Source organism: Thalassophryne amazonica, unplaced genomic scaffold (genome assembly GCF_902500255.1).
Source record: "Thalassophryne amazonica unplaced genomic scaffold, fThaAma1.1, whole genome shotgun sequence".
NCBI lineage: Eukaryota > Metazoa > Chordata > Actinopteri > Batrachoidiformes > Batrachoididae > Thalassophryne > Thalassophryne amazonica.
The window spans coordinates 63,407-198,041 of record NW_022986296.1 but is presented as its reverse complement, the minus strand read 5'-3'; the positions used below and the strand labels follow the sequence as shown (position 1 = coordinate 198,041).

The 134,635-nt window shown below is 46.5% G+C and overlaps 3 protein-coding genes across 3 annotated transcripts in view; 2 read left to right on the top strand and 1 right to left on the bottom strand.

The window, feature by feature from the left end:
- Positions 1 to 155: 155 nt before the first annotated feature.
- Positions 156 to 2,119, top strand: LOC117505998 (elastin-like; the record flags this gene model as incomplete). Its single annotated transcript, XM_034165542.1, has 4 exons — positions 156 to 270; positions 317 to 1,634; positions 1,691 to 1,870; positions 1,959 to 2,119. Coding segments are annotated over 4 exons (1,774 nt in total), but the record flags the coding sequence as incomplete, so codon positions are not given.
- Positions 2,120 to 44,592: 42,473 nt separating this feature from the next.
- Positions 44,593 to 115,920, bottom strand: LOC117505997 (von Willebrand factor A domain-containing protein 8-like). The gene is made up of 26 exons (XM_034165541.1): positions 115,685 to 115,920; positions 105,479 to 105,556; positions 105,120 to 105,250; positions 104,592 to 104,702; positions 78,787 to 78,954; positions 78,520 to 78,684; positions 77,856 to 77,905; positions 77,645 to 77,753; positions 77,435 to 77,539; positions 75,009 to 75,137; positions 71,256 to 71,390; positions 71,094 to 71,171; positions 67,391 to 67,551; positions 65,778 to 65,891; positions 59,289 to 59,478; positions 56,818 to 56,895; positions 56,539 to 56,654; positions 56,331 to 56,431; positions 53,988 to 54,094; positions 52,945 to 53,016; positions 51,773 to 51,849; positions 48,141 to 48,216; positions 46,543 to 46,678; positions 46,179 to 46,298; positions 45,213 to 45,418; positions 44,593 to 44,748 (listed from the first exon to the last, which is right to left on the bottom strand). Exons 1-26 carry the CDS (start codon positions 115,821 to 115,823, stop codon positions 44,593 to 44,595), a joined length of 3,108 nt encoding a protein of 1,035 aa, XP_034021432.1. The 5' UTR covers positions 115,824 to 115,920.
- Positions 115,921 to 122,026: 6,106 nt separating this feature from the next.
- LOC117505996 (diacylglycerol kinase eta-like) overlaps positions 122,027 to 134,635 on the top strand; it is a 40,378-nt gene continuing 27,769 nt past the window's right edge. The window contains exons 1-2 of the mRNA XM_034165540.1: positions 122,027 to 122,191; positions 127,619 to 127,783. Of these exons, the coding sequence (XP_034021431.1) occupies positions 122,144 to 122,191; positions 127,619 to 127,783 (213 nt within the window). The 5' untranslated portion in view covers positions 122,027 to 122,143. The remainder of the gene's footprint in view (positions 122,192 to 127,618; positions 127,784 to 134,635) is intronic.

Sequence of the window (134,635 nt, the reverse complement as noted above, 5' to 3'; positions counted from 1 at the left end):
GTGTAGGTGGTGTCGGTGCGGAGGTGGTAGGTGGTGTAGGTTGTGCGTTGGTCTATTGGTGTGAGGTGTGGAGTTGGTACATGGTGTAGGTGGTGTAGTTGTGGAGTTGGTACGCGGTGTAGGCAGTGTAGGTGTGGAGTTGATACGCGGTGTAGGTGGGAGTTGGTACGCGGTGTAGGTGTGGAGTTGGTACGTGGTGTAGGTGGTGTAGGTGTGGAGTTGGTACGCAGTGTAGGTGTGGAGTTGGTACATGGTGTAGGTGTGGAGTTGGTACGCGGTGTAGGTGGTGGAGGTGTGGAATTGGTACGCGGTGTAGGTGGTGGAGGGTGTGGAGTTGGTATGCGGTGTAGGTGGTGGAGGTGTGGAGTTGGTACGCGGTGTAGGTGAGGAGTTGGTACGCGGTGTAGGTGAGGAGTTGGTACGCGGTGTAGGTGGTGTAGGTGTGGAGTTGGTACGCGGTGTAGGTGGTGTAGGTGTGGAGTTGGTACACGGTGTAGGTGAGGAGTTGGTACGCGGTGTAGGCGGTGTAGGTGTGGAGTTGGTACGTGGTGTAGGTGAGGAGTTGGCACGCGGTGTAGGCGGTGTAGGTGTGGAGTTGGTACGCGGTGTAGGTGAGGAGTTGGTACGCGGTGTAGGTGGTGTAGGTGAGGAGTTGGTATGCGGTGTAGGTGAGGAGTTGGTACGCGGTGTAGGTGGTGTAGGTGTGGAGTTGGTACGTGGTGTAGGTGTGGAGTTGGTACGCGGTGTAGGTGGTGTAGGTGTGGAGTTGGTACGCGGTGTAGGTGGTGTAGGTGAGGAGTTGGTAGGTGGTGTAGGTGTGGAGTTGGTACGTGGTGTAGGTGAGGAGTTGGTAGGTGGTGTAGGTGAGGAGTTGGTACGTGGTGTAGGTGAGGAGTTGGTACGTGGTGTAGGTGGTGTAGGTGTGGAGTTGGTACGTGGTGTAGGTGGTGTAGGTGAGGAGTTGGTACGTGGTGTAGGTGGTGTAGGTGTGGAGTTGGTACGTGGTGTAGGTGTGGAGTTGGTACGTGGTGTAGGTGTGGAGTTGGTACGTGGTGTAGGTGAGGAGTTGGTACGTGGTGTAGGTGGTGTAGGTGAGGAGTTGGTACGCGGTGTAGGTGAGGAGTTGGTACGTGGTGTAGGTGTGGAGTTGGTACGTGGTGTAGGTGTGGAGTTGGTACGTGGTGTAGGTGGTGTAGGTGAGGAGTTGGTACGTGGTGTAGGTGGTGTAGGTGTGGAGTTGGTACGTGGTGTAGGTGGTGTAGGTGAGGAGTTGGTACGTGGTGTAGGTGAGGAGTTGGTACGCGGTGTAGGTGTGGAGTTGGTACGTGGTGTAGGTGAGGAGTTGGTACGTGGTGTAGGTGGTGTAGGTGAGGAGTTGGTATGTGGTGTAGGTGAGGAGTTGGTACGTGGTGTAGGTGTGGAGTTGGTACGTGGTGTAGGTGAGGAGTTGGTACGTGGTGTAGGTGGTGTAGGTGAGGAGTTGGTACGTGGTGTACGTGGTGTAGGTGTGGAGTTGGTACGTGGTGTAGGTGGTGTAGGTGTGGAGTTGGTACGTGGTGTAGGTGAGGAGTTGGTACGTGGTGTAGGTGTGGAGTTAGTACGTGGTGTAGGTGAGGAGTTGGTACGTGGCGTAGGTGTGGAGTTAGTACGTGGTGTAGGTGTGTAGGTGAGGAGTTGGTACGTGGTGTAGGTGGTGTAGGTGAGGAGTTGGTACGTGGTGTAGGTGTGGAGTTAGTACGTGGTGTAGTTGGTGTAGGTGAGGAGTTAGTACGTGGTGTAGGTGGTGTAGGTGAGGAGTTGGTACGTGGTGTACGTGTGGAGTTAGTACGTGGTGTAGGTGGTGTAGGTGAGGAGTTGGTACGTGGTGTAGGTGAGGAGTTAGTACGTGGTGTAGGTGGTGTAGGTGGAGTTAGCATGTGGTGTAGGTGGTGTAGGTGAGGAGTTGGTACATGGTGTAGGTGTGGAGTTAGTACCTGGTGTAGGTGGTGTAGGTGAGGAGTTAGTACGTGGTGTAGGTGAGGAGTTGGTACGTGGTGTAGGTGAGGAGTTGGTACGTGGTGTAGGTGGTGTAGGTGAGGAGTTGGTACGTGGTGTAGGTGGTGTAGGTGAGGAGTTGTAAGGTGTCACAGGCAGTTCTGTGTAATTCACCACAGTGAGTCCTTTGTGGTTGAACGTGGAGTGAAGCTGACCTGCAAACTGTCGAGGATGATGCGCAGAGACTGAACCTGTCTCCTGACGGCACTGGAGAAGCGCTCGTATGTGGCACCGTCATACTCACTCATGTCGATCTCCTTCAACCTGAGATGGAATATCAAAGAAAAGAAGCAGAATTCGTCGATTAACCACGGCAAATTCAGTGACGCAGTACTTTTGGAAGTTTTGTCCTTTTATCCCAAATGTGAACTGAAAAAGATGATCAAGTTCACACAAAAGTCTTGTGTCTACACTTTAAGTTCTATGTGGTGTGTTGTGATGTGTGTAAGTTGTCATTCTTTTGGATATCTTGAACAATGTTTGCCTTCAATGTATGTTCTTGACTAAACTGCTAAAGTCACCTCAGTTTAACGTCCGTTAAGACTTTGCTGAACAAACAGGATGAACTGATTACAGAAACTGGCTGATGACCAGAGGATTCTTGGAAAACCATAAACTGCCCTTTAACAAGTGCTTTAGCTGACATTGGGGTGTGAGTGAGTGAGTGAGAGAGAGAATGAATGGGTGAATGTGAGGCGTCACTGTTAAGTACTTTGAGTGTCTGCATCAGATGGAAAAGCACTAAAGAAATTCAGGCTATTCACTGTACACTGGAAGAACTTGGACTGTTCAGGGACAGCCACTGTTCCGGACCAAGACCAGGCTTTCAATGACTTGCCGGACTCAGTCAGTGGAAGTGTATGTACAGTGCCCTCCAAAAGTATTGGAACACTTGGTATTTCACACATTTTAACTTGTTTATGCCATTTCAAAAACAAAAACATACAAAAAATACAATTTTTCTAAAATTATCTTCATTAAACTCACACTGAAAGTAAATCTCTACAACATCATATAAATTAATTAATAATCTAAAAGCCAAGATGATGGATTGCATAAGTAATGGGTCACTTTGCTATAATACCTGTAAATAACCAGTTTTATTGCCAGTTTTCTTCAGACAAGTCAGGGGATGGATACATGAACATTTCCAAGTCACTGAATATGTCTTGAACTTTATTTACATCAGTTATGAAGAAATAAAACAGAGACACTGTGATAAATCTGTATATTTTGAGTTTACTTGTGAATCACACACACACACACACACACACACACACACACACACACACACACACACACACACACACACACACACACACACACACACACACACACACACACACACACACACACACACACAGTGTATATTTATCACTCGACAAGAAAAAAAATGACCAAAGGCTTGAGACATAGTTAAGAGTTCTGGCTGAGGAGGGAAATTTGTCACACAAACCCAGAGTTCAGCTGATGTTCCGTGCAAGTAAACACACAGCAGAACAAATCTGCTGCCCCACCTTTAACAACAGGAGTCAGAAAACCAGATCCCCCTGATGAGTTCACCGTCTGTAGAATAAACACAGAACTCAGACCAAACCGTTAGTGCAGATCCATCACGCCACAGCTCGGGGGCTTGTGGTGTGTGTGTGTGTTTAAGCATACCTCATCTCGATGAAGTCATAAAGCAAACACGTCCTGAGACGACAAGATTAGCATGTTGCTACATGACTGATACATGACAAGGAAGATGGCGTCAAACACAAACCTCAGGAAAGAATCAGGAAGAGAAGATGGAAATCTCGTCCACCTTCTTCGTTGTCCATAAATTCAGGGACACTATTGTAAGTTGACTTTTGTCTGTCAGCCCGTCTTAGTTTGCCCAAAACTTAACTTCTCAAATGAATAAACAGTGGTGTCCAAACTATTCCAGGAAGTGCCAAGAGGGTGCAGGTTTTGTTTGGAGCCACTGACTCCACACCAGGTGATTTCACTGATTAACTGATTCCATCTGCTCAAAGTGATGTTAATCAGTGAAAGGGGGCGATGTGAACATTTCAGGGCTTCTGGTATATTTCCTACTTGAAACTCAAAATTCTGTTAAAAAATGCATTTATAAATGTCAGAAATAACTCTGACCTCCCAGTATTAATGTGGGAAAATTTCAATTTGATGAGTTTTATGGTTCTTGAGTGTTAAGATATGAATGTTTGCTGGAAGGATGTACAGAAGGAAGGACTTTCTCCTGTCAGACTCTGGTCTCCTCTCCGTTTGCAGTGAGTTACCAGCATGGACAGAGAGTACCAGACCTCGCTGCAGGTCAGAAACATGTCAAACTAAGAACCTTTCTAATGTGAAGAACTTGAATCAGTCCTGAGCTGAGAACCGTCACGTCCCAGTGGCCTGTGTATGTCCCTAACTGTTTGTGTCCAGGTATTGGGAGGACAGATCAGGATCAGTGGCTGGGACGTGGCACTGCTTCCTGCCAGCATTTTTATATTTACACTCTAATGTTTGTTTAATGCTCCATCTTGCGATGTTCAGTCATCTGTTATGTCTTCAAGCTGGACATAATTAAATTAAAAAATAGAAATGATATAAATACATATGAACTAACCATCTTTGATTATAATCTGTGTCCAGGTGCGGCGTTTGGACACTGGACAGCAGTCATGTGACTGTTTCATTATCATGGCAGCTGGTGTGGAACAGATGAGGACGGCAAAACGGACTCAGAAATCTGATCTGGTCTGTGGTGACGTGGTCAGCCAATCAGAATCAGATGTGCATCACATCAGGTCTGAGGTGCCAGTGTGAACGAAGCTGCTCATTCTGACCGAGCCACAAAACGTAGAGTGTTTGTGAGAAACAACAGAGTCTCAAGACATTCATCAAAGTGACAGAATGAGGTGAGGAAAACAAGCTTCAGTTTAATCAGTGCGGAGACGTTTGAAAAAAGAAAAGGACGGAGATGGAACAATGTGCAGACATCAATAAAGACGCCGCAATCGTCTTTTCTTGCTTCCTGCAGAATGTGACACAATGTGCAGAAAAAGTAGGAAGAAAAGAATCAGCTTGTTGTGCTGGTGTGAAAGCAGCCAGTGTGTGAGAGGAGGCAAACAGCAAAACACGGGGGCGGGCTCAAAAAGAGCGCCAAAAAGACACGAGAGAGTGACACGAACAGAGGAGGCCTTCAGGGATGAGCTGCTCAAAGAGCTGACCTCTCAACCCCCTCCACCACCGTGCACGCTGCAGGCACTCCGTGCACGGCAGCACAGAGTGTGTAAATGTTACTGTTCCTGAGTGGGACTGTGCACCCCGACGCAGGAAAAGGGGAGGGGCCGAAGTCCTTGTCAGCAGAATTCCTGGACAGTGCAGATGACAGCAGGAGGAAGAGTTCAGCACATGATGAGCTCGCTAATGAAGGTGTCGCCTCACTGTGTCAGGTTGAGTAAACTGATTAGTTGCAGACTGAAATATTTGTCCAGTGACAAATATCACTTAACCTGATGGTCTTCTGTGGATTTGGGGCTCTGATAGATGGATGATGTCACTGGCAACACAAACAGTCGCATTCAGCAGGACGATTTTCCTGGTTTTAAGACATACGTATATGTGCAGTGGGGAAGCTGGATTTCAGCGGGATTTGCCGAGGTGTGAACACAAATGTGGCTAGAATCTGGCTAGCTCAGGGATCATGACTTCCTCACTACGTTCATGTGCGGACATCATCTTCTTCGTTGTGCCAGCAATCAGTGCAGCTGCAACAGCAAGGACAGCAAACAACCTCCTTGGTGCGCTGACGTCCAGATTAAAAAAAAAAAATGCACAGCTGCGCTGTTGTTTTCATCAGTCTTGGCTAAATGAACAGCCGTGTTGTTGTGTTGGGAACTGTGCTCTGTCCCCCGGTGCTGAATTCACACACCGCCAGAGCATTGGCCAATCAGAAGCCCAGTCTAAAGCATCAGACAAGCACAGGATATGAACACGAGTATCATAGAAGTAAAAAACAAGTCAAGCACAGAACGGTAAACAAACATGCAACCACCAGGAATGTTCTCCGCCTGATGTCCACTCAAAGTTTTGAGTGCACACAAAACTCTTTGATGGACAGCTAACAAGGAACACATTTAACGAATGAGAAAAGGACATTTCTAGAACAAAAACAGACATAAATGGATATCAAGATTTTGTATCTGTTAGTCATATGTTTCCACAATCCATCATAGTGTGACTGACACTTGGAGACTTCCCATTCTCTACATCAGTCATGAAATTCGGGTCTCAGCGTCCCCGGCCTTTGAGCTTGAGATGCCTGGAAAGATCTTAAGGAGTCATGAGGTCACTGAGGTGTTTGGTGATGCTCATATCTCAAGAGAATGACAGTTCAAGTCTTTACGGTCCTGGTGTTTCCTGTCTTACTGTACAGTTGTGGACACAAACCCATGATCTAAAGATGGGATGTCTCTGATACCTGGTCTCTTTAGAGGATCCTTGGGTACCACTGGAATGACGTTGGGTCAAATGGTTACTTAAGTAAACCCAAATGAAGAGTATCACAGACACTATGAGGAAATGTCAGCTATGTCATTTTGACAGTGTGGCGTGCTTCTCTGGGCACTGTCCAGAACATAGGGGCCTCAGTGTCAAGGACCCCAGTAGCTGGAGAAGACCAAGGACACGTCCACTTATCACTGACAGATGGTTACTTTTTTAGAGGGGTAGATGGACTTGGTGCCTGCCACTCAGGACTCAAGGTGAATTTCATAGTACTATGGATGGGGCCAGTTGTAGGACCAATACATGCCCCTAGACCTGATTAGACATTTTGTTCACTGCTGAAAAGACTCAAAATTTGTCAAAATGGAAACTTGTCAAAGGAGTTAAACGGGGTAACTTTAGTTCAACTAACAGCTACAGATCTGCTCAAATGTTTCCCTCGAATGAGATGTGCCACATCCCATGTTTTGGGTCTTACCTACCTTTCTTTGAAGGCCTTCTCAGCCATTTCACGGGCTGCTTTGCGGACCTCTTCTGGAACTGCATCCTTCTCAGTCTGAGAGACTTGGAAAACCTTGTGTCCTGCATCCAGCCGGTAAGGGCCACCTTTACCACCAAGTCCTGCCGTGTCTCTGCCACCTGCAGGGAACCTCTTATTACTGAAGGACAAAGCAGAGGACTTCACTGGTCCTTGAGGTTCCTAGTATGGTAGACATAGACCCAAAGTGGGCATGTCCCTAAATATGTCCTGTGTAAATGAGGACAGTATGCTCACACGCTGCTACACCTCTTTAACTGTGTCAAAAGGCTTCACAGGATGTGGATTTGTTCTGAATGTGCCCACTTGGTGTAGAACTGAACAATCAGTCGTCACACAGACATTAACGGTGGTCATGTTTGAGTTTGACCTCATCTCTGGGACTAGTTTCTCATGTCCATTTCTGGCATGGTGAAAAAAATAATAAAGAGGAAACTTGCCACTGTGCACAAGAACAGTGTCATGGTCAAAGTTCTAGACACTGTTGGTATGTGGTGTGTCATCATTACAGCAGAAAGATTGTGTGTTTAAACCCTGTCAACTGTACACGAAACGAGAGGCCTGAAATAACGGCACAAAGACACAATCTCGCATAGAAATTTAAACCAAGCGCTCTTCAGCAAAATGGACAGAAACTCCCTCCAGGATCCCCTGAAGCCAGAGTCAGCTTACTGGAGTGTTCCCTGGAGAGTTGAATGGAAGCTGATACTCTACAACGGCTCACCAAGGATGGGCCGATAATGTCATTATCAGCCCACTACTTTGGTCCGCTCTAGAATTGAGGGTTTTTTTTTTTTTTATACTGTGGTACTGTCGCACTGATCTAGCTTAGTACATAACGTGACTGTACTCTGTTCAACAGCAGTAGCACCGGCCACGCCTCCTGACTGCTTGACAGAACCAAAGTTCGCTGGATTGGGTTCAGTAAAACAGCAGCAGACGGATGGTTACTTTATGGTGTGGGGATGGACTCGTTATCTGCCTGAGTGGTTCCATCCAGGACCCAAAGTCATTCCATGGCATCCTGGATGCAGCACAGCACAGTACCAGCCTGCATTTCCAGACGTGACTTGACTTGATTCCGGGTCCTGTGGTTGTTTACTGGCCCTCCTCGGACTGCTAACCACAGACGGAGGGCTGATAATCGACCATAGCAGCCTCCAAAATCACATTATAGTATAATTAGGAGCCTTGACCTCATTGAATGAGTGCATCGCTGAGCATGGTGAGAGTCTCCACCTCCAAACATGAGGCTGTGGTACTCTGACGGCAGCGAGTGGATTACCTCTTCCTGGTGGGGAGCCACTTATCACCTCAAGTGTAGGAGCTCAGTGAGTTCACGTATCTCAAGGTCTTGTGCAGAAGTGAGAGAACAATGAAGCCTGAGCAAAACTGTGGACGTTCCTGGAGGAACTGAGTCAGCTCCCATTTCACTTTCTTCCCCTCTCCAGTTTGAAGTCTTAACCTGCTGACCTGTGACCCTGTTTACATCTTGGGTTGAATCTCTTTTGCAGAAAATGTACCTTTGGTTACAGGAAGGTTTTACACAGGACTGCTTGGAACCAAAAGCTCAGACCTTTGAAGACCTCCAACTGGAACTATACAAATGTGTGACATTACTGATGAATAAAATGTTGTTTGTGTGACGGATGGAAAGCTGAGACGTTAAACAACAAATGAACTTGAATTAGCATGCGTGCTAAGTTTAGATGTAGCATCTGTGTGTCTTGGATGCGTCCAGAGTAAAAACCGTCCCTGCTGCTGCTCAGAGTCGCTGTAACAGCGTCAGTGACGAGGCAGGCGAACGGACGCCATGAGCAGTAACTAATGATGTTAAGTAAAAAAGGATTACCTGTTCCTCCTGCCCACTGGTTTCCCCCGACATGAGGAGCGTTGCTGAGGTCCACCTTTCCGTGTTTGGGAGCCGTGACATCACGGCCGCTGTCCTGCTGTATGGTAATCTGAAAGGGGAGGGGCCAGAGATGACAGCATGCGTCAGTTTCAAACATACTACAAAAACACAGACACACACATACACACACACACACTAAATGACAAGCTCAAAACTGCTAACTAAACTAAACTGACCTCTAACTAACTATAAACTGGCATCTGATGAACTAAAAATTGTCCTCTAACTATAAACTGGCATCTAACTAACTATACTGACCTCTAACTAACTATAAACTGACATCTGACTAACTAAAAGACCTCTAACTAACCATAAACTGGCATCTAACCAAATAAACCAACCCCAAACTAAGTATAAACTGGCATCTAACTAACTAAACCAACCTCAAACTAATTATAAACTGGCATCTAACTAACTATACTGACTTTTACCTAACTATAAACTGACATCTGACTAAGCTAAACTGACTTCTAACTCTAAACTGGCATCTAACTAAACTGACTTTTACCTAACTATAAATTGGCAACTAAATAAACAGACCTTTAACTAATTGTAAACTGGCATCTGACTAACTGAACCAACCGCAAATTCACTATAAACTGGTATCTGACTAACTAAAAACTGTCCTCTAACTATAAACTGGCATCTAACTAACTATACTGACCTCTAACTAACTATAAACTGACATCTGACTAACTAAAAGACCTCTAGCTAACCATAAACTGGCATCTAACCAAATAAACCAACCCCAAACTAAGTATAAACTGGCATCTAACTAACTAAACCAACCTCAAACTAATTATAAACTGGCATCTAACTACTATACTGACCTCCAACTAACTATAAACTGATATCTAACGAAGCTAAACTGACCTCTAACTCTAAACTGGCATCTAACTAACTAAACTGACTTTTACTTAACTATAAACTGGCATCTAAATAAACAGACCTTTAACTAACTGTAAACTGTCATCTAACTAATTAAACTGACTTCGACTTCGACTGGACTGGGTTGCTTGACGCGAGGACATTCGCTTCTAATCACAGAAGCTTCCTCAGCTAAAATTCTTGCTCTGGTAGTCTGACTTCTGTCTTGACCCTTGTAGAGCAGAACAAACAGAAGCCACAAAAGCTGGAGTTTTAAACCTAACCAGACCCCTCCTACTGAGAGGCAGACTGCTATTGGCAGTGACTAACAATTGCTCTAATTAGCACGTACTGTGCTCTAGTTAGCATCCTCCTATTGACAGGGAAGCTGTCCCTCCTAACGATGGGACTGACGCCTCTACTGACGACTCTCCTGACGACTCTCCTGATGACGTGAATGACTCATTACCATGAACAAAAGACTGAAACTGCTTTGACCTGAGTACCCCATTGTAAACAGGGGACAAAGCATGTCTCAGACCCCCTCCCGGTTAAGGCTGGGTTTCAACTGTTTCACATATAATGCTTCCTTCACTCCCTTCTCAAACCATTTCTTTTCTCTGGCTAAGATTTTAACTTCCTTGTCCTCCAATGTGTGGTTAGTGTCTTTAAGGTGGAGATGAACTGCAGACTGAGGTCCACTGGCGCCCTCTCTGAGGTGCTGGTATAGCCTTGTGTGTGATGGCTGCTTAGTCTCACCTATGTAGTGTTCATTACAGTTTTCCTGACATCTGATATAATACATGTAGTTGCTCTGTTTGTAACTAGGGATCCTGTCCTTAGGGTGAACTAATTTCTGTCTCAAGGTGTTGACTGGTTTAAAGTAAACTGGGATCTTGTGCTGTCTGAAGATCCTCTGTAGTTTTTCCCCTACTCCTGCTAAATAAGGGAGAGACACTCCTCTTCTTCTTGGCTCCGTCTCCTGTCTATCTGGTCTCTTTGTTCTCTGGGACTTCTGCACTTTGTCCAGGGACCATCGTGGGTACCCACATACTGTGAGGGCTTTCCAGACATGTTGTTGTTCTTTAGCCCCTCCCTCTGCAGTTGTGGGCACCTGTAGGGCTCTGTGTTGAAGAGTCCTGATCACCCCGAGCTTGTGTTCAAGGGGGTGGTTTGAGCCAAAGAGCAGATACCAGAGCAAGAAATTTAGCTGAGGAAGCTTCTGCGATTAGAAGCGAAACGTCCTCGCGTCAAGCAACCCAGTCCAGTCGAAGATTCAAGCTTTTCTACTATCGAAACCACCTGGACAACTGAGAACCTTCACAGAAAAATTTTATTCTGAAGTTCAGTCAGTGAACTGAGAAATAAACGAGTCCTAATAAAGTGCTTTGCTAATATAATATATCATGGACATGTCTGCCCCCTAGTGAATGTTGGACTGGTGATGGATTAGGAGCAGGTGTAGTTATCAGACTGTGGTTGCGTTCTAATCCTCAACATGGTCATAAGTCCACATTGAACTTCAGAGACCATTCTGTCTGAAAGAAACTGAAGTGGACACATCTTCCTTCTGTCTCTCAATGTGCGCACACATGCATGTGTGTGTGAGCTTTAAGTTACATCGACTGAAATGAGTGTTTCTTTTGTTTTTAAAGTTTACTGGAAGGTGGATGAGATTTCAAACCAAATCATGAACATGAATATTAAACAATAACACTTCTATTAAAAAAAACAAATCTAATCTGGGCTTGAGCCTCCCATGTGCCTTCTGGCAAACTGTAGCCTTTTAAGCAAATCTTATCCTGAGCCAGTTCCCCATGAAGCTGTATCACTGTTGATGCAACAGGCAAAAGTTGCACAGTTTCTCAAGTCACAGCCACAGAACTGTAACTCCTTCAGGTGTCTTGGTGGCTTCCCTCACTCGCCTCCTTCTTGGACAGTCACTCCATTTTTGAGAACTGCCTCCTCCACACAGTTTTACCAGACAGTACCACACCATGTGTATTTGTAAACAACAGGACCTTCTTCCAGCGATCCTGTGATCAGCCCTGTGCGTTTTTTTGGTTTTTTTTGTCTGTTTGTGGTCACGGTAGCTAAGACACAGTTGGGCGAATTTGAATTAAAAAATGTTGAGCTCAGGAAGTGTTATTTCACTGATCCATGCACAGAAGAAGAAAACGGTCCACTTTTCTAGCCTGGACCAAGATCTGTGTCCTGTGATCACCTGGATGAGGCCGAGGCTCCAAACAGACATCTCTGTTGCCATGGTTTTCTCAGTCCAGATAGAGGGATTCCCTGTTGTGTAGCGGGTCCATGGCCACTGCCAGAACTACCAGTGAGTCCCTGTGTATTTGTCCTACATGTCCTCTCACATATGGACGTGGCAGTGAGAATGACCAGCTGAGAACAGCGCTGTTCTTCTGTTAAAAAAAGTTTTCAGATGTTTTGGACCTTCAGGGATGAACAAGTGAGCTGGTTCTGGTTCTGAAGGAGTGAGAGCGGAAAACTGCTGGACTCACAAATACATGGTCTCAGCAGGACCTGAGGACTGAACCACTCTTCTGACCATTATCTGGGAGGTTTTTGGTTCATGCTTGGACTGAGCTGCTCATCAGAGCCTTATCTCCATGGAGCAGCTGAGTGACTCCGCCTCTCACCCCACTAAAAGCCTGTCCACGCCTCACCGCGGCACAGAGACAGGTGTTAGCTCACATCACATCACATCACATCAGGACGCTACTGCAGCTGAATGTTAGGACGGGAGGTGGGATGCCTGTTTACGGCTGAACGAAACCCTGTCACTCCCTGCGAGGGTTTTGTTTAGTTTTTTTATGTCTTGAGGGGGCGGGGTTGTCACTGTGATCACCTTTTTTCTATATTTTTAGCGCTTTAATTTGGGAATTTTGTACATAGTTGAAGTGTAACTTTTTATTATTGGCATTTCTTCTTTTATCATTAGATTTTATTTTGTTCAGTGCTTTGGCTGCAGGGGAACTCCAACATAAACAGTCATTCTTGTTTCTCTTATTAACAACAAATGTGTGATATTTTGGCATATAAGTCAGACTGGAGTATAAGTCGCAGGACCTCCCAAACTAGTAAAAAAAAAAAAAAAAAAAAAAAAAAAAAAAAAAAAGCTGTGACTTTTACTCTGGAAAAATACAGGTGGTCTTGAACCAAGAACCCTCTGCCTGGGAGGCGAACACAGCATTTTAATACATATATATATGTATAAAGTTGGAACAATAAGAAATATTTTCTTTGTGAGCGTTTAAACCTTTGATTATGTTAAAAAGGGGTGTTCATGTAGAATTACAATGAAGCCATCATAAAGACGAGGCTGAGGTCCTGAAGTCACATGATGTCTCTGAGGCGATGACATCATCACAGAATACTGGCTCGCTTAAACAGGTTATGGTTATGTTTTCAGTGACATGTAATGTCAGTTTGTTTCTGATTTTCATTTTTTGGCTCCCCCAGTCTGAATTAGTCTGAAAGAGCCACGTGGACGTCTGTGGGTGGTGACACTTACATAGTATAAAAAGCACACACAGATGGACAGACAGACGGAGCGTAAATGAGCAGAATCGTGTGAGAGATGATGTCAAGTCCCTCAAACTGTGGCAGTACCAGCAGGATACTCAGCATCTGTTCCTGGAACAGCCTGTCGGTGTTCCTGTTGCTATTCACACAGTCACAGTGCGTGTTTGCTGCCTTGCCAAAGGGCTACAGGACAGGTCTCAGCCTCAAACACAGCACGTGCAGCTGCAGAGTTCAGTCGTCAGGTTTCATTGGGGCTCCACTGACATTGTGCACGTGCACGCTCACAGCTGCTCCAGCAGTAACCAGAGGAAGCAGTGTGCCATAACTGTGTGGTGACGGAGGATCAGGTGGTTTAGGGGCTAATGTCCACCGTGTGACCACTGTGTCCTCACAAACTAATACCACATGTGAGTCTCTCTCTCTCTCTCTCTCACACACACACACACACACACACACACATAAAGAGTGACAGCTCCTCTGAGAGTCAGGTGCAGCTTCAAAGCCTGAATCCTTGACTGCTGCGCACACATCATCCTCACGGAAAGCTGACCATCAACACAAAGACATAAAAACAACACAGCGGCTGAGACTGTAGCGTGGAGCGTTCACGTGTCCTCATCACTGTAAAAGGACAGTGGGGTTTTTTAATTCTTGTTGGTTTTAGTTGTAGAATATTTGCTGTTTCCGGACCATCTCTCAGCAGTCACTGGGCTAATCGGCTCAAGACGTAGCATGCGGGTTCGGCTGGGGGTGGAGCAGTGTATACTCTGTTATCCTCACAATCCGCCTGCAATCCTAAAAGTTACTGGGGTTTAAATAAACCCACTTTTCCCCTATGGGACCCAGCTCAGCCAAAGCTGGTACGCTGGTTCGGCTGGGTGTTGCCAGGTACACGCCTGAATCAGGCTGCAAATGGGCTGGAACCTTGAAAGCTATGAGGGTCAGATAAATACACCTCATCCCAAAAGGGTGGGTTTTCAAACTAGTCAATGCTTCTGCATTCTCTGGTCAAAACCATAAACCAAAACCATACTTATCTGTAAATCAGAGGTTCTTATCCACAGTATCATGAGTGTCAGTCTCTGCCTACTGTGCCAAACACTTCTCGTAATTTCTTTCTACATTTTTGCAAATCACAGATTTAATTTTTAAAAAAGTGTTCAGTCATCACCTGGAACCTTTCTTTAGAACACAGACTAAACCTCATCACGGGTTTCTCTGAGTTCCATTAAACCTGAATTCAGATAATCAAATTCTTAGTTTATAAAATCATCTGTTTACAGAGATCCTGAATCGATCTCGTCCTCAGCAGCATCGCAGCAGTCAGAGTCCCTCAAAAAGTCGGTCAGGAAAGCGAAACCATTTGATTAACTACATCATAACAAAATTTAAATTAATTCTCCTCCTGAAAGCTCATGCACGTCTGTGACCTCACTGCATCACAGGCTCCTCCTGCCACCAACATCAAACCACCTCTGGAGACGTCTTCAAAAACTGGGACAGGATGAGCGATTCTAAGGTTGAAGAAATTCCATAACTTGATTTTATACTTTAGTTTCATGGTCGGACTCAAATTCAGGATGAATTCGACGAATGTGAGTGCTGCTAAAATGAGTAAAAGATTTGAGGTAAACAATAGAACAACGTTTGAAATGCCAACATGTGCCCATTAATTCAGTCTAAGTCTTCACATGCTGAGTTTGTCCTCAGGTCTGTAAAAGAGACAACCAAAGAAAAAACAATCCTGTCACTTTAAGAGAATCTGAACCGTCGGCTGCTGACCGTCTCTGTCCCCGAAACAGCTTCTATTCTGGTTCTGACCCGACCGGGAAAGCTGTGACTAACGCACGGCGCTGAAAGACGATGACGGTATTTAAAGTGTATCCATTCTGGGGGACGATGAGCAGCAAGTTCCAGAACACAGTCTGACCGGCAACAGAGTGAGAGTGTGTGTGTGTGTATGTGTGTGTGTGTGTGTGTGTGTGTGTGTGTGCTCATCACACCTTCTCTTTAGGACTTCAGGCCTCATAACTTTATGATGTACACATTTGATTTACAGCAGGCAGCACCGTGTGTGTGTGTGTGTGTGTGTGTGTGTTTGTGCATGTGTGTACACGTATGTGTCAGTAAACACATGCCCATACATGAACTTGCGTGCCTGTCTGTATTTTCACAAGTATGACTGCATGTCTGTACATTAACTGGTGAATGAGTGAGTCAGTGCATCAGTGTCCACGCACGCACACACACACACACACACACACACACACTTTCTGAGGTGGGGTTTCGTACGGGATCCTGTCCCTGTGAAGGCTTTCATAAGTTTGAACCACACTTCCAAAACTTTTTTGCCAGTGAATCCGTCACAATCCAAAACCAGTTATATGCTGAAATACAATAAATAAATTTCTCTGTGTGTTTTTGAACCATGAAATTTGATCATCATTGATGGCTCAAGAAGGTTTCACCTGAAATTTGCCTAAAACAGCAAAGTTACCAAAGGCATCAACAGAGTGAAGAAGCAGAAGAGCCCGACCGATGTATCAGAGCCCTTCACGAACATCTGGTATCTGTTATTTTTGCCAATAACTTTTATTTATGGTATTTTGGTGTTAAATGGTAAATGGACTGCATTTACGAGGTGTATTAGATAAGAAACCGACACTTTTATTTATTTTTTTTTAACTATATGGATTTGAATGACATGCGATTACACCAATCATGCTTGAACCCTCGTGCGCATGCATGAGTTTTTTAACACGTGTCAGTGACGTCATTTCCCTGTGGGCAGGCCTTGAGTGAGATGTGGTCCCGCCCTCTCGGCTGAATTACTTTATTTCACACGCTGCTCGAGACGGTGCGCGTTGCTTTATCAAAATTTTTTCTGGACCTGTGAGGAATATCCGAGTGGACACTATTCGAGAAATTTAGCTGGTTTTCGGTGAAAAGTTTAACGGCTGATGAGAGATTATGGGGTGTTTCTGTCGGTGTAAGGACTTCCCACGGAGCGGGACGTCGCGCAGCGCTTCCAGGCGCCGTCGTCGGCCTGTTTCGACCTGAAAACATCCTAATTTAAGGCTTAATTCACCCAGGACGTCGTGAGAGAACAGAGAAGATTCAGAAGAGGCCGGCATGAGGACTTTATGCGGACATTCCAATGTTTAAGGACATTTTGTAATGAAAGACGTGCGCGCAAATTCGCTGAGTCGTTTCCGTGATGACTCGGTGAATCTGTGTGCGCCGCGACAGGAAAAACACCTCCGTGTTGTAAACCATTTGTAAAATTCAGGCGGCTTTTGATGGCTTTCAACAAGTGAGTAACTGAGAAATTGTTTAACAGCTTGGGCATGTTCCAACTTGCCCGTTAAGGTTTCCAACGGAGGTGTTTTTCCTGTCGCGACCCCCCGCGGTCGGGTCCGGCCCGACATGCGACTCTGCCCGCACGTTCTTTCATTACAAAATGTCCGTTAACAATGGAATGTCCGAATAAACTCCTCATGCCGACTTCTTCTGAAAGTTCTCTGTTCTCTGATGACTTACTGGGTCAACAGAGCCTGAAATGTGGAAGTTTTCAACTTGAAACGGCGAGACGCTGCCGCCTCGAAGCGCAGATCGCCGTCAGGCGCCGTGGGCCGTCCTTAAAGCAACACTTACAGACCAAAATCTCTCATCAGCCGTTAAAATTTTTACCGAAAACCAGCTGAATTTATCGAATGGTGTCCACTCAGTTGTGCCTTACAGCTTTTGAAAAAATTTTTATCAAACAAAGCAACAGTCTCTGAGCCATTCCTAAACAATGAAAAATCGACGAGAGGGTGGGCGACTCCTCACTCAAAGACTGCCCACAGGCGAATGACGTAACCGACAGGCATGAAAAAAGTCTTGCATGCCCACGAGGGTTCAAGCATGTCTGATGTAATCACACGTGATTCAAATCCATATGGTTTTTGAAAAAAATAATAAGGTTGGATACTTTTCTAATAGACCTCATATATAGCGCTTTTCTATCTTCATCAGACAATCAAAGCGCTTTACAATTATGCCTCACATTCACCCCGATGTCAGGGTGCTGCCATACAAGGTGCTCACTACACACCGGGGGGTTGCCCAGTGATTTTCCAGTCAGGCGGGGGATTTGAACCCATGATCTTCTGGACTCAAGCCCAACACTTTAACCACTAGACCATCGCCTCCACCCACAATGATACAGAACGCCACTTTGGCTGTTAGGAAGTAATTTGTCCAGCAGAGGGTGCTGAGACAGCACCGCTGACAATGCTGTCAGGCATTGCTGGGACCCCGCCACCCCTTGGTAACATTAGCAACAAGCAATCAAGGACCAGCTGCCAATCATTTTCAATCACAGTGCGCATTTTACAACAACAAAAGACAAGTGGTTGCTATACTACCAGGTTGGCGTGGACAAAATAGACTAGAAGTTTATTTTAAGTAAATATTGAGCGATGCAACATGGCAACTGCCAATCTGAGAGACAGCAGCATGATGTGCATCGATTGGTTGTTGGCTGTATTTATAATTATTTATAACAAAGTTCATGTTTAAACTGTAAAACATCAAGCATCAGTTACATTTCTGTCAAAAAAGGTTTGAGAGCAAAATGTGAGGAAATGTTGCCGTATTTTATGTATATCAGCAGATTTATCAGCATTGTAAAATATCAGTATCAGTATCGTATCAGCCCACAAAAAAAAAAAAATCTGTATCAGTTGGGCTCTAATATAATAAAAAACTTTTTTTTTTTTTTTTTTATAATTACTGTGTGTTAGCCTGTACTGACTGTGTGACGGACACCTGATGGATGCAGACAGACAGCGGGACAGACAGGGGGACAGACAGCTGCAGAAGTCTGCAGTGACTCTCTGGTTTATTTTCTGATCCAGCACTGCCACCTGCTGGATTTGAGAAATATTGCACAGTCCCAAGAAAGAGACTTTACTTCTTCTCAGGAAGAACAAACTGTCAGAGAGGCTGCTGGTGTCTTTCTACAGGTTCTCCATCAAGTTGGTCCTGAGCTACATCATTATGCTGCAGCTCACTGTCCACAAGGTCATCAACATCACCCAAAAACTCAGTGGGTGCCCTCTCCCCTCTCCTGAGGCCATTTACAGCACCCGCTGCCCAATTAGAGCCCACAGCATCCTCAGAGACTCCTCCCGCCCTGCTCATCACATGTTTGAACTCTGACCCTCAGGGAGACGCTTCAGAACCATCAGATCCAAAAGTAACAGACTGAGGAAGAGTTTTTACCCAAAACTCTCTGCACTGAACAAACCTGATAACACTTAAACTGAACACTCAATACAGACGTGCAGTACTCTGACGTGCAGTACTCCGATGTGTAGTGACATGAAATACTCTGACGTGCAGTACTCCGATGTGTTGTGACATGAAATACTCTGACGTGCAGTACTCTGATGTGTAGTGACGTGCAATACTCTGACATGCAGTACTCTGATGTGTAGTGACGTGCAATACTCTGACATGCAGTACTCTCATGTGTAGTGACATGCAGTACTCTGACGTGCAGTACTCTGTGTAGTGACATGCAGTACTCTGATGTGCAGCACTCTCATGTACAATACTCTGACATGCAGTACTCTGATGTGCAATACTCTGATGTGTAGCACTCTCATGTACAATACTCTGACATGCAGTACTCTGATGTGTAGTGACATGCAATACTTTGATGTGCAGTACTCTGATGTGTAGTGACATGCAGTACTCTGACATGCAGTACTCTGATGTGCAGCACTCTCATGTACAATACTCTGACGTGCAGTACTCTGATGTGTAGTGACATGCAATACTTTGATGTGCAGTACTCTGATGTGTAGTGACATGCAGTACTCTGATGTGTAGTGACATGCAGTACTCTGACGTGCAGTACTCTGATGTGCAGTACTCTCATGTGCAGTACTCTTTAGTGTCCATTATATTGTTTTTACTTTTAATTTATATTGCGTCTATTATCGATTTGATCTTATTTGTTTTTATCTCTTGTGTCTCTTAAATGGCACTGAACTGAGTCTCTGCCTCAATTCTGTTGTACTATTGTGACAATTAAAGATATTCTGAATCTATCTCCAGGCAGCGTCCTGCAGGAGACACGTCCACCCCGCCCCTCTCTTTACTTCATGCAACAAGTCCTTATTATTAATCTGAAGGACAAAAGTAAGTCCAGCAGGTTCTTGTCCCTGGATACTGCAGAAATGGAGAGTCTAAGAGTCCTGTCCAAGGACACAAACATGCAGCGTCAGCAGGAATCAAACCCAGGTCTACATACTGGGAGTCCAACTCCTTGTCCCACAGAGACAACTGCTCCACTCTGTTAACCAGCTCTGAAATAATAGACCCAACAGTCCAACAGAGACACTTGTCCACTAATACAGTGAGGAAAATAAGTATTTGAACACCCTGCGATTTTGCAAGTTCTCCCACTTAGAAATCATGGAGGGGTCTGAAATTTTCATCTTAGGTGCATGTCCACTGTGAGAGACATAATATAAAAAAAAAAATCCGGAAATCAATCACAATGTAGGATTTTTTAAATAATTTATTTGTATGTTACTGCTGCAAATAAGTATTTGAACACCTACCAACCAGCAAGAATTCTGTCTCTCACAGACCTGTTAATTTTTCTTTAAGAAGCCCTCTTATTCTGCACTCTTTACCTGTATTAACTGCACCTGTTTGAACTTGTTACCTGTATAAAAGACAACTGTTCCCACACTCAGTCAATCACACTCCAACCTGTCCAACATAGCCAAGACCAAAGAGCTGTCTAAGGACACCAGGGACAAAACTGTAGACCTGCACAAGGCTGGGATGGACTACAGGACAACAGGCAAGCAGCTTGGTAGAAGACAACTGTTATGATTATTTATTAGAAAGTGGAAGAAACACAAGATGACTGTCAATCTCCCTCGGTCTGGGATTCCATGCAAGATCTCACTTTGTGGGGTAAGGATGATTCTGAGAAAGCTCAGAACTACACAGAAGGACCTGGTCAATGACCTGAAGAGAGCTGGGACCACAGTCACAAAGATTACATTAGTAACACATGATGCTGTCATGGTTTAAAATCCTGCAGGGCAGCAAGGTCCCCCTGCTCAAGCCAGCACATGTCCAGGCCCGTTTGAAGTTCACCAGTGACCATCTGGATGATCCAGAGGAGGCATGGGAGAAGGTCATGTGGTCAGAAGAGACCACAATAGAACTTTTTGGAATCAACTCCACTTACCATGTTTAGAGGATGAGAACAACCCCAAGAAAACCATCGCAACTGTGAAGCATGGGGGTGGAAATATCATACTCTGGGGGTGCTCATCTGCAAAGGGGACAGGACGACTGCACCGTATTGAAGGGAGGATGGATGGGGTCATGTATTGCGAGATTTTGGCAAACAACCTCCTTCCCTCAGTAAGAGCACTGAAGATGGGTCATGGCTGGGTCTTCCAGCATGACAATAACCCCAAACACACAGCCAGGGCAACTAAGGAGGGGCTCCATAAGAAGCATTTCAAGGTCCTGGAGTGGCCTGGCCAGTCTCCAGACCTGAACTCAATAGAAAATCTTTGGAGGGAGCTGAAACTCCAAACCTGAAAGATCTAGAGAAGATCTGTATGGAGGAGTGGACCAAAATCCCTGCTGCAGTGTGTGAAAACCTGGTGAAAAACTACAGGAAACGTTTGACCTCTGTAATTGCAAACAAAGGCTAATGTACCAAATATTAACAATGATTTTCACAGGTGTTCAAATACTTATTTGCAGCAGTAACATACAAATAAATTATTAAAAAATCATACATTGTGATTTCTGGATTTCATGTCTCTCACAGTGGACATGCACCTAAGATGAAAATTTCAGACCCCTCCATGATTTCAAGGTGGGAGAACTTGCAAAATCGCAGGGTGTTCAAATACTTATTTTCCTCACTATACCTCCACTGAGGACAGGTTTTTTTTCCTCCATCAGTTATCAGGACGAATTAAACATGCGCTGAGTGTGTCCGTTTGTCTGTCCACTCGTGGACAGACAAATGGACAAATGGCTTCCTTCAATAATGTGACAGAGTAGACGTTTTATTACTAATGAACTAGTTAATGTTTTCAATGACCACACTGACTGGTTTGACATCAGGACAGGAGACACATTAGATGACAGTCAACCATCTAAACTAATTAAAACAACTTATTCTCTCTGGGTTCACTGACGTCTGGAATACAAATTAATATTAAAAGAAAAACAAACCAACTTGCTGATACCTGAAACCTTCTTGGAATGCACTTACAAAACTACCCAACATAGATTTTGTTATTCGCATTAACACAGTTTGTCCAATCACTGACAGAGAAACAGGGTTGTCTGAGTGTCTTGGTGACTTCCCTCACTTGCCTTCTTGAGCGATTCCTCAGTTTTTGAGGACCGCCTTCTCCAGACAGACATATTGCATAGAAACACGCGGCTCATATTTCTAAATGTTGCAAATGAGGTTACTTTCAGTAACTTGGAAATGTTCGCATGTTCATCATCTGACTGTCTAGACTGGTTGTAAAAGTGATGATTTATTATTTTAGCTTTGATAGTTTTATTTATTTTATTCCATATTGCTGAGATTTGTTTGTTTGTTCTAATAAATCCATTAAAATGTATTAAACTCCAAACTGTCCCTAAATGTTTGGAAGTTACAATAAAAGGTGAATTGATACGTTTGATTCTGAGAAGGTTTAAAGGTCACAAGAGTTGATTTCAGCAGTTTACTGAAAGAAAGAGTCCAGAAAACATCAGAAAAATGAGTTTTAACGTCAGAAAAAGCAGCCGGCAGTGAGATAATGTGGCTGATAACTGTACTGGGCTCAAACATTAAAACGAAAACGTCCTTGAAGATCGATCGGTGACGGTACCTGCACAGGTCTTCCATCTTCAGACCCAATCATAGTCCTCCATTCCGTCAGTGACCTCTGCAGGGTGCCCAGCCCCGTCTCCCACAGCCGGACATATCCGCCCACATCCACTGTGACCACACCCCCGGAACCCAGAGCCGCTATCAGCACATCGGACTCAGACACCTTGGACAACCAGCTGGTGTACGGTGACACCTTTTCCGACCTGGCCATAGAGGAGAAGGTCCATTAGAGAGGTGCTCTGTGTAGAACAATTAAACTTTACAGCAGAGCAGGAGAAGAAGAAACTGAACCTGGGGACAGGAATGTATTTGACTGTCTTGGAGTTCAGGTCGGTCACTTCCAGGTAAGCAGCTGTCAGTGGAGGCGTGACATCTGACAAACCACAAAACAAACGTTTATTAGTAGAACAAAAGAACATATTCAGGATGGGGTCTGCAGCCTGACCTTTGGGGAAGACCTCCTTCAGGGGCACCTTCTGGGGAGGCAGGGCTTGGACCACCTGATTGGCTGCGAGTAGAGTGACACAGTTATCCCGTTTTGGCGCACCGGACCGAAGTCCACCTCTCAGGAACATGTGACTTCCACCATCAGCACTCTTCATCTCCGACAGGTCCACGGGCCTCTTGAAGCTGTAGACCTCGTTAGGAGACTGGGACAAAAGACAGCGACAATTCATTCATTCATTTACTGTATCTACAGGACCAGTCCTTTCCACACACACGGGTATAAGAACATAATTTCCATGGGAACCATGGGATCTGCACAAAGTCACAAAAGCAGATCCTTTCATTTCCTCTAACCATGAGGTCCGGGAAGCCCACAATGACCCGGGCAAAGGAGGCGGAGTCAGCCAGCAGACGGTTTGGGGAAACGATCTTCTGGTCCAGAGCTGCACTGAGGTTCTCGTTGGAAAGCTGGTCACATGACAACACCTGGGGCGTGCACGCCTCCTCTGGAAGGACAACAGGTAGAGAGGGGTCATGACCCAAGACACAAAAACCAAATCCTGACCCGATACGAATATAGCCTGAAACACTTTGACATGATGGACAAATACTGTTGCCCACAAGACCCACTGTGGGTGCGGGTCACCTGAGTGGACACTGGGAGTCTACCTGAGCTGGACCCACGACCGGCGCCGATCGGGTCCTCTGTGATACCGTGGAGCTGACACACTCCAGACTCTTCAGCCGCCATGTGCTGAGGCTTCGTCAGCAGGAACTTCCTGCCAATCAGCACGCACACACGCACACACACAGCTGGTTACAGGTGACCTCTTGGTACCCTGCCATGTGTGTAGATGAGCAGGTCCGTAACTCAACAATAATAAACACTTTCATCCTGAAACTCTCCAAATTAAAAGAACGTGTAACGACGCTGATCTGATTCATTTATGGTGAACGTTGATGCGCCTAATCAGCTGAATGGTTGGATTATGAACAATTAGGAACAGTTGTGGTTCAGTTGGCCTGAAACCTGCTGAACATTGAGCATGTCATGTGACAATAAATATACAACAGATCAGAAAAATAAAATCATCCCCACGTCTCCAACATAACCATCTATCTGCTGCAGCGAGATAAAACATGGGTGTGTTCTTGACCTTCTTCAGGCTACTGGATCACACCACATGACCAAAATGTTTTTACGGACGTTCATTCACATTGCAAGTGATACGTTTCATCTTAGTCCCCTTAAGTAACCACTTGTCTCACACAAAGTCTTCCCAGCAGGACCCAATGAAGGTCGCATGAAGCACGGAGGTGGCATGAAGCACGGAGGTGGCACGACGTACGGTGGTGGCATGAAGCAGGGAGATGGGATGAAGCAGGGAGGTGGCACGACGCACGGAGGTGGCATGAAGCAGGGAGGTGGCACGACGTACGGTGGTGGCATGAAGCAGGGAGGTGGCACGACGCACGGAGGTGGCATGGCGCACGGAGGTGGTATGACGCACGGAGGTCACACGACATAGGGAGGTGGCACGATGCACGGAGGTGGCATGAAGCAGGGAGGTGGCACGACGCATGGAGGTGGCATGAAGCAGGGAGGTGGCACGACGTATGGTGGTGGCATGAAGCAGGGAGGTGGCACGACGCACGGAGGAGGCATGACGCACGGAGGTGGCATGACGCACAGGAGGTGGCATGGCGCACAGAGGTGGCATGGCGCACGGAGGTCACACGACATAGGGAGGTGGCATGATGCACAGAGGTGGCACAAAGCAGCAAGGTCGCAAGATGCAAGGAGGTGGCACAACGCACGGAGGTGGCACGACGCACGGAGGTGGCACGAAGCAGGGAGGTGGCATGAAGCAGGGAGGTGGGATGAAGCAGGGAGGTGGCACGACGCACGGAGGTGGCATGAAGCAGGGAGTTGGGATGAAGCAGGGAGGTGGCATGACGTACGGTGGTGGCATGAAGCACGGAGGTGGCATGACACAGGGAGGTGGCATGAAGCAGGGAGGTGGCATGATGCACGGAGGTTGCATGATGCATGGACATGGCATGAAGCAGGGTGGTGGCATGAAGCAGGGACGTGACAAAAATGAGGGAGGTGGCATGACGCACGCAGGTCACACAACGCAGGGAATTTGCATGAAACAGGGAGGTGGCATGAAGCAGGGAGGTGGCATGAAGTAGGGAGGTGGCATGACGTACGGAGGTCACATGACGCACGGAGGTTGCATGAAACAGGGAGGTGGCATGAAGCAGGGAGGTAGCATGATGCACGGGGGTTGCATGATGCATGGACGTGGCATGAAGCAGGGTGGTGGCATGAAGCAGGGAGGTGACAAGAATGAGGGAGGTGGCATGACACGCAGGTCACACAACGCAGGGAATTTGCATGAAACAGGGAGGTGGCATGAAGTAGGGAGGTGGCATGACGTACGGAGGTCACATGACGCAAGGAGGTTGCATGAAACAGGGAGGTGGCATGATGCACTGAGGTGGCATGAAGCAGGGAGGTGGCATGACGCACAGAGGTGGCATGACGTACGGTGGTGGCATGAAGCACGGAGGTGGCATGACACAGGGAGGTGGCATGACGCACTGAGGTCACACGACACACGGAGGTTGCATGAAACAGGGAGGTGGCATGAAGCAGGGAGGTGGCATGACGCACGGAGGTGGCATGAAGCAGGGAGGTGGCACACGGCACGGTGGTGGCATGAAGCAGGGAGGTGCCATGACGCTTGAGGTGGCATGACGCACGGAGGTGGCACGACGCACGGTGGTGGCATGAAGCAGGGAGTTGGCATGGCACACGGAGGTGGCATGACACAGGGAGGTGGCATGACGCACGGAGGTGGCATGACGCACAGAGGTGGCATGACGCACAGAGGTGGCATGAAGCAGGGAGGTGGCACACGGCATGGTGGTGGCATGAAGCAGGGAGGTGCCATGACGCTTGAGGTGGCATGACGCACGGTGGTGGGATGAAGCAGGGAGTTGGCATGACGCATGGAGGTAGCATGGCGCACGGAGGTGGCATGACGCACGGTGGTGGCATGAAGCAGGGAGGAGGCATGAAGCAGGGAGGTGGCATGAAGCAGGGAGGTGGCAAGAAGCAGGGAGGTGGCATGAAACCAGGAGGTGGCATGAAGCAGGGTGGTGGCATGACGCACGGAGGTGGCATGAAGCAGGGAGGTGCCATGAAGCAGGGAGGTGGCATGACGCACGGTGGTGGCATGAAGTACGGAGGTGGCATGACGCAGGGAGGTGGCATGACGCACGGAGGTGGCATGAAGCAGGGAGGTGGCATGAAGCAGGGAGGTGCCATGATGCTCGGAGGCGGCAAGACGCACTGTGGTGGCATGAAGTACGGAGGTGGCATGACGCAGGGAGGTGGCATGACGCACGGAGGTGGCATGACGCAGGGAGGTGGCATGAAGCAGGGAGGTGGCATGACGCAGGGAGGTGGCATGAAGCAGGGAGGTGGCATGACATACGGAGGTCGCATGACGCACGGAGGTTGCATGAAACAGGGAGGTGGCATGAAGCAGGGAGGTGGCATGAAGTAGGGAGGTCACATGACGCACGGAGGTTGCATGAAACAGGGAGGTGGCATGATGCACGGAGGTGGCATGAAGCAGGGAGGTGGCATGACACACTGAGGTGGCATGACGCACGGAGGTAGCATGACGCATGGAGGTGGCATGAAGCAGGGTGGTGGCATGAAGCAGGGAGGTGGCATGAAGTAGGGAGGTCACATGACGCACGGAGGTTGCATGAAACAGGGAGGTGGAATGATGCACGGAGGTGGCATGAAGCAGGGAGGTGGCATGACACACTGAGGTAGCATGATGCACGGAGGTAGCATGACGCATGGAGGTGGCATGAAGCAGGGTGGTGGCATGACGCACGGAGGTGGCATGAAGCAGGGAGGTGCCATGAAGCAGGGAGGTGGCATGACGCACGGTGGTGGCATGAAACAGGGAGGTGGAATGATGCACGGAGGTGGCATGACGCATGGAGGTGGCATGACGCATGGAGGTGGCATGAAGCAGGGTGGTGGCATGACGCACGGAGGTGGCATGAAGCAGGGAGGTGCCATGAAGCAGGGAGGTCACATGACGCACGGAGGTTGCATGAAACAGGGAGGTGGAATGATGCACGGAGGTGGCATGAAGCAGGGAGGTGGCATGACACACTGAGGTAGCATGATGCACGGAGGTAGCATGACGCATGGAGGTGGCATGAAGCAGGGTGGTGGCACGACGCACGGAGGTGGCATGAAGCAGGGAGGTGCCATGAAGCAGGGAGGTGGCATGACGCACGGTGGTGGCATGAAGTACGGAGGTGGCATGACGCAGGGAGGTGGCATGACGCACGGAGGTGGCATGAAGCAGGGAGGTGGCATGAAGCAGGGAGGTGCCATAATGCTCGGAGGCGGCACGACGCACTGTGGTGGCATGAAGTACGGAGGTGGCATGACGCAGGGAGGTGGCATGACGCACGGAGGTGGCATGACGCAGGGAGGTGGCATGACGCAGGGAGGTGGCATGAAGCAGGGTGGTGGCATGAAGCAGGGAGGTGGCATGACGTACGGAGGTCGCATGACGCACAGAGGTTGCATGAAACAGGGAGGTGGCATGAAGCAGGGAGGTGGCATGAAGTAGGGAGGTCACATGACGCACGGAGGTTGCATGAAACAGGGAGGTGGCATGATGCACGGAGGTGGCATGAAGCAGGGAGGTGGCATGACACACGGAGGTGGCATGACACAGGGAGGTGGCATGACGCACGGAGGTGGCATGACGCACAGAGGTGGCATGACGCACAGAGGTGGCATGAAGCAGGGAGGTGGCACACGGCATGGTGGTGGCATGAAGCAGGGAGGTGCCATGACGCTTGAGGTGGCATGACGCACGGTGGTGGGATGAAGCAGGGAGTTGGCATGACGCATGGAGGTAGCATGGCGCACGGAGGTGGCATGACGCACGGTGGTGGCATGAAGCAGGGAGGAGGCATGAAGCAGGGAGGTGGCATGAAGCAGGGAGGTGGCAAGAAGCAGGGAGGTGGCATGAAACCAGGAGGTGGCATGAAGCAGGGTGGTGGCATGACGCACGGAGGTGGCATGAAGCAGGGAGGTGGCATGAAGCAGGGAGGTGGCATGACGCACGGTGGTGGCATGAAGTACGGAGGTGGCATGACGCAGGGAGGTGGCATGACGCACGGAGGTGGCATGAAGCAGGGAGGTGGCATGAAGCAGGGAGGTGCCATGATGCTCGGAGGCGGCAAGACGCACTGTGGTGGCATGAAGTACGGAGGTGGCATGACGCAGGGAGGTGGCATGACGCACGGAGGTGGCATGACGCAGGGAGGTGGCATGACGCAGGGAGGTGGCATGAAGCAGGGAGGTGGCATGACATACGGAGGTCGCATGACGCACGGAGGTTGCATGAAACAGGGAGGTGGCATGAAGCAGGGAGGTGGCATGAAGTAGGGAGGTCACATGACGCACGGAGGTTGCATGAAACAGGGAGGTGGCATGATGCACGGAGGTGGCATGAAGCAGGGAGGTGGCATGACACACTGAGGTGGCATGACGCACGGAGGTAGCATGACGCATGGAGGTGGCATGAAGCAGGGTGGTGGCATGAAGCAGGGAGGTGGCATGAAGTAGGGAGGTCACATGACGCACGGAGGTTGCATGAAACAGGGAGGTGGAATGATGCACGGAGGTGGCATGAAGCAGGGAGGTGGCATGACACACTGAGGTAGCATGATGCACGGAGGTAGCATGACGCATGGAGGTGGCATGAAGCAGGGTGGTGGCATGACGCACGGAGGTGGCATGAAGCAGGGAGGTGCCATGAAGCAGGGAGGTGGCATGACGCACGGTGGTGGCATGAAACAGGGAGGTGGAATGATGCACGGAGGTGGCATGACGCATGGAGGTGGCATGACGCATGGAGGTGGCATGAAGCAGGGTGGTGGCATGACGCACGGAGGTGGCATGAAGCAGGGAGGTGCCATGAAGCAGGGAGGTCACATGACGCACGGAGGTTGCATGAAACAGGGAGGTGGAATGATGCACGGAGGTGGCATGAAGCAGGGAGGTGGCATGACACACTGAGGTAGCATGATGCACGGAGGTAGCATGACGCATGGAGGTGGCATGAAGCAGGGTGGTGGCATGACGCACGGAGGTGGCATGAAGCAGGGAGGTGCCATGAAGCAGGGAGGTGGCATGACGCACGGTGGTGGCATGAAGTACGGAGGTGGCATGACGCAGGGAGGTGGCATGACGCACGGAGGTGGCATGAAGCAGGGAGGTGGCATGAAGCAGGGAGGTGCCATAATGCTCGGAGGCGGCACGACGCACTGTGGTGGCATGAAGTACGGAGGTGGCATGACGCAGGGAGGTGGCATGACGCACGGAGGTGGCATGACGCAGGGAGGTGGCATGAAGCAGGGAGGTGGCATGACGCAGGGAGGTGGCATGAAGCAGGGTGGTGGCATGAAGCAGGGAGGTGGCATGACGTACGGAGGTCGCATGACGCACAGAGGTTGCATGAAACAGGGAGGTGGCATGAAGCAGGGAGGTGGCATGAAGTAGGGAGGTCACATGACGCACGGAGGTTGCATGAAACAGGGAGGTGGCATGATGCACGGAGGTGGCATGAAGCAGGGAGGTGGCATGACACACTGAGGTAGCATGATGCATGGAGGTAGCATGACGCAGGGTGGTGGCATGAAGCAGGGAGGTGGCATGACGCACAGAGGTCACACGACGCACGGAGGTTGCATGAAACAGGGAGGTGGCATGAAGCAGGGAGGTGGCATGATGCAGGGTGGTGGCATGAAGCAGGGAGGTGGCATGACGCAGGGAGGTGGCATGACGCAGGGTGGTGGCATGAAGCAGGGAGGTGGCATGACACACGGAGGTTGCATGAAACAGGGAGGTGGCATGAAGCAGGGAGGTGGCATGAAGCAGGGAGGAGGCATGAAGCAGGGAGGTGGCATGAAGCAGGGAGGTGGCAAGAAGCAGGGAGGTGGCATGACACACGGAGGTCACACGACGCACGGAGGTCGCATGAAACCAGGAGGTGGCATGAAGCAGGGTGGTGGCATGACGCACGGAGGTGGCATGAAACAGGGAGGTGGCACGAGGCACGGTGGTGGCATGAAGCAGGGAGGTGCCATGACGCTTGGAGGCGGCACGACGCACGGTGGTGGCATGGCGCCCGGAGGTGGCATGACCCACAGAGGTGGCATGAAGCAGGGAGGTGGCATGACGCAGGGAGGTGGCATGAAGCAGGGAGGTCACACGACGCACGGAGGTCACACGACGCACGGCGGTCACACGACGCACGGAGGTCACACGACGCACGGAGGTGGCATGAAGCAGGGTGGTGGCATGATGCACGGAGGTTGCATGAAGCAGGGAGGTGGCATGAAGCAGGGAGGTGGCATGAAGCACGGAGGTGGCATGACGCAGGGTGGTGGCATGACGCAGGGAGGTGGCATGACGCAGGGAGGTGGCATGACGCAGGGTGGTGGCATGAAGCAGGGTGGTGGCATGACGCATGGAGGTGGCATGACGCACGGAGGTGGCATGACGCAGGGTGGGTGCATGAAGCAGGGAGGTGGCATGACGCACGGAGGTGGCATGACGCACGGAGGTGGCATGAAGCAGGGTGGGAGCATGACGCACGGAGGTGGCATGACGCACGGAGGTGGCATGACGCAGGGAGGTGGCATGACGCACGGAGGTGGCATGACGCACGGAGGTCACATGAAGCAGGGAGCTGGCATGACGCACGGAGGTGGCATGACGCACGGAGGTCACACGACGCACAGAGGTGGCCTGACGCACGGAGGTGGCATGACGCATGGTGGTGGCATGAAGCACGGAGGTGGCATGACGCAGGGAGGTCATATGATAGCATTGTATGAATGTCTTGCAGATGCAGTAAATCAGTGATTCTTCTTCAACCGTTGGTCTAACTGAGGCACTGTCTCATCACCAAGTCAATGTCCAATGTTTTATCAAATCAGAGGCATCTCCACAGCATCTGTGTGATGACTCGGTTAAGATATGAACATTGGGGGAGGTGATGGTCTAGTGGTTAAGGTGTTGGGCTTGAGTCCAGAAGATCAAGGTTTCAAATCCCCGCCGGACTGGAAAATCACTAAGGGCCCTTGGGCAAGGCCTGTAATCCCCTATTGCTCCCGGTGTGTAGTGAGCGCCTTGTATGGCAGCACCCTGACATCGGGGTGAATGTGTGGCATTATTGTAAAGCGCTTTGAGCGTCTGATACAGATGGAAAAGCGCTATATAAATGCAGTCCATTTACATGTTCAGAAGGACTGTTGCAGTGAGTGGACTGTGAGTGCTGGGCCTTGGCAGAGGTTGGAGGTGTATCTTTTACCGGTTGGTCTTGCTCTCCACCAGTAACCAGCGGTCCTCTGCCACCAGGAAGACAGACTTCAGGTTGATGGGAAGAGAGATTGAGTGAACCTGGCCCTCCTGCACGTCCAGGACCTCCAGCTGTTTCCTGTAACGATATATATAGACACTGATCAGAGACTTCAGAGGTCGGTGTGGTGACGACAGCACCATGTAGGACCATGTCTGTCTTACCCGTCCTCCTTATAGAAGAGGAGCCAGTTTTTGTGGGCAAAATCACAGCACATTTTATGGGCTCCCTAAAAACAACAAGCACCATTCAGGCAGCATGGAGGAGTCCAAAAAAAATCTAAACCTCAACAAGAAGCTTGTGTTTGGAAGCAGCTTAATGAGGTGAAACATCAGGTTGACCTCTGACCTGCACCTCCTTGCTGCTCCACCAACCCGACGCTCTGCTGGAGGACGGATCGCTGTCCTCGGACATCATGAGCCTCCGCACGGCACCGGTTACCAAATCTAGATGGAGCACGGTGTTACTCTGGCAAAGAACGAGACAGAATGAAATTAAAGGGACAAAAGAAGACAAATGGAAGAGAAAACAATGAACATTTACAGTAGTGTTCAGAATAATAGTAGTGTTATGTGACTAAAAAGATTAATCTAGGTTTTGAGTATATTTCTTATTGTTACATGGGAAACAAGGTATCAGTAGATTCAGTAGATTCTCATAAATCCAACAAGACCAAGCATTCATGATATGCACACTCTTAAGGCTATGAAATTGGGCTATTAGTAAAAAAAAGTAGAAAAGGGGGTGTTCACAATAATAGTAGCATCTGCTGTTGACGCTACAAACTCAAAACTATTATGTTCAAACTGCTTTTTTAGCAATCCTGTGAATCACTAAACTAGTATTTAGTTATATAATCACAGTTTTTCATGATTTCTTCACATCTGCAAGGCGTTAATTTTGTTGGTTTGGAACCAAGATTTTGCTTGTTTACCAGTGTGCTTGGGGTTATTGTCTTGTTGAAACACCCATTTCAAGGGCATGTCCTCTTCAGCATAAGGCAACATGACCTCTTCAAGTATTCTGACATATCCAAACTGATCCATGATACCTGGTATGTGATATATAGGCCCAACACCATAGTAGGAGAAACATGCCCATATCATGATGCTTGCACCACCATGCTTCACTGTCTTCACTGTGAACTGTGGCTTGAATTCAGAGTTTGGGGGTCGTCTCACAAACTGTCTGCGGCCCTTGGACCCAAAAACAACAATTTTACTCTCATCAGTCCACAAAATATTCCTCCATTTCTCTTTAGGCCAGTTGATGTGTTCTTTGGCAAATTGTAACCTCTTCTGCACGTCTTTTATTTAACAGAGGGACTTTGCGGGGGATTCTTGCAAATAAATTAGCTTCACACAGGCGTCTTCTAACTGTCACAGCACTTACAGGTAACTCCAGACTGTCTTTGATCATCCTGGAGCTGATCAATGGGTGAACCTTTGCCATTCTGGTTATTCTTCTATCCGTTTTGATGGTTGTTTTCCGTTTTCTTCCACGCGTCTCTGTTTTTTTTTAAATCCATTTTAAAGCATTGGAGATCATTGTAGATGAACAGCCTATAATTTTTTGCACCTGCGTATAAGTTTTCCCCTCTCCAATCAACTTTTTAATCAAACTAGGCTGTTCTTCTGAACAATGTCTTGAACTTCCCATTTTCCTCAGGCTTTCAAAGAGAAAAGCATGTTCAACAGGTGCTGGCTTCATCCTTAAATAGGGGACACCTGATTCACACCTGTTTGTTCCACAAAATTGACAAACTCACTGACTGAATGCCACACTACTATTATTGTGAACAACCCCTTTTCTACTTTTTTTTACTAATAGCCCAGTTTCATAGCCTTAAGAGTGTGCATATCATGAATGCTTGGTCTTGTTGGATTTGTGAGAATCTACTAAATCTACTGGTACCTTGTTTCACATGTAACAATAAGAAATATACTCAAAACCTGGATTAATCTTTTTAGTCACATAGCACTACTATTATTCTGAACACTACTGTAAATGTCCTTCAAGGTGTTTAAACACAGGAACAGTGAGAGCAGCACCTGAATGACCTCCACAGACCGACACGGGCACTCAGAACATTATCCATAATCCAGCAGAGTGTAAATCTACAGACAGCATGTGGACTATCCTGGTGTGGACTCCTCACCTCTGCAGATGTTTGTGGACCTCTGATGTCAAGGTAAAAGCATTAATGAAAGAAGGATCTTCAGCTCATGACCACAATTTAATGAGCTCATCCCCAAGATCACATCACCACGACTTCATCAAAGTCTGTCCTTTACATTCTGAACTATACCAACAGGAACTGAGTGCATGAACTGAAACTTTAGACTCTTTCAGGAGAAGTCCAGTACTGCTCTAATACTCCCCAGAAAGACAGTCGGTACCGTCTGAGCCCCGAACAAGAGGTTCTGAGGTAGTCCCCTTTATGGGTTTGGGTTTTGTGATTTCCTTACATTCGGTTTAATTTATATTGTGTCAAATCACAACATAAGCAGCCACATTTTCTGATGATGAAGGCAAGTGTCCGGTTTCTGGGCACTTGCCTTCGTCATACGAAAATTGAGGAAACCAACATTTCAACCACGATGAGACGTAAAACCCCAAGAACTCAAGTCTTGATCCTGCATTGACGTCGGTGGCATCTATGTTAAGAAAAAAATCCTCAGAACATCTTTTGGAAACGGGCCTTCTTCGTTTTGTGAACATAGACATGATTTGTTCCACACTACGGGACCTAAAATTTAAAAAGTGAACCGGCTAAATATCTAATATTTATAAATATAAACCAGTTAAATGTGTGACTTTCCATAAAACGTGACAACCCGCTCAGCTCTGTGACGGTAGTGCGGCGTGTGCGTGAGCCTACCTGCTCCTCGTGCAGCACCATCTGTCCATCCAGTGGACTCCCGAGGGCGGCCACGGTGACGAAAGGCTGCCAGACGCCACTGATGGTTCTGGGAAAGACGTCGTAGAACTGCATGCAGTGGATGGTGTCACTGTGCTCCTTCATGGCGTACAGGGACACGGGGTTACATGTGGCCACGTACAGGACGTCTGCAGGAAATCAACATTTTACAGATGATTTTTAAATGTACAATGGCTTGCAAAAGCATTCAGCCCCCCCATATTTCACACATTTTAATTTGTTTATGCCATTTCAAATACAAAAAGTAAATCAGGCTTCTCAATATGAAAATTTCTAAAATTATCTTCCTTTAACCCAAACTCAAAGCAAATCTATACAATTTGATATGAAATGAATTTAAAATATAAAAGTGGAACACGTTGGCATAATACCTGTAAATAAACAGTTTTGTTGTCAGTTTTCTTCAGACAAGTCAGGGGATGGATACATGAACATTTCCAAGTCACTGAATATGTCTTGAACTTTATTTACTTCAGTTATGAAGAAATACAAACAGTATGACACTCTATGGTAAATCTGTGTGGAGGAGACAGTTCTCAAAAACTGAGTGACTATGCAAGAAGGAGAAGAGTGAGGAAAGCCACCAAGACACCCAGACAACCCAGAAGAAGTTACAGACTTCTGTGTCTGTGACTGGAGAAATTGTACACAGTGTGTGTTTTAGATTTTGTATCACCAGTTATACACCTTCATGATGAAGTGGTATAGAGGAGGATTTTCTTTCACTAAAACATCCAATCTAGGCCTATATCACATATGTACCTTCTGGCAAATCGTAGGTGAACTTTCAGGTCTTCTTTTTAATAAAATCCTCCTATAATTTTGTTATATTTCATGTAATTTGATGTTGTGCAAAAGTCACAAATAATGTTTAAAAGGTTCAAAACATATTGATGTTGGATGAATGTTAACATCAACCACCCCAAATAAAAAGTGAAATTTCCCATCGATGGGATATACAGCCTTAGAAGGAGTTAAACCACACACACAGAACGTGCAGTTATGAACAATGGAGGATTTGTTCTTTTAATCACTGCTCTGCTTTTCAGACTTTTTTCTTTGTTCAATGAAATCTGAGACTGAATGCATTTGAGAGAACAAGCTGTGTGTGTGTGTGTGTGTGTTTTCACTCTGACACCACAAAGAGGTGAGTGAGGAGGAATGTGCACGATTAAGAGAATCGCGTTCATTGATCCTAAAACAAGTTGATCAGACAAAAACACGTGCCTCTGCAGGAACATCACTGAAATATGTTGATTTTTCACCAGATTTAAATCTAAATGCAGCTGAAAATTAATTTCACGTTGGGCAAGTGAGGGAGGGGTGTGACGCAGGAGTCTGACCGCACTGTTCACCCGCCAGTGTGGAGCGGGCGAGCATTACTGTCGAGCGCTGTCATATATGGACTTTGGCAGCCTGAGTGACGGAAATCCATCGTCGTGACAGAGAACGTTAATCCCTAGATAAAGTGTCAGAAGCTTCTTTGGTGTGTAGAGACATTAAATGTTGAGATATTTCATGACTCATTTCTTAGAATGACTTGTTCAGCTTTAAGATAAGTTGGTACAACAGCTCCAAAATATAAAGGACCCGAGAGCGAGCGAGTCTCCAGCGTGAACAAAAAAAACACGTTCAACCTGCTCAGCATTAAGATCGCTAAAGACTACAGTTCCCATCATGCACCGGGACAGTATTCTGTCGATGTGGGTCATCGTTAGTTTTTGCTATGTTTTGCTGTGTGACTGCGTCAGTCAGTATTTGTGCCTAAAGACCCATCTTCTTTGTTCTTCTTCTGCACTTTTCAAATTACTGCTGTTAGTGAAAATGAGACGAGGAGGTGACAGCTGAGCAGTTAACGTGTGGACTTCGGTTTTAATCCTCATCAGAAAAAAATTCATTAAGGTCCCTTGGGCAAAGGTCCTCCATCCCCAAGTTCCAGTGTGCAGATGAACACCTTCAATGGCAGCACCCTGACATCAGTGTATGTGTGTGTGTGTGTGTGTGTGTGTGTGTGTGTGTGTGTGTGTGTGTGTGTGTGTATGTGTGTGTGTGTGTGTTTGTGTGTACACATACCGTCTTTGGTGATGACATCACAGACGATGTTGACTTCATTCATGGGGATGTGCCAGTGGGCTTTCTCCTCCGTAAAGCTCAAAGCTCTGCTTTCTTGTCTGTTACACGGGTAAGCCTGAACACGCAGGAACACGGGTCCCTGAGAACACGGGAACCACACATCAAACATCTCCTTCACATGTTTCAATCAGCAGAACCTTTCCTGACACATCCATGTTTCTTTAACAAACAAAAACACCATCAAGACACACTCAAAAAAAAAAAAGGACAATTTTCAATTTCAATTTATTTTCATTTATATCGCACCAAATCACAACAGAGTCGCCTCAAGGCGCTTCACACAAGTAAGGTCTAACTTTACTAACCCCCAGAGCAACAGTGGTAAGGAAAAACTCCCTCTGAGGAAGAAACCTGAAGCAGACCAGACACAAAGGGGTGACCTTCTGCTTGGGCCATGATGCAAATATAAATTACAGAACAATTCACAAAACGAATACACAGCACAAATACCACACCCATCTCTGGATGGAGCTGGACCTTAAACAGAGAGAAAAAACAGAATCAGGCATCAAAAAGACAAGAAATACAGCAGAATTTGTCAGCATTAAACAACAAGAAAAACAGAAGAAATACTAAGATGATCGCCGGCCACTAGCCCTAAGCTTCACTAAAAGACCCAAACTTTAGATAAAGTTGAGTCCGTGGCACGCTCCGTTTACTAATAAAATGAATTAAAAAGAGTGAAAAGCGTAAAACAAAACTATACCAGTATGCTAGCCATACAAAAGGGAAAATAAGTGCATCTTAAGTCTGGACTTAAAAATCTCCACAGAATCTGACTGTTTTATTGATGCAGGGAGATCATTCCACAGAACAGGGACACGATAAGAGAAAGCTCTGTGACCCGCAGACTTCTTATTCACCTTAGGGACACAAAGTAGTCCTGCACCCTGAGAATGCAAAGCCCGGGCCGGTACATAAGGTTTAATTAGGTCAGCTTGGTAGGGAGGTGCCAGTCCATGAATAATTTTATAGGCTAGTAGCAGAACCTTAAAATCTGATCTCACTGGGACACGAAGCCAGTAAAGAGATGCCAAAATGGGTGTAATGTGGTCAAACTTTCTGCTTCGTGTCAAACGTCTGGCTGCAGCATTTTGAACCAATTGGAGAGCCCTAATGCTGGACTGCGATAAACCAGAAAATAGAACATTTCGGTAGTCCAATCTAGAAGAGACAAATGCATGGATCAGGGTCTCAGCATCAGCCATAGACAGGATGGGACGAATCTTCACTATATTTCGCAGATGGAAGAAAGCAGTCCTCGTTATATTTCTAATGTGGAGGTCAAAGGACAACGTAGGATCAAAAATTCCCCCAAGGTTCCTCACTTTGTCAGTGTGATGTATGACACACGAGCCTAGGCTAAGTGTTAAATGGTCAAACTGATGCCGATGTCTCACTGGACCAAGAACCATCATTTCAGTCTTATCAGAGTTTAAAAGTAGGACGTTTCTAGACATCCAACTTCTCACTGATCCAAGACAATCTTCTAAGGATTTTATGTGGATGAGATTACCAGCTGTTATTGGCATTTATAACTAAATATCATCAGCATAGCAGTGAAAGGTAATCCCAAAGCACCGCAATATGTGCCCAAGGGGTGCTATATAAAGGGAGAAAAGCAGGGGGCCTAAGACAGACCCCTGTGGAACCCCAAATTTCATGTCACTAAGGTTAGAGGTAGTGTTACTGTACAAAACACAGTGAGAACAACTGGTCAAGTATGATGTCAGCCATGCAAGGGCACTCCCAGTAATCCCAAAATGATTTTCCAGCCTATCAAGTAGAATATGATGATCCACTGTATCAAATGCAGCACTGAGATCTAACAGCAAGAGAACTGTAGTGGTGTCCAAATCCATTGTAAGCAGAAGATCATTCACCACTTTAGTGAGAGCCATCTAAGTGGAATGATATTTTCTAAAAGCAGACTGCAGGGGGGCAAACATATTATACATGAGACACAGGTCCAATCTCCCCTCCCCTTAACCCACCCCTCCCAGGACCCTTCACCATGTCCTCTCGCCTTCCAGGACCCTTTACCATGTCCTCTCCCCTCCCAGGACCCTTCACCATGTCCTCTCGCCTTCCAGGACCCTTTACCATGTCCTCTCCCCTCCCAGGACCCTTCACCATGTCCCCTCCCCTGCCAGGAGTGCATTGCTACTTGGACATCTTGATTGGTTTCTCTATCAAGATAAGAGACAAAAGGTTGCCAGATTCTCTCAAAGTCCCTCAGCTTGTATTTCTGTCCAAATGAAGGGTGTCTGTCAAATCTGTCAGCCAGTGTTTAAAGAGGACAACTCTTTCTTTTTCCACAGATCAGTTTTTTTGCTGTTACAGCCCCATATGTTAGAAGGTGCTGTTGTGTTACATTAAGTTTCTTAGATCATCAGAAATTCCCCAAATTATTAAAGTAGGATCTGGATCTATCTGAACTCCAAGATCATGGAGAAAAAAAAACTGAATATGGTTCCCCAGTACTCTTGTAGTTTGGGACATGGGGCATAGCTGTGTGATTAGGTAGCTTTTATGGATTTATTTTTCTCAGAGGTGGTACTTCTAGTAATGTTCTGTGCAACTTTGACTTTGAATTGTGTTAAACAGTGTTGGATATTAATAGAAGAGTCGTGGATGTGGTCTAAACTCTCCTCCCACACACGTGGGGGGTATCAAGGTACCTATCTCTTTTTCTCACTCCTCCTTTATAGTGTCCATTTTGGGAAGGCACGTGCTTTGCAAAGTGTCATATAATTTGGAGATTACGTAATGTGAGGTGGCAAACAGTTTAATGAAGCTCTCTAGCCTGTCTGGTTTACTAACTGTCTCACAGTTATTAAAATGTGATTTTACATTGTCTCTAATCTAAAGATACCTGAAAAACAGTCGCTTGGGCAAGTTGTATCTCTGCTACAGTTGGTGAAAAGAAGCAAACGTTGCTTCAATGTTTCAATGTACAAGTTGCCAATATTATTGACCCCCATTTGTTTCCAGATACTGAAGGTCCCATCCACACTGGAGAGAGTGAAGGTGGGGTTTGCTGCCATAGGTAGTAAAAATTAGACTGCACTGAGCTTGAGATGTTTATTGTGTCGTAGATGATAGGGTTGTACTTGAAGTATTGAAGCTCTGTTGACTGGCACAGGTAATAATACAACTGCACTAACAGAGTACACTATGCAATCCTTATGTTCCATTTTTAGTCCATTATAGGGTAATTAGGTCTCATCTAACCAGTGTGCAATGGAGCGTATTCCAGTAGCACAATAATATAGCCTAAAGTCAGGCAGTGCTAGCACTCCAACCCCCCCCAATTGGTTTTCTGTTTGTAAAGATGATCCTTTTTATTCTGTGGGCTTTATAATTCCATACAAAGGGAAGAATGATAGAGTGTAGTTTTGTAAAGAAAGATTTAGTAAGGTATATAGTTAGGTTTTGGAACAGGTAAAGTATCTGGGGGAGAAAAGTCATGTTAATAGCATTGACTCTACCCAGCAAAGAAATTGGGAGTGACTTCCAAAACTGGATATTGAGTTCAAGTTTGTTTAGTCCATTAGGAAAGTTAACTTTATAAAGAGCACTATACTTCTTGGTGACTACCATCCCCGGATAAGTTGTTGTCTAATGTTATGCAGAGGGGAAGCTGTTTAAGTCATTCCTCATCTTTGACTCGTACCGGAAGTAACTCACTTTTACTCTAATTAATCTTGTACCTGGGGAAAGTACCAAATGACTGAAACACCTCCAATAACAATGGAACCGTTTCTGAGGCTAAGTGACAAATAACAAGCGTTTTGAGAATCGGGATGCAAGAACGGCGCTCTGTGGAATAACCTCATAAAACTCTCTGACTGTTTCATTAGGCTACTTCGTGAGACCCCCGCATGTCACGATACTGTGTGGAGTACAACATGAGCCTCTGATTTGTTCCCAGTGAATTCTGGGGTCTGTCAGGAAATTAGTCTGGCTCCTACTCTCTCTGGATAAGGTTGTAAAGTCCAGCAACTTGGGTGCCTTTGTCAGTGAGAAAAGGTTCACTGATCTTTTACTTTCTGGATGATGCTGTGATCTTTGTAGAATTAATGGATGAACTTGTTGTAGTGTCAGCATACTTAGGTTTGTATACTATTGTCTGTCTTTCCGTGGCTTCTGTAGAGTTTTCACGGTCTCCCTGCCACAGTGTGCTCTTTCTCTCCCTTGCTATTTGTTCTCTGGCTCCCTCTGGCTATTTGTTCTCTGGCTCCCTTCTCTTGTTGGACTATCCCTTTTTCAGTTTCCTCATGTTTTGATTCAGCTGATTTTGTTCTTTGGTTTCTTTTCAAGCTTGATCTGTTGCTTTTTGGTTGTTTTGCCCTGATTATTCCATGTGGGGTTTTTTTCCTGCTCCATCTCTGGACTTATGGCAACAAATGCACTTTCATTTACAGCTGCTCTTCCAGTTCTTTATGTGAATGTAACTGGGTTCAGCCTGAACAAAGTCCTGACACTCAAGAAGCTGAGTGAGGACCACTTCAGTCATGGATCAAGACTATGATCCAGGTCGTCACGGACTTCCTATGTTCAGCAGGCTTAGAGCAGGTGAATCTATGGCACAGGACTCGGATTACAGTGCAGAGTTTGATTCCAGATATATGCTTCAGGCGTCCCGTCTTTGTTCTTGTAAAGAAACTCATCTGTTTCATGTTACGTATCCAGGGATAAGCACCGGCCTGATGGGTCTCGGGTCAGGTTTACTACTTCTTCTTTGTGTACTAGACACAGCCAACAGCACTGTGGCTGGATGTGGTCAAAGTGTTGAACTTCTTGAGAGATTCACTGATCACCACAGAAGAATTCCTGTCATTTAGAGCCTATGAGGTTGATAAACATCTGGGAGTAGCTCACGGAGTGGAGCCATCACTGAACAGAGACGTTCTATCTTTGCAGTAAGATGAAGATCCAACTCTTTACAGTCCTGATGTTTATAGTCTTAATGTGCAGCTGTGAAAACTGGACCCTAATTAATGACCTTGTTGTGTGTGTTTGTGTGTGTTTTTATGGGTGGTTTGTGCGTGGTCTGGTGCACTCCCTGTCCTGGGTCCCCTTGTCGTGTTGGCGGTTCTCTCCCTTCCTTGGGTCTCAGGTTCATGGTTACGTTCCTCTGTCCCTGTCTGTCAGCTGTGTGGGTGGTCCCCTGGTGTGTGTGTGATCCGTTCCTTCCCCAGTCTCGTCTGTCAGCTGAGTGCGACTCTGACAGTTCTGACGTGTCTCTGCCCCTGTGATCATGTTTGCCCCTGTTTTTCTTTGTGTTTATTTAGTTTTCCAGAACCAAGAAGTTTTTTTTTGTCATTCAGCAAGAAAAAAAAGATTAGAATTTACAGAGGAACTCTTGTGCTGAACACACAGGTTTGTCCAGTACTTCTTGTATGTGAGTGCGTAGTAGCTTGTGGTGGAGTTACCTTGATGTCTACGGAGCGTGTCTCAGAAGGACAGAGCAGTTTGCGATGAGTGTCGACACCTTGGTTTATGGACCAATATCCAGTCATCTTGACCTCTGGCAGGGGCAACCTAAAGGTTAAAGGTCACATGGTGACAAATGCCTGGAGGTCACTGAATCAGGCTGAATTAGCAGTGATGATTATCTTTGTGTCTCAGTACCGAGGACTCAGTGAGACATTTTGAGCAACGATTTATGTGCATGAAAATAATCTTAAGAGAAATGATCACACAAATTTGATTTGAACAAACAAAAATAAAAAAATATATAGTCGCAAGTGGAGATTGGTGGGGTCCAAGCTCTGTTCAGGCATTTCAACCTGCACAAGTACGGGCTGTGGCAATTCTCCCCCTGACCCCTGTCACTCAGACGACCTGTCTGTGTGTATCGTAAAAATATATTTCATGAGTACTGGGTGGGGGCAAAACTGCCAACAGTCCCACATTGGGCGGTATTTACCCCGCATCCCATATGAGTGTGTGTGGGACACCCATTAGTTGCGCAGTTGTGTGTGTCCTGGCACGCCCTCAGACCCCCCCTAGATATGCTCCGCACCACTGGTGCAATTTTGACTTTGAATCGTGTGAAAACGTGTCGGGTATTAATAGATGAGTCATGGATGTGCTCTAAACCAACTCCCATTGGTACATTCAAATGTTGGCAGGTATGGGTGCAGGTACCTCTAACGCCCCCATCAGGTCACCAAATGTATCGGTTTTCGTAGAATGCCATACTGAGTGACCACATCCCCCAGGTTTGACTTCAAGAGAGTACTCGTAAATCCTTCATGAGCTAAAGCATATTTAGTTAATTATGCCACACCTACTCACATTTGGCAGCCAATAGCAGCACTGCAAAAAGAAAGAACAAAGATCCATGTGCTGACTTTTGTGCAGCTTGGGCTAAACACAGTATGCACCAAATATTAGGGAGATTGAACAAAAACTGTAGGATGAGTACCAAAAAAAAAAAAAAAAACACTTTTACAAACAATTCAAAATGGAGGAAAACTGCTCAGGCAAAAGTGGGTGTGGCCAGTGTTGGTAACTGTAGGGCACTCAAAAGAATGTATATGTCAAAAACGTTTGATTCTCTGTGTTACGGTTCAGGAGTAATTAGTCAAAAGGTAAATGTGGTTATTATAGTACCACCATGTGGTTTGTAAGTGTAAATTTGTTTTCATGAGTAGTGGGTGCCTTGTGGAAGCTACATAAGTTCCATTTCCATCACTTTTATGGTCTCTGAACAAAACATTCTATTCCTTGAAGAGTAAGAAGAATTCAAAATGGCTGCAAAGCGGGGCCAACATGGCTAGATACACCGGAGCACAAGGAACACCAGAAAAAAAGAACTGTAATTGGACGATGTAGTGTTCATTCATTAATGCCAAAAGTCTATTGTGGTGGTTGTAGCGCCCCCATCAGGTTGGTTAAAGTATGAGTTTTTGAAGAAGGCCATGCTGGCCACGTCCCCCAACTTTGAGTTTGAAAGAGTAACTCCTTCATGAGCTAGACCACATTTAGTGAATTAAGCCACACCCATTCAATTTTACAGCCAATAGCAGCAGAACGGAAAGAACGATAAAAAACCATGCAATAACTTTTGTGCAGCTCAGTCCAAACATGGTAGCCTATGTGCCAAAATTTATGAAGATTGAACAAAAATTGTAGGCAGAGTAGCAAAAAAACAAAACAAAAACAAAAAAACAGATTTGCAAACAATTCAAAATGGCGGAAAAACTATGTAGGTGCAAACGGGCGTGGCCTATCCAGATAGATGCAGAAGGAATCCAACAAAGAAAGAAGATTGTTTGTATGGCTCATGGTTCAGAATCATGACAATGATGGTAATTTTTTTAATCTGAGTAGCGGTGGGGATTTCAGACCTACTTGCTAACGAACGTTAAGTGCCATGTGACTGGGCCATAAGTTTGGTTTTTCTAGCCCTTGTGGTTTCTGACCTCCAGACGCTTTTAGGGGACAAAACCGTCATGGTGAAGAGAGAGCTGAGTAGGGGGGCAAAGCTCTCGATTTACTGATCGATTTACGTTCGACTCTCACCTATGGTCATGAGATCTGGCTCATGACCGAAAGAACAAGATCGCGAGTAGAAGCAGCCGAGATGAGTTTCCTCCGCAGGATGGCTGGGTGCTCCCTTAGAGATAGGGTGAGGAGCTCGGTCGCTCGGGAGGAGCTCGGAGTCGAGCTGCTGCTCCTCCACGTCGAAAGAGCCAACTGAGGTGGCTCAGGCAGCATTTCCAGATGCGCCCTGGACGCCTCGCTGGAGAGGTGTTCTGGGCACGTCCCATCGGGAGGAGGCTCCGGGGAAGACCCAGGACACGCTGGAGGGACTAGGTCTCTCGGCTGGAATTAGGAACGTCTTGGGGTTCCCCTGGAGGAGGTGTGTGTGGATCGGGAGGTCTGGGCGGCTTTGCCTGAGCTGCTGCCCTGCGACCCGACTGCGGATAAAGCGGAAGAAAATGGATGGATGGATGGATGGATGGTCTTTGCCCCAAAACTTCAGCTTCATTCTTTGAGCGCTGTCATCATCGGCAACGATCACAGGGCCGACGCAGTGTTTGGATGTGAGCTGTGTTTCGGTTAATTTACGGTTCGTGCGGTCATGTCCTGTAAAGTGCAGAGTAATGACATCATGTTTCGTGCACACGGGTCTCTGTCTGGCAGATGGCGCTGAGGAGCTTTGGCGAGAACTGACGTGACCTGGCCTGCATGTGAAGAAGCAGAACGGTTATGACGGGAGAGTGGTGAACATGCACGTGGGCGGGTCCTGGTGTCTTACTCCTTGGCCAGGTGGACAGCACCGGGTCGGGCGCCGACGGGAATCCCGTGTCTGTGCAGCGCCTCGATCAGAAGCTCTCGCATGTCTTTGTTGTAGGAGTCAAAGTCGAAGACGTTTCGCACCACCTTGGCCAAACCCTCGCCAGGGAACCTCTGAGTTCAAAGAAGGAGAAAAGACGGTGACAGATGGGAGGAGTTAGGCAGGGAGGAGGTAAAACAAGGAGGAAGGGAAGGGAAAAGATGACAGGAAAAGGAAGTGAGTTCGTGGGTGCTTAAGCATTAATTCTATAATTAAAATCAAGTCAATATGGAGGACTGATGACCCCCACTTTCCAAAGGACCGTTCCTCCAGCTTCCCCCAGGTCATTGACAGAAACGAATTCAATCATTGAAGACAGACAGCATCATACAGACAGACAGCAGCGAAATATAACGCCCCCACCCCAACAGAGTTGGGGCACCGAGTGATGAACACTTTAACTTTTAGCACAATCCTTTTCCCAGAGGACATCTGGACTTTAACTCAAGTGTGGACTTTATATTATCACTGCTTATTTAGTGAAGTACGTGATGGACGGAACACGGCCAACAGACATCAAGCTGATGTATTTGATTACCTGGAGATGTTTGACAATGTTGACCACCTCACGGGTGGAGTAGGGGTAGGTGATGGTGCCCTGGTCAGCCATGGACCTCAGGTCTCCAAAAGCAGCCACCAGCTTCTGAAGAGTGGCGTTGGGAACGCTGGGGCCGTACTGTTTCAGCATCGCCAGCTCTGCCTGGGGCTTTGGATTGTCCACAGCATGGCAGCTAAAGATGTCCCCTGTTAACAGGAGGAGAACCTGTCATCCTTTCAGACAGCAGCAGACTCCTATCTCCTGGAACGACCTCACAGCTGCATTACTTTGGGCAGAAACATCTTCATCACCTCCAGGAACAAGCAGCAACTGGGACCTTCTGTCATTACAAGCAGGATGGACCAACCTGTTCTTTGGGGGGGGTCTACCTGAGCTCATGTTCTCCACACAAAATTATGGCTGTTTTATTACCAAGATTACAAAGTACTGCTGGTTATGTCGGGGTACAGGACCAAGCACCACATTATGCAAGATCTTACAGGCACATCCAAGTGGGGTGAGGCCCCAGAAAGAAAAAAAAACAGGACACACTGGAGAAATTGTATTTCCCATCTGGCTTAAGAACATCTTGCCCAAGAAGAGTTAGAGAACTTGGCCAAGGATAGGGAAGGTGTGATATGCTGCTTGGTCTACTGTTACAGGGACCTAGATCTGGATAAGCGACAGAAAATGAATAAATACAATGAATGTTTTTAATAAAAAATAATAAATATGACTCCAATAAATAAATCTGGTCCAAGTTGACAGAACTTCCTTGTTTTTCAAGAGTGACTTTGTAAAGTGTAGAATCAAATGTTTGGTTGTGTTTTGTGTCTTGAAGTTGGATTCAGGACAGGACAGACCTGGCACTGTTCAAACATCATCATCTGACATCAATCATCTTTCGTAAACACAAACTTTTCTTTAGTCGATGAACTGAGCCTTGCTGTTGGTGTCACTGTGTACCTAGAGCTCCAAAAAAGTCATTCCCCAGGAAGGGGAACCCAGGCCTGTTAGCCAGGACCACCATCCTGAAGTCCGGGTGCATGGCGATGGTGTTGGGTCTGTGCTCGGCCTCACGTGGATCTATGAATGAGACAGAGTCACAGTTATCACACACTGTTCACGCTCATGTGCACAGCCTCAACTTTACGTTCAAGCTCTTCTTTCCAAGTCTCTCAAACACCATGACGTGCCACTACAAGGAAAAGTCCTTTTGGGGCAGACGTCTGGATTTTCCGGTGTTTGTCTATTTGAGGACATCACATGCTTGACTCTGGGACACGTCTCTTGTCTCCCTGTGCGGATGCTTGAACATGTGCGATTGTACCTGCAACGATTCTCCGACCATCAGACAGAATCATCTCGCCGCTCTCCACCAGCGTTTTGAGGATGCAGGTGACATTCGTGGGAGCTTTGTCCGCCTCGTCAATCACCAGTACGTGGCCCAGCTTCACTGCCGTCACCTGGACACACACACACACACACACACACACACACACACACACACACACACACACACACACACACACACACACACACACACACACACACACACACACACACACACACACACACACACACAGCAGCTGTTAAATGCCAAAAACAATAACACAAAGGTCAGCACAGGTGATCCACAGAGTCTAAAACCTTCACAGGGAACATTGCAAAGTCTCTCATTGTTAATGTAAAACTTTCGACGACAGGTTTTTAACAGAACAGAAATAAAATCTTACCCCTCTGTGTCTGGATTTTTCTTCCACCAACCAAAACAAACGCCTGAGAGTTTTTTATAACCTCTGCTGTGGTCTGTGTGTGTGTGGGGGGGGGGGGGGGGGGGAATTAATCCAGAGGGGCTGAACCCAGAGGGACTAAACCCAGAGGGACTGAACCCAGAGGGACTAAACCCAGAGGATCTGAACCCAGAGGGGATTAATCCAGAGGGGCTGAACCCACAGAGATGAACCCAGAGGGGATTAATCCAGAGGGACTGAACCCAGAGGAGATGAACCCAGAAGGGATGAACCCAGAGGGGATTAATCCAGAGGGGCTGAACCCAGAAAGGCTGAACCCAGAGGGGATTAATCCAGAGAGACTGAACCCAGAGGGGCTGAACCCACAGGAGATGAACCCAGAGGGGATTAATTCAGAGGGGCTGAACCCACAGGAGATGAACCCAGAGGGAATGAACTCAAAGGGACTGAACCCAGAGGGCCCTATGGTGACAACCTACGTTGCATAGGTCAAGTGTACTATGTAGGGCATCAGCAGGTGTTGTATTGTAGGATGCACTGACTTCATTCCTGATGGGTGTGTTTGGAACATAATAAGAAACCAAACTGTCATGGTGCCCATCTGTGTACATAATGTGGAGTTCCAGCAGGAAGGACAACTCCACATTTTTACTGTAAAAGGCAGAAATTTAGAAATATGAACAGAAAATCGTGAATTTTTTCTTAATCGTTTATTAGTCAAAGTAAAATTGAAACGTGTAGAAATCTGAGGGTGTGCAAACATTTACATGCTAATATGTGTGCATGTGCCTTCTCTGATTGTGCACCTGTTTTGTGGCATAATCTCCCTACAGAGATAAATCAGTTTCTGATTCTGTAGAGACTTTCAAATCCAGACATAAGATGAATTTATTCTCCCTTTTGTAAGGCTAGCATACTGGCAGAGTATGAAACTATGCTTTCTACCTTTTAAATTAATTTTATTAGTAACGGAACAGGTCTCAGCCTCAACTTTATCTAGATTCGGGGTCTGTTAGTGAAGCTTATGGCTAGCGGCCGCCTATCACCTTAGCATTTTCTTGTTCATGGGCTCTCAGTGATTTTCTGGTTTGACAGAGATTTGAACCAAGGATTGCCTTTGCACTCACGAGTGTGTATATGTGTGAGCGTACGTGCACATGCGTTACCAACTGACCAGAGGCGAATCCTCGTAAACAATGACCCCTTCTCTGACAGAAGGCTGAAGGGTCAGTGTCTGGATGGTCGTGTCCCTGTAGGAAGCAACAAACAAACAAACAAAGCCCATTAAAAATAAACAATCATAGATGTGGACAATACAACACATCAAAGTACCCTTCAGTTAAAACATTTAATATAGTAATTTTTTTCATCTGTATTTATTTATGAAGAGATCAACAAGGATCAAACATTTTTTATTAAATGTCAAAGAAACACATGAATGTATTGTCATGCATGTGCAGAAATTATTTGAAGAGGAGATCAAAAACTGGTCAAACTGTAACAAATCCAGAGAGGACAAAGACAGAACATGAGAGGCACGATTAAAAACAAATCGCAGTGACAAGAACGGGTCATTACGTGTCTATGAATGGTTTAAATTGAATTATTTATCAGACTTATTGATGAATAAATTCCTGCCCTCAGTTCAAAGTGGGCTTCTCATATCCTTGTTACGCAGATAATACCCAGCTCTATCTATTATTCCAGACAGGTAACCCCAAGGTCTTGGCTCGTATCTTGGATCTATCTATATATATATACCGTATTTTCCGGACTATAAGTCGCACTTTTTTACATGTTTTGGCCTGGGGTGCGACCTATACTCCGGTGCGACTTATAAATGAAAAATATACCGGTAGGATCTCAATTAATTTACTGTAACAAAACAATTTTACGTGACAGAGTCGATCTATGTTTTAAAATGGCCACCGGAAAAGGAAATGCAATGCATCATGGGCACTGTAGTATGACGGCCATCCTATAGTTCACGCTGGTCGCGATAACCAATCAGAGAACAGAACTTTGGATGCGTATTCCTCACCTCACCCACAGCGTGTGAAGCTGACGAACTCGGTGCTTGCTGTTATTCCGGCTTGGCGAACAGAACAGCTTCAACCCTTGGATATCAGTGTGAGCAGAGTGTTTAAGTTGACGCTGAGAGCTGCGTGGGAGCATTGGGTGAGCGACGGCGGAGGATTAGCGTGTGCACTTGGAAGGAGCTGGCGTCGATGATTGTGAAAAGCGTTTGAAGCAGACGAACATGGTGTTTATTCCGGGACGGCTAACAAAACAGCTTCAACCCTTGGATATCAGTGTGAGCAGAGTTGACGCTGAGAGCTGCATGGGAGCACTGAGCGACGGCGGAGGATTAGCGTCTGCACTTGGAAGGAGCTGGATCGACACCGCTGGGTGGTCATGAGCTGCGCAGGTAGGTGCTGCACGGTTCAGCTCGCAATGTGGTCCGCAAAATACAAACATATCCGTAGGTAAAATGCAGCTCACGAGAGGGCACTCGAGGCTTGTGTGACTGTTCCTGCGACTTCTGACTACCATAGAAAAATAAAAATTTTAACGTTACTGATAACTTAACAAGACAACGGAGAAGGCCCGAAAAAATGCCACCAAAAAGAAATCATACTCTGCAGATTACAAGTTGCGACTGGTGAAATATGCATCCGAAAACGTTAGCCGTCACAATATTATCATCTGAACTTTTCATGTTAACATACCTGTATGTCCATGGGACTTATAGTCCAGTGGACCTTATTTATGGTTTATTTTTCTTTATAATGGATAAAGTGGCTGGTGCGACTTATACTCCGGTGCGACTTATTTATGGTTTGTTTTTCTTTATAATGGATAAAGTGGCTGGTGCGACTTATACTCCGGTGCGACTTATAGTCCGGAAAATACGGTATGTATATATGTTCATGATTAAAGGAGGACCAACTTCAAATACATCCCTCCAGTGCCAGACAATCTGTACATCAAAATATCAACATAATCAGACATGCTGGCTCACGGTTGTGCCACTTTGCACAATTTAACAAAAGGAAAATCAGGCTGTACTTAACCAGCTCCTAGTACAGGGTGCAGTATCTCTCAACTACTGTAATGCTCTTCTGAAGAGCCTCCTGGCTCATATTATTAGGTTGTTTTTTTTTTTTTTTAACAAAGTGATAACTGGGCCCTAAACTGGCTCACTGTACCTGCAGCACACTTTTACTTTTTAAATACCAGTTTAGTGTTTGAAGCCGTTACTAGAAGGTTTGTTGTGTTGTGCTACAAAATGACCCACAGTGGATTAGATGACCACCAGACCTAGGCTTTGGAAATCAAAGGTTCTGACAAGCTCACTTCAGGCTACAACTCCAACCCCACCTGCTCCTAATTTCCAGCATCCATCCAGCAGGTGGCAGAAAGGTCTACGGTGTGTCACATAAGCAAGCACAAAACTGTATCCTCAGTCAATTCCCGTGCTTCAAAGTTAGCCTAATTTTTACAGGCAACATGGCTAGGTTTTTCCCAAAGCCTAGGACTATTAACAGAACCCGTATCAGTGTGTAGTTGTGGTCAGTCGTGGTTTTGGGGTTGTTGTGTTGTGACACTAAAGATGTTGGTCAGTGACACATGGTGTCAGTCACTCTTTGTCCCAGGAGCTATTCCAAAAAAATGGTGGTTCTTTCTCAGAACGATTCCCCGCCCCTCCCCGTCGGTACCTCACAGAGTGACCTGGGACTCGTTCTACTTTTCTTTCCTAGTTAAGTGGATCTCTGGTTTTTCTGAGCCACGTCTCTGTGGGCTCTCGACACAGATCTTCCTGCCTCTGCGCCGCTCTATTATTAGCTGCTGCACCAGCAGATAACCAGGCCGTGGCCACGCGGGGATCTGCCTTTCAGACAACTTTAACAAAATAAATAACCACTCTGATCGGTTGACAGATCAGAACGCGGCTGAAAACGAGCTCTGGTCAAGCTTGACGAGCACCATCAGACCCACTGTGGGGGGGTTTTTTCTTCCCAGAAGTTACCTCAAACACTCCCTTATGTTTAATATGTATCACTGACTCTGGTGTCAGATCTCTGACCTCGTTGTCCACAGAGCTGAAGCTCCTATTAAAGTTCGTTAGGGAGAACATCTACAAATGGTTCTTTGATCGGAATGTGTGACATTCTGCTGAGGGACCGCCCAAATTAGAAGCACTGAAATCAGCTGGAAGGTCTCTGGCTCCGCCCTCCCACAGGGTCACATTGCTCCTCCCACTGAAGCAGAACATCTCAGAAACCGATACGACCTACAAACATTGATTTTGGCACCGCAGCGGACAAGCTGAATGTTTGAGAAACACACGTTTTTCTCCCGAGCCCTCGAACTTCCGAGCAACAACGTGATGGCACGAAGCGCCAAACATACACAAAACACAGTTTCACGGGATCTTTGGTTCCCTGCCAGCCTGCGGAGGAGCTCGCGGGTTTTCTGTGGTTATCTTCATCACGTTACTTTGGGGTCAACATGATCACATACAGGAATTCCTCAGGGATCCATGGAGCTCACAGTTTATGGAAGACGGCTTTCCAACCTTGTTGCCGTGCCATGTTTTCCGGTGTGCAGTACGACTCACTTTTATTGGTCAATAGAATCCAGCCAGTTAGCATAACTACAACAGCGGTGGCCATTCGTGGATGATTGTTACACATGGTTTCGACGTGTTTCCTGAAGTTTTATATTTTGTGGAATCGTGGTGGTTTGAATGCAGGTGGACCTGGTGTGGAAGAACGGTGTTCAGGCCGGCTCGAGTCTCCTCACCTGTGGAGCTGGAGGTATTCTCTGGGCCGGTTCAGAAGGTGTAAGAAGCGGTCCGCTATTTTATTCTTACCCACACCCTGCAGAAAAATAAAAAATAAAAAATAAAAAATAAAAGTCTGTGAAGAAACCGAACATCCGATCAGCGGTAAATGTGTTCCTGCAGGGTCACGTGACCTCACACACCCGCACACATCAGAACGGGCAGGGCAGGGTTGGTGTGTCACAGTTGTTGTGTGTGTGCATTGAGTTCATGTTGTGTGGTGATTTTCATTTCGGTGGCCATGTTTTCTTGCTTTCAGGATCTGGATTATGAAAATAATTGAACAATGAAAAGGCTGATTCTGAGTCGACATGGATATATATTTTTAGGTTTAGACATTAGAGCAGCTTGACTGTTTCAAGAGTCAACAGGAAGTACGACTGCAGCAGAAACTCAGCTGTACTTACACTCAGAACACGGGCCTTTGGTGCAGAAGGTTGCTAGTTCAAGTCCCAGCTGGGTCTGGCACCAAACGCCATGATGGTTCTTGTCTTGCTAACACGAAGCTCAGAAGTGAGTCCACAGAATCAGTCCGACGCTCAGCAGTGATGCAGGTTGCTATGACAACAGCCATTTTACGTGCAGGCAGTGTGAGCAGCGTGACGCTGCGTTTACACACTTGGAACGGTCGGATGACATTTCTTCCCACAATCCAAAGACAGAAGACTGAAGCTGTGACTTCAAAGGTCTTAAGTTTGGAACATGACTGTCCATGCTGAGACACAAACAGCAGCATTCTGATGGCAACCATCATCAAGCACACACACAAAGACAAGGATGACCTACACCAGAGGTCACCAACTGCTCCAGGTCACCTTCCTCACGTGGTTTACATCTGCTGCACCTCCAGAGGAGGAGCTCAGTCTGGATTTCATGGCACTTGATTGGCCGAGCACACCTGAGTTAGTTAATTATGAGTGGGTGGAGCAAGGGCGGGTGCCCTCAGGGTCCAGAGCCAGTCACCCCTGATCTATATGTACTGTATCTCTGGTACTTTGTACTACCTGTCACTTCCTCAGAGGACACACACACGGGAGCAGGACAAAACATCAACTGTGTCTCATGGGGATGTTAACAAGTAGCTTTAGAGGTGTGTGTGTGTTTGTGCGTGTGTGTACTTTGCGTCACTCACCTGGTTGCCCACCAGGAGGAGGTGCTCTCCTAAAACAAAGTCTTTCAGCATGTCCTCCATCACCATCATGTGCTGTGGACACATTTAACATCAGCCTGTGTCTGACGGACTTACAGCTGCATATTAAAGCTGCAATGATGTCATTCGGCGCCTAATTTACTAAGATGGCAGATAACGGGTGCTAAATTACGTGGGCTTTCCAAACATTTGTGCACCGGGTTTCATGAGCATTTTGTAGTTGATTTACTAAGAATAAATGTGTGTGTGACAGCAGGCGGTAACGTGACACAGACAGCAGGATGTGAGGATTCTGTGTGTTTTAATGACCATAAGAAGTTATGCACAACACAACTCAAACACACACATTTTAACTGAAAATGTTCCTTTTTTTAACATTTACCAAATCAAACATGAATGGTCCTTGAAGAAGGTTTGTCACAGGAAGTGTGCAGTGTTTAGCACAAGTCCAAATTCTGCACTGCTCCTCTAAAACTTTCAGTTTGAGGCCACAAATTGAGGCTTCAAATGTGCGTTCTCAAGATAGGGAGCATTTCACTCCAGTGTCAATATTCTCTTCACTGTCACATAGTCGTGGAAGATGTGATACAGAATAAAAATCACTTGTGTATATGTATTCTATACGTCCACAGACTGTGCATGAGACACCCGCGCATGGTTGTGCTCTGTGGCTGTGCTGAAAACACGTACACAGGACTTTCAACTTATATTTCTATTACAAAGAAAGACATGATAAATGTCACATGTAGCTTAATTAATTAATTTATTTTATGTTTCATTTCATTAAAAATAGACCATTTCACATTCACATTTAATCGTGGTGTTGTCTGTGGTAAAGAAGATTAAGTGAAAACAAAGAGATGCATACCCAAACAGCTCACAGGGAATGACAGTCACATTTATGTCTGCAGTGATTCATTCAGCACCAAGGTTTTAAATGCGCTAAATTACAGATGCGGTCTCAGCCCCTGAAATCACTTTTAGCCTTGATAAAGCTTGCTGCATGAGTCAGAGTGAGTGGTTACCTGAAGATTATCATAAAACAGCACATCGGGAACTTTGACTTTTTCAATGGGGCTGTAAACCGGAGCCGATACGTTTCCAATCGTCAGAACACCGTCTATGATGGTAGCTGGAAACACGGACGATAAAGAGTCACCAAAAAGCAGCTTTAACACTTTTCAAATGGGGATGACCATTTTTACAATACTTACTGTGTAAGTATTGTAAAAACCTGATTTTTTAAATTTTTAATCACATTAAAGGCCGTTAAGGACATTTTCTTTTCCTGATGATTTCACATTTTGTTTTGCTGCCAAAGAATAACTATGAAATGTGTTTTCACACCACTTTAAAACTTACTGGAACATGTTTGATAGAAGCTTAAAAACAGCTGATCTCACATAAATTAGATCATCAAATTGTCATATTTTTGAAGTTAGAACAAAATATATACAACCCCTGGCAAAAATTATGGAATCACCGGCCTCGTATGATGTTCATTCAGTTGTTTAATTTTGTAGAAAAAAAGCAGATCACACACATGACACAAAACTAAAGTCATTTCAAATGGCAACTTTCTGGCTTTAAGAAACACTATAAGAAATCAAGAAAAAAAGATTGTGGCAGTCAGTAACAGTTACTTTTTTAGACCAAGCAGAGGGAAAAAATATGGAATCACTCAATTCTGAGGAATAAATTATGGAATCACCCTGTAAATTTTCAACCCCCAAACTAACACCTGCATCAAATCAGATCTGCTCATTGACATTGACCCTATGCTATGACACTGACCCTATGTGTCTTTTTGCAAGGAATGTTTTCACAGTTTTTGCTCTATGGCAAGATGCATTATCTTGAAAAATGATTTAATCATCCCCAAACATCCTTTCAATTGTCCAAAATATCAACGTAAACTTGTGCATTTATTGATGATGTAATGACAGCCATCTCCCCAGTGCCTTTACCTGACATGCAGCCCCATATCATCAATGACTGTGGAAATTTACATGTTCTCTTCAGGCAGTCATCTTTACAAATCTCATTGGAACGGCACCAAACAAAAGTTCCTGCATCATCACCTTGCCCAATGCAGATTCGAGATTCATCACTGAATATGACTTTCATCCAGTCATCCACAGTCCACGATTGCTTTTCCTTAGCCCATTGTAACCTTGTTTTTTTCTGTTTAAGTGTTAATGATGGCTTTTGTTTAGCTTTTCTGTATGTAAATCCCATTTCCTTTAGGCGGTTTCTTACAGTTCGGTCACAGACGTTGACTCCAGTTTCCTCCCATTCGTTCCTCATTTGTTTTGTTGTGCATTTTTCGATTTTTGAGACTTATTGCTTTAAGTTTTCTGTCTTGACGCTTTGATGTCTTCCTTGGTCTACCAGTATGTTTGCCTTTAACAACCTTCCCATGTTGTTTGTATTTGGTCCAGAGTTTAGACACAGCTGACTGTGAACAACCAACATCTTTTGCAACATTGTGTGATGATTTACCCTCTTTTAAGAGTTTGATAATCCTCTCCTTTGTTTCAATTGACATCTCTCGTGTTGGAGCCATGATTCATGTCAGTCCACTTGGTGCAACAGCTCCCCAAGGTGTGTTCACTCCTTTTTAGATGCAGACTAACAAGCAGATCTGATTTGATGCAGGTGTTAGTTTTGGGGATGAAAATTTACAGGGTGATTCCATAATTTTTTCCTCAGAATTGAGTGATTCCATATTTTTTTCCTCTGCTTGGTCTAAAAAAGTAACCGTTACTGACTGCCACAATCTTTTTTTCTTGATTTCTTATAGTGTTTCTTAAAGCCAGAAAGTTGCCATTTGAAATGACTTTAGTTTTGTGTCATGTCTGTGATCTGCTTTTTTTTCTACAAAATTAAACAACTGAATGAACATCCTCCGAGGCCGGTGATTCCATAATTTTTGCCAGGGGTTGTATGTTTCATAACTGGTATAAATTGATCAATGCTGTTGTTGATGTTGACGAATCAATTATTTCTATTTATGCCTGTTTCACTTGAGATCTGGCAACACGGATAGCAGAGTGCGGAGCATTTAATGGCGACAGTGAACGTACTGCATCGTGTTCTGTAACTCTGACCCCACAAAAGGACAGGGTGTCTGTGTGTCTCTGCGGTTCATTGAACCTGCTCAGAGCCTGAAGGAGTGTTTGAAATAAAGCTCCAAAAATTAATTTTCCTCTTCCTCAGTAAGAACTGAAACTACAAACCTCAAGAGGAACCTTCAGAGGAATGTTCAGATAGTGAGTTTGTGTAATACTTAAAACCACAAATACAAACAAAGCTGGACAAGCTGCCTGTGTCTGTGAAACACACAGACACCTTCTGCATCGACTCACAGACGTAGTCACAGGTGGGTTCTGCAGCATCGGGTTTGTCCTCGATGGAGCACTGTGCAAGACTCTTCTGGAGAGATGCCCGAGCCAGACTGGGCAAGAAGCTAAAACACACACACACGCACACACACGTTCAGCCACAGGTGCACATAGTCACACATCAACTGTGTGTGTGTGTGTGTGTGTGTGTGTGTGTGTGTGTAGAGCAAACCGTGACAGGCAGGCCTTATGGACAGCACGGCCGATACTCTCCTTGGGATGCTGAGACAGACGGCGGCAGATCCTCAGGAGCTGTCTGGTGGACAAAGACGCAGCCAGAGACTGTCCCTGGAACACACACACACACACACACACACACAAACCAGTCATCACAGACAACACACAGTGACTGCAACAGGTGTGTACACACACATCCTTACAGACACTCACAACGTGCACACAAACACACATTTATTACGGAACACACACACACACACACACACACACACACCATGGGGTCAGCAGTGTTTTGGAGGCTGTGGCTGAGGTGCAGCAGCTGTTCTATGGCCTCCTGCGGAACACCAGGAGTCTGGAAAAGATCAGAACAGATCCTGCTCACATCCTCTAGAAAAACTAGTTGTTTGTTCTTCATGAACAAAGAAGACATCCGTATAAACAAAGTTCAGCATGTCAACCTTTCCTTCCTGCTGGTGTCATCGATGCATAGACCACAGCACCTTTGGTTACACACGGTCCAATGGAACTTCTGATGTTCCAGTGGGAGAAGGAGGACATTATAAAAGTGTGTCAGACGTCTTCTGTTTCCGTGTGAAAAAGACAAGTTTCAACTGGTACAATGGCTCTGAACATTCCCTCAACTCTACGACTGAACCTGAACTGATCCTGACATCCAGGGTTCTTTCCGGGATGTCAACTCACAGTATCTGTGTATTGCTGAGCAGAACTGTTCAAAGTAATGGAGAGTGTGGTAGAGAGGTGAAGAAGAGAGTGCAGGCAGGGTGGAGTGGGTGGAGAAAGGTGGCAGGAGTGATTTGTGACCGAAGAATATCAGCAAGAGTGAAGGAGAAAGTTTACAAAACAGTAGTGAGACCAGCTATGTTGTATGGTTTAGAGACAGTGGCACTAACAAAAAGACAGGAGGCAGAGCTGGAGGTGGCAGAGCTGAAGATGTTGAGATTCTCTTTGGGAGTGACAAGAATGGACAAGATTAGGAATGAACATATCAGAGGGACAGCTCAGGTGGGACGGTTTGGAGACAAAGTCAGAAAGGCGAGACTGAGATGGTTTGGACATGTGCAGAGGAGGGACCCAGGGTATATAGGGAGAAGGATGCTGAGGATGGAGCCACCAGGCAGGAGGAGAAGAGGGAGACCAAAGAGGAGGTTCATGGATGTGCTGAGAGAGGACATGCAGGTGGTTGGTGTGACAGAGGAAGATACAGAGGACAGGGTGAGATGGAAACGATTGATCTGCTGTGGCGACCCCTAACAGGAACAGCCGAAAGAAAAAGAAGAGCTGAGCAGAATCTCACATCAAACTTCATCACCCAGCAGTACTTTCTCTTGTCTCACAAGTTTGTCAATGTGCACACACTTACCAATACACTTTGTGTCTCAGTAAGCACTGAGACTCGAATATGTCTCAGCAGATTTCTCAAAGGCGTTATTGAGCCGACTCGAGCAGTCCACACAGAGCGGAGCTGGAGCGGTACTGCGGGTCAACGCAGCAGGCATGTGGGAGTTCTTTCCCAGCTGCAGAAAGCCCAGCAAAAACTGGTCTGCTGGTATGATGTCAGATGAGGGGCAGAACTAGGGTCAAATCATTTGGTGGGCTTAGTCCCTAACAAAGACGCAACAAGCGTTCCAACCCCCCCCCCAAACTCATTTCACTGGATAACACTTAATACAGTCATATTGTCTATGTGATAGTCTACAGTTAAGCAGAAATTACCAGTACACCAATTCCAGTCACACTGCTTAATGTTTCACCACAGGATTTACTTTAACGATGACTGCCTAGCAACACCAATATGAATAAATGTCACACGTTCTGTCAGACGCCGCGTGGAACATTAACCATGTGATCTGCGGTACAGATCATTCCTCTGTTTTAACAGTGCAAGCATGAGCCAAAACTGCACCGACAATTGGCTGCTCAGTTAATTAATGCAAGGCTATAAGACGAGTCTGGGAGCATGTGCTGGTGCCGTGGTCTGTCGCACCTACAACACCACAGAATCACCTTGGGTCCTGGATGGCAACCACCCAGGCAGATGGCTAGTCCATCCCCACCTCTCTGAACTAACCATGTATCTGTTGTAGCCAACTGAAGCGTGGGCGTGTCCTTGGCCTTCTCCAGGCTACAGTTTAGGCTAAAATTAAAATACAGATTTTTGGAGTGAGTGGTGAGCAATTTAAACAAATAAAGGAACCAAATTCATCTTTAAGCTTTTCTTGTTGATTACTTTAATTGAATATCATGGGGGAAGGGGGGGGGGGGTTGATGTCATTAGCATGTGTATTCCCAAGACTTTTTTTTTGAAAAATCTCTTTAAAAAAATAAAATATCCTATTGAGCCATGGGAGGATTTTTTTCTTCTTCTTCTTCTTTTGAAGCCACTGAGATGTCACCCCAGGAAGAACTCTGGATATCCAATCAGGAGAAGTGTATTCACCAAACAGCACCTTCCCAAGTAGCTTACCTACCGGACGGCTTTACTTTGGTTTGCTTCGTCACCGTGTGACACCGTCTGAACAGGTAACATCTATAAAAGACTGAGAGCTCATCCAGCTCACTGTCCAAAAAAACAAAACCTGTCTGTTCTGCTCCGTCACAGACACTGGCTGTTCCTGCTCTGGAAGGTGATGAATAACACAGATTCTTTACCGGGCTGTTTATTTAGAACAAACTAAACTGTATGCTGGTTCCACAGTGGGCATGATGTCAGCACGTCACTCTCACCAGAGTCCGGATGAGGCTGAGCTCCTCTGCTTTTGCCAGCGGAGCGATACTGTGGTACAGGAACATGGTGAGCAGCTCTGGGCTCAGCCACTGCTGACCCTTACTGGAGCCGGCAGGCGTGCCGGCACCCACCACAGGTGGCTCGGCCAGGGCCAGCACCCGGAACGATGGATGGATGGGGAAGACGGACCTGGAACACACACAGGACACAGATGGAAGCAGAAAGGACAGGTTCCTGTTGACAGTGTTTGGGCCTCCTGAGGATGAGCCCTGACAGCTGGTTCAGAGTCCGTTCCCCTCAGAGCTGCAGGGCTGGAGCCGGACACATTACTGCAGTCAGCGCCGTCAACGTCCCAGGAGATTGAAAACTTTTCATTCATGCCAACTTTAATGTGCGCATCAAAGCAACAAAAGCTCTTACAAATGTGCTGCAGAAACTTTTTTTAACATTTGGTCTGACTCTGCTCTTTCTGTTTGGCTCTTCAGCCTGCGTCACCTGTTTGCTCCGATCAGAGCCGGACCGTCCTGTTCACTCTCTGCACATGCCACATAGGCCCGCGCCAATGGACAAAGGCCCCACCTCCACCAGACTGCTAAATACTGCTGGCAGCAAAGTTAAACAGCACCTGAGGTAGCTCATGTTACTAAAGGCACTTCAGAATAAAAGTGTTTCAATGCAAAAGGGTCCTCCTCATGACAAATACGCTTTGAGCATCTGATGCAGATGCAAAAGTGCTATATAAATGGAGCCCATTTACCATTTTACCATTTAAATACTTTTACTGTGAAAGTCGCAGCTTCTTTTTTCCTGTGACTGAGTGTAAAGACGTAAGCAAAAACACAGAACCGCTTTAGGTCTTCAATGACAACCACCCTAGCATGTTCTTGTCCTTCTCCAGCACCCAGGGTCCTCAACGCTCAGGCAGAGAAATACACCACATGGATAGGAAATGGATGGTGATGATCCTCAGAATGCACGTGACACATTTCACCTGACTCCCAAACGGTCCTCCTGACACAAAGTCATTCCAGAAGATCCTCCAACAAGACAGAATGCCAAAGGCAACCAGTCCGAGTCTCACAACCCGACAGTAAGACAGGAAACACCAGGACCAGAAAGACGTTCAGGGATGCCTGCAGTTCCTGTACATCTGAATGTTCAGTCCAGCAGTTGGAGGTAAAATAGAGGTCCTGTGGCATAAATTAGGACTTTTCCAAATCCCTGCAAGGGATAGGGCCAGATGCCCCCCCCCCCCCCCCACACACACACACAGATTTCTGTAAATGTTCATCATGAGTCACTTTTCATTTATGCATGAGAACGTTGGAGAGTTTGATTTTGAGGACAGACTCATATCTGTGATTCTGCATCCTGACCATTAGAACATTAACATCACAGTATATACAGACACACACACTCTCTCTCTCTCTCTCTCTCTCTCTCTCTCTCTCTCTCTCTCTCTCTCTCTCTCTCTCTCTCTCTCTCTCTTGTTTTGTCTGAGTCACTGGTGGAACAGGAAGTTGGTTTATTTTGGCCTCAACCACAAACCTTCCTGCCAGCCTGAGTGGGATTTTCAAGATGTACGTGCACAGACACATGCACAGTAACACACACAATCTTCACAAGTTGACTTATTTGGAAAAAAACAACCCACAGAAGTGGTTTACAGTCAAAAAGAAGACAGTGCATTAATGCAGGATGATAAAAAACATGTCTCCAAGACGTCCTGCAGTCCACAGTGTCCAAATACACAACGTGTCACAAAATCTTTTCCAGCTTCTTTGTGTTTTATGCATCTGTCATAATTAAAATTTTTAAACGTGACAGAAATAATTTTGTGAAACAGTTTTTAAAAGATAATTATTATGTTTCAGCAAAGTACAAAAGAGCAAAGAGGGAAAATGTTTTTGAAATATCAAAACAATTCCTCTGGAAATTCCCCAAAAGCCTTCAAGTACAGACGAGTTGAAGGCGCCAACCTGACAAAGAGGTGGGAAACAATGTGTGCACATGTCCACGTGAAAAGCTCTGCTCAGTTCATGCAACATCACAAACTCGTGATGACCCAAATGTCAGGCTTTCTGGAAGCAGCATCAACCCAATAGTCAAGCGTGAGCGTGTGACGGCGAGGGAACGGACCCAACAGCATTCGGTCATCAGGCTGAAATCTGAAACGTAACAGCACTCCAACCTCCGAGTGGCTCAGATCAATCAGAGTTGACCGTCAGGGGTCCATGGGCTCACCGGCACGTCCAGCTGCCCATGTGCTGCATATCTAAATCTTCACAGCGATCTCAGCTTTCTGAATGTGAGACACATATTTGACTAGAACACAAGACAGAAGATACAATTTGGCTCTAAAGCTGAAAATATGAACTGTGTTTTTAGAAATTCTTCAAATCTTTAGTGAAAATACACCTTTATTTAAATGGATGAACTGTTTTGGTGTTAAAAATGGGTTTTCCAAAGTGTTTGGGTCACAAAAATAGCGTAACATGAAATAAATGGCTAAAAACTAAAATATGTGCCATACAGTGCAGCAGCACCCCCCACTGGGAACTGCACATCAGGGAACTGGTTCATTAAAAAAAGAATATTTGTAAAATAAAGTTACTTGCCAGTGCAGCTGGATATCTTGTTTCAAATAAATTCTTATATGAATAAAAACTCCAACATTCACACGACTAAAATGTCCAAAATGAATTAATTAATTCAATCATTCATTTTTGCTTATCTCAACTAAAGGTCACAGCAGGCTGGAGCATATCCCAGTCGTGATTGGACGAGAGGCAGGGACACCCTGGACAGGACGTCAGGTGGTCACAGAGCCACATATAGACAGACAAACACAGCCACACTCTCACTCACACCTACAGTCATTTTAAAGTTTCCAGTTCACCTAAAAACCAGCATGTCTTTGGAGTTGGAAGGAATCCAGATCACCTGGAGGGAACCCAAATCCTTCTGCCACCGTGTGGCTCTTTGATAATCAGTGCCGCTGCTATTAATGTTAAAATTTTATTGATTCAATAAATACTGATTTAAAATTTGTATTCTTAGACTCAGATCTTTGTGCGTCCCCATCAAGACCAATAAACATCTGAATCTGAAAGCAAGGTGACAACAAGAAGAGTTTGTTCACATCTTCTTAGAGATAATTATGTTTGACAGTTGCACATTTTAGCAACACCAGGGGTGAGTATCAGAAGTGCAGATGTCCTGAAGGAGGCGTGGCCTGGCCCCGGAAGGAGACCACACGTCCGTCCATTCTGGCCTCCAAAGCCCAAAACACCAGGAGCAAGACGTCAGATCAACTCCTCGTCAGAACATCTTTGGGAACATTTCCAATCATCTTACAGACGGCGGCAAGTATGATGCTCCCCAACACCCACGCAGTTCTTTATTTAACCCCAAACAAGGACAGGATGACTTCCTGCTGACTGATGTCAGAACAGTTCCACTGACTCCTTCAAACAGTCGACCACAACACTAACGCCAGCTGATGGACGACCAACCATCCACTGTGACAGAACGTCTGCTGCAGAAACAAATGACGTCTGAGCAGAGCAGATGATCTCCAACAAGCAGCACAAGACTGCGACGAGAGCCCCAACAATCTCTCCATTAATTATTAACCAGTTATTAAATCCATCACCAACGAGTCTTTAGTTAATGTCCAGATTCTCTGATTTCAGCTTCTTAAATGTGAACATTTTCTGGTTTCTTTCATCCTTTCTGACAGGAAACTTTACAGCTTTCGGGTTGTGGACAAAACAAGACCATTGATGACATCATTGTGGGCTTTGAGAAACACAAATCAATATTTTTCACCCTTTTGTGGCCTACCCAATTAATTATGATTAATCCAAACAATAATCATCAGATTAAGTGATAAAACAGTTGATGTTGCGCCCCTGTGAAATATGTTTGGATTTCTGTCTTTTTGTCTCAGGTAAAGGCAAAACTGTGAGCACAACTTTCCTCCATTTTACGACATCAATGCCTTTTTAATTTATGGCACTTTATGTCCTTCATATGTTGCCATTTTTTAAGAAAGTGCAAAAATAAATACTTTTTATGATGAAATGTCTGAACGCGTAATAACATCCACAAATACCATCAAAAACACCAAAGTTTACAGTCTGTGCCGTGTGACGGAGGCCAGCAGGAGTCGCTGTGCATGTGGTAGTCAACAGGCCTCACGCCCCCGACAGCTAAAGGATTCTCAGGCCACTCAGGCCAGAGCCCGGGACGACTGGACAGAGCGTCCGCCTCCCGTGCCGAAGAGCACGAGGTCGCGTCCTGTTGGGAGTCGGGGAGTCCAACACAACGCAGAAGCAGAGAGAGAGAGAGAGAGAGAGAGAGAGAGAGAACAAGCCGCCACAGCCAGAGCGTGTAGGAGGAGCCTGTGTGGGCCCCACTTTGACGGTGGACACAAAATGGACATGTGCAGAGAGCGCAAGTGCATTTGGGGCAAGTCAGAGCATCACTTTCCTATTTCAATGGTGGGAAATACATGAACAAAGTCCACCACTGGGTGCAGATGGGTGGGGACAATTTGCACACCAGGGGCATCTTCTCCACCAGAGTGGCACCTGTCCTTCCATTTAAACCAGAGTCCATCAGGCACAAAGCACCGCAGTAACAAGGAATCAGATGCAGATAAAAAAAAAAAATGACAATCACCCAATCTCTCTCGCACACACGCACACACAAACATTTAAGGTGGTGTTAGGATTTTAAAAGAAAATGAACAATATTGAGGATGTGAACGTGTGAATGTGTAGCGACTCTCACAGTTCTTACGCTGCGTTTACACATAGGCAGAGGCACATGCGCACAACTAAACCCCTGCTGCACCGCAAGAAGGACAATGACACCAAGTCGGCTAAGTCTCGTTCCAAGGCTCCTCAGTGCTCTCCTGCAAGTGTTCCACCTGCTGTTGTGCCTGATGTTCGAGAGAATGAGTCTGAGCCAGAGGAGAGCCGCGTGCAGCCAGACATCTGGCTCCACGGCACAGAGCCCAACTAAGCATGCAATCACAAAGTTCTTCTGTGGATTCACCTGGATTTTGAGGAGCAATCTGGAGTAAACTGTTTATCAGCTGACGGTAGGATGAATATGAGGGGTGTATGGAGACAATTCGCCTGATTCACAATGTGATAACTGTTAACGATGCGCTGTTATGCGCAACAGCATGGAAGATTATTCTTAACCGTGCGTAATGGTTCGTGATAATTCCCCAGCGATACGTGCCATTAATCGTAACGCGTGGTAACAGGTTGCAACAATTCCTGAGGACACCTGACACCTCTGCCCCGAATCATCACATTCATGATCAGCAGCCAAGAACATATACTTCGTGGCATTTGTGACTTGTCGTCATTATGTGTAAATGCAGGATTACCGTCACAGGTAAAGATGCAGTCAGTCTTCAGGTTCTTCATTCCTTGCCCTCGTTTGTGTGAACGTCTCAGCCTGGCCAGATACAGCAGAGGGTATTGGACTTGTTTACATCCTTGTAGTGACTTCGGTGTGTCCGTGAATGCAGCTCTGATTTTGCTAACCCTGAGAGTGTCGTCTGGGCATATGGCAGCGTGGCTTTCAGTTTACATCAGATTATCCCTCTCTCATGTTCACCTAAAGATCTCTGCAGTGTTTCACCCGCAGTGTAACTTGTAACTCCTCGTGGCCGTCTTTGGATGTTACAACCTGAGTTTGAAGATCTGTCACCCTCGGCTGTAGTAAAAAAACCTCATCTGACCAGGCCATTAGGGCGTCCTTCATTTCTCAAATGCCCGCCTTCACATGTTCGATTTCTGATCAGATGATGGCGGTGCTGTTCGTAATTTGAGGCCATACCGCTCAGCACTCTGCTCTGAGTTTGTTAGTCATCTGTCAGTGCGCCTTTATGTTCCTCTTTTATAAGGTGTAAAGATTTAAAACTCGTCAGATCACAGAGTGGACAGAAGCCACCAAAGGTCCCTGAGATGAAGCCTGCAACAACATCAGGTTTATTTTTGTTTTTTTCATGAGTCTTTCCTCTTATGTTGTTTAAAAGTTGCTTTACAATTGTCATCGGTTGTGCATTTTATGTGTATACTGTTGCCTGACTCTGAGACACACACAGAGACAGTTCTCTCTTATCTATGCTTTAATGTACGTAACGCGACTGATCGTTGGCAGCGAGACTGATCTTTGGCAGTGTAAGTGAGGGCCTCATAACACAGAAAATATACAGAAAGTAGGAGATTTTGTGTGATCTGATGTTTTGCCTGTTACACAGTAAGCCATGATGACCCATGAACCAGAGTCACCACCTGAAGAAACAGCACCCTCAAGACAACAGACAATACATTTGGAACAATGTTCTCCATTTACCTCCTCGTGTGTGTGTGTGTGTGTGTGTGTGTGTGTGTGTGTGTGTGTGTGTGTGTGTGTGTGTGTGTGTGTGTGTGTGTGTGTGTGTGTGTGCATCTGGTACCTACCTCTCCTGAAGTTCCTGGTCACTGAGCTGCAGTTGCTCTTTGAGCTTCTGGTATCTGTCAAACCTCAGCAACCTCGTGCCATCATAAAGATCCAGCTCCCTGTCATGGAGCAACCTGGAACACAAAACACAACGCTCATCTGTGCGACTGTGTGTGTGCAAGGGCGGAGTCACAATGAAACAATCAAGATCACACTGACAAAGTGAGGAACCTTGGGGTAATTTTGATCCTACGTTGTCCTTTGACTTCCACATTAGAGATATTACTAGGACTGCTTTCTTCCACCTGCGAAATATAGTGAAGATTCGTCCCATCCTGTCTATGGCTGATGCTGAGACCCTGATTCATGCGTTTATCTCTTCTAGACTGGATTACCGCAATGTTCCATTTTCTGGTTTACCGCATTCCAGCATTAGGGCTCTCCAATTGGTTCAAAATGCTGCTGCCAGACGTTTGACACGAAGCAGAAAGTTCGACCACATTACACCCATTGTGGCGTCTCTTCACTGGCTTCCTGTCCCAGTGAGATCAGATTTTAAGGTTCTGCTACTAACCTATAAAATTATTCATGGACTGGCACCTCCCTACCTAGCTGACCTAATTAAATCTTACGTACCGGCCCGGGCTTTGCATTCTCAGGGTGCAGGATTACTTTGTGTCCCTGGGGTGAATAAGAAGTCTGCGGGTCATAGAGCTGGGGGTTAGTAAGGTTAAACCTTACTTGTGTGAAGCGCCTTGAGGCAACTCTGTTGTGATTTGGCACTATATACATGAAAATAAATAAAATTAAAAAATTTTTTATTAAATTAAATGAATTAAAACTGAACACAATGTGCACGTGTTTCAATTCCACCGTAGAGGTGTAGAGAGGAACGTGGTCCTGCCTAAGTCCAGGTTTCTGGATGTTTTCGGTCCATTTTCTGGTCAGGATATCTGTGTGGACAACATTACTGATCACTCGTTTGACACCGAGGACAAATGTCTCAGGAGCTTCCACTCTAGAGCAGGGAGGACAGCGTCTAAAGAATTAAAGCAAAGGTTCTGGAGGAAAAAACTTCTCTTTCACTCATTTAATAAACATCTTTTGTGAGCAAAAGTTGGACTGGATTTATTTTCACATCTGTTCCTTCAAAATTAAAATTTGGGTGAAAAACTTAACATAATGAATCATAATGACTATGGTGTGTTTATGTGAAAATTACATAACTAGTATTTTAACAGGTGTTTTAACTCATCAAAACAAGGGGGGATGAAGGCCACCACAGGAGACCTATTGATGTGCCAAAATGTTTATTAATCTCAAAACAAATGAACATGTGACCTTATCATTCATTATTCCGGCATGTTATTTTTAACATGCGCTCTGCATTTTCGTGGTGTTGACTGTATTGCGCAATCCATGTCATGCCGCACTGTCACCTGTCACACTGGTAACGACCGTGATGCCGGTGCACCGTCCACGCCTCATCTGAGGCATCAGACAGAGATGGCTAATGCCTCAGACGATGACATCATCCTCCTGTTATGGTGTGTGTGTGTGTGTGTGTGTGTGTGTGTGTGTGTGTGTGTGTGTGTGTGTGTGTGTGTGTGTGTGTGTGTGTGTGTGTGTGTACCTGGAAAGCACAGTGAGTGTTCCCAGGTTGACTCTGTGGATTCCATCCAGCACCAGTAACTTGCCCTCAGTGGCAGCTGTGACCAGCGGAGACGGCCTCCACGCCGTGTCGCCGTTAGGGAGGGTGTACCGCTGCTGCAGGAGGTCTCTGGCCGTCATGTCCTGGAAGGACAAAGCCAGGCCAAAGAGAAGGGCGGGGACAGAGAGGTGAACCATGAAAAGAAAAAGGCTGACATGTGGGTGTGACAAAAGAGCAACAAATGACCACACAGTGTCCCATATGAAGAGAAAGCAATTTAAGGTCACTAAGCATCACGCTGAACTGGTTTTGTGGGACAGAGCAACACCTCTGAAGCTTCTTCACAGCAGACATCTGAATTTGATCAGATACATCCACAAAGATGAACAGACAAACATAAAACGTTTAGTAAGACAGCAGACATCCAGACGATAGTCAAACCTGAAGTCTGAGCCTCCAAATCTGCTCATCAACACTGTGATATATGAAACCATCTGAATGAGCTGGCCTGCCACAGCAACTGCCACTTCACAAGTACAACCCCAATTCCAATTAAGTTGGAGCATTGTGTGAAATGTAAATAAAACCAGAATACGCGTATAATGAGTTGCAAATCCTCTTCAACCTATATTCAATTGAATACACCACAAAGACAAGATATTTAATGTTCAACCTGATAAACTTTATTGTTTTTTTGCAAATATGGATGCCTGCAACACGTTTCAAAAAAGCTGGGACGGGGCAACAAAAGACTGGGAAAGTTGATGAATGCTCAAAGAACACCTGCTTGGAACATTCCACAGATGAACAGGTTAATTGGAAACAGGCCAGTGTCATGATTGGGTATAAAAGGAGCATCCCCAAAAGGCTCAGCTGCTCACAAGCAAAGATGGGGTGAGGATCACCACTTTGTGAACAACTGCATGAAAAAATAGTCCAACAGTTTAAGAACAATGTTTCTCAATGTTCAATTGCAAGGAATTTAGGGATTCCATCATCTACAGTCCATAATATAATCAGAAGATTCAGAGAATCTGGAGAACTTTCTACATGTAAGCGGCAAGGCTGAAATCCAACACTGAATGCCCGTGACCTTTGATCCCCCAGTCAGTACTGCATTAAAAAAGTGACAGTCATACATCAACAACATCCAGAAACGCCGCTGCCTCCTCTGGGCCCGAGCTCATTTAAAATGGACAGACACAAAGTGGAAAAGTGTGCTGTGGACTGATGAGTCCACATTTGAAATTGTTTTTGGAAATCATGGATGCCATGTCCTCTGGACAAAAGAGGAAAAAGACCATCCAGATTGTTACCAGCACAAAGTTCAAAAGCCAGCATCTGTGATGGTATGGGGGTGTGTTAGTGCCCATGGCATGGACAACTTACACATCTGTGATGGCACCATCAACGCTGAAAGGTACATCCAGGTTTTGGAGCAACACATGCTGCCGTCCATGCAAAGTCTTTTTCAGGGACGTCCCTGCTTATTTCAGCAAGACAATGCCAAGACACATTCTGCAGTGTTCCAACAGCGTGGCTTCATAGTAAAAGAGTGTGGGTACTAGACTGGCCTGCCTGCAGTCCAGACCTGTCGCCCATTGAAAATGTGTGGCGCATTATGAAGCGCAAAATACGAAAACTGAGACCCCGGACTGTTGAACAGCTGAAGTCGTACATCAAGCAAGAATGGGAAAGAATTCCACCTACAAAGCTTCAACAATTAGTGTCCTCAATTCCCAAACGCTTAGAGTGTTGTTAGAAGGAAAGGTGATGTAACACAGCGGTAAACATACCACTGTCCCAGCTTTTTTGAAACGTGTTGCAGGCATCCATTTCAAAATGAGCAAATATTTACACAAAAAACAATAAAGTTTATCAGTTTGAACATTCAATATCTTGTCTTTGTGGTGTATTCAATTGAATATAGGTTGAAGAGGATTTGAAAATCATTGTATTCTGTTTTTATTTACATTTTACACAACGTCCCAACTTCATTGGAATTGGGGTTGTATGTTCATTTTAATTCCCACAGATGGATTCATACATCCAAAGATTGATTTAAAAAAAAAAAAATCTTGCATCAATATCAATGAATGAGTACCAATGAATTAAGGAATGAATCACTCTGGATTAAAGGCCACAGTGGAGCAGTGACGACCAGTCTTCCTTCAAACCAAAAAGATGTGTGTGTGTGTGTGTGTGTGTGGGGCATGAATGAAGAAACATGAATAGATGCCACTCGATCCCCACATGTCACAGATTTCCCAAAAGGGAGTTTTTTCAGTAGTACATCACATTCCCAAATCAAACTCCATGCCTGATGTCATCCAGCTAAATATGGCTGCAGCGTGATGCGTCCATTAATACTACAACCCAAACATTTCCAGCACAATTATCAACTGACTGAGGTCGTTCAAAAGAGTCTATGATAGATGGTTATTCACAGAAACCACAGCAGCACTTTACTAGGAGGCCATCAGCTGTGGTGGGAAGAGGCCAGAGAGGAACTGCTTCCTTCCTCCATCTTTGGAGCGATAATCTGACTGTAACTATAAAAACGGCATTAAACATTCTACACTCAGAGCCCTCATCTCTCCAAACAACAATCACAAAAGCAGCCCGATGGCATGTTTTAAATGCAGTAACTCCAGAGCTGCAGTGGGCGCCCCGAGTGCAGAGCTGCAGTGGGCACCTTGACTGCAGAGCTACACCGGGTGCCTTGACTGCAGAGCTACAGCGGGCATCTCAACTGCAGAGCTGCGGCATGCGGCTCGACTGCAGAGCTACAGCGGGTGCCTCGACTGCAGAGCTACAGCGGGCATCTTGACTGCAGAGCTGCGGCATGCGGCTCGACTGCAGAGCTACAGCGGGCGCCTCGACTGCAGAGCTACAGCGGGCGCCTCGACTGCAGAGCTACAGCGGGCGCCTCGACTGCAGAGCTACAGCGGGCATCTTGACTGCAGAGCTGCGGCATGCACCTCGACTGCAGAGCTGCAGCAGGCGCCTCGACTGCAGAGCTACGGAGGGCGCCCCGACTGCAGAGCTGCGGAGGGCGCCCCGACTGCAGAGCTGCGGCACGCTCCTCGACTTTCCTGTCTTTCAGGTCTTCCTTTGTTCTGTCCATCCTCACAGTCATCTCATCACTCATTCCCTTCACTGCCCATGTGACAGACCCATGCATCACAACTGGTTTCACCACCGTCTTACTAATGTGGCTTTTCACCTTTGGTCTTCTTTAGCCACAGAACACTCCTGAGACCCTCGTCCAGTTGTTCCATGCAGACTGCCCTCTGGACTACTTCTGCTCCCAGTTCTTCAGCTCCCACTGACTCAACACACTTAAACTTCATCAATCTTTTCAAAACCTCTGAATCTTGATCCCCTTTAACCCTAAAATACCCTATCATGGAGACAGGTCCAGATGATCTCAGAGTTTTAAAGAAACATGACCCAGAAAACAGATCCAGACCATCACCAAAGATTCACCAGCTCTGTCCAGACCCAGGTATTATCAATCAACCTACAAAACTATGTTGAAATTTTCCCAGATAACTTGTCCGCACTGAAATCAACACACAAACACAAGAGATCATGTGATCTCTGCCCTCCACTCTTTGGTGACTCCAGTTCAAATATGCAGTCAGAAGCAGGGAAAAGTACATTCTGAGAACTAAACATTTACCTGATAAAGCATCACAGGCTCGATGCTGTAACCCAACATCTCCGCAAACTCTCTGGCAATTACCGACTTCCCACAACCCTGGAAAACAGGACAGGTCACATCTAGGAAACACCAGACAATTGTTCCAGGGATTACTCTCATGGTGATTTTTGCATTGGCCACCTTTGCTCCGATGAGACACAAGTCATGAACCATGTGTGACTGTATCATCTCAGCCAGAAGCTGGGCGTGGCTTGGTGTACTGATGAAGGCAGGGTTGCTGTTGGGTGGGCGGGGCTCCTTGGTGCCGGCTGGGACCTGGACCAAGAAATATCAACAAACAGGTCCATCACTCTGTAAAATCTGTGAAATGAAAAACTTGGTGTGTCACAAACTCACGAAAACATGCTAGAAAACTGGAAAAACTACAATCTACCACAGTCCGACGTCTACCCAACCTTCACATGAACTAAACCAACATGGCAGCGATATGAAATGGTGACTCTCAATTTACTTGGAGGGGAAAAATGGCAGACGCGTTTGTGGAGTCGCCAGGATCTCACAGGCTTCATGATATTTGCTTGATATATGTCAAGAATGAATGAATTTATTTAATCAGCACACAGAGGAACAACAATAAAGACAATAACAAAACATAAAAAGAACAACGTACAGAGAACCTGTGTGGATGAAAGGGTGAAGGCAGAAGCAAAACTTCCAATGAGATTTATAAAGATGACTGCCTGAAGAGAACATGTAAATTTCCACAGTCATTGATGATATGGGGCTGCATGTCATGTAAAGGCACTGGGGAGATGGCTGTCATTACATCATCAATAAATGCACAACTTTATGTTAATATTTTGGACACTTTTCTGATGTTTAAAGATGATGAAATCATTTTTCAAGAAGATAATGCATCTTGCCATAGAGCAAAAACTGTGAAAACATTCCTTGCAAAAAGACACATAGGGTCAATTTCATGACATAGGGTTAATGTCAACGAGCAGATGTGATTTGATGCAGGTGTTAGTTTTGGGGATGGAAATTTACAGGGTGATTCCATAATTTATTCCTCAGAATTGAGTGAGTCCATATTTTTTTCCCTCTGCTTGGTCTAAAAAAGTAACCGTTACTGACTGCCACAATCTTTTTTTCTTGATTTCTTATAGTGTTTCTTAAAGCCAGAAAGTTGCCATTTGAAATGACTTTAGTTTTGTGTCATGTCTGTGATCTGCTTTTTTTCTACAAAATTAAACAACAGAATGAACATCCTCCGAGGCCAGTGATTCCATAATTTTTGCCAGGGGTTGTATAATGTTTAAATATATTCTTTTTGTAAAGCTTTTAAAGAAAAACAATACACCTCAACAGCTGGACACCACTGCATTGTTTGGAATAATTGGCTCCATTTTTCAAAGTTACTAGCCAACAGTGATATTCGTAGGTTAGATGGACTGTGTCCAACCATTTGCAGGGATCTTTGAAGAAGGCAGCTCTCGCCTGCTGTTTCGTCCTGTGTTTTGATTTTCAGCTTTTCTCAATGTCAGACCATATTTTCCTGAGTAAAAGTCAATCCAGTGTATAAACAGCATCTGTCAAAGAAAATGGCACTGTGGGAAAAAAAGCACTTTTTTTCTTCTGAAAGTGGAAGTCACTTTGTGTCTCCTTGGGGGTGAGGTTAACAATGGACAGGAACTCATTGTAGCACATGTGCACCCCACAGAATGTGCTGTTACTAAACAGAAGGACTTTTAAATTCCAAAAAGAGGCAAGATGGACAAATAAACACACGTTGGAAAACATACTGGATCTTATTTGAAGTGGTTTGGGCAGAATAAATTCTCAGTTGGACAGCAGTATGGAGGAGTGAACTGTGGTTTTGCGGAGGACAGACGATAATATAGTAAAGATTAGTCCGATGTTGTCTCTGGCTGATGCATAGACGTTAATTCATGTTTTTTGTTTCATCTGGAATTCCGGTTTAGTACACACGAATATTAAGGGTCACCAGTTGGTTCAGAAAGCTGATGCTGGAGTTCTAACCAGGACCAAGACGTTTGACTATATTATCCCTATTTTAACCAAACTTCATTGGATCCCCGTTCATGTGAGGTCTGATTTCTTGGTTAGTTTGCGCTCTCTGATTCCAGCACTGCCGTGTGTGTGTGTGTGTGTGTGTGTTTGTGTGTGTGTCCATCCGTGTTCTGTGGGCCACAGAGTTTCTTCTTACTGTGCAGCATTTTTATGGAGTAGTTTGCCATTTGGGATAAAACAGTCTGACTCTGTTGCGTCTTTAAAAAACAGAATGAAGACATTTGTTTTCTTTAACATATAGTATAACTGATGTATTTGACTGGCACTGCCCATTCTCCATGTAATGTGGAGTTGCATCAGGATGAGCAGCTGATGTAAAAACCACAGCAGATCAGATCTGCTGTGGCAAACCTGAGTGAAAACAAGGAACTTTCTAACTTGCAAATAGAAAACAGAAAACATCAAGGATTACAATTTATACTTCAGAATGCTGCGTGAGTATGGGGTACCACATACGCTGCAACGTGCGATTTGGTCTCCATATGACCAAAGTAGGAGCATCAGACCTGTTTCTCGTGGGTGTTGGACTCCACCAGGGATGCCCGTTGTCACCCTTGTCACCAGTCCTGTTTCTGATGTTCATGGACGGGATTTCAAGGGCCAGTCAGGGATTGTAGGGTGTCCAATTTGGTGACCTCAGAGTTACATCTCTGCTTTTTGCAGATGATGTGGTTCTGCTGGCTTCATCAGGTGGTGACCGCCGATGTGCACTGAGCAGGTTTGAGGCTGAGTGTGAAGCGACTGGGATGAGAATCAGCACCTCCAAATCTGAGACCATGGTCTGTCAGCAAACTGTGGACTGGCCCCTCTGGGTCAGGGGAGAATTACTGTCCCAAGTGGAGGAGTTTAAGTATCAGGGTCTTGTTCATAAGTTGGAGTAAATTGCAGGATGAGATTGACAGAATGACTGGGGTTTCATCTGAAATTTTATGAGGGATGTGATGGTCTTGTGGTTAAACGCTGGGCTTCAGACCAGTGGATCCTTGGTTCAAAGCCCAGCCAGACCGGAAAATCACTAAGGGCCCTTGGGCAAGGTCCTAATCCCCTAGTTGCTCCTGATGTGTAGTGAGCACCTTGCATGGCAGCACCCTGACATCAGTGTGTCTGTGTGAATGGGTGAATGCAAGGCATCATTGTAAAGCGGTTTGAGCTTGTGACGCCGATGGGAAAGCGCTACATAAATGCAGACCATTTACCATTTTACGGACGTTGCACCAGACCCGTGGTAAAGAAAGAGCTGAGCCGGAAGGCAAGGCTCTCAATTTACAGTCGATTTATGCTCCTGTCCTCTGCTCATGAGCTTTGAGAAATGACTGAAAGAATAACATCGTAGATACAAGCAGCAAAAATGAGATTCCTCCATCGGGTATCTGGACTTACACTCCTGGACACTAAGAGTAGAGCAGCTAGTTCTTCGCATCAAAAGGCGCCATTTGAGGTGGTTCGGGCACCTGTGAGGATGCTCCCTGGTCATCTTCCTAAGCAGGTCTTCCAGGCATGTCCAACTGGGAGGAGGCCCCGGGGAAGACCCAGGACGAATATTTCACTGATTAACAGCAGACGGGATGAGTTCATCAATGAGATCACCTGGTACAGTTGTTGGTTACAAAGAAACCTGCACCCTCTTTGTCCTTTCTGGATTCAGGTGACACCTATGATCGGCGCTGAGTTAATGTAAATGTTAAAGCACAATGAATTGTGCAATCAGCTATGAACAAGTGCGATATAAATAACCACTGTAACCTGCGCTGTTTTCCAAAACATTTCACATTTTCACACTGGTTTGTTGATAACATGCTAACAGACTGCAGCTTCACAGCCATCGAACAGAGCGTGTACCTGAAAGGTTACGTTCCCCTCAGATCCACATAACGTCACATCTACGTGGCCCTCCAGGTCCTGAGACAAGGAAATGCTCAGAATGCCACTGGCTGCTGGCTGGCGATGACCATCCAGAAGTTCAAATCTCTAGAAAAGGGACATCACACAATCTCTGCATTAAAATGAATATATTTTTAGCTTTTCAGAAACAAGTGAGACAAAGGGAACCACAAACATTACAGCGTGACACCCGCTGATAATGGAGCCTGTTAGGACAGTCTCCGTCACTGAAGAGTAGGTTGTCTACAGCCAGCGTGCTCAACCAGTCGATCGCTGTCTATCAGATGACTACATGAAAAAAAAAAAAAGTCATGCGCTTCTTTCTATCTGCACATGTGCAGGGTCGAAAGGGCGCGAGAAACTAGACTAGAGTGAGTGGATACTACAATGGCAGAAACATAAAAAACTAAAACTTATCATTTTCATTCAGAGTGGGAGAAGGATTACTTTTTTTAATTATTTGAATGAAAAGTCCATCAGTCTTAACTGCAATGTAAATGTGGCTTTACCAAAGAAAGGGAATTTGGAACACATTTCAGGATGATCCACAAGCGCGATGATGCAAACTTAAATCCCCTCTGCGCGCCCGAAAACTCCAGGAATTGAAAAGTCGTATAATTCACTATCAAAGGTTGTGTATGAAGACTTTAAATACGGGAGATGTGATGGATGTGGATGAGTCTACAGAGGCCATTACTCCATGTGCAGCTGGAGTAGACAGGTGCAGAACACACAGATCTGCTGCTGCACACAGATGTTAGGTGGCTCAGCAGAGGTAAATTTCTGGAACAGTTTTCTGAATTGTTGCTGGAAAATAAAGAATTTCTGAAACGTTCAACCCATGCTGAATATGCACAGCTAGAAGACAGATAGTTGGATTTAGCCTTTCTTACAAATGTTTTTTGCATCCATTGAGCCTGTTGTCAGTTTTCTCTGTTTATCATTTGGGGAAATACAGCTGTGGACAGTGTGACGTCCAAAGTGGCATCACTCTCCAACCAGGATATTTGTGCTATTGAGAATGAGACCCTCACACTGAAAAATGACATTGAGCTCAAATCCAGAAAAACACCTGACATGAATGTCCAATTCTGGAATCTAATAGAGAAAGAGAAGCACCCCAACCTCAGAGAAACTGCACAGAATTTGACTGCACTTTTTGGATCAACATATTTGTGTGAGTCTGCCTTTACACATTTGAAAATCATCAAGTCAAAATACAGATCCGCCATAACTGATGGCCACCTTGCGACCTGCTTATGGCTGCATTCAGCTCCTACTGTCCGGACTATGAGAGACTAGCTTCCTTTTCTCAGTGCCAGAAATCAGACTAAGGTAAAGAACAACTTTTCCAAGTTGAATTAGAATTAAATAGATGGCACTGATGTCAAGACGCAAAAACTCCTAATGCATGGAGGTTTCCAACCAAAGTCCAGCACCCTGAAGGTCTATGAGCAACAGAAAGAGGGAGGGCAAGGAATAGTGAGTGTCAGAGCCACGATCCAGGATAGGATGAGATGAGGAGCATCCATGACCAAGATCAAGACCCTCCATGGGATGTACCATTGGCATATAGAGGAAGTGGCTGACATCAAGAAGTCCTAGCAGTGGCTAGAAAAGGCCGGACTAAAGGACAGCACAGAAGCTCTGATCATGCTAGTACAAGAGGGCCAAAGCACCAGATCCATAGAGGCAGGAGTCTACCACAGCCGACAGGACCCAAGATGCAGGCTGTGTAAATGTACCCCAGAGACACACCAGCACATAGTAGCAGGATGCAAGATGTAAGCTGGGACAGTGTACACTGAAGGACACAACCATGTCAGAGGTGTTTGGCGATCATGATATCTTTGCAGGAGAATGAGGTCCAAGTGTTCAGGTTGCTAGTATTTCCTGTCTTAATAAATTGTTGGGACTTACACTCCAACCAGTGACCAAAGCTGAAAACTGACTGTCTTCAGTACCAGGTTTCTTGAGAGGATCCTTAGGCACAGCTGAAATGGAGTGTGTTGAACAATTACTTAGTGAGATGAAGATGAGGAGGATCACTCGCATTGTGAGGGAGCATCAGCTACGACATTCTGGCCATGTGGTGTGTTCCTCTGGATATGATCCAGAATGTGGTGCCTCAGTGTTGAGGACCCCAGCAGCTGGAGAAGACCAAGGACATGCTCACGTTTCACCTGGCTGCAGCAGATAAATGGTGACCACTGCGAATGGGTTGCAGACCCAGAGCAGTTCTGGAGAGCAGTGGATTTGGCAGCCTGACCTGAGCTGGCTGAGTGGGGGTGAATCACTTTTCTTCCTTACTCCACTACTTTTGCACTAATCTACTGCACCTTGTTTACATTTGGTTTGGTTTCATAACATTTCTGTGTTCTTACACTGAGCACACCCTCCACAGCCGTCCGCCCCTCTCTGCCCAGGATGCTGTTGTAGGGGTAAAGTCTCTGGATAAACTGCTGGAAGGACAGCGTGGGGAAAACATTCTGCAACAACACACACACAGAACCATGTGAATCAGACGCCATGTCCCTGGTCCTCAAGAAACTTTAATGTCTCTGAGAAAAGCAAAAAGGTTTCAGGTTTCTTACCAGCAGATGGATGGCAGGAAGCAGAATGTCTAGAGGGAAATCAGGAAGGCCCAGGTTTGAAGATTCCTGAGAACAGAGTGTTGTGGCTAATGACAGCAGCTGGGACACCCTGAGAAACACGATGTAACACAACAGTTACTCACACACACACATACACACTGACAATCAGTTACAGCACAGAGACGTCAATCCAGTTTGGATTTGCATTTACTTTTCTGCAGCAACATTTGGTCCTGCGGTGTACAACAGCTCCAGCTGGTCCTGAAAGAAACAAATCAAAGCGTCTCCACAAGGATAACATCCACTGGAATCCATGATGTGTGTTACCCCTTAACATGGTGCAAACTATTCTTTTTAAGAAGCCTGTTAACCAATAATTTGCATCACTTTTTACAAAAATTGGAGCAACTTTAACTTTTGACCCCTGTACAAACTGAAACTGACCTTTGTCAGCATTCTTAGTGTTTTTACCCTGTAACATTCAGTCATATAGTCCAAACTGCACCTTTTTGGAACTCTTATGATGAGACACACAATGTGGTGTACTTCTCAATAGGACTGGAGAATTTTTAAATGTTGACCCCTGTGCAATCCTTCACTGACCCCTACCTGGCTACAGCTACTGCCCTGGGACGGCCACAATACATAATTATCCCGTTGCTAGGGATATACGCATACCAACTAAATTACGGGTGATAGGTTTTACCACCCGGTGGGAACAACACGCCCACTTTCACGGGTCTGGCTCAAGGCCTACAAGACAACAAAGGTAACTTTCTGGATGACAATGCAGAATGGAGACGCCCACCTGTCACATGACTAATACATGCAGCTGTAGGACTGATGATCTTATCCAGGTTGGATCAGTGACTGACCTTAAATGGTAGGTAATAGATGTCTCTGGCCTGGAAGCGCGAGCGGAGAGGAGGGTCCAGTGGGTGACCTTTGTACTTTGGAACAGGAAGGCCGAGAGCAATGACCCTGAAGTCCTCACTGACACGGACAATCTTCCAATTGTCCAGAATGTCTTTGCTGTGCTCCTGCCACATACAATAAAAACCACAAAGAAACCCAAACTTCCAGTATGCTGTGAACTTTGACCCTTACCATTGATGACACTGACCCGGATTTGAGAGACTGACCTGCAGTAGCTTGTCGTAACGCTCCGCTGACATCAGAAAGCGTCCATCCTCCAGCTGCATCTCTCTGTTCTCCAGGAGGTTGTTGAGGACAGGAAGAACGTTCCGCTCAGCTTTTTCCAGACCCTCCAGAACCAGGACTCGGCCTTGTGTTGCCGCCCTCACAGCACACTGGCAACAGACGCACCAGCATTAGTCCTCTGGGGTCCATAGACTCGCTGGCAAGTCCAAATCAGTGTTTTTTTGTTTTGTTTTTATTACACTTCTGGACTCCCAAGTTCAGAAACATATGAACTGCTTTGTGGTGGACGCAGCAGCATGCAACACAAGCTCTATATGAACGTCTCGGAGACAGCAACAACTCATATCACTGACCTCTACAGAAAGGTCACAAGTTTGATTCCTACTATTCTATTCAACTCAAGCTTAAAGACAAAAAGAAACAAAGTATCTGTGTTATGTGTCGGACGCAGCTCGGAGAACCGACCAGCGTTTGAAGGACCCAGTATGAAATAAGCAGAGCACGGTACAAAGGCTAACTGAATTTAATACATAACAGTGATGTGATACAAAACAACAAAAGAGTGTGCGGTCTGGCGTGGTGGTGATACGGTGCGCTCCCAGCAGCGCTGACGGTCCGGAGCCAGAAGCCGTTCGGACCCAAGGACCCCGCCGACACCCCCCAGGTGGCCGCAACAAACCGAGTCTGTGAAAGAAGGAACCATTATGTGAGTCCACACTCTACACACAGAGAGACCACTCAAAGGTGTACATAAACAGCAAACACTTCCTGGCTTAATTACTAATCAGCTTCCCAACCTGCAGGCATGGAACATTCAGTTCACAAAACTCCACTGCAGTGGAAGCCGATACATGACTAACGTACAGCTCAATATAATAAGGTGTGAGGGACACCACATTTACTGACTGTATAAACGTTAGTCACAAAATCTAACGTACCTCAGGAAGTGTGCTGACGAGCGTGAGACCTCACCCCCTCCTCTTTCACAGACCGTGCATCAAACCCTGGACGTTCTCTGCATCCACTGATGATGAGATGGCTCCAGAGACGACGATCTCACCCGTCTGGTCACAAGGTCGAGTCTCTGGCAAATACACACTGTACACTCCAGTCTTAAATGCCACCATGTTCCAATCCATATAGATGCAACACAGCTGTGAGTCCTGACGAGCCGCAGGTGATCAGGGTGAGGTCCTGATAACCTCAGCAACACAGCCACTCAGTCCCAAATGCAAGCCACCTGGAAGGAAAAACAAAAGACAGAAACAAAAAGGCAGCCAGGCCCCCCAGCCATACAACAGTACCCCACCCTCACGGGAAGCCTCCCGGCGACCACACAAACCTGGCCCAGGAGAAACACCCCCCTCCAGGGACCATGGCTGGAAACCGCATCTGCATTCGTCTTCCAACAGAATGGTTGATGTCCTCTCCTCTGGCTGCATCCTTGCCTTTGTTTCAGTCAGTCACTTAGCACAGGTGTGGCCAGGAGTTCTTAAACCTGTGCGGTCAGCCTTTATCCAACCATGTGCGGTCATTAGTCATAAAACAAAAAAGACAAACATAAACAACCAAACCACCCCCCCCTCCCCAGGGGACCGTCCTATCAAACCCCGGGAAGAGGAGAAAGAAAAACCCCAAACTTAAGCTTACAAATAAAAGCGCTAAACCCCCCCCCCCCCCCCCCCCCAAAACGACATGTAGGGACCAACACCCCCCAGAGGACTTCCCGCCAGCTCCAGGAGTAATAACCACAGCCGAGGTCCCTCTGGGATCCAACGTCACCCACGGGGACTCCCAGCGCCTCCCAGAGGACCACTCGTCAACCCCAGGAGACGCCTCCCCTCATGACCAACGGACCCAGCCCCGGCCGTCTATGGCTAGATGGACCGGACCCACAGCCCTTTCCCCCCCAGAGGACACCACAGTCAAACCCTGAGGGCGGAAACTGGGGGGAAAAACAAGAAGAGAGAAAAAAAACAACATACAAACAAAACAACCCCAACCCCACCCCCTTGGCGCAGTGGAAACTGGAAGCACGTCCAGTGTCACCAACCGTGACTATACCCCAGAAGCCAACCGGGAGGAGTGGAACAGCGGTTATGGCAAACGGCACAAAACGGCGCCACTCCTCCGACTTCTACACCAGCCACTAGCTGCGGGTATATCCCACTGCCCCAAACCTCAGCCACGCCGATGGCAGATGGCCAAAGGCGTGCTGAAGCCGGAGGTGGAACAGGGAATCAAACCCCCCCCCCCCCCCCCCCACCCAGGTGCAGAGGTTACCCGGGAAACAGCCAGTATAACCAAACTGCACCACTCCAGCAACGCCGACACTACGGCTCACCCGGCTGGAGCCAGAGGAGAAGAGAGGGCATAACAAAAACAAACAAAAAAAAGAAAAAAAAAAAACCCAAGTACCACCCCATCACCCCCCAGGGGACCGTCCCATCAAACCCTGGGGAGGTGAAACAAAAAGAAAGACTAACAGACCAACATACAGTTGTTTGGGTCCTTGTTTTTTTTTTTTTTTTTGTCTTCTTAGACAGGCTGCAGGGTCACAACCCCAGACACAAACAGTGGAAAAAAAAAAATAAATCCCACACAAAAACCAACTCAAAAAACACCCACACGAAATGAACTAACACAAAACAAATCAGTGACGTATACCGTTAAGCTCAAACAAATCGAACACACCTGTTCTAACTTAAGAGCTTAACGGTAATGTGACTAAGTCACCAAAAAAGGGAGCCAAAGTGCTAAAAATGAAAAAAACCCCTTTGGTGACAGAAAACAAACGAGCTGCATCTCCGTGCGCAGCTGTGTGCAACACACAACCAAAATGTGCTCAACTAAATAACGCCGGAGCTGATACAACAGACGCAGTAGTTATCTTTATCCGGGGAAACGGGGCTACAACTGTAACACAGGAAGCTCAGCGACCCGTGCCACAGAGCTCCGCCGTGCGCGTGCACCCATTACAGACACACTCTTGCAGCTCCCGTTTAAACCTCTTATCCGGTCGGAGCGTGACGCGAAGCCGTCGCCAGTCACACTCCACCACGACCCACGGATAAGGCACAAACACAGGAACACGGCTGCAAGAGAGCACAAATCAGTATTCAGTAATGGGTCTCAAACACGCACCATCCGGGCGGAGAGCACCCGCAACTGATCCGGATAACTACTGAACGTCTGCTGCCGCCTTCCCGGCGCGTTACCGTCTCTGCTACCGCTGGGTCCGTGATGTTTGGCCAGAGACTACTGTTATGTGTCGGACGCAGCTCGGAGAACCGACCAGCGTTTGAAGGACCCAGTATGAAATAAGCAGAGCACGGTACAAAGGCTAACTGAATTTAATACATAACAGTGATGTGATACAAAACAACAAAAGAGTGTGTGGTCTGGCGTGGTGGTGATACGGTGCGCTCCCAGCAGCGCTAACGGTCCGGAGCCAGAAGCCGTTCGGACCCAAGGACCCCGCCGACACCCCCCAGGTGGCCGCAACAAACCGAGTCTGTGAAAGAAGGAACCATTATGTGAGTCCACACTCTACACACAGAGAGACCACTCAAAGGTGTACATAAACAGCAAACACTTCCTGGCTTAATTACTAATCAGCTTCCCAACCTGCAGGCATGGAACATCCAGTTCACAAAACTCCACTGCAGTGGAAGCCGATACATGACTAACGTACAGCTCAATATAATAAGGCGTGAGGGACACCACATTTACTGACTGTATAAACGTTAGTCACAAAATCTAACGTACCTCAGGAAGTGTGCTGACGAGCGTGAGACCTCACCCCCTCCTCTTTCACAGACCGTGCATCAAACCCTGGACGTTCTCTGCATCCACTGATGATGAGATGGCTCCCGAGACGACGATCTCACCCGTCTGGTCACAAGGTCGAGTCTCTGGCAAATACACACTGTACACTCCAGTCTTAAATGCCACCATGTTCCAATCCATATAGATGCACCACAGCTGTGAGTCCTGACGAGCCGCAGGTGATCAGGGTGAGGTCCTGATAACCTCAGCAACACAGCCACTCAGTCCCAAATGCAAGCCACCTGGAAGGAAAAACAAAAGACAGAAACAAAAAGGCAGCCAGGCCCCCCAGCCATACAACAATCTGAAGAAGGCTGTAAGAGCTGAGTCAGAAACTCCATCCACCAGAGAACAGATTCAAGATCAGAACAAGAGAAAGAACACGTCCTCCTCGATGTGCCTGGATCATCTGTTGAAATCAAACCCAGCAACAAAGCCTGGACACCAAATTACGAGAACCCAAGTCATTTAAGTTGCCTAGAGCAACGACAGGAGCAGGAACAGCAGTGAAACGCCAGCCCTCCGCGCCACTCAAACACGGCATCAATGACTTTTCTCCAGAAATGCTAAAGAGCAAAACTACACAAAGATAAAACCACGATTACCTACATGGTTTCTGGTGTGTTTCATTGTTGTGCTACGTTTTAACACTCCAGTTGGGGTCAGATTCAACACTTCTCTCCAGACTTCTCTGTCATTGTTTGCTGAGTGTCACACTCGTCTGTCTGTTGTCACACTCATCTGTTATCACACCTTATGCTGTCATGCTGTCTGTTGTTGCACTCGTCTGTCTGTTACCAGAGGTCATGTCGCTGCACCCGTGTCCCTGTTCTTACACTCAAATGTCCGTTGTCAGAAGTTATGTCATGACACTCATCTGTCTGTTGTTGCACTCGTCTCTGTTATCAGAGGTTATGTTGTTACACCCATGTGTCATCACACATCTGTTGTCAGAGGCTATGTCAGTGCACTCGTCCGTCAATTGTCAGAGGCTATGTCGTCGCACTCGTCCGTCTGTTGTCATAGGTTATGTCGTCGCACTCGTCCGTCTGTTGTCATAGGCTATGTCAGTGCACTCGTCCGTCTGTTGTCAGAGGTTATGTCAGTGCACTCGTCCGTCTGTTGTCAGAGGCTATGTCAGTGCACTCGTCCGTCTGCTGTCATCGGTTATGTCGTCCCACTCGTCCGTCTGCTGTCATCGGTTATGTCGTCCCACTCGCACGTCTGTTGTCAGAGACTATGTCAGTGCACTCGTCCGTCTGTTTTCAGAGGTTATGTCGTCGCACTCGTCCGTCTGTTTTCAGTGGTTATGTCGTCGCACTCGTCCGTCTGTTGTCATAGGTTATGTCGTTGCACTCGTCCGTCTGTTGTCAAAGGTTATGTCGTCGCACTCGTCCGTCTGTTGTCAAAGGTTATGTCGTCGCACTCGTCCGTCTGTTGTCATAGGTTATGTTGTCGCACTCGTCCGTCTGTTGTTATAGGTTATGTCGTTGCACTCGTCCGTCTGCTGTCAGAGGTTATGTCATCGCACTCGTCCGTCTGTTGTCAGAGATTATGTCATCGCACTCGTCCGTGTTGTCAGAGGTTATGTCGTCGCACTCGTCCGTCTGTTTTTATAGGTTATGTCGTCGCACCCGTCCGTCTGTTTTTATAGGTTATGTCGTCGCACCCGTCTGTCTGCTGTCAGAGGTTATGTCGTCGCACCCGTCCGTCTGCTGTCAGAGGTTATGTCGTCGCAATCGTCCGTCTGCTGTCATCGGTTATGTCGTCCCACTCGCACGTCTGTTGTCAGAGGCTATGTCAGTGCACTCGTCCGTCTGTTTTCAGAGGTTATGTCGTCGCACTCGTCCGTCTGTTTTCAGAGGTTATGTCGTCGCACTCGTCCGTCTGTTTTCATAGGTTATGTCATCGCACTCGTCCGTCTGTTGTCATAGGTTATGTCGTCGCACTCGTCCGTCTGTTGTCAAAGGTTATGTCGTCGCACTCGTCCGTCTGTTGTCATAGGTTATGTTGTCGCACTCGTCCGTCTGTTGTTATAGGTTATGTCGTTGCACTCGTCCGTCTGCTGTCAGAGGTTATGTCGTCGCACTCGTCCGTCTGTTGTCAGAGGTTATGTCGTCGCACTCGTCCGTGTTGTCAGAGGTTATGTCGTCGCACTCGTACGTGTTGTCAGAGGTTATGTCGTCGCACTCGTACGTGTTGTCACAGGTTATGTTGTCGCACTCGTCCGTATGTTTTTATAGGTTATGTCGTCGCACCCGTCCGTCGTCGCACTCGTCCGTCTGTTGTCAGAGGTTATGTCGTCGCACTCGTCCGTGTTGTCAGAGGTTATGTCGTCGCACTCGTACATGTTGTCACAGGTTACCTCGTCGCACTCGTACATGTCACAGGTTATGTTGTCGCACTCGTCCGTCTGTTTTTATAGGTTATGTCGTCGCACCCGTCCGTCTGTTTTTATAGGTTATGTCGTCGCACCCGTCCGTCTGCTGTCAGAGGTTATGTTGTCGCACCCGTCCGTCTGCTGTCAGAGGTTATGTCGTCGCAATCGTCCGTCTGTTGTCAGAGGTTATGTCGTCGCACTCGTCCGTGTTGTCAGAGGTTATGTCGTCGCACTCGTCCGTGTTGTCAGAGGTTATGTCGTCGCACTCGTCCGTGTTGTCAGAGGTTATGTCATCGCACTCGTCCATCTGTTGTTATAGGTTATGTCGTCGCACTCATCCATTTGTTGTCATAGGTTATGTCGTTGCACTTGTCTGTCTGTTGTCAGAGGTTATGTCGTCGCACTCGTCCATGTTGTCAGAGGTTATGTCATCGCACTCGTCCATGTTGTCAGAGGTTATGTCGTCGCACTCGTCCATGTTGTCAGAGGTTATGTCGTCGCACTCGTCCATGTTGTCAGAGGTTATGTCGTCGCACTCATCCGTCTGTTGTTAAAGGTTATGTCATCGCACTCGTCCGTCTGTTGTTATAGGTTATGTCGTCGCACTCGTCCGTGTTGTCAGAGGTTATGTCATCGCACTCGTCCGTGTTGTCAGAGGTTATGTCGTCGCACTCGTCCGTGTTGTCAGAGGTTATGTTGTCGCACTCGTCCGTCTGTTGTTATGGGTTATGTCATCATCATCATCATCATTCATTTCTTTAAATTTGCTGCTGTATGACATCACAAACATCTAAAGGGTTAAAGCGGACTTCTGTGACATTCAGATTTTGTTTTGTTGTCCAGAATGTTGACAATCAAAGCTCACAACTCTGTTTCATACGTTGAAGAGATTATTTGTTGTGTTGTACTTATCAATTAGAAAGTGATGTTTCCATGGTGACAGAGACTAACGGGAGGACTCGTCACACTCGGTGGTGTGGGTCGTTGCAGGTCTGTGTTTGTGCGCTGTTGTTACCAATACGCAACATTCAAGAGAACGTGGCTGCCAACTCTTATTTTTGCAGGATAAATCTGAACCAGCACACGCTGATAATCTGGTCAATGTCCCTCAAGTCAGCTGTCAAAGGAAACACAATCTGTCCCCTGCCTGTGAAACTGAAGGGTGGACCGTAGTGACAAACCTCTAAACGTGACTACACATTAAGTGTTAGCGCCCATGTTCTCGTAACTATGTGTGCCAACCATAAAGCCTTTCCTGTCAATTTCCCCCGTTTACTGTAACCACGATGAACTGAAAGTCTTCACCGACCAGCGTCAAAACACGGTCAGCCGTCTGAGGACGACCTCACTTCTGCCGCCTAATGTGGCGTAACTAAGGTCCACTCGGTTGCTAAATACAGTAGATGTGTGCAGCACACATTTGTGCAAAAATCAAACAGAACATCTGACGTCAAGAAGCAGGAAACTTGAGCCGTCTGGGTCGACCGCAGTGCGAGTAGTCGTGTAATTAGGTTAACATATAAATACGCGGCAGGTTGTGTGGGAAGTAGCGCCATAAAACTAGAGGAACAGATGTTCTATATTTAACTCGTGATCCATTTTCAGCACCAAAGCTGTAATCAGAACATCACGGTACGGTGAGAAAGAGGCGGAAGGAAGGACTGGCCTGACTTTCTGCTTGGTACTAAAAGTACTTTGTACAACTTGTATGACTGAATACTATGAAGAGAGAACACAAGAACAGCAGGGCTGTAGACATTTTCAGGTGACATCATAGGTCACCCTGACACCCAACAACCACACTCCGTTTCCACCTCACCTTAGAAAAACGCTGAGCACTGCTTCTGCAGTTCACCGCAACTGTGCCCGCCTGTCCTGTATTTCTGAACAGTGATACTTTTTGTTTCTGTGTCAAAATCCAACCCCTTGTCCATGTCGTGACACGCAGGAAACAGATCTAGTAGAGAAATGCTTGCTGAGTTGAAATACGGTGGAGATCTTATATACCACATGGCCACTTGAGTAACCATGAAGGCCCAACAGGAACCCTGGACACGAGACGGCGAACGGGGCTCTGGTGAAGCAAGAAGTTGTCAATGGCGGCTCAGGAAGAGGAGGTGACGGCTTGTAACCCAAACGGCTGTGAAGGCAGATGAAGGCTGCAGCAGGTCCTCAGACCCCGACTGTCTGTGACCCAGCCAACAAACCAGGCGAAAGAATCTATCGAGCACTGTCTGTTTGTCAGTTTGCAACATCTCATTTAAAAAAAAAAAACTCTGGCACAGGCATCTCCAGATCAACCCTGGATGTAGAATTCCACCATCCCATCCAGAAATCTTCCCAGAGATAACGTTCGTTGCCTCCCAGGGATTTCCACGAGTTCCTGCAGACATCACTGTTACACTGCCTTCAACTCCACTGGTGGCATTTTGTTGCATATGAAATCAAACAATTTCTCAGGAATTTTCTGAAAAACAAATCAATCACAGATGCACACCTGCTGGTATTACAGGCAAATCCAAAAATTTAGGTCACTATATGTGACTGTTTCTGAAATGAAGCAAAACAGGATTTTTTTTTTTTTTTTAGCAAATAACATTTTAGTCCAACTTTGAACTCCTACTACTTTACTTCTCCTACCTGTGGAAGGATGAAATCAATAAAATCAAACATTTCTACAAAAAAATACAAGCACTGATCAGCCCAAAATCCCACTCACTCACTCATCTTCAACCGATTACCCAAATTAAGGGTCATAGGGCCTGGAGACTATCCCAGCAGTCAGAGGGCGTGAGGCGGGTTCATCCTGGACAGGACGCCAGTCTGTCACAGGGACACATACAGACAAGTTAAAGTTTTCAGTCCACGTAACCTGGATGTCTTTGGATGTGGGAGGAAGCTGGAGCACTCGGAGGGAACCCACACAAATATGGGGAGAACATGCAAACTCCACACAGAAAGGGTGAGAATCGACCTCATGACCTTCTTGTTATATGGCAACAGTGCTAACCACTAAGCTACCGTGCTAACCAAGCCACAAATCCTCTGCCAAAAACTCTCCCAAAATTTAACAGCTCTGGAAGCTTGCGAGCTTCCAGAGCCACATTGTTTCCTTTACGGCCCGGTGGAAGAAACTTGGGGGTCAAAAGAGGAAACATTTTAATGTTGAGGTTAACTGCTGCAGCTTTTAATCTGTTCTACTGACACAAAGTGGAAATTCTTGAGTGGACGAATGTGCCAAACTCAGCCTGATCCCATCCTAAAGCCTGACGCCGGCTTTCCTCTGCTGTCTGTGACAGACTTCCCACAGAACTCTACAAAATACTTCAGCGGAGTGTCTGCAATCAACAAACTGCAAGGAGGATGACACACTGCTCCTGAAGATCCTGAAGAAAAGGAGACACTGGAGGGGTAGAAAAGGCCAGAGTTGCCATGGAAACCTGACATGACCATGTTTAAAGCATGACACCAAAAAGTAACAGCAAGTTTTATGTTAATTAAGCAATTACTGAATTGATTTATTATTAATCATTTAGACCTTCTCACTTTTGTGTTCTGAACACTCTAGTCCACAAGCCAGTCATCAATTTTGACCTAATGGGTACCACTTAAGGGGACTAAATGACACTTAGAATCCAGCCTCAGTGTACCATGAGCTACGCAAAAATGTATAATAGCCATCCCAATGAAGGGTTACAGAGGTCAGAATTTAAAAATGCTCCAATCATGTTTGTTTGATCATAATGATTCCAAAAAGGTATAGTTTGGACTATCTATGACTGAATGTTCTGGAGTTATGGGGTAAAAACAGCAAAATATGTGACAAAGGTCAAGTTCAGTTTGTACAGGGGTCAAAAGTTAAAAGTGCTCCAATTTCAGTAAAAAGTGATGCAAATTATCGATTGAAATAAAAGGATGAATAAATGGAACAGTCTGACAGTGTTGAATGTTTGGTCTCCAAAATAACGGTCAAACAAGGTCGACATCCATTGGATTCTCTGACATGTGACATGTTACCCTGTAACGTGATAATTAAGCACGACACATGATGCAAACTATTTCTTTTTGAAACTCGATTAACTCAACCAATAATTTGCATCACTTCTTACGAAAAATTGGAGCAACTTTAATTTTTAACACCTGTACAAACAGAAACTGACCTTTGGCACCATTTTCTCTGTTTTTACCCCGCAATTCAAGAACATTCAGTCATTCATAGGCCAAACTATGCCTTTTTTGGATTGTTATGATCAGACAAATAATGCGGTATATTTGTCAACATGACTGGAGCATTTTAAAATTCTGACCTCTGTGTAACCCTTCATTGAGCCCTACCTGGCTACAACTACCACCCTGGGATGACTTTCATACAGTTTTATGTGGGCCATGGTACACTGAGGCTGGATTCTAAGTGTCATTTAGTCTCTTTAACTGTTACAGAAAACCTGCTTGGCCCATGGACTAAGAGATAGCACGGCTCAGACTGCTTGGAGACGAGGTCAGGGAGGCTAGAGTGACACTCAGATTTCCACTGTGTTGGAGTAATAAAATTAATTTTTATCTCTTATCTTATCTTGAGATGGTTTGGACATACAGAGGAGGGATGCAGAGAATGTTAAGAGAATGATGGTGATGATGGAGCCATGAGGCAAGACAAAAGAAAGACAAAAGAGGTTTATGGACGTGTTGAGAGAGAACTAGTGTGACAGAAGAAGATGAAGAGGACAGGGGGAGATAGAGACAGATGATCTGCTGTGGTGAACTCTAAAGGGAGCAACCAGAATAAGACGCCTGGCATCCAGCTGTGCACGTGTCATGTAACAGGCTGGTAAGTCTTCATTCAGTTTATGTTTGAAAAGAAAGTTCTGCTGCAGAAGCTGCTAACCGAGTGATCCAGGGATGTCCTAAGGTCATGTTCAGCTGGCGTGAAGGTGATGGAGTCCATCGAAACTCTGCTGGTGAGAGAGAGAGAGAGAGAGAGAGAGAGAGAGAGAGAGAGAGAGAGAGAGAGAGAGAGAGCGAGAGCTCAGACTGGAGGAGAATGAAATAAAGGGGAAAGAAGAGATGGAATGGAGAGATGAGAGAGAAAGAGAGAGAAGCAGAGCTCTGACACATGGTGGCTGAATATAGTGCTCTAAATCAGTCTAGGCCCCAAGGAATAATTCACTGCTCCAGATAAGTGAAAAAATACACACCACCTACGACACACTTCACACAGATGTCACACAATGAAATGTGCGCGCGCACACACACACACACACACACACACACACACACACACACACACACACACACACACACACACACACACACACGTCCTCACATAATTAGACATAGTGACATGAACTGCTCCCGGTACAATCAGGTTCCTTCTGTAATGACTCAGAGGGTCATTAAAATCATTTGGACAGTTTGAAAACTAGACATTTTAGAAACTTTATGAAATGAGGAATCCAAACAATGTTAACAATGTTTCCATTTGTGTGTGTGTGTGTGTGTGTGTGTGTGTGTGTGTGTGTGTGTGTGTGTGTGTGTGTGTGTGTGTGTGTGTGTGTGTGTGTGTGTGTGTGTGGTGGCTAACCCTAGTCCAGGGAAGCAGCACTCCACTCTGGCTGAAAACAGCTTGGGCTAAGAACAGGCTCCCATTCCTGAATCATCTCATGGTTTGTCAGAACTGCTTTGAGGCAGACCAGAATTTCTGGCCCCTCCAAGCTGCTCTCACATCTGAGTTTGTGACTCTGCAACCGCTGAGGCTGCGGTCCTTCTATTGTTGCCCGCCAGTATCTGCCGATTCTGGAGACCTGTGTGCACTGCTAACTATACATGAAAGATCTGATGGCTTCCCTCACTGCAGGTGCCCACCAGCAGGTTCTTGAGTTCCTGCCACATACCAACAATTATCTGGCCACAACTCAAAGCACCTGCTTCAACAACGGAGGCCTTTACCGCGGACCACTGTGACTCCACGTCCCCGAACTCCTGTGGAATGGAGTGACTTAAAGACCGTCTATACAGGTTCTTCTACCACACCTTCCCAGAGAACCATCACAACTAGTTCAGATCTTCCAAGTCGGTTAAACTTACCACACCATCTGACTTCCCTTGCCATTATGTGGTGCCCAAGTCACACAGTCACTGGTATAATAACGTGATCACCAAATCAATCATCAACCGCTGACCTAGGCTGCTTTGGTGTCACGTGTACCAAAGAACACCCTTATGCTCAAAAAAGCTGTATGTGATGAACAATCCAGGATTAGCACAGACGTCCAGCAACAACGCACTCAGGCTCAATCACGGGGGGCTGTTCCTCAAGTGTCTCCATCACTGTCCATGTGAGCATTGAATCCCCCAGCAGGAACCTTTTCCATAATCCCACTAAATCTCCAAGAAGGCGGGGCACAGATACACAGGTACAAAAAAACAACAAAAAAAGAACAACAGCCATATCCTTCTGTGCAACAAGAAGTCACATGAGACAGCCCTCTCATTCAACGGAGAAAACTCCAAAATAACAGCAGGAAGAACAGGACTCCTGCCCAGTGCCTCTCACCCTGATTCCAGAGTCCAAACTGCACATGGAAGTAAGGCCAATTATCTCTTCTTGGTATTACTCAACTCAATCTCCCAGGATTCTTCCCAACCAGACACGTAACGTTCCACATTCCATGAAAGCAGAGTGCCAGTCTGTGTGGACTTAGGCCCCTTCCCACTGTCATTCAAGCTGTGTACCAAACCCTTGGTGAGTCCACTTTGAGGTGCCACCAAGGCCCAATCCCAATACCTCTGCCATGTCCCTTCATTTCACACAGTCAAGAAGGAGTATTGGGATTGGACCTAATTTGTTTATTCAGGTTGAGCCCGTCTGAGCCACACGGCTACAGACTCCATGACCAGGCGCTCACCTGTAAGCTCCCTCCTCCAGAAGGACGCCCGGATCTCCCTAATCTGGACAGGGGAATTATTTCTCTGACTGTGCCACTCATGAAAGGATTATTTTTGTATCGGCCTTAGTTTGTCTCCTTGTGAGAGTCCCGACCAAGATCTGATACTCCAGACAACACAGCTCCCAGGACCAATGGAGCCCATCTCACAAGTACCTCAGCCAGGTTAGGGGGTCCATGCAGGGAGGGGTAAACAACAACAACCATTGAAAAAATTTACACACACACACACACACACACACACACACACACACACACACACACACACACACACACACACACACACACACACACACACACACACACACACACACACACACACACACTTGTGGTCTTCAACTGTGACTGTTGTACATCTGAGAAACCTGACTTACATGATCCAATTCCAATGTCCCCCTTTTCCACTGGCTGGCTGATGACAAAAAGCAGAACTACACCAACACACACCAGTTGTTCTTAATTACAGACATAAAACCACATTTCAGCCAAACTGTCAAAGACACGGGAGCCAGAGTGAGGAGGACCTGTGGTTACTATGGATACCACTCGGTCACGTTGTGAAATGATGCCTGTACGGATGGCAGTGTTTCCCGGCAGTGTTTCAGTCACTGAAAAAAGAAAAAAAAACAAAAAAACAACTCAAATCTCAAATTGTATTGCAGAAAAAAAATGTGAGGCTCTCAGTCATGGAAAAGCCAAAGTTAAATGATGTGCTCATTATTTTTGTAATCCTGCCACAGTCCTGCAAAGGTTCAGCACTGCTTATAAAAATTATTGTTATTTTTTACTTTTTCTGTGAAATGTACTGCTTTTTTTTTTTTTGCCAGATTGCACTCGGCCGAGACAGACGCATTTTTCTCTTCTCCCTCCTTCCTTATCTTTCCTGCTTCTGTGGCGTGTTGTCTGTGAGGCTGCAGCTTTGCTCTTCTGGAAAACGACAAAAATGGATCTGTTAAAGTGGTCTCTGAACGCAATTGACACTATTTTTTCCACAAGACATTCGGGGGCGGAGGACCCGACCGTCCTGCCGGGACGTATGTGATGGGTTACATGATGGACTCGTGGAGGAGATGGCAGGTCATGTGCCTTTACACGCTTTCTGTGGAGGACGTCGAAGATGTGTATATATTTGGCTTGGTGGTGACCGGCTTTCTGCTGCGTGGAGCGGGCATGGCGCTGGTTTACCGGAAAATTAAGAAAGTGGAAGCAGCATTAATTGGGCCGTCCAGGCTGCCCTACATGATTGATTCAATTGGGAAGGCAGTGGCTGCGCAGTCGGTGGGTGTTACCCGCACGCTGGAAAACATCTCGGGCAGGATTGCAGCTCTGGAAACCCACTTTGACCGTCAGTAAAGACCACATCCTACATTCAGATGTATTGAGAGCCACTCCGTTCTCAGAACTGTGGAATCTTTCAGGCGTCTGCTAATCTGGATATTCATTTGGCTTCCCCAAACACAGCTGCACTTCAAGGCCGCTCTGATAAAAAATCTCCTCAAGAAGATCAACACTTAAGCCTCGCTCCCTGGTCATCCCTCCCCTCAGCTTCTCCAGCTCTGACATTGACTGTGGACAGTGGACTGTTCAGGGCTGAGCCCCTCCCCCTTCCAGGATTGTCGGACAAGGCCGTTGACGGCGCCTAATAGGCTGCCTCCAGAGTGTTCTGATAAACTGGACCTTCAAATCTCAGTTGTCGTCCTGCGTCTTTGTTTGTCTGTGTGATTATTGTTTTTCTGTGCTGATGGGGTTTTTTTTTTCCTCATTGCTGCTGTGTAACGCAGCGGCTATGAGGGTTTTTTTCTCTTTCTTCCCTCGTGTGTGCTTTTTATATGTGTTTATGTACCGGGCCGGCCTATGTGTGTTGTGTGTTGTGTGTGTGTCGTTTGTTATGGGTCGGTCTTGGTTTGCTCAGCCCTGCTGTTGACCAAGGCAGGGATGCACATCTGGAGCTGGTCCCCGGGCGCCTAATGGCGACTTCTGCTCCTAACTGGCAATTAGGATGAGTTAAATGCAGTAGACACATTTCATTGTGCAGGGAACATGTTCTTTTGTGCATATGACAATAAAATTCTTTTGAATCCTTGAATCCTTTTACCAATGGGTGGATACAGTATGATGCAGAAACATCTCATGCGCACATTAAAAAATACCCAAAGGCTCAGATTCATTATTTTCTGCATCACTAACCTCCTTGCCACCAACTGCAAGGATGAAAATAATACAAAGGATCTGGGTAGAAGCAAAAGACCTCAGGGTGCATGTGGACCTAACCAATGTCCATACAAAAGCAGACCAGGCCAAACGTAGCCCACAGGGCAGCAGGTTTGCTGTCATGATTCGGGCGCAGCACAGCAGCAGAGTTTACAAGCTGCTGTCTGAGAAAACATCACATGGATGACATTAAAGAAACAAAGACTGATGCCTCTTTTATTACGTAGGACACTTTGCCTTTAGCAGCACAGCTGTCAGAGTTTCAAAGACACCAAGGGATCACTCGAACGGTTAGAGAGGACAAAAGCCATCAGCACACATCACAAAAACATTCCAGGAGGGAGGAGTAAGGGAAACTGTCCAATTTCTGTTAAGGCAACTGGAAACACAATTTTGTTCAGCAGATGTCAGATTCTGACATCTGACGCCTTCTGTTGAAAGCTTTGACTTCTGACTATAACTGATGCTGACAGCAGGCTATTTAACAGTTAGCTGTCCACCGCTAAGACATAATAATAATAATAATAATAATAATATGTCGATTAGCACACTGTCAAATCATTTCCAAAAATGCTTCTTCCATAGAGCACAGTGTGAGCGAATGAAAGCCATAATAAAAGTGCTGTAGATGTTCCAAAACTTTTGACTTTTAAATGAATAAATGTATATTTGCTGTTATTTTTCATTATTTCATAAGCTTTTTTTCTGTCAACATTATTAAAAGTATTTCTGGTCTGACAGGGTTCACGTTGGCCTGGTGGCCCACTGGTCCTGTAATGCTGTGGGGAAAACAATGGATGGTGACTTTCTAGTTCATCTAACTCTAAACTGCACTCATGTTGAAAGCAAACAGCATCTCTGTTCATATGTCGAAGGCAAACACGCGATCATAAAAATCACAAACTCGACTGCGCGACTGCCTGATTTGGTTTGACTCATTATCTGGACTCATTTACAGTCCGCAATAAACCACTTTACAGTTTCTGTACTTTGTCAACAGAAGCAGAAAGTGTATTAAATGAGAACATGTAAACTGTCTTTCCAGTTACCGAATAAACATTGTTCAATTTTTTTCAGGTTCTCATTTGTCACTTGGGGTCAACACAGCAGATCCGGTATGGACATGTTTACTAGGCACAAGTTTTACACTGGATGCCCTTCCTTACACAACTCCACATTACATGGAGAATGGGCAGGGATGGTCTTGAACCGTCAACCTTCTGCTCAAAAACAAGTGCACTAACTGCCTGGCCACCACACTGCCACAGTGAGTAAACATCACCACTGATCATTTAGAGGTGAACCGGCTGAGACTGATGCAGGAGCTTCTGTTAGACTTCCACTGGATTCATCCAGTTTCTAGCTGGGAGAAATAGAAAACATCTCAAAAATTCACCTCAGCCAAGACAGGCCTAAAGAACAGATACGGACTCAGATATAGAACAATCAGCTAGCTTCACATAGTCAAATCTTCATGCAACTTTAGGTCCATCAAGCCTGGACTGATGATGTGAAGTCCTCAGCAGCACAACTCAGTCTTGTGTGAAACCCCGACAGTTGGAAAACTAGTGGAACTAGTGGAAATTAGTGGAACTAGTTTTGGCCCACCTGCACATCACCCAACTGTGGCAGAGGGACGGTTTGATTCTGGAGGTGGAGACAGACCAGTAGGTGAGTCCACCTGCTGAGCCATGAACTCTCCTGCTTTTGATGGAGATTCCACTCAGAAGACTGAGTTTGGATGTCATTAGGTCTCAGAGTGCAGTGCATGTCAGAACAGGTCCATCCTAGGTCTTACAGATTATGTGACTCATATCCTGAAGCATTAGTGCCACACAGCATTTCACCACAACATGTTGCTCATGTTTTGTTCAATATCAACTGGTCAGGGTCCCAAAAGAGACTCTGACAGATCCCGGCATCCAATTTCCTTCATGCATAGTGCCGGAGCTGGATAAGCCCAGAGAATCCACAGGAAGTCCCTTTGGCTGCTCTTCTGTTGCACTCTGGGTCACCACAGCAGATCTGAGATGGATCTGCATGTTGATTTGGTACAATTATTACACCGGATGCCCTTCCTGATACAACTCCTCATTACATGGAAAATGAGCAATGGTGACCTTGAACCAGAAACCGTCCACACAGGAAACAAGCAACCTAACCGCTTGGCCACTACCACTCACAAGCTTCTAGAATCCATATCTAACCTATAACTATACAAACTAGTCTCTGTCACCCATCGAGAAACGGATCAGCAGTGTTTCAATAAAACACTGGAAAAACATGACAAAGAAATTTGTGGGTGAGGACGCTCATAATTTGGAGACTTGACTGAACCTTCTGTTGTTTGCAGTGGATGCTGAGGTGATTGGTAGCAAGGAAAACCTGCAGTGTCTCGGCCCTTCATGGCACGTGATTGTCCACCCCGGCTCTAGAGTCTATAAGTGGAAAGAGACAAGGCGAGTCCTCTATATGGACCGTCTCTCTGCAGCAGAGACAACAGATGCTGAATTACTGCGACAGCATTTAGCCGATGTCTTCGCCCTCCTGCCTGGACATAAGACATGTCCCACAGCACCATGCAGAGACAGAACCCGGCCATGTGCTCTGGAAGAAGCTGTACCGCCTCCCCAAACCACCACAGAAAAGCTGTGAAGGATAAATTTAGAACTGACACTGGAGGTGGACACGGGATAAGACTCACACAGTGCCTGATGTCGGCCCGCATTAACAGTTCCCAAACCCAACAGGACGCCCCACTTTTATGCATTTTCAATGGAGCAAATGTGGTGTCCCAGTTTGATGTCTGTTTGTGTAGTTATATAAAGATATGAACACACACAGAGTATCATTAAAGTATCTCAATTTAGTGAATGTGACAAGGTGACCAACTTTTTATGATGTCATAGACAGCTTACTCAGATGGCTTTTCTACAGCTTTTACTTCATTCAACACCAATTCAAATCTCAGGGCTGTAGCCAGGAGCTAAAATGGGGGTGGGGGGGGGGGCATTCTTTTTTGGTAAATTGTGGGTTTTTGATGTCCAGGGATGCATTCTGGATGTTTTTTTAATGACCACTTTCTCACCCTGATCCCCCCAATTTAGTTGTACTGCTTAATGTATGTATTTGTATGTTCTGTGGCACATTTTTTATGTTTTCTTTGCCTTCAGCCAAAATTTATATAACAACCTACATGCTTGCTTGATCAGATTACTAACCACAAGAGCCGTAATCATTTGCATATTTTTGGCTTCCCTCATCCTAACTGACCTGATTTTAAAGCTGGAACCCCAAACAGACCCAGTAATGCTGAGCTCAGACATTACATAAAAAATACTGCTTCACCTCAACATTTTAGTTGTTAAAATGATGAAATATTATTATTATTATTATCTGTTGGGAAGGTGTCGTAACACGGACCCACAACAGGGGGCGCTAATGAACGGACAATGGATAAGGGAAGGAGTAACAATTTAATGTTGCACAAGAACACAACGTAAAATAAACAAAGGTACTGCCAATCACACACAAGAGGATTGCGGGCAGGCTCGAAGATAGGAGACCTCAGATGAACGAAGAGCCGGGACCCACACCGCTTCTACCACCAACGGCCTGAAGAACACCGAAGCCGCCAAGCCCCGAGTCCCCAGGTGGTCTCTGTCCTCCGTTGTCGGCCCTGGTACTGCTGGCAGAAAAAACAGAAGGTAGTGAGTGTGAATCCTCACACCCAGCAACCTTGATTATTGATTCTTGTGGAGGGAGAGCCTCCACCTCCAATCATACACACGTGCAGCTCCGAAAATCCAGTCAAGGAAATACCACCAGGAAAAAACAGCTGCAAAACAGATCAGATTATTATTTGACGGATAAGTCAGCAGAGAGATTACCTTGTATCGTAGGAGATTTCTCGGCGAGGAGGTGGAGTCGCCACCCGGCCTTTATGGTGATGGTGATGATGAGATGATGAGTGACAGCTGGTGTTGAGGATGATTGACGGCTGTCACTCCCAGTGGTTCTGGCGCCCTCTTGTGCTTGAAGCCCGCACTCCAAGCAGGGCGCCATCCGGTGGTGGTGAGCCAGCAGTACCTCCTCTTCAGCGGCCCACACAACAGGACCCCCCCCTCAACGGGCGCCTCCTGGCGCCCGACCAGGCTTGTCTGGGTGTCGGTGGTAGAAATCGACCAAAAGGGCCGGGTCCAGGATGAAGCTCCTCTTCACCCAGGAGCGTTCCTCGGGTCCGTAACCCTCCCAGTCCACCAAGTACTGAAAGCCCCGACCCATCCGACGGACGTCCAGGAGCCGACGAACGGTCCATGCCGGCTCCCCGTCGATGATCCGGGCAGGAGGTGGGTCGGGTCCGGGGGAGCAGAGCGGTGAGGTGTGGTATGGCTTGAGTTTGGAAACATGAAAAACCGGATGGATCCGCAGTGAAGCCGGGAGAGTTAGCTTCACTGCGGCCGGACTGAGGATCTTGGCGATGGGGAACGGCCCGATGAAGCGGTCCTTGAGTTTGTGGGAGGTTACCTGGAGCGGGATATCTTTGGTGGATAGCCACACCTCCTGCCCTGGTTGGTATGTAGGGGCCGGGGAACGCCGGCGGTCTGCATGGGCCTTGGCCCTCGTCCGGGCCTGCAACAGGGCAGAGCGGGCGGCCCGCCACACCCGGCGGCACCTCCGCAGGTGGGCCTGGACCGAGGGTACCCCGACCTCTCCCTCCACAAGTGGGAACAACGGGGGCTGGTAGCCCAGACACGCTTCAAAGGGGGAGAGGCCGGTGGCAGAGGATACTTGGCTGTTGTGAGCGTACTCGATCCAGGCCAGATGGTTACTCCAGGCCGCCGGGTGAGCGGAGGTGACACAACGAAGAGCCTGTTCAAGTTCCTGGTTCGCCCGCTCTGCCTGGCCGTTCGTCTGTGGGTGGTACCCGGACGAGAGACGCACGGTGGCCCCCAGTTCCTTACAAAAACTCCTCCAGATCTGCGAGGAAAACTGGGGACCACGATCCGAGACGATGTCCGACGGTATCCCATGCAGACGCACGACGTGGTGAACCAGGAGGTCTGCCGTCTCCTGGGCCGTTGGGAGCTTCGGGAGGGCCACGAAGTGGGCCGCCTTGGAGAACCGGTCCACTATCGTCAGTATGGCGGTGTTGCCCTGGGACGGCGGGAGGCCCGTGACGAAGTCCAGACCGAAGTGGGACCAGGGGCGATGAGGCACAGGCAGGGGTTGGAGGAGACCCCTGGTCTTGCGATGGTCCGCCTTGCCCCTGGCACAGGTGGTGCAGGCCTGGACGTAGTCCCGGACGTCGGCTTCCAGTGACGCCCACCAGAAGCGCTGCTGGACTACTGCCACGGTCCTACGCACTCCAGGATGACAGGAGAGCTTGGATCCGTGGCAGAAGTCCAAGACGGCAGCCCTAGCCTCTGGTGGAACGTAGAGTCTATTCTTCGGACCGTTTCCCGGGTCCGGGTTCTTAGTCTGGGCCTCCCGGACGATCTCCTCCACGTCCCAGGTGAGGGTAGCCACGACAGTGGACTCGGGAAGGATGGTGTCGATGGGGTCCGACAACCCGACCTTGGCTTCCTCTTCGTGCACCCGGGACAATGCATCAGATCGTTGATTTTTGGTCCCGGGGCGGTAGGTGATCCGGAAGTCAAAGCGTGCGAAGAACAGGGACCAGCGGGCTTGCCTGGGGTTCAGCCGCTTGGCGGTCCGGATGTACTCCAGGTTCCGGTGGTCCGTAAAAACCGTGAAAGGCCCCGTAGCCCCCTCCAACAGGTGTCTCCACTCTTCTAGAGCCTCCTTCACCGCGAGGAGTTCTCGATTGCCCACGTCATAGTTCCGTTCAGCGGGGGTCAACCTGCGGGAAAAGTAGGCACAAGGATGGAGAACCTTATCGGACTCCCCGCTCTGGGACAGCACGGCTCCTATTCCTGAGTCTGAGGCGTCCACCTCTACTACAAACTGGCGAGTAGGATCAGGCTGCACCAGAACTGGAGCAGATGAAAACCGGCGTTTCAACTCCCTAAACGCGGCCTCGCACCGGTCCGACCAGGTGAAGGGGACTTTGGTGGAGGTCAGGGCGGTCAGGGGGCTAACGACCTGACTGTAACCCTTAATGAACCTCCTGTAGAAGTTTGCGAAGCCGAGGAACTGTTGCAGCTTCCTACGGCTCGTTGGTTGGGGCCAATCCCTCACCGCCGCAACCTTGGCCGGATCCGGGGCGACGGAGTTGGAGGAGATGATAAACCCCAAGAAGGACAGAGAAGTGCGGTGAAACTCACACTTCTCGCCCTTCACAAACAGCCGGTTTTCTAACAACCGCTGTAGGACCTGACGTACATGCCGGACATGGGTCTCAGGATCCGGGGAAAAGATGAGTATATCATCCAGATACACGAAGACAAACCGGTGCAGGAAGTCCCGCAGGACGTCATTAACCAAGGCTTGGAACGTCGCGGGGGCGTTAGTGAGACCGAACGGCATGACCAGGTACTCAAAATGACCCAACGGGGTGTTAAATGCCGTCTTCCATTCATCTCCCTTCCGGATCCGAACTAGATGGTACGCATTCCTAAGATCGAGTTTGGTGAATATTTTGGCTCCATGCAGGGGTGTGAACACCGAATCCAAGAGGGGCAATGGGTATCGATTGCGAACCGTGATCTCGTTCAATCCCCTGTAATCGATGCATGGACGAAGTCCGCCGTCTTTCTTGCCCACAAAAAAGAAACCAGCACCCATCGGGGAGGTGGAGTTCCGGATCAACCCGGCGGCCAAGGAGTCCCGGATGTAGGTTTCCATTGATTCGCGTTCCGGACGTGAGAGATTGTACAGCCTACTGGACGGGAACTCACTGCCCGGAACCAAATCGATGGCACAATCGTACGGTCGGTGTGGTGGAAGGGCGAGCGCCAGATCTTTGCTGAAGACGTCAGCCAGATCATGGTACTCCCCTGGCACCGCCGTCAGATTGGGAGGGGTTTTAACCTCCTCCTTAGCCGTCATTCCGGGGGGAACCGAGGATCCTAAACACTCCCGGTGGCAGGTTTCGCTCCACTGCACCACGACCCCAGACGGCCAATCGATCCGGGGATTGTGCTTCACCATCCAAGGAAAACCCAAAATCACTCGGGAGGTAGAAGATGTCACGTAAAACACTATCTCCTCCCGGTGATTCCCAGACACAACCAAGGTCACAGGCTGGGTCCGGTGTGTGATTAGCGGGAGTAGAGTGCCATCTAGTGCCCGTACCTTCAAGGGCGAAGGCAGAGCCACTAGGGGGAGCCCCACTTCCTTTGCCCATCTGCTATCCAACAGATTCCCTTCGGACCCCGTGTCCACCAGTGCTGGGGCGTGAAGGGTTAAATCCCCACTCAGGATTACCACTGGGATTCGTGCTGATTTGCGGGAACTTCCCGTGCACATGTTATGGCCCACCCTTAGCCCAGTGTCTAAGGACGGGCGTTGGTGTTTGACCGTTTGGGGCAGTCTTTTAACAGGTGCTCACATGAGCCACAGTAAAAACATTCCCCGCGGGCCAGTCTCCTTTGTTTAATATCTGATCTCACTTTAGCCCTGCTCGTGTCCATAGCTTCGTCAGCAGGGGGAGCTGTTGCCACACGGAGCCCACCGGCAATGGAGCGTGAGGACGACGTCACCCCGTCAGACCCGGAAGAGAGAGGGACGGCTTGTGCCCGGCCACGCCCCCCGGCCTGCTCCCGACGGTGTTCATTCAAACGGTTGTCTAAGCGTATAACCAGAGTGACAAGCCCGTCGAAAGTCTGCGGTTCGTCCTTAGCCAGTAAATGCTCCTTCAGTACTGGAGACAGTCCGCTTATGAAGGCGGCGCGGAGCGCGACGTCATTCCAACCCGACCTCGCAGCCGCGATGCGGAAGTCGACAGCGTAATCGGCCGCGCTCCGACGCCCCTGTCTCAGTGACAGCAGCACGGTCGAGGCGGTCTCGCCTCTGTTGGGATGATCAAACACCTGTTTGAACTCCCGTATAAACCCAGCGTATGACGTCAGAAGCCATGACTGCTGTTCCCAGAGCGCTGTAGCCCAAGCGCGTGCCTCACCTCGAAGCAGATTAATTACATAAGCCACCCGGGTGGCGTCTGCCGCGTACATGACTGGACGCTGTGCAAAAACGAGCGAACACTGCATCAAGAAGTCTGCGCACGTCTCCACACAGCCTCCGTACGGTTCAGGAGGACTTATGTAAGCTTCAGGGGACGGTGGGGGGGGTAGTTGAACGGCCAGTGGAACATCTACATTAGGCCCCGGACCAGCAGGAGGAGACACTGCAGCGACGCTTGACTCGCGTGCTTCCACTCTGGCGGTGAGAGCCTCCATCCTCTGATTGAGGCTTGCATTTTGCTCAGTTACCAGCTGTAACTGAGCAGTGAAAGCGGTAAGGATTTGCTGCAGATCACTTACCACGCCTCCTGCTGACGCCTGCGCTCCCTGTTCTCCCATTGGCTGTTCAAGCTGTGGTTGACGCCCCTCGGGATCCATGACGAATGGCCGAGAAATCCTGTTGGGAAGGTGTCGTAACACGGACCCACAACAGGGGGCGCTAATGAACGGACAATGGATAAGGGAAGGAGTAACAATTTAATGTTGCACAAGAACACAACGTAAAATAAACAAAGGTACTGCCAATCACACACAAGAGGATTGCGGGCAGGCTCGAAGATAGGAGACCTCAGATGAACGAAGAGCCGGGACCCACACCGCTTCTACCACCAACGGCCTGAAGAACACCGAAGCCGCCAAGCCCCGAGTCCCCAGGTGGTCTCTGTCCTCCGTTGTCGGCCCTGGTACTGCTGGCAGAAAAAACAGAAGGTAGTGAGTGTGAATCCTCACACCCAGCAACCTTGATTATTGATTCTTGTGGAGGGAGAGCCTCCACCTCCAATCATACACACGTGCAGCTCCGAAAATCCAGTCAAGGAAATACCACCAGGAAAAAAACAGCTGCAAAACAGATCAGATTATTATTTGACGGATAAGTCAGCAGAGAGATTACCTTGTATCGTAGGAGATTTCTCGGCGAGGAGGTGGAGTCGCCACCCGGCCTTTATGGTGATGGTGATGATGAGATGATGAGTGACAGCTGGTGTTGAGGATGATTGACGGCTGTCACTCCCAGTGGTTCTGGCGCCCTCTTGTGCTTGAAGCCCGCACTCCAAGCAGGGCGCCATCCGGTGGTGGTGAGCCAGCAGTACCTCCTCTTCAGCGGCCCACACAACAATTATCATTAGTAGTAGTAGTAGTAGTAGTAGTAGTAGCATGAAAAATATCTTCAAAAGTGGACCTTTAATCAAGGGGTGTTGTGGGTGGGAACGTGCCAACCACAACACCCTGTTCCCGTCTGGATCCACCCCTGGTTTGCAGTCTCTGAACAGGAACGATCAAGAATCTGTGTATTTCTGTAGAAAGCACAACCTGATTGAGAGGTAATAAGGTTTTATCAGCACATGTCATCCTCAGAAAGATATTTTAGGCGTATTTTGGAAAACAAACAAAAAAGCGTTAGTGTTTGTTGTCAATGCATCACAGCTCGTGTTTTTAGTTTAACCACAGCGAGGACACTCACAGAGACACTCAGAACAGACTTTGAAAGAAAAGAAAGGATTAAAAATATGTGTGTAAAACTCTGCTCTTTGCTCGCTGTGTCATTACAGCGCTGAAAGACACTCAACTTCCCCCCCCGCCACACACACACACAGACAGGACTCGCTGCTGGGAGAAAAAACAAAAAACAAAACAGATGTTTTTCTAAAAATTAATATTGCAACACTTTGAAGGCAGTAAATTTTATATCTTGTGTCCAACTTTGATTCTGCATCAGGACGGCATCAGTGCAAATGCTGTCTTTTGGGTGCCCAATGGACAGCAACCCGCCGTATGGATGGAGAACTTTAATCTCCGACACACACTGCAGTCCATGATGATTTATTTCATTAAATCACACCATTTGGTGATTATATAATAACAGTCTCATATCGTGGTTACAATTGCGATGTAGTCCTGGACATGTCAGTAATATCTTGTGGAAAAGGACTTGTATGTCATTTTATCACAACTGTGGAGCTACTTAAAGGGGCATGTTGAAGACAATCAACTCAGCAATAGCACAGATTCAACATTCAAAATGTTTCCAGACCACCTGCTCTGCACGGGTACAGGCAACACACACCGCAGCCAGCTACAAAAAAAAAAGAAAAAAAGATGACACAACAATGATGGCAGAGACAAATCCAGTCTGTCACACAACCGACTGAGTACCCACTCCTCTCTCTGTCATTTATACTGAGTGCCAGTGGCAGAACAGACGAACATTTCTTCAGCTGCCGTTGCAGAAACCATGATTATGTTATCACAGATGGTACACAAAGCCTGAGTAGATTTACCTGGTCTACGTAAAAGGCTGATCCTGAGCGGATCTCCCTCCTCTGTTTCAGGTCAGTCTCTGTGGAGTCTCTGGACAGAGACACGTACTCCACTTCACGTTTGGTCAGCTCCTGCTCAGCAACACAACACAAAAAACGGTTACACAATAACACAGTTTAACAAAGTTAAACAAACTGTTGAACAAAGTTAAACTGGTTACAAGGAACCACAGCAGAACTCTGGAGCGTGCACGCCCGCACCACAGGCCAACAGTGCAGCACTAAAACCAGGTCTGGATTAAGAACAAGCCGCAAGAACTGAGTGACTAAACCAGGTTTTTGTGATGTTTTTGGAAAACACACGCACTTGTTTTTGAGTAAGAAACTAAACTGTGTGATCATGAAAGGGCAGAGGAAGGTGACAAGAACATCAGGATGTTTGGAAGTCGTGTATCAACTTCAAGGAAAATTTCTGAGGTTACAGAACCAGACAATATGGACATTTGGAGATGGAGAACTTTGGGTGTGTGTGTATGTGGACATGCTCACCAGGTACTGCATGGCGATGGAGCGTCTCAGGGGTCCCGGAGGACCAATAAGAAACACATCCTGGCCCAGCAGGTCCTTCTGCATGATCCATCTCAGGTGCTGAGCCACAGACTGAGGGACAGAGTCTGAAACTGTCAGAGGGACACGCAAGGAGGCCATCAGAGCCACACACGTACGTACACACACACACACACGCGCACACACACACACGCAGACACACACACACACACAGACACACACACACACACACACACGCAGACACACACAAACACACACAGACACACACACGCAGACACACACACACACGCAGACACACACACACACGCAGACACGCAGACACACACACACGTGCTACGTACTGTGTTTGATGGGAACAAGTTCTGGGTTCTGAGGTGTTTTCAGTTGATAGGAAACGTCTCCGATCCGCACTGTGTCACCTATCACACAAACAAACAGCTCAACATGACACGTCGACCTTCACCTTCCACTGATTTCTAACCCGTCACATTTTCTGACATTGACCATAACTTTTGTCCTTCAGTCAGCTTCTCAGCAAAGGTTTGACATGAATGTTTGGACATTAAAGATCTCAGCCAGGACAACGTGAGGTTGAACAGTTCTGTGAATCCTGGATTCCTTTTACTTCCTTCCTTGTCATTCCGGCTGTCAGCTCTTCATTTGGGACTCTGTCAATCTTTCAACTTCTGCTCCTTCCGCCATCTTGCATTTCTTCAAAACCTAACCTGCTTTAATGTCCTTCCTCACTTTGTCTTATTCTAAAAGTCTTTCTCCCTCTCGTGTTTGTAATTATTCATCCACCATCTCTAATCCTGTTTCCCTGGCTCCTCCCACTGCCCCGCTCACTTCCTTCTCTTTGGTTTGGTTTTCTTCTTTATTCCTGCATGTCACAGTTTACCAGGTGATCCACTTCCTGCCCTCCAACCCAAATCTTCTTCACCCAGTCCAAATTTGTGCCACTCCTCCTCTTGCTGAAACCACTTCTTGTTATTGAAAATGTTGTCTTTGATCCAGTTCTTCCTCTTTCAAGCTTCACCACTCTGTCCTCTGCAGTGTTAGCTCTGGTCCTCTCCGACCCGTCAGCCCATCACCACCACATTAGGCCTCTTCCGAACACTTTATCTGTAGAAGACACTGGAATCCCTGATTTCACTCAGATGTGACCTTTGGCACATTGGACAGTTTTAATTCCTTCATGACTGCAGCTCACAAGCTGCTTCACTTCCTCCTAAAAGAAGAGTTAAGGAGTCACAGCTGAATCTTTACTCCTTATCGCTTGTCCTTCCAACATGACCATGTGGAGCTTGAGCTCCAATCAACAAGTCCCGCCCGGGAGCCCTATGACGAGTCCCACCAGGGACAGTTGTTCTCTGCAGTTCAATGACTCACCGCGCACAAAGGCGCGCATGCATGTGCGCACACACGCACACACGCACACACACACACACACACACACACACACACACACACACACACACACACACACACCAGCAGCAGCAGCAGCATAAATAAAAACTACCCGATGACCGGGGTTTAAGTCAGAGACTGAAATGAAAATTTCATCTTCACCAACAAAGCTATCACCTCCCACCTATCCTGGATTCCAGAGAAATGTTATGGCTCAACTAAATCTGCCCCAAGAAGAGACAGATGCTATTACTACTACTGTTACTAAAGTGCTCCTATGTCACTCCCCATATGTCAAAGTATATGTGTGCCAAGTTTAGTTCAACAGACCGTTGTTACTTTGTTTGGCACATGTGCACTGAGTACTCTGCAAGTCTTTCATGTAGAACATCGTGGGAAGCAGAGCCTTTTAATGTGGGCGTGTGTCCTCTGTGAAAATACACCCACGTGACTGAATCTATGGATAACACTGAGACAAATGTCTGTAATGTGCCCAAAGAAAGCTGGGCAAAGTTAAATGTGTCAGATCCCCGATCAGACCAATAAGACAATATTTAATAGAGAACACTGGTGCCATAAGCTGTAATTGTGTGCACACATTTTTGTCACAGCTTTATTTGTAAAAATCATTCAGCATTGCAACAGTAAAAATAGCTTGTATGAAACTACATTTAATGTATTGAATGAAACGTGATTCACACAAATGACAGCTGTGTTTGGGAAGAAAGTTGGAAAAACAGGAGTTTTCCATAAGGAAGTGCTGCCAGGCAGATTACAAGAATGCTATAAAACATGTTTCTTTCATTCATTCATCAAAAACATTACAGTGTACTGCTCCAGTCGTCATGGAACGAAAACACCAACTCAATATCTTTCCACCATTTAGAAACAGTAAACTGCACACTGTAAGCAGCTGAACATCTGGTCAAGGGCGCAGTTTACTTTCATTTTGAGGCGGTTGCCAGGTCTGCACTTTATAAATCAGCCTGTTAGCAGGCAAACTGTTTTAAGACGTCTCATCCTGTTTTAGCACTTTTTTTTGGATTGTGGGTGATCATAGTACAACAGTGGACAAATAAGCAATTCACGGTCCCCATGACAACAGCAGAGGTGGGAGCTCGCACTTAGTCACACAAGATTTACGCACGACTGAGCATGCACAGTGACAATGTAACAACGGTCTATTCCGAGGTGCTGTTTGGACAGGAGAGGAGCGCACACACACACACACACACACACACACACAAAACCGTCTCTTAGTATACAGATACTTATAAACTCATCATCAAATACATTTATAATCCAGATCAGTTGGAACTCCATGTGGCATGTGAACAGCGGCACAAGTGCAGCAGTGTGAATGACTTAAATGGTGACTGTCACACAGATACACAGATCGGATCTGATCACATGGTCTGCATAATGTAGACTCTCAATTTAATCAGATATGAAATAAATCCAGACTGAACTCGCTCTCACTGCAGTGACACATGGAAGATGTGACCTGAGAAAGCTTCAGTTTGTTTTCTGACTTGTTCAGATCAGGACAAGCACACATCTGGAACCTCCTGGTGTCTGGTTCAAAGTGTCGCTGTCCTGGTTGCAAGGGTCTCTGTGCTGGTTCTGGGTGTCTCTGTGCTGGTTCTAAGGGTCTCAGTGCTGGTTCTAAGGGTCTTCCAGGGATTACTGAAACTGCTCTTGCGTGGTTGACATCATACCTGTCCAGTCGTTCTCACTGTGTTTTGTACAATAACACTACCTCTGATCTTAGGGACATGAAGTTTGGGGTTCCGCAGGGATCCATTTCAGGCCCCCTGCTTTTTTCCCCTTTATGTAGCACCCCTTGGGAATATACTGTGGCGTTTTAGGATTGCCTTTCATTGCTATGCTGATGACACTCAATTGTACATGTCGATAACTGCTGGTAATCTCATTCACATAAAATCCTTAGAAGATTGCCTTGCATCAGTGAGAAGCTGGATGTCTAGCAACTTTCTACTTTTAAACTCCGATAAGACTGAAATGATAGTTGTTGGTCCAGTGAGACATCGGCATCAATTTGACCAGTTAACGCTTAGCCTAGGATCGTGTATTATACATCATATGGACAAAGCGAGGAATCTTGGGGTAATTTTCGATCCTATGTTGTCTTTTGACCTCCACATTAGAGACATTACGAGGACTGCTTTCTTCCATTTGCGAAATATAGCAAAGATTCGTCCCATCCTGTCTATGGCTGATGCTGAGACTTTGATACATGTGTTTGTTTCTTCTAGATTGGACTATTGCAATGTTCTATTTTCTGGTTTGCAGCAGTCCAACATTAGGGGTCTTTAACTGGTTCAAAATGCTGCTGCCAGACGTTTGACAGGAAGCAGAAAGTCTGACCAGTGTCTAAGTGCTGGTTCTAAGTGTTTCACTTGTATGTGTCTCTGTGCTGGTTTTAATGGTCTCAGTGCTGGTTCTAAGTGTCTCGGTTCTGGGTGTCTCTATACTGGTTCTAATGGTCTCAGTGCTGGTTCTAAGTGTCTCTGTGCTGGTTCTAAGTGTCTTGGTTCTGGGTGTCTCTATATTGGTTCTAATGGTCTCAGTGCTGGTTCTAAGTGTCTTGGTTCTGGGTGTCTCTATACTGGTTCTAATGGTCTCAGTGCTGGTTCTAAGTGTCTTGGTTCTGGGTGTCTCTATATTGGTTCTAATGGTCTCAGTGCTGGTTCTAAGTGTCTTGGTTCTGGGTGTCTCTATATTGGTTCTAATGGTCTCAGTGCTGGTTCTAAGTGTCTTGGTTCTGGGTGTCTCTATATTGGTTCTAATGGTCTCAGTGCTGGTTCTAAGTGTCTTGGTTCTGGGTGTCTCTATATTGGTTCTAATGGTCTCAGTGCTGGTTCTAAGTGTCTTGGTTCTGGGTGTCTCTATATTGGTTCTAATGGTCTCAGTGCTGGTTCTAAGTGTCTTGGTTCTGGGTGTCTCTATATTGGTTCTAATGGTTTCAGTGCTGGTTCTAAGTGTCTTGGTTCTGGGTGTCTCTATACTGGTTCTAATGGTCTCAGTGCTGGTTCTAAGTGTCTTGGTTCTGGGTGTCTCTATACTGGTTCTAATGGTCTCAGTGCTGGTTCTAAATGTCTTGGTTCTGGGTGTCTCTATATTGGTTCTAATGGTCTCAGTGCTGGTTCTAAGTGTCTTGGTTCTGGGTGTCTCTATACTGGTTCTAATGGTCTCAGTGCTGGTTCTAAGTGTCTTGGTTCTGGGTGTCTCTATATTGGTTCTAATGGTCTCAGTGCTGGTTCTAAGTGTCTTGGTTCTGGGTGTCTCTATATTGGTTCTAATGGTCTCAGTGCTGGTTCTAAGTGTCTTGGTTCTGGGTGTCTCTATATTGGTTCTAATGGTCTCAGTGCTGGTTCTAAGTGTCTTGGTACTGGGTGTCTCTATATTGGTTCTAATGGTCTCAGTGCTGGTTCTAAGTGTCTTGGTTCTGGGTGTCTCTATACTGGTTCTAATGGTCTCAGTGCTGGTTCTAAGTGTTTCACTTGTATGTGTCTCTGTGCTGGTTTTAATGGTCTCAGTGCTGGTTCTAAGTGTCTCGGTTCTGGGTGTCTCTATACTGGTTCTAATGGTCTCAGTGCTGGTTCTAAGTGTCTCTGTGCTGGTTCTAAGTGTCTTGGTTCTGGGTGTCTCTATATTGGTTCTAATGGTCTCAGTGCTGGTTCTAAGTGTCTTGGTTCTGGGTGTCTCTATATTGGTTCTAATGGTCTCAGTGCTGGTTCTAAGTGTCTTGGTTCTGGGTGTCTCTATACTGGTTCTAATGGTCTCAGTGCTGGTTCTAAGTGTCTTGGTTCTGGGTGTCTCTATATTGGTTCTAATGGTCTCAGTGCTGGTTCTACGTGTCTTGGTTCTGGGTGTCTCTATATTGGTTCTAATGGTCTCAGTGCTGGTTCTAAGTGTCTTGGTTCTGGGTGTCTCTATATTGGTTCTAATGGTTTCAGTGCTGGTTCTAAGTGTCTTGGTTCTGGGTGTCTCTATATTGGTTCTAATGGTCTCAGTGCTGGTTCTAAGTGTCTTGGTTCTGGGTGTCTCTATATTGGTTCTAATGGTCTCAGTGCTGGTTCTAAGTGTCTTGGTTCTGGGTGTCTCTATATTGGTTCTAATGGTCTCAGTGCTGGTTCTAAGTGTCTTGGTTCTGGGTGTCTCTATATTGGTTCTAATGGTCTCAGTGCTGGTTCTAAGTGTCTTGGTTCTGGGTGTCTCTATATTGGTTCTAATGGTCTCAGTGCTGGTTCTAAGTGTCTTGGTTCTGGGTGTCTCTATATTGGTTCTAATGGTTTCAGTGCTGGTTCTAAGTGTCTTGGTTCTGGGTGTCTCTATACTGGTTCTAATGGTCTCAGTGCTGGTTCTAAGTGTCTTGGTTCTGGGTGTCTCTATATTGGTTCTAATGGTCTCAGTGCTGGTTCTAAATGTCTTGGTTCTGGGTGTCTCTATATTGGTTCTAATGGTCTCAGTGCTGGTTCTAAGTGTCTTGGTTCTGGGTGTCTCTATACTGGTTCTAATGGTCTCAGTGCTGGTTCTAAGTGTCTTGGTTCTGGGTGTCTCTATATTGGTTCTAATGGTTTCAGTGCTGGTTCTAAGTGTCTTGGTTCTGGGTGTCTCTATATTGGTTCTAATGGTCTCAGTGCTGGTTCTAAGTGTCTTGGTTCTGGGTGTCTCTATATTGGTTCTAATGGTCTCAGTGCTGGTTCTAAGTGTCTTGGTACTGGGTGTCTCTATATTGGTTCTAATGGTCTCAGTGCTGGTTCTAAGTGTCTTGGTTCTGGGTGTCTCTATACTGGTTCTAATGGTCTCAGTGCTGGTTCTAAGTGTTTCACTTGTATGTGTCTCTGTGCTGGTTTTAATGGTCTCAGTGCTGGTTCTAAGTGTCTCGGTTCTGGGTGTCTCTATACTGGTTCTAATGGTCTCAGTGCTGGTTCTAAGTGTCTCTGTGCTGGTTCTAAGTGTCTTGGTTCTGGGTGTCTCTATATTGGTTCTAATGGTCTCAGTGCTGGTTCTAAGTGTCTTGGTTCTGGGTGTCTCTATATTGGTTCTAATGGTCTCAGTGCTGGTTCTAAGTGTCTTGGTTCTGGGTGTCTCTATATTGGTTCTAATGGTCTCAGTGCTGGTTCTAAGTGTCTTGGTTCTGGGTGTCTCTATATTGGTTCTAATGGTCTCAGTGCTGGTTCTAAGTGTCTTGGTTCTGGGTGTCTCTATATTGGTTCTAATGGTCTCAGTGCTGGTTCTAAGTGTCTTGGTTCTGGGTGTCTCTATACTGGTTCTAATGGTCTCAGTGCTAGTTCTAAGTGTCTTGGTTCTGGGTGTCTCTATATTGGTTCTAATGGTCTCAGTGCTGGTTCTAAGTGTCTTGGTTCTGGGTGTCTCTATATTGGTTCTAATGGTCTCAGTGCTGGTTCTAAGTGTCTTGGTTCTGGGTGTCTCTATATTGGTTCTAATGGTCTCAGTGCTGGTTCTAAGTGTCTTGGTTCTGGGTGTCTCTATACTGGTTCTAATGGTCTCGGTGCTGGTTCTAAGTGTCTTGGTTCTGGGTGTCTCTATATTGGTTCTAATGGTCTCGGTGCTGGTTCTAAGTGTCTTGGTTCTGGGTGTCTCTATACTGGTTCTAATGGTCTCGGTGCTGGTTCTAAGTGTCTTGGTTCTGGGTGTCTCTATATTGGTTCTAATGGTCTCGGTGCTGGTTCTAAGTGTCTTGGTTCTGGGTGTCTCTATATTGATTCTAATGGTCTCGGTGCTGGTTCTAAGTGTCTTGGTTCTGGGTGTCTCTATACTGGTTCTAATGGTCTCGGTGCTGGTTCTAAGTGTCTTGGTTCTGGGTGTCTCTATACTGGTTCTAATGGTCTCGGTGCTGGTTCTAAGTGTCTTGGTTCTGGGTGTCTCTATATTGGTTCTAATGGTCTCTGTGCTGGTTCTAAGTGTCTTGGTTCTGGGTGTCTCTATATTGGTTCTAATGGTCTCGGTGCTGGTTCTAAGTGTCTTGGTTCTGGGTGTCTCTATACTGGTTCTAATGGTCTCGGTGCTGGTTCTAAGTGTCTTGGTTCTGGGTGTCTCTATACTGGTTCTAATGGTCTCAGTGCTGGTTCTAAGTGTCTTGGTTCTGGGTGTCTCTATACTGGTTCTAATGGTCTCAGTGCTGGTTCTAAGTGTCTTGGTTCTGGGTGTCTCTATATTGGTTCTAATGGTCTCAGTGCTGGTTCTAAGTGTCTTGGTTCTGGGTGTCTCTATACTGGTTCTAATGGTCTCAGTGCTGGTTCTAAGTGTCTTGGTTCTGGGTGTCTCTATATTGGTTCTAATGGTCTCAGTGCTGGTTCTAAGTGTCTTGGTTCTGGGTGTCTCTATATTGGTTCTAATGGTCTCGGTGCTGGTTCTAAGTGTCTTGGTTCTGGGTGTCTCTATATTGGTTCTAATGGTCTCGGTGCTGGTTCTAAGTGTCTTGGTTCTGGGTGTCTCTATATTGGTTCTAATGGTCTCGGTGCTGGTTCTAAGTGTCTTGGTTCTGGGTGTCTCTATATTGGTTCTAATGGTCTCGGTGCTGGTTCTAAGTGTCTTGGTTCTGGGTGTCTCTATATTGGTTCTAATGGTCTCGGTGCTGGTTCTAAGTGTCTTGGTTCTGGGTGTCTCTATATTGGTTCTAATGGTCTCAGTGCTGGTTCTAAGTGTCTTGGTTCTGGGTGTCTCTATACTGGTTCTAATGGTCTCAGTGCTGGTTCTAAGTGTCTTGGTTCTGGGTGTCTCTATATTGGTTCTAATGGTCTCAGTGCTGGTTCTAAGTGTCTTGGTTCTGGGTGTCTCTATACTGGTTCTAATGGTCTCGGTGCTGGTTCTAAGTGTCTTGGTTCTGGGTGTCTCTATATTGGTTCTAATGGTCTCGGTGCTGGTTCTAAGTGTCTTGGTTCTGGGTGTCTCTATACTGTTCTAATGGTCTCGGTGCTGGTTCTAAGTGTCTTGGTTCTGGGTGTCTCTATATTGGTTCTAATGGTCTCGGTGCTGGTTCTAAGTGTCTTGGTTCTGGGTGTCTCTATATTGGTTCTAATGGTCTCGGTGCTGGTTCTAAGTGTCTTGGTTCTGGGTGTCTCTATATTGGTTCTAATGGTCTCAGTGCTGGTTCTAAGTGTCTTGGTTCTGGGTGTCTCTATATTGGTTCTAATGGTCTCAGTGCTGGTTCTAAGTGTCTTGGTTCTGGGTGTCTCTATACTGGTTCTAATGGTCTCAGTGCTGGTTCTAAGTGTCTTGGTTCTGGGTGTCTCTATACTGGTTCTAATGGTCTCAGTGCTGGTTCTAAGTGTCTTGGTTCTGGGTGTCTCTATACTGGTTCTAATGGTCTCAGTGCTGGTTCTAAGTGTTTCACTTGTATGTGTCTCTGTGCTGGTTTTAATGGTCTCAGTGCTGGTTCTAAGTGTCTCGGTTCTGGGTGTCTCTATACTGGTTCTAATGGTCTCAGTGCTGGTTCTAAGTGTCTCTGTGCTGGTTCTAAGTGTCTTGGTTCTGGGTGTCTCTATATTGGTTCTAATGGTCTCAGTGCTGGTTCTAAGTGTCTTGGTTCTGGGTGTCTCTATATTGGTTCTAATGGTCTCAGTGCTGGTTCTAGGTGTCTCTATATTGGTTCTAATGGTCTCAGTGCTGGTTCTAAGTGTCTTGGTTCTAGGTGTCTCTATATTGGTTCTAATGGTCTCAGTGCTGGTTCTAAGTGTCTTGGTTCTAGGTGTCTCTATACTGGTTCTAATGGTCTCAGTGCTGGTTCTAAGTGTCTTGGTTCTGGGTGTCTCTATAATGGTTCTAATGGTCTCAGTGCTGGTTCTAAGTGTCTTGGTTCTAGGTGTCTCTATATTGGTTCTAATGGTCTCAGTGCTGGTTCTAAGTGTCTTGGTTCTAGGTGTCTCTATACTGGTTCTAATGGTCTCAGTGCTGGTTCTAAGTGTCTTGGTTCTGGGTGTCTCTATATTGGTTCTAATGGTCTCAGTGCTGGTTCTAAGTGTCTTGGTTCTAGGTGTCTCTATATTGGTTCTAATGGTCTCAGTGCTGGTTCTAAGTGTCTTGGTTCTAGGTGTCTCTATATTGGTTCTAATGGTCTCAGTGCTGGTTCTAAGTGTCTTGGTTCTAGGTGTCTCTATATTGGTTCTAATGGTCTCAGTGCTGGTTCTAAGTGTCTTGGTTCTAGGTGTCTCTATACTGGTTCTAATGGTCTCAGTGCTGGTTCTAAGTGTCTTGGTTCTGGGTGTCTCTATATTGGTTCTAATGGTCTCAGTGCTGGTTCTAAGTGTCTTGGTTCTAGGTGTCTCTATATTGGTTCTAATGGTCTCAGTGCTGGTTCTAAGTGTCTTGGTTCTAGGTGTCTCTATATTGGTTCTAATGGTCTCAGTGCTGGTTCTAAGTGTCTTGGTTCTAGGTGTCTCTATATTGGTTCTAATGGTCTCAGTGCTGGTTCTAGGTGTCTCTATATTGGTTCTAATGGTCTCTGTGCTGGTTCTAAGTGTCTTGGTTCTAGGTGTCTCTATATTGGTTCTAATGGTCTCAGTGCTGGTTCTAAGTGTCTTGGTTCTAGGTGTCTCTATACTGGTTCTAATGGTCTCAGTGCTGGTTCTAAGTGTCTTGGTTCTGGGTGTCTCTATATTGGTTCTAATGGTCTCAGTGCTGGTTCTAAGTGTCTTGGTTCTAGGTGTCTCTATATTGGTTCTAATGGTCTCAGTGCTGGTTCTAAGTGTCTTGGTTCTAGGTGTCTCTATATTGGTTCTAATGGTCTCAGTGCTGGTTCTAAGTGTCTTGGTTCTAGGTGTCTCTATATTGGTTCTAATGGTCTCAGTGCTGGTTCTAAGTGTCTTGGTTCTAGGTGTCTCTATACTGGTTCTAATGGTCTCAGTGCTGGTTCTAAGTGTCTTGGTTCTGGGTGTCTCTATATTGGTTCTAATGGTCTCAGTGCTGGTTCTAAGTGTCTTGGTTCTAGGTGTCTCTATATTGGTTCTAATGGTCTCAGTGCTGGTTCTAAGTGTCTTGGTTCTAGGTGTCTCTATATTGGTTCTAATGGTCTCAGTGCTGGTTCTAGGTGTCTCTATATTGGTTCTAAGTGTCTCTGTGCTGCTTCTCAGTGTTTCGTTTCTGGGTCTTACCTGATGACGTGCTGAGAACTTTGATCTGGTGGTTCCTCCAGATCCGACCCTCTGGTCCTAAAACCGTCCGCAGGATGTAGCTCAGTCTGCGGGCGGCCACGGCCGCCCCCGCACCGCCACGCAGCACATGAGGGTGCATCGTGGACCAGTGACGTAATCACCAAAATGTCTTTAAGAGGTCATAAAAACACTTTTCCCGACGGTTCATTTCAGAGGAGGCGGAACACTGGAAGGAACGGACGGTGTGGTCCTGATGTAAAGTGGTCCGTGTGGACACGCTGACCGGGAACAAGAGTTCTCACACTCATGTTTCCAAAACACCGTAAAAAAAAACGACAGGCGTGAAGTTCTCAGACTAAACAGACGGATTAAAGCAGGAAAATGATAAAGACGTTTTCACTTTGAAGTCCCTTCAAACTGAAACTAACTTTTGTCACAATTCAGAAGACTGATTGATTGACTGAATTTATTTGTACAACCTAAAGCACATTAGAACACAGTAAAGTGGAAACACTTTATTTCCGCTTTGCTCCAAACAAAAAACATACAACAATTTAAACAGATACAAGTAAAATAAACAATTACAGAACTATTTAAAATAAGTTAACGTAGCTCATATTAAAAATAAAACTAAAGTTTAATGGCTAAGACCTTGATAATGGCTTCATAATAATTATAATCAACAAAAACTACCTTTAAAATAAATATTCCTGCTGGTCAATGCTTAAAAATTTATGAATGAATAATAAAAACCGTTCCTCCTCCAAAAATTGATCAAATTAAAATGTTCTAACCTCATATTTAAACAGAACTCATTGGATCGGGTTTGAATACACTAGAAAACTATCCTCCAGAACCACAAAAATATGTATTTAGTTTATATAGCGTCAAATCACAACAAAGCTGCCTCAAGGCGCTTCAGTAAGTAAGGCCTATAACTTTACCAACCCCTAGAGCAAGCACACAGGTGACAGTGGTAAGGAACAACTCTGTCTGATGATTTGAGGAAGAAACCTCAAGCAGACCAGACTCAGAGGGGTGAACAACTGCTTAAGCCATTCTAAAGTTTTACAAAGCTGAAGAAACAGGAAACCGAAAACACAACTTTACAAAAGAAAAACAATTCATTTGATGAGAAGACCATGCAGGTGGTTGCACCACAGGTAGGGGTCATCCAATTTCAATTTCAATTTATTTTCATTTATATAGCACCAAATCACAACAAGGTTGCCTTGAGGTGCTTCACACAAGGTCTAACCTTACCAACCCCTGGAGCAACAGTGGTAAAGAAAAACTCTCTCTGAGGAAGAAACCTCAAACAGACCAGACTCAAAGGGTTGACCTTCTGCTCAGGCCATGATACAGACACAAATTACAGAACAATTCACAAAATGAACATACAGGAACATACTGGAAATGTTTCCGGTGCACAGGATGGTTTCTGGAAGAGACATCACACCCATCTCTAGATGGCACCTCAAATCCGGGTTTCCTCATGCCATCAGTGGGCCTGTTCCTGCAACAGCATCCATGCCAAATGCAGACTGCACAGCAACAGGCCTGGCATCTCACAGACAGTCTAGCAGCCTGTGTTTTGTAGTGGTCAGTCCTGCAATCCCAAGCAACATTATGCTTACCACAGACAGAGAGAAAAAGAGGAGAATCACTCATTCATTCATTACTCATTTTCAACTGCTTATCCAGGATTGGGTCGGGGGGGGCAACAGCTCTAGCAGGGGACCCCAGACTTCCCTTTCCCATGCCACATTGATCACCTCTGACTGGGGGATCCCCAGGTGTTCCCAGGCCAGTGTGGAGATATAATCTCTCCACCCAGTCCTGGGTCTTCCCCGGGGTCACCTCCCAGCTGGATGTACTTGGAACACCTCCCTAGGGAAGCACCCAGGGGGCATCCTTACCAGATGTCCGAACCACCTCAGCCGGGTCCTTTCAACTTGAAGGAGCAGCGTTCTATTCCAAGCTTCCCACGGATAACCGAGCTTCTGACCCTATGTCTAAGGGAGACGCCAGCCACCCTCCTAAGGAAGCCTATTATGGCCTCCTGTACCCACGATCTAGTTCTTTCAGTCATGACCCAACTCTCATGAGCACAGGTGAGAGTAGGAATGAAGACTGACCAGTAGATTGAGAGTTACAGTACGATAAAGTGCATGCAACACCGCCCCTGCTGCGCGGATTCTCCGGCCAATCTCATGCTCCATTGTCCCCTCACTCGTGAACAAGGCCCCGAGAGCAGAATCAGTCAGCCAGAAAAAAGGCATCTAAGGTATAATTCATCAGCAGTAAATCGATAGAAAAGCAGAGAAATTACTAAGATGGTCGACGTCCGCTAGCCCTAAGCTCCACTAACAGACCCAGAATTTAGATTAGAAGTTGAGGTACCATATTATGCCAGTATGCTAGCCATACAAAAGGGAGAATAAATACGTCTTATGTCTGGACTTGAATGTCTCTACAGAATCAGAGTGTTTTATCTCCATAGGGAGATCATTCCACAAAACAGGTGTGCAATAAGAGAAGGCTCTGTAGTCCTGCACCCTGAGAACGCAGGGTGCAGGACTGGTACTGACTCAGCCTAACTGTATGTCAGGCTGAGGGACACCACGTCTGACACTGTGAATAGCAGCACTGGAGCACCCCAGGGCATGGTGCTGGCTTCTCTTCTCTTCACCCTGTACACCTCTGACTTCTGCTACAACTCTAAGCTGTGTCACATCCAGAAGTTTGCAGATGACACAGCCATTGTTGGAGGCATCAGAGATGACAGAGACCCAGAGTACAGGAGCTGAGTGAAGGACTTTGCTGCCTGGTGCCGCACAAACCATCTACAGCTCAACACCTCAAAGACAAAGGAGCTGGCCATTGACTTTGGGAAGTCCAGACCAAAATCCTTGACCATTTCTGTAAAATGAGCTGAGGTGGAGGTTGTGGATTCCTCCACGTACCTCAGGCTGTGGCTGCACAGCAAACTGCACTAGACAACCCACGCCAACCACCTGTACAGGAAGAGACAGAGCAGGCTGGACGTTCTGAGGAGGCTGTGGTTGTTTAATATCTGCAGTAAACTCCTGTAGGTGTTCGACCAGTCTGTAGCAGTCAGCGTCCTCTTTTACAACCCCAATTCCAATGAAGTTGGGACGCTGTGTAAAATGTAAATAAAAACAGAATACAATGATTTTCAAATCCTCTTCAACCTATATTCAATTGAATACACCACAAAGACAAGATATTTAATGTTCAAACTGATAAACTTTATTGTTTTTGTGCAAATATTTGCTCATTTTTAAATGGATGCCTGCAACACGTTTCAAAAAAGCTGGGACAGTGGTATGTTTCCCACTGTGTTACATCACCTTTCCTTCTAACAACACTCAATAAGCATTTGGGAACTGAGGACACTAATTGTTGAAGCTCTGTAGGTGGAATTCTTTCCCATTCTTGCTTGATGTACGACTTCAGTTGTTCAACAGTCCGGGGTCTCCGTTGTCATATTTTGCGCTTCATAATGCGCCACACATTTTCAATGGGCGACAGGTCTGGACTGCAGGCAGGCCAGTCTAGTACCCACACTCTTTTACTACGAAACCACGCTGTTGGAACACGTGCAGATTGTGGCTTGACATTGTCTTGCTGAAATAAGCAGGGATGTGTTGCTCCAAAACCCGGATGTACCTTTCAGCATTGATGGTGCCATCACAGATGTGTAAGTTGTCCATGTCATGGGCACTAACACACCCCCATACCATCACAGATGTGTAAGTTGTCCATGTCATGGGCACTAACACACCCCTATACCATCACAGATGCTGGCTTTTGAACTTTGCGCTGGTAACATGTTGTGAAAGTGTAGTGACACGGACCCACAACAGGGGGTGCAAAAGAACGGTCAATAGATGAGCCAAAAAGTAACAATTTAATGTTGTGAAGGTGCACAACGAATACACAGACAATCACAGAATATGATAACAGTCAATCCACAAAGGTGACGTGTGGGCAGGCTCGAGGATAGAAGACGTCTGTCCTGAGAAGAGCCGGAACCACACGATTTCCGCCGCCACCGAACCTGGTGAATACTGGAGCCGCCAAGTCCCGAATTCCCAGGTGATCACCGTCCCCGACTGTCGGATCTGGTAGTGCTGGCGAAGAACAAAGACAGTCAAGTGTGGGTGGTGGGAATGCCACCTCCACCTCTAACACACACTTGTGCAGCGTCTGTTTAACCACTTATCTGACGGATGTAGGACGAAACAGTCGCGACCCACGCCGGTCCTCTGGTTGAAAGCTGCAAAACAATAGCTCTTAGAATCAATTACTAAAGGCAGAGAAAGTTACCTCCACTGAAGTACGATATCTCGGCAACGAGGTGGAGATGACGTCTGGTCTTTATGGAGTGAGATGATGTAGAGTAGATGGGTGACAGCTGTCAAGAGATAATGAGTGACAGCTGTCACCCCCGGCTGTGTCCGTGGTGGCAGCGCCCTCTCGTGCCTGAAGCCCGCACTTCAGGCAGGGCGCCCACTGGTGGTGGGCCAGCAGTACCTCCTCTTCTGGCGGCCCACACAACAGTAACAATTTGGATGGTCTTTTTCCTCTTTTGTCCAGAGGACATGACGTCCATGATTTCCAAAAACAATTTGAAATGTGGACTCATCAGACCACAGCACACTTTTCCACTTTGCGTCTGTCCATTTCAAATGAGCTCAGGCCCAGAGAAGGCGGCGGCGTTTCTGGATGTTGTTGATGTTTGGCTTTCACTTTGCATGGTAGAGTTTTAACTTGCACTTGTAGATGTAGCGACGAACTGTGTTAACTGACAATGGTTTTCAGAAGTGTTCCTGAGCCCACGTGGTAAGATCCTTTACACAATGATGTCGGTTTTTAATGCAGTGCCACCTGAGGGATCAAAGGTCACAGACATTCAATGTTGGTTTTCGGCCTTGCTGCTTATGTATAGAAAGTTCTCCAGATTCTCTGAATCTTCTGATTATATTATGGACTGTAGGTGATGGAATCCCTAAAAATCCCTTGCAATTGAAAGTTGAGAAACATTGTTCTTAAACTGTTGGACTAATTTTTCATGCAGTTGTTCACATAGTGGTGATCCTCACCCCATCTTTGCTTGTGAATGGCTGAGCCTTTTGGGGATGCTCCTTTTATACCCAATCATGACACTCACCTGTTTCCAATCAGGTGTTCTTTGAGCATTCATCAACTTTCCAAGTCCTTTGTTGCCCCGTCCCAACTTTTTTGAAACGTGTTGCAGGCATCCATTTCAAAATGAGCAAATATTTGCACAAAGTTTATCAGTTTGAACATTAAATATCTTGTCTTTGTGGTGTATTCAGTTGAATATATATGAAGAGGATTTGCAAATCATTGTATTCTGTTTTTATTTACATTATTTACATTTCACACAGCATCCCAACTTCATTGGAATTGGGGATGGTGTAGTGGCTAAGGTGTTGGGCTTGAGTCCAGACGATCATGGGTTCAAATCCCCACCTGACTGGAAAATCACTAAGGGCCCTTGGGCAAGGCCTTTAATCCCCTATTACTCCCGGTGTGTAGTGAGCGCCTTGTATGGCAGCACCCTGACATCGGGGTGAATGTGAGGCATAATTGTAAAGCGCTTTGAGCGTCTGATTCAGATGGAAAAGCGCTATAAAAATGCAGTCCATTTACCATTTACCATTGGGGTTCTACAATGTGGTGTGCTGCAGGGGGAGTACATCCCAGAAGGGCACATCCAGGCTGGACAAACTGATCAGGCGGGCTGGCCCCATGGTTGGCATGAAGCTGGACTCTCTGGTGATGGTGGAAGAGAACACTGGACAAACCGCTGGACATTGAGATCCAACAGCACCAGAACCGTAGTGGTGTCTGAATCCACTGAAAGCAGAAGATCATTCACCACTTTAGTGAGAGCCGTCTCTGTGGAATGATATTTTCTAAAAGAAGACTGCAGTGGCTGAAAGAGATTATTCTCCGTAAATTATCCTCAGTAATATTCTCATAAGAAAATGATAATCCAAAGTTTAACTTATTGGAATCTTTATGATCAGAGGAATGTGATCATTAACAGCGCCGCCCTGTGGCCGGTTCCCAGTATTGGACTGATCATCAGTCACTGGACCTTTCACTGACCTCTGACCCTGAAGGTCACACTGTGGACTGTCCTCATCACAGGGCCGTGGATTCGGGTGGGTGTTTAAGTGTGCGGGGGGGGCTGTCTGTCCTTTTTTTACATTTTTTTTTAATGCGATCAGCTCGTGTTTGATTTCCACGCAGATCGTGTGGGTGACGTCACCGCTGCCTGAGTGAGTTTTGCGTCACGTGGGGCCGCGGTAGGCTGGGCTCGTGGCGCGGGGCGCAGCTCAGAGTGGAAGTACAGGCTGATCCACGCGGCGTGACGGTGCCGTGGACGCGCCGCTCCGGACCATGGACGAAGCGTGCCGTTACAGCCGGAGCCCGGCGTGGGACGAACTGGTCAGTTCAGCTTTTCCACTTCCGCTCTCTTTCCACGGGAGAGAGAGAGAGAAAAAAAACCCACGATCCGTTTTTCTGCTTATTCTCTGATCCGCGCGACGTTATTCCTCATCCTTATTCCTCATCCTTATCCGTTCTTCACGCTGTTTTGCGTTATTCGCGTTCTTCACGTGTTTATTCACGCTGTTATTTGGTGTTTACGTTGCTATTCACACATTCATTCGTTAGCTCTTATTTTATTCACGGCGCTATTTGATATGTTGTTTTTCACACCTTTATTCTTTGCACGTTATTCACGTTGTTATTCCCGCCGTCATTCTTTATCACACTTATTATTATTACATTATTATTATTATTCACATGTTATTTGTTCACGGAAGTTTATTTTTATACAACCAGCAGATCATTTCAATGAGTACGTACTTTGTTAATTATATTATGGAAATAATAGATATTATTGTCATCTTTACTTTTGGATTATTATCTCTCTGTTATATTTATTTATTTATTTATTTATTTATTATTTGTTAGTATTACAAACACTGTACCTGTAACCATGATTGTCTCTTGACTTACAAGGACCACATTGGAAATAAGTGTTTCATGTGTTATCCTGGTTTTTAATGTCATATTTACATGTTGCGTGTTTGTATGCATTATTTGCAGAATAAACAAATCAAAATCAAATGTGGCTCAACATTCAGCCAGTTCAACTGCATCCCAGTGTTTGTTATTCATGTCATTATTTGGGATTCACATTATTTATTATTCACACCCTTTTTGTCATTTGTGTTGTTATTCACATTATTTGTTATTCACACCTTTATTTACAGTTCATGCTGTTATTTCACTGTTATTTATTCATCCCTTTATTTGTAATTCATGCCATGATTAGTCATTCATGTCATATACAACCAGTGAGTTTTACATTTCTCATTTCTCAGTTTATATCATAAAAACAGTGAGTTTTCCACAGTGTGCTGTTGCCATGTCCGATACAACTCATAAGCGCACTGAATGTTTGATGGACAAACGGGGAACCACTGTGGCCGTCAGGTTGGTTTGGCTGTTTTTCAATCAATAAATATGTATGCTACATTCAGTAGCAACTGGGAACTCGGAATTTCTGATGTCTGACCAAGCACAAAGCTTCAGTGGTCCCAAATGAGGCAAACCTGCAAGAATTAAAACTTGCAGTTCCTTGACTGGCCACTTGAGGCTGGCTCAAAAAATGAGCAGATTCCCGTTGAAGCACATGTTAAAATGTCTAACTTCGGAGCAGCAGTAAACATGTTTACAGCCTGGTACAAGAAACGGTTTTGGTGTGTCTAGCTAGTTTCCGTCTTCCACGACAAATACTTCGTTTATGACATTTTAAGCTGTAAAGTTATGTATAATGAGTAGGGGTGTCAGGGATCACAAAACCCACCTCTCACATTGGCTATGGTTTTTAAGCCATGGACCAGCAAATTAAAAAAAAATGCTTCTTTGCTTTTTGTTTTTTAAAATAACTGAATAAATCATTAAAATATGAATATTTTGTCTGTGGACTTGAATGAAAAGCAAGGTGTTCTTGAAGTAATTTTGCTGTAATTCTTCAGAGCCTATATAGAGGGAAGTCTTGATCCAGATCACCTCCAAAATTTAATGGAATCTTCCTTCACCAAATGTCTGTTTGTAGTGAAAATTTAATCAAAATCTGTGCAGTGGTTTTGATGTAATCTTGCTAACAGTCAGACAGACAGACAGGTAAATAAATAAATAAACTCTGATGATTTTATTACATCCTTGGCGGACGTAATAATTTGACTGATCACCCTTTCCGCTGATCCTGGAAAGCAGACGCTTGCACCATGCAAGTGCTACACTCAGTCCACTGGGCTCATGGCTGTACAGGGAAGAAACGGCGGACACTTTGTCCTCAACCCCTTTAACAAGAACAGAGGTTTTTGTTCTGGGGTTGGATCCAGAACTGAGCCTGTGGTCTGTCACAGAACACAAGGCTGTAACTGTATCAACTGCGTGAGTGCGCAGCTACAGCAGGAGCTAGAGTCTTTTTTTTACATGCTGTGTGAGTGTGGATCAGCTGCATTCCCTTTTCTCAGAATGATTTTATCATAACTACATCAAAATGAATGTAGTAATCACTTTTAAAACAAGTCATTATGACACCTTGTGGTGAAGGAAGAGCTGAGCTGGAAGACGAGACTCTTGATTTATGCTGTTACTCTCACCTATCTATCTGTACAAGAACTTTGGGTAATACCCCAGAGAGCAAAGTCATGTACAAGTGGCAGAAATTAGATTCCGCCATCTGGTATCGGAGCTTACACTCCAGGACAGGGTGAGTAGCTCAACGATCCGGTAGGGACTTGGAGTAGAGCTGTCATGTTTCTGTGTGTGAGCTCTGTGTCATTGCTCTGTGTGTGTGCTCCGTGCGTGGGTTCATTTTGTGAGATCTGTGTTAGCTCTGTGCGTGTGCTCTGTGTGTGTGCTCTGTGCATAGGTTCATTTTGTGGGCTCTGTGTGTGGGCAGTATGTGTGGGCTCTGTGTGTAAGCTCTGGTTGTGTTTTGTGTGTATGCTGTGTGTGTGAGCTCTGTGTGTGCTCTGCGTTTTGGTACATTTTGTGGCTTCTGTGTGTGTGCTTTGCGCGTGAGCTGTGTGTGTGTGCTCTGTGCGTGCTTTCGGGCGTGTGCTCTGTGTGTGAGCTTTGTGCTTGTGCTCTTTGTGTGAGCTCTGTGCATGTACTCTGTGTGCTCTGTGAGTGGGTTCAGTTTGTGGGATTTGTGTGTGTGAGCTTTGCGTGTGATTTGTGCGTGGGTTCAATTTGTGGGCTTTCTGTGCTCTGTGTGTGGGTTCAATTTGTGGGCTCTGTGTGTGCTCTGTGTGTGAGCTCTGTGTGTGGGCTCTGTTCGTGGGTTCATTTTGTGGGCTTTGTGCATGTGCTGTGTGTGCGCTCTGTGTGTGAGCGCTTTGTGTGGGTCCTGTGTGAGGGCTGTTTGTGTGGGGTCTGTGTATGTGCTCTGTGTGTGAGCTCTGTGTGTAGGCTTTGTGTGTGTGCTCTGTGTGTGAGCACTGTGTGAGCTCTGTGTGTGGGCTCTATGTGTGTGCGTTGATCGTGGCTTCATTTTGTGTGCTCTGTGTGTGAGCTCTGTGTGTGGGCTCTGTGTATATGCTCTGTATGTGAGCTCTGTGTTTGTGCTCTGTATGTGAGCTCTGTGGATGGGCTCTGTTCGTGGGTTCATTTTGTGGGCTCTGTGCATGTGCTGTGTGTGCTCTGTGTGTGATCTCTTTGTGTGGGCCCTGTGTGAAGGCTCTGTGTATGTGCTCTGTGTGTCTGCTCTGTGTGTGGGCTCTGTGTGTGTGCTCTGTGTATATGCTCTGTGTGTAAGCTCTGTGTCTGTGCTCTGTATGTGAGCTCTGTGTGGGGGCTCTGTGTGTTCTGTGTATATGCTCTGTGTGTGTGCTCTGTATGTGAGCTCTGTGGATATGCTCTGTGAGCTCTGTGTGTGCTCTGTATGTGAGCTCTGTGTATATGCTCTGTGTGTGAGCTCTGTGTGTGCTCTGTATGTGAGCTCTGTGGAAGGGCTCTGTGTATGAGCTCTTTGTGTGTGTTCTGTATGTGAGCTTGGTGTATATGCTCTGTGTGTGTTCTGTGTATATGCTCTGTGTGTCAGCTCTATGTGTGTGCTCTGTATGTGAGCTTGGTGTATATGCTCTGTGTGTGTGCTCTGTATGTGAGCTCTGTGTATATGCTCTGTGTGGGAGCTCTGTGTGTGTGCTCTGTATGTGAGCTCTGTGTATATGCTCTGTGTGAGCTGTGTGTGTGCTCTGTATGTGAGCTCTGTGTATATGCTCTGTGTGTGAGCTCTGTGTGTGTGCTCTGTATGTGAGCTCTGTGTATATGCTCTGTGTGGGAGCTCTGTGTGTGTGCTCTGTATGTGAGCTCTGTGTATATGCTCTGTGTGTGAGCTCTGTGTGTGTGCTCTGTATGTGAGCTTTGTGGATGGGCTCTGTGTATGAGCTCTTTGTGTGTGCTCTGTGTGAGCTCTGTTTGTGGGCCCTGTGTGTGTGTTCTGTGTATATGCTCTATGTGTGGGCTCTGTGTGTGTGCTCTGTGTATATGCTCTATGTGTGTGCTCATTGTGTGGGCCCTGTGTGATGGCTCTGTGTTGTAGGCTGTGTGTATGTGCTCTGTGTACATGCCCTGTGTGTGGGCTCTGTGTATATGCTCTGTGTGTGTGCTCTTTGTGTGGGTTCTGTGTGAGTGCTCTGTGTTGTGGGCTCTGTGTATGTGCTCTGTGTACATGCTCTGTGTGTGGGCTCTGTGTACATGCTCTGTGTGTGTGCTCTGTGTGTGTGGTCTGTGTATATGCTCTGTGTGTGGGCTCTGTGTGTGCTGTGTATATGTTCTGTGTGTGGGCTCTGTGTGTGTGCTGTGTGTATATGCTCTGTGTGTGGGCTCTGTGTGTGTGCTCTGTGTATATGCTGTGTGTGTGGGCTCTGTGTGTGTGCTCTGTGTGAGCTCTGTGTGTGGGCTCTGTTCGTGGGTTCATTTTGTGGGCTCTGTGCATGTGCTGTGTGTGTGCTCTTTGTGTGGGCCCTGTGTGAGGGCTCTGTGTGTGTGCTCTGTGTATATGCTCTATGTGTGGGCTCTGTGTATATGCTCTGTGTGTGTGCTCTTTGTGTGGGCCCTGTGTGAGGGCTCTGTGTTGTGGGCTGTGTGTATGTGCTCTGTGTACATGCTCTGTGTGTGGGCTCTGTGTATATGCTCTGTGTGTGTGCTCTTTGTGTGGGCCCTGTGTGAGGGCTCTGTGTTGTGGGCTGTGTGTATGTGCTCTGTGTACATGCTCTGTGTGTGGGCTCTGTGTATATGCTCTGTGTGTGTGGTCTGTGTATATGCTCTGTGTGTGGGCTCTGTGTGTGCTGTGTATATGCTCTGTGTGAGGGCTCTGTGTGTGCGCGCTGTGTATATGCTCTATGTGTGGGCTCTGTGTGTGTGCTCTGTGTATATGCTCTGTGTGTGGGCTCTGTGTATGTGCTCTGTGTACATGCTCTGTGTGTGGGCTCTGTGTATGTGCTCTGTGTACATGCTCTGTGTATATGCTCTGTGTGTGGGCTCTGTGTATATGCTCTGTGTGTGGGCTCTGTGTGTGTGTCTGTGTATATGCTCTGTGTGTGGGCTCTGTGTGTGTTCTGTGTATATGCTCTGTGTGTGGGCTCTGTGTGTGTGTGTCTGTGTATATGCTCTGTGTGTGAGCTCTGTATGTGAGCTTGGTGTGTGGATTGTGTTCATGGACTCTTTGTCTCAATTCTGATATGCTGCATCCACTCCACGGACACAGTCCACGTGTTGTGAGAGATGGCAGACAAGAGATACCAGGACCACTGTAACCTTGACTACTTTTGTCCCCTTCCACTACAGGTGCCAGAGAAAGGGCTCGCGTCCACAGCAGCGATCTCCACACACACAGTGAGCGCTGTCACCATGTCCGGTCCAGGGGACGAGTCTTCAGACAGCGAAGCAGAGCAGGAAGGACCTCAGAAACTGATCCGGAAAGTGTCCACCTCTGGTCAGATCAGGAGCAAGGTGAGAAGTGTTGCTTGGACTCTGCCCTTGAGCAAGGCACTGTGTGTGTGTGTGTGTGTGTGTGTGTGTGTGTGTGTGTGTGTGTGTGTGTGTGTGTGTGTGTGTGTGTGTGTGTGTGTGTGTGTGTGTGTGTGTGTGAGACTCTGACAGTCTGACCCTCTAGGAGCACATCTGTGATTGTGAGCCATTTTTCCAGCAGCCTGGTAGAATTAATCAGATCATTTTCTGGGCATGTGAGGCATCATATTAAAAATAATTTTGATTTCACATGTGATATTGACTCTGCGTAAAGTCCCTCAGCCATCAAGTCAACACTTTGTACCAGTAAGTGCTCTCTGTTTGTGATTCCTTTCATCAGTAAAAAGGTTGAAAATGTTTGTTTCCTTTTGACCAGGGTTATTTTTTTAACTGGGAAATAGGGGCACCACGACCCCTTGTTTTGGCTGCATGCCCCCTTGTTTTGGCTGCATGCCTCCTTGTTTTGGCTGCATGCCTCCTTGTTTTGGCTGCATGCCTCCTTGTTTTGGCTGCACACCTCCTTGTTGTGGCTGCATGCCCCCTTGTTTTGGCTGCATGCCCCCTTGTTTTGGCTGCACACCTCCTTGTTGTAGCTGCATGCCCCCTTGTTTTGGCTGCATGCCCCCTTGTTTTGGCAGCACGCCTCCTTGTTGTAGTTGCATGCCCCCTTGTTTTGGCTATATGTCCCCTTGTTTTGGCTGCACGCCTCCTTGTTTTGGCTGCATGCCCCCTTGTTTTGGCTATGTGCCCCCTTGTTTTGGCTGCACGCCTCCTTGTTTTGGCTGCATGCCCCCTTGTTTTGGCTGCACCCCTCCTTGTTGTGGCTGCATACCCCCTTGTTTTGGCTATATGTCCCCTTGTTTTGGCTGCATGCCTCCTTGTTGTGGCTGCATACCCCCTTGTTTTGGCTATATGTCCCCTTGTTTTGGCTTCACGCCTCCTTGTTTTGGCTGCATGCCCCCTTGTTTTGGCTGCACACCTCCTTGTTGTGGCTGCATGCCTCCTTGTTTTGGCTGCATGCCCCCTTGTTTTGGCTGCACACCTCCTTGTTGTGGCTGCATACCCCCTTGTTTTGGCTATATGTCCCCTTGTTTTGGCTGCATGCCTCCTTGTTGTGGCTGCATACCCCCTTGTTTTGGCTATATGTCCCCTTGTTTTGGCTGCACGCCTCCTTGTTTTGGCTGCATGCCCCCTTGTTTTGGCTGCACGCCTCCTTGTTGTAGCTGCATGCCCCCTTGTTTTGGCTATATGTCCCCTTGTTTTGGCTGCATGCCTCCTTGTTTTGGCTGCATGCCCCCTTGTTTTGGCTATATGTCCCCTTGTTTTGGCTGCATGCCTCCTTGTTTTGGCTGCATGCCCCCTTGTTTTGGCTGCACGCCTCCTTGTTGTGGCTGCATGCCCCCTTGTTTTGGCTATATGTCCCCTTGTTTTGGCTGCACGCCTCCTTGTTTTGGCTGCATGCCCCCTTGTTTTGGCTGCACGCCTCCTTGTTGTAGCTGCATGCCCCCTTGTTTTGGCTATATGTCCCCTTGTTTTGGCTGCATGCCTCCTTGTTTTGGCTGCATGCCCCCTTGTTTTGGCTATGTGCCCCCTTGTTTTGGCTGCACGCCTCCTTGTTGTGGCTGCATTCCCCCTTGTTTTGGCTGCTTGCTCTCTTGTTTTGGCTGCGTGCCCCCTTGCTTTGGCTGTGTTCCCTTGATTTAGCTGCGCACCCCTTTGTTTTGGTGCCACACCCCCTTGTTTTGGCTGTACGCCCCCTTGATTTAGCTGTGCACCCCCTTGTTTTGGTGCAGTGCCCCTTTGTTTTGGTGTCGCGCCCACTTGGTTTGACTGGGTGCCCACTTGTCTTAGCTGTGTGGCCTCTTGTTTTGCCTGTGTGCCGCCTCGTTTTGATTGTGCGTCCCCTTGTTTTGGCTGCACCCCTTTGTTTTAACTGCATGCCCTTTTGTTTTGGCTGTGCCCCCTTGTTTTGGCTGCATGCTGCCTTGTTTTGGCTGTACGCCACCTTGTTTTGGCTGCCTGCTGCCATGTTTTGGCTGTGCCCCCTTGTTTTAGCTGCCCGCCCCCTTGTTTTGGCTCTGCCCCCTTGTTTTGACTGTGCGCCCCTTTGGTTTGATGCTGCACCCCTTTGTTTTCGCACCGTGCCCCTTTGTTTTCATGCTGCACCCCCTTGTTTTTGCTGCGCGCCCCTTGCCCCTTTTGACTGTGCGCCCCCTTGTTTTAGCTGTGTGCCCCTTTATTTTGATGCCACGCACCTTTGTTTTGGCACCATGCCCCTTTATTTTGGTGCTGCGCCCCCCTTGTTTTTGCACCGTGCCCCCTTGTTTTGGTCCTGTGCCCCTTGCCAAAATGCCATTTTTTTAAGCATTATATTTTTTCCAATATAACAAAAACGTGGCAAAATGACACTAAGACTGTACCATGTCCTATTTCACACTTGCTTCCACACTCGTTGTTGTTCCGATCCTTCAAGAGGCCCCAGAATGCCCCATTTTGACCTCATATTTTCAAAAGCTCTGCACTACGAAAGGGGAGAGGGCCCCCTTTCTACATCCCCCCCTCCTCAGTTGCTCCACTCCCTTGCCTCTGTTGTTGCGTTCTTGCTAAATTTTCTTAGAAAAACCCCTGCTTTTGATGGCAGTAATTAATTAATCTTGCTTAATTAATCAAGTCATCATTTTGTCTGAAACAATGAATGAAAAACATAATGAAAGCAGTAATGCAGCCCGTCATTAGGCCTATTAGAAAAAAATGGTTTGGTTCCAGCAACGTAAAAAATTCAAAGAGGGTAAGTCTGTTTTTTGCGTTATTTACTCTTTGTGTGCAGTGAAACTGAAGTCAGTGACCACTGGCACCAGCGGGGTTGATTATAAGGACTGCATTGGTTTGCCTGGATCTGGTAGTTGTGGTATTCTAATGCTTGAGGTCTTGTGAAGAAGATGGACTGTGTCCTTTTGGGAAAACCCTGGAGAATTCTGCAGAACTGTAGGACCTACAGGCGTGCCTGGTTTTGTAGCTTCCCTGAGGATTCACTTGAAGTCTCACAGGCTATTATGTACTCAGTGCATTAAATCTGGCCAGGTTCCATGCTCAGACCATTTCTCAGGATTTTGTGTCCAATCTGGTTGGAGGGCTTGCAGACATGGACACAATTGGCCATCCTTATGGATTGTGGAAGTTATTCTGTTCACTCATATTGAAAGTTGCTAATGGAGTCACCAGTGTCCATAGGAGGAGATGTTTCATATCTGTGGGCACTCTAATATCATCCAGAGATGTTGTAGTGCAAGGCTTGGTAGATGTTCTAGGCTGGGCAGGGAGCTGAGCAATTGTCCAGTCATGGCCCAGAGAATGGACAAGGCAGCATTTGTTTGAAGGATCTGTGATCAGGTGACACACCATCTGTGGTCTAGTGACCCTAGGTCCGCTTTCAGAAGAATCAAAGCAGTTCATTCCTCCAAGTCTGTACCTCATCTCACTGTAAATGAGTGCACTGCATTTGTATAGTGCTTTCACATCTGAATTCAAAGCAAACTCCAAGCACTTTACAATGATGCTTCACATTCACCTATTCACACACACACACACACACACACACACACACACACACACACACACACACACACACACACACACACACACACACACACACACACACACACACACACACCAGTGTTAGGGTGCTGTCATGCAAGGTGCTCACTACACACCTGGAGCAACTTGGGGAAGGATCTTGCTCAAGGGTCCTTAGTGATTTTGCAGTGTGACTGGGGTTGGAACAAAGGATCCTCTGGTCTCAAACACCCACATCACCTCCCACTGCAGTTACGACAGAATATGGTTTAGTCCTGACAGATGCCTCTGCTGTACTGTCATGTGGGCAGTTGTATCAGGCTGATGCTTCTGCAGGGAGGTTTGACATCTGCAGTGCCAGACTTCTTGTGACTGATTCTCCAGTCAGCTGTGAACCACCAAATGTTAGTGAGATCTCAAAGCCCATGAAATAGCTGAGGGCAGGAAACGCTTCCTGCTGCGTTCCTCCATGCAAATGGAGATGTTGTTCTCTTGGTGTTGCAAACAATCTTTGTTTCGATCTGAGAGATGGGTTTATCTCTACAAACTGGAAGAAAGGACTTTTTATCCCAATCTGGAAAGGAAAGGGTTACCGCATTGATAATAGGGGTTTCACGCTGCTCTCCCTGCCAAGGAAGGTGCTGACACGGATTATTCTTAGTAGGATTTAGTATCAGCTACTTGCTGGCTTCCATTTGATTCAGGTGATCAGACTGCTCTCTGGGAAATCCTGATAATTCTTGGATTCCCAAGTAGTTGCTGGACATCACAGCCAGCCTAAACTCAGATAGTGTATGGAGCGCGGACAGAGACGCTCAGCTTTTCCCAGTAAGGTCTGGTGTTAATTGGTGATAAATTCTGGCTCCTACACTGTTCCCTGCTTGCATGGACTGGGTACTGGATTGGGTTTTGGGCACCAGGGGTTTTTCTTGGTGTGGAAAGGTTTGCTGATCTTGACTTTGTAGACAATGCTATGATCTTTGTGAAATTACTGGATATCCTGATTGCAACACTTGAGAAGACCCATTTTTTGGGCACTGCAGTCTCTGTGGTGAACTTGTGTCCTTTTTTAAACCTCCTGCCCCCCTGTTAAGACGTATGTCTACTTGACAAACATGTCAAGGTGTATCATGGGTAAACTGTGTTGGAGTGTGTCTGGGCGTATTGCACAAGGTGTCACTGTGGGTGGGTTCACCCCTTCATCCTGCAGTTGTGAAGGCTTGCAACATGGTGGCCACAGGGCGCCACCTACAGGTGCACTGTATGCACACAGTGTTAAAGCTGATCCTTGATAATTGGTGCCCGTATGTTGGGGGGAATCATTGTGCTAACTGAACTGTAGTGACACGATCGTGTGTCCTGTTGCTCTCTGCGTCCACCTACATTATTTAACATGCAGACACCGAACACATGCTGCACGGTGACATCGAGGTCTGAGGTCCATACAGGGAGGAGGTGCAATATCATGCATTGATCTGTGAGCCAATCAATCAATCACAAATATCAAACATAAGGAGAAAGGAACATCACAGATGAATAAATCGTGTTCTTGATGCTGCAAAAACAGAAAAGCAGTGAAATTACTGCATGAGACACGTGTCCATTTGTCTCTTTGGTTATTTGACCCTGATAAGTAAACCAGCTTGTTGAAGGTCGAAGTGACGTTATTTATTACCTGTGGCCGAATCAATAAAATCACTTCACAAAGAAAGCAACAAAACATATTCTTCTCCAGACGCAGATGTTTGTGAGTGTGTTTCTTTACACACAGACAGTGTCTCCTGTCCCTGTTCACATCTGACAGCAGCTATGAGACATGCTGTGGACACGGGGCATCCTCCAAGTCACAGCCACATCCGTCCCTGTCACACCGTCATCGTTTGTCTCCACCTGTGTGTGTGTGTGTGTGTGTGTTGTGTTACTAATGGATCCTGTGGGCACTGACTCACTGAGTGTTCTTCCACTGGGTTGTTTGCTCAGCACTGTGTGTGCATGTGCACGTGTGTGTGTGCTCGGCTGTCACATTGCCCCTGTCAGTCCTTGACTGTCCACGATGGCTCTGCTTCTGCTAACACTACATTCCTTCCTGGCCATGCCATCTGAAGCAGGCGTGTGTTTGTGTGTGTGTGTGATTGTCTGTGTCTGTGAACATTGCACATTGCACTGGAGGGGCACTTCTGGAAGTAACCTGTGCAGGAAGGTGCTGAACATCATGAAATGGAACTGCACCATGTTGCAAAGGCACAGCGACAGTACTGCGTGTTAAGAAATGAAAAGACTCCAACAACAACACTCTCCTGAAGCCCGACTGTGTCTGTGGATCAGTAACCGGCCTCTACGAGCCCACTCAGAGGACCGTCATGCTCCTTTCATGATGTGATGGTCTGTGGACAAGTGTGTATTACAGTTCCACACCACAAACAGGACAATGTGCTCCTGGAGGTGCAGGAAGGAAGTGAGACAGGAACGTGGACTCCGGGGTTACTGGGGACGGGTGGCGCTAAGTCAGGCTCTGAGCCCATGGACTGTTCTTGGATCAGATCCAAGTCCTGGCGCATGAAGAACAACCATGAATGATATGTCAGACTTTGAGAAGGCGGGAGTTCACACACCATGTCTGTGTGTGTGTGTGTCTGTGTGTGTGTGTGTGTGTGTGTGTGTGTGTGTGTGTGTGTGTGTGTGTGTGTGTGTGTGTGTGTGTGTGTGTGTGTGTGTGTCTATGTGTCTCTCTGTGTGTCTGTGTGTGTCTCTGTGTGTGTGTGTCTCTCTGTGTGTATCTGTGTCTCTCTGTGTGTGTCTCTGTGTGTGTATCTGTGTCTCTGTGTGTGTCTGTGTGTTTGTCTGTGTCTCTCTATGTGTCTGTGTGTGTCTCTGTGTGTCTGTGTGTGTGTCTCTCTCTGTGTCTCTCTGTGTGTATCTGTATCTCTGTGTTTGTCTGTGTCTCTGTGTGTCTGTGTGTGTCTCTCTCTCTGTGTCTCTCTGTGTGTATCTGTATCTCTGTGTTTGTCTGTGTCTCTGTGTGTGTCTCTCTCTGTGTCTCTCTGTGTGTATCTGTATCTCTGTGTTTGTCTGTGTGTGTCTGTGTTTGTCTGTGTGTGTCTCTCTGTGTGTATCTGTGTGTGTCTCTCTGTGTTTGTGTGTGTCTCTGTGTGTGTGTGTCTGTGTTTGTCTGTGTGTGTCTCTGTGTGTATCTGTATCTCTGTGTGTCTGTGTGTGTGTGTCTCTCTCTGTGTCTCTCTGTGTGTATCTGTATCTCTTTGT

Bases quoted from the DNA above. Each gene is read 5' to 3' on its own strand.
- LOC117505997 (XM_034165541.1), bottom strand. From the start codon at position 115,823: ATGCACCCTCATGTGCTGCGTGGCGGTGCGGGGGCGGCCGTGGCCGCC. The intron at 104,703-105,119 runs GTGAGCATGTCC...GTTGCTGAGCAG, and splicing joins CCATCGCCATGCAGTACCTG to GAGCTGACCAAACGTGAAGT. The intron at 71,391-75,008 runs GTACACGCTCTG...TTCTTGGTCCAG, and splicing joins AGGGGAACGTAACCTTTCAG to GTCCCAGCCGGCACCAAGGA.